Source organism: Delphinapterus leucas, chromosome 20 (genome assembly GCF_059928025.1).
Source record: "Delphinapterus leucas isolate spDelLeu-1000000601 "Yukka" chromosome 20, BTC_Dleu_Yukka2, whole genome shotgun sequence".
NCBI lineage: Eukaryota > Metazoa > Chordata > Mammalia > Artiodactyla > Monodontidae > Delphinapterus > Delphinapterus leucas.
In genome coordinates, this window is record NC_143148.1 from 56,750,746 (window position 1) to 56,872,641 (window position 121,896).

The 121,896-nt window shown below is 47.3% G+C and overlaps 2 protein-coding genes and 1 non-coding gene across 6 annotated transcripts; 2 read left to right on the plus strand and 1 right to left on the minus strand.

Annotated features, from left to right (window-relative positions):
* Nucleotides 1-2,529: 2,529 nt before the first annotated feature.
* LOC115802524 (U6 spliceosomal RNA) lies at nucleotides 2,530-2,636 on the minus strand. The gene has a single exon (XR_004022987.1). It is a non-coding gene; the product is annotated as a U6 spliceosomal RNA (small nuclear RNA).
* Nucleotides 2,637-3,727: 1,091 nt separating this feature from the next.
* KLHL36 (kelch like family member 36) lies at nucleotides 3,728-21,053 on the plus strand. Of its 4 annotated transcripts, none has more exons than XM_089903370.1 (5): nucleotides 3,728-3,887; nucleotides 6,296-6,439; nucleotides 10,873-11,946; nucleotides 13,489-13,646; nucleotides 15,693-21,053. In XM_089903370.1, exons 2-5 carry the CDS (start codon nucleotides 6,308-6,310, stop codon nucleotides 16,246-16,248), a joined length of 1,920 nt encoding a protein of 639 aa, XP_089759496.1. In that variant the 5' UTR covers nucleotides 3,728-3,887; nucleotides 6,296-6,307; the 3' UTR covers nucleotides 16,249-21,053. The 4 variants fall into 4 exon arrangements, with proteins under 4 accessions (XP_089759496.1, XP_022438731.1, XP_089759495.1 ...); XM_022583023.2 differs by having other exon boundaries at nucleotides 6,361-6,439; XM_089903369.1 differs by having other exon boundaries at nucleotides 3,799-3,887; nucleotides 6,200-6,439.
* A 23,379-nt stretch (nucleotides 21,054-44,432) lies between these two features.
* USP10 (ubiquitin specific peptidase 10) lies at nucleotides 44,433-112,156 on the plus strand. The gene is made up of 14 exons (XM_022583021.3): nucleotides 44,433-44,568; nucleotides 74,240-74,308; nucleotides 81,022-81,082; nucleotides 85,809-86,870; nucleotides 95,446-95,537; nucleotides 96,036-96,145; nucleotides 96,557-96,612; nucleotides 96,846-96,949; nucleotides 99,251-99,350; nucleotides 100,129-100,306; nucleotides 103,440-103,605; nucleotides 106,426-106,570; nucleotides 107,872-107,937; nucleotides 111,128-112,156. Exons 1-14 carry the CDS (start codon nucleotides 44,548-44,550, stop codon nucleotides 111,313-111,315), a joined length of 2,418 nt encoding a protein of 805 aa, XP_022438729.1. The 5' UTR covers nucleotides 44,433-44,547; the 3' UTR covers nucleotides 111,316-112,156.
* The last annotated feature ends 9,740 nt before the right edge of the window (nucleotides 112,157-121,896 follow it).

Below are 121,896 nucleotides of genomic sequence, written 5' to 3' on the forward strand. Positions count from 1 at the left end.
GCAGAAGAAAGGAAAAAGCTGTTTTATTGCTTTATGAACAACCAGGGAACCACCTGGCCCCGGTTCCACTTGATGGGGCTGAATCTCAGAAATTATGGGGTGCTGAGCCACTGACTAGGGGTACTTCCCAAGATAGCCTTTGCGGGGAGGTCAGAGCCTTACAAACAGGCGCTCCTCTGACCCAGCAACTTCATTTTACCATCAGGCGTGGGTGCAAGAATGTTCACCTGTGTTATGATAACATTGAAGCCAGCTGGGTCCCCCAAAATGAGGGAGGGTCAAGTCCACAATCCAATAGAAGAGAACTTATTGACATGAGAAAAGCTCGTGATATTTGCAGAAGTGTGGGGGGGGGGCAGTATCCAAAGGGCCTGCGCCACATGGAGTCACATGCATGGATGCATGGGGAACACTGGGCCGGTCTACACTTAAGCACTGACAGCTGTTCTCCTTGGGTGGGTAATGTTTTCCCATTTGTGCTTGTCTGTGTATTCCAAGTTCTCTGCATGCAGCGTGCCTCACTCTTATCGCGGCACAAAGGCAGGATGGCACAGAAGACAAGGCTAGGCCGCAGGCTGCGGTGCTCAGCTCTGACCAAATTCAGAACCCAAACAAGTCTGATCACTGACATTTGAATATTGGGAAAAACCCGTCTTTTCTAAGCCAGGTTGTCTCTGGCATGGGAACAAATACACACAGGACTGCTGAGGTTCCAAGCCCAGCTCTGCTCCTTATGAGTTCTGTGACCTTGGGCACAGAGTTAACTTTTCCAGGCCTCAGTTTCCCCTTCTGTAAACAGAGAAAGTAAACAGTACCTCCCTCAAAGAGTCCAGGAGATGAGATGAGTGAATATGTACAGGGAGCTCAGAGCAACGTGTAGCACATGTGAGCTGTACAGGGGTTGTGGTGGTAGTGGTGATATTATGGTGAAAAACTACATAAGGGGAAAATATGGAGAGACAACAGTATTAATAATTATTTTTGGACAGTGCAGGAGTGAGTGGTTTATTTTTCCTTTCAGACTTTTCTGTATTTTCCAAGTTAACTTAAACATGCGTGACTTTTCTAATTTGAGAGAAAATGAGACGTAAAGGAAAAAAAAGTGAAAGGATGGTTCACCAGGTGGTGATAGGTAAAACAGCACAAAGTCAGCTTAGCCAAGCCTGCACGTGTTTCAGGTCAGTGTCACGTGGGGATTCCTGAGCATGTCCCAGGCCCTTACTACAGGCAGTCCCTTCAGTTTCTACATCTTCTCATTCATATAGAACCCATCACCAGGAAGACAGACATCCATGCCAAGTTATAGGCTGCTAAAATATCTAGGGACTTCCCTGGCGGTCTAGTGGTTAGGACTCTGCGCTTGCACTGCAGGGAGCATGGGTTCTTGGATCCCTGGTCAGGGAACTAAGATCCCGCATACCATGTGGCACGGCCAAAATAAATAAATACAATAAAAAATCTATAGCTAAATCTCTCTAGATAGATAGATAGATCCATGTATGCGTAGAGAGATCCATATATACCTTTATCTATATCTAACTGTCCTTATCCATATCTTTCTATATAGAATCTTTAAGTATAGCTATAAAAAAGAATACATCCCACCCATAGCACTCTGAATATATCCCTAACACAGGACTGACCCGGATACAGTAATTGCTCATTTATTTGTTTGTCTCCCTCCCTAAAATCCTTGAAACTATCTTCTTTCTATCCCTGGCAACTACCACAGTGCCTGGCACATAGTAGGAATTCCCTAAAAGTCTGCTGAGTGAATTAATGAATGAAGAAGTACATGAATTCATGTAATAGTGGAGATTTGCACGTCAAGATACAGACATAGAACAAGATGTGAGATTAGCTTTGTTGGGGTGTGAGATTAGCTTTGTTGGTCAAGGAGGGTTCAAAGATGGGCAAGTAAGGCTTTAAAGAGATACCTGGGGGCTTCCCTGGTGGCGCAGTGGTTAAGAATCCGCCTTCCAATGCAGGGACACGGGTTCGAGCCCTGGTCTTGGACAGATCCCACATGCCGCAGAACAACTAAGCCCGTGCGCCACAGTTACTGAGCCTGTGCTCTGGAGCCCTCGAGCCACAACTACTGAACCCGTGTGCCCCAGCTACTGAAGCCTGTGCGCCTAGAGCCCGTGCTCAGCAACAAGAGAAGCCACCAGAGTGAGAAGCCCGCGCCCCGCAACGAAGAGTAGCCCCCGCTTGCCGCAACTGGAGAAAGCCCACTCGCAGCAACAAAGATCCAATGCAGCCAAAAATAAATAAATAAATAAATAAATTTCAAAAGAAAAAGGTACCTCCCTGTACCACGAAGAGAGCATTCTTTATTAAAAAAAAAAAAAAAGACGCTCTCAATCCTTCCCAGAGAAGGCAGGGAATAGAAAAGCAAGGACAGAGAGAAGTTTTTTTGTTTGGTTTTGCTTTTGTAACAGCTTTATTTTTTTAATATCTTTATTGGAGTATAATTGCTCTACAATGGTGTGTTGGTTTCTGCTTTATAACAAAGTGAATCAGCCATACAAAAATATGGAGCGCTTCACGAATTTGCGTGTCATCCTCGTGCAGGGGCCATGCTAATATTTTCCGTATCGTTCCAATTTTAGTATATGTGCTGCCGAAGCGAGCACTACAGCTTTACTGAGATACAGCTCATACCATATATTTTTTTTGGTTCTGGCGGCGCCGCGCGGCTTGTAGGATCTTAGTTCCTTGACCAGGGATTGAACCCAGGCCACAGCAGTGAAAACGCCACGTCCTAACCACTGGACTGCCAGGGAAATCCCAAATTCACCCTTTTGAATTGTACATTTCAATGGGTTTTTTTGTATATTCAGAGTTGCGCAATCATCAATACCACCTAATTTCAGAACATTTTTATCACCCTCCCCCCGCCCCAAATCTCTTAACAGCCACCCACTCCACTTACCCCCAACTGGTTAGCCCTGGGTAACCACTAATCTTTCTGTCTCTATGGACTTGCCAGTTCTGGACACTTCATATAAATGGACTCATACAATATGTGTCCTTCTGTGTCTGACTTATTTCACTTAGCATAATGTTTTCAAGGTTTATCCAAGCTGTAGTATCAGTTTGACAAGGATAGATCCGTGATGGTTAAACTCATTCATTCCTCGAAAATTTATTGAGTGGCTACTAGGTGCCAGCCCTGGGGGCCCAGCCAGGAATAAAACCGACAGTAAACCCTGCCCTGGAGGGTTTCTAGTGGGGGAGAGAGACAATAAGTCAAATGAACAAGGAAATCATTCAGAAGATTAGACGGTGGTAAAAGCTAAGTGAAGCGGAAAGCTGGAAACGGGGTTAGGAGAGAGGGATGGTGACTTTAATCACGGGGTCAGCGAAGGACTCACCGTAGGGTGAACGCAGAGGCCGACCGAGCTAAGGCTGGAAGGAGGTGAGGGTGCGAAGGTGCCACCGCGATGGCCCCTCCCAGCACTCCGGTCCCCCAGGCCCGGGACCGTGCCTGTCCCTCCACGCCGTGTCCCCGCGCCTAAGACGGCGGGCGACACCCAGTAGGAATTTCGCGGTGCGTGATTGTGAGTGGCCCGCCTGGGCCACAAGCGAGTCCTACGGCCGGGTGGACAGCTGGGCGAGGCTGGGCGAGGACGCCGCGCCCCCCGCGCCCCCGCGCAGGCCCCGCCCGCCTGGGGCAGGCCCCGCCCCCGCGCCGCCAGAGCCCACCCCCTCCCGGCCGCCGCCATTGGCCGCGCGCGCCTCCGCCCTCGGCCTCGCACTTCCTGGCGGAGCCATGGCCGCGCACCCGGCCGGCCCACGGGCTCCGACGCCCGGGCCCCGCCGCCCCGCCCGCCCGGCCCCGCCGCTCGGAATCCCCGCGCCGCGCCCGTAGCGCGCCCTCCCAGGTGGGTCTCCGCGCGCGCCCCGCTCCTGCCCGGGCCGAGAGCCGCGCGCCGTCCGGGGACCGGGGCCGGGGCGGGGGGGTGGGCCTGCCTCGGGAGGGTCCCCGGCCCCGCGAGCTGCGACCCGGTTCCGCCCCCGGGATCTCTTTGTGCTCGGGGGGTGGACCGCGGGGCCGGGGGCGAGCGGAGGGGCCGCCAAGGGGCCGGGGTGGGGGGTGGAGAGGGGGCCGCCGCCCCCTCAGGTGAGACAGGTGCGGCCTGTGCGGCCGGCCCGCGCGGCCCAGGTGAGTGACTGTCCTCGCGTCCCGCCGCGGGCGCCAGCCCCGGGCGCAACCCAGCTCCGCCTCCTCGCAGCCGGCTCGAGCCCGCCCGGGCGGCCGTTGTGCCGACGGTTCCGCCAGGGGGTGCTGGGTCCGAGCGAGCGACAGAGGCGTCCCCGGAGACCCTGCGGGCGAGACCCGGGATGGGTGGGTGCCGGCGGGCGTCCGCGTCCACCTCCACGACGCTGTTTCCCCGAGCGCTGCGGTCGGGCACGTTCAGGGTCGAAACCCGGGGAAGGAGCCGGGAGAGGAGGCTCCGTGGGGACCCTCCCGTCCGGACGCGGCCTCGGTTCCCGTGTTTACTAAAAGACCTTTTACGCCTCACTGGGGATCGCCACCGTCCCTGCGTGTGGCCTTGACCCCTCACCTGCTTGCAGAAAGCACAGGAGGCAGCTAATATCCACGCTCCTGTAGCAGTGAGCTCCAGACCACTTTCCCGCAGACAAAAGGGAGCCTCCACAAGGGGATACTCTCTTTAGAAATCTTGGCCTAGAAAAGAAAGCTCTTAGCACTAAAGGCAGACCTGAGCCCTGGCTGGCTGCCTGCGGTGGTGCAGACTGTCTGCTGTGTGACCTTGGGCGGGGCCGCACGGCCACCTGAGCCTGGGTGTCAGAAACGATGGTGGCACCTGTCTCAGAGGATGAAGGTGAAACAAGGAAGTCAGGGGTGAGCAGTAGGTTGGATGTTGGTGTCCTTCTCTTCCGTCTCTGAGCCCCCCAGCATCCTAGGAGCAGACAGAAAGGACAGGGGTGGGGACAGCTGGTCTTTGTCACAAAATTGCTAGTTTGTCGAGAGAAATCTCGTTGTCCCTTCCTTCCCCCCAGGGAGCTGGCAGGGTGGACCGTGCCTGGATTTGTCCCCCCATCCTCCGTGGGAGCGCTGGAGCCCCCTCTGTGTGTCCCTGATTATTTTGACACAGAGCTGACTCCTTGTCACGTTGTTCCTTTTTAGCAAAGGCTGTGTGTTCAGTAGGTAACAGATTGACTCTTTTCAACTCCGCTAGCAGCGGGAAGAATTCCTCCTTAAATCCTCAGTCCCAGTATGCGACTTGTGCCCATATTGCTAGCTTAATCCTTCCTCTGTGTGCCCCCCATCCTCCAAGGTCCCCCAAAGCCCGGCTCTGTGCTGTCAGTGGGTTGCTTGACTTTTCAAAGCTGGAAGAAACCTTAACATCCCCTGATGCACCAGCCCAGTCCGTAGATTCAACCATGAAGTCTACAGAAGTTAAGTTGCTTGGTCAAGTTTATCCTGCATGTTCCAGCCAGGGCATGGGCTCCCCCTGCAGAGGTTTCCTGCCTGTGGGCATTTTTTTAATGGTCAAGTGAAATAGCCCAGGGATTGAGAGCAGGAAAGCCTCCTTAGGTCTGCTTCTTCCTGTGTGTGACGCTGGGCAAGTTACTTCCCCTCACTGCCGTCAGCTTCTTCCTTTATAAACTGAGGGTAGTAATAGAGCTGTCCTGGTGGGCTTGTTGTGGGGATTAAATCAGTGAGACACAGGAAACACTTAAGACAGTGCCTGTGTCTAGAACGTATTTTATCCTTGGTAGTCGTCACTGCATCATATCCTTAACTTCATGAAATTTTAAAAGTATGAGATTTTTAAAGATTAGGCCACGTTCAACCAGGCATCCCAGTGAAGGGCCCATGTCTGTCCCGTTTTGAAGCCGGACAGACTCAGGTTTGATTCCCAGCCATTCACTAGCTTTGTGACCTTGAGCTCAATATCCTCATCGATAAAATGGGTTAAGTGACATCAGCCCAGCCAGATAGTTGTGGGAGTTTAATGAGATAGCACATGTCAGCTTGGTTCCAGGGTCATAGTCTGGGTTCTGAAATGATAACTTGTCATTATAATCTTGATCTCTCGAAAAGGCCTAATTCAGCTCAAGCATCCAAAGGTAGGTACTTGTAGGAGGTGGGCTAAAAGACGTGATGAGGTGAAAAAGGAACACTTACTAAATGTTCTATCTGATTCTAACCCTCTGATTTTTCCAGCTCTCGGAGTAAGGGAGTTCTTTGTAGTACAGTTTTTTCTCCCTCTTTCCTCCATGTGACTGTTTCGCTCTTGCTGTCACTGATACCTGCCAGCAGAGCCTGCGATTCATGAATGACCTCGAGTTATTACTACACGCTCAGAAGTCCTGTTCTTGTCGCAGGGCTGCGATCTTGTTTATGATGGAGGGAAGCCGGCAGACGCGAGTGTCTCGGCCGTCCAAGATCAGCGAATCCTCAAAGGTCTGTGAATGGGTCGCTCACCGCCTGTGCACATTGCCAAAGAAGCATGAGATTCTTCTGATGAGCTCGTTCTTATTGCGCAGACTGATTTTCTGTCCTTGGTGTCGGTGTTAATCTCCTTAACAATGACTAGAGGTGGCACAGGCAAGGAGTGGAAAAACCATAAAATCAGAGAGAGCAGGGGTTGGGGGGTGCGAGGGATGTTAGAAACACAACTTGACTCGTTTATCCCACACCTGGCATCTACAGGACAGGGTGGACGCCGTGGGATTTCTCTTTCCACTTGGGGCTCAAAAAATCCAAGGCTGTGTCCGTGGAGAAGCCAGTCCACAACCTTATAGTGGGGGCAACACTTTGTATACCTGGATGTTAAGGGCCCAGAGTCTTCCCCGGTCGTGACCTTCTGAGACCCTAGGAGCCAGTGAGGGTGGGTTCTTCATGGCGAGGCTACCTACCTGTGGCACACCGACTACATCAGACTCACCCTGGGAGACGGGGAGGGGGCAGGTGTCTCATGAGAAGTGCATATGCCCGGCCCCACCCCAGACCTGCTAAATTAAAATCTCAGAGCAGGACCTGCAAATCTGTACCTTTAGCAAACTCTTCAGGTGACTTGGAGCGGCCCCTTTCCCCACAGCTGCTGTAGATAAGGTTTGGGGGACCAGTTGGTGAGACAGTCCCAATTTACACCTGTCTCTTTATGAATATTAATAACACCCTTTTCTTTATTTATTTTTTATTTATTTTTTCGGCCGCATTGCAGCTTGTGGGATCTTAGTCTCCCGACCACGCATTGAACCCTGGCCCTCGGCAGTGAAAGTGCAGAGTCCTAACCGCTGGACCGCCAGGGAATTTTTTTAAAGTGTCCTTTTTTGAAGATTAAATGTCATGTTTACCATAGATCATGCATTCTCCATGGGGCTGATATTGCTTACAAGGAGATGAAATGGGTTCTTGGGGGTCTGGAAAGAATTTTACTCTTTTAAAGTATAAAGCTATACATATAATACACGCACAGATATATAGACTACATATTATGTGTTAAAATGACATGGCAAGCTATATAGGAAAAAAATATCTTAAAAGCAGACTGAAAAAAAGATGAAGAAATACGATTTTGGATAAAGGGAGTTCGGAGCAGCCTATAGATAAGAGGAGAAGAAGGGGGAACGAGGTTCGACAGGTGTGTAAAAAAGAAAAACGGGGTGTAATTTTCAGGGGAGGTTGGTCCTCCTGAGAAATGCTCTCGTGTTTCCATTTGAGTTGACTGAGAAGACTCTTGCCAAAGCTCGGCTTTATCTACTGTGAAACCCCAGAAGGGTCTTGCTGCTGACTCAAAGGGGCTTTGTCTGGGAGCTTGGCTGCAGAGACAGCGTAGCTTTCTAAGTTCGGCAGCACTAGAAATCTTTGTGTCTCCAAGCCAGATTCTGAGCTTGTCTCTCTCTGAATTGAAGCTTTTAGGAATAGGCTTCTCTGTCCCTTGGTTCATTGTATTTATGTTCCTAACTCTTTATATTTAAAAAGTGCCCAAATCATAATATACCCTTGATTTTCTAGACATTGAACACACCCAGATAAAGAACATTATCAAACCCTTCCAGCCCCTACAATCAAGACAGCCACTCACCCAGCTTCCAGCCCTGCAGTTTTGCCTGCCCTTGAACTTATATAAATGGAGTCGGGGTGGGTCCCCGGGGTGCCTGGCTCATTACTCTTGTCACCCTGCCTCTGAGGTTCGGCCTGGTTGCTGCATGTGCGGGTAGATCGTGCCCTTCTCGGAGCGGTGGAGTCTTCCATTGTGTGGCGGCCGCTGTTCATTTATCTGCTCTAAAATGTGTTGATCCACTTTGATGCTGAATTCTTTTTTATTTTTTAATTATTTATTTAGTTTGTTTATTTATTTATTTATTTGGCCATGCCACGCAGCTTGCAGGATCTTAGTTCCCTGACCAGGGATCGAACCCGTGCCCCCTGTAGTAGAATCACGGAGTCCTAACCACTGGACCGCCAGGGAAGTCCCTGAGTTCTTTCCTAATATAAGATACCCCATACCTGCTTTCCGCCCAGTGTTAGATCCTGAGTTTCTTCACCTGATTAAGGTGCTAAAGTAAGAAACAAAGGAATGAACAGGTTAATACCACTGGAGAATGTTGCAGGTCGGAGTTTCTAAATTATATGGAATGTTGCAACTCAGTTACTGATGCCAGTTTAACGTTGGGAAGTCACGTTTGTCTGTTTTTAGTTCTGCTCTCTGCTGCTGTACTAAATAAGCAGAAACGGGCTGTAGTTAAGACCCAGGTAAAGAATTAAACGTGCCCACTTAGCCTGGAGACCCAGCTGTAGAAACAGTGGCCGCTGGCTCGCTGCAGCAGGTGGCTCCCCTGGTAGCTGTCATCTGGGGCTCTCCCCAGTCCCCGCCCCTCCCCAGGGCTGTTTCCCTTTTCACGCGGTAGCCTGGGGGCGTGTGTGCCCCTTTTTAAGCGGGGTAATTCCAGCACCCTCACCAGCTTGGAAACAACCAGGAGCCCGGGGTGGGCTGACAGCCCACCTGATGCCCCTCACTTGCTTCTCTAGGACACTAGCCTTCTCTATTACTCGGTAGCTTGCCGCTGTAGTGCCTTTTTCATTGCCTTCAGTCCGCACCCAAGAGGGGCCCCAAGCCAATATGTGTTGAAGCCCAGACCAGGCCAGCCTGGCTCTCTCTGAATAACCAGGATAGAGGGAGATACCTGTGTATCTGGACCTTCAGGAAACCATCCTGTAATGTAAGGTAGGAGAGCTTGGCTCTGTAAACTGGGAAGGGAAGGAAGCTTTAGGGAACGTCTGTTTGGTACCCTTAGAATGTGAGGACATTGCCCAAGACTGTTGCACAGACAGAGCGATTGATGTGGGAATTGGCCCGGGAAATAAAGTGCCCCAATTACTAATGCATCGGAGGTGGTAAGGAGCAGATTTGGAAGGGAAGAAAAAACCACCCCCCTGCTGTAGGACACATGTTGAGAAGTAACCCAGAAGGACCTGTGCACCAGTCACCCAGCTGCTCACACCTGCTGAGCCCTCACCCACCTGTCTTCCTTTCCACCACCACTTCCCCTCAGGCTTAATGCCCGCCCCGCCCCTTCCCCCAATCGTCCCTGAATCGCCCTGCTACCTAGTTGGTATTTCTGAATGGTCTGTTTTTCCATATGTTGAATTTTCTTGTTGTTTTTATAGGGAATAAATAAAGCAGTGTGAAATATCCTGATTAGTTCTTCCGGGGTATAGAAACCATTGTCTGGGTCTGATTTTTCTTTGCATCTTCAAAAGCCCAGGGCAGGCAGATAACAGTCAAGCAATGTCCACCGACCTGAATTTATTGAATTAATTCCTATTAACTATTCATATTAATAGATTCGTTAATTCCAGTGTAGCGTGGTGATTAAAGGTTTGGGCTCTGGGATCAAACCTAGGTTCAAGTCCCAGCCCTGCCCCTCAGTCCCTGTGGGACTTTGGGCAAGTTCCTTAGTCTCTCTGAAGCTCACTTTTCCTCATCTGGAATAAGGGGGTTACAACTGACGTTCCGTTGGAGGGTTCCTGGGATGCTCAAATGAGAGTGTGCAGGCGAGTGCACAGTGTGGTCTGCGGCACATACAGCTCCCGAAAAAAGACAGCGTTCCTGCAGTTTACATACATTTTCTGGCAATGACTGTTGAAGCCGTGTTTCTGAAAGTAAGATTCCCCTGAAAGTAAGAGCACGTTAGTCTGGATATATTGCAGAGTCTCTGGGACCCTCTAGCTCCCTGGACTGGTCTCTGTAGCATAAATGTCGGCACCGCGACTCCGTGGGAACTGACGGTCACAGCTGCTGACTTTGCTTCCGCTGTCCTAGGGCCAGCTCTGTGCTATGTTCTGGCTCATGACCCCTCCCCCGCACCAAACCTGGGGGAGACCAGGAGCCGAGGCTCAGAGGCTTCTCGTGACTCACCCAGGTCACACAGCTGCAGAGCAGTGGAGCTGGGGTTCCACCAGCTTCTGTCCGACTTGAGAGGCCACACCCCAGGCAACTTCACCCTCCCGATAGGACAGCGTTTTCGAACCTATGTGCCGTGACCCACACACACTAAGAAGGAAAGAGAGACAGGGAAGGAAGGAAACTTTGGGGAATTCTGTTTACAAAGAAGGAGGAGAGAGGGAAAACGAAACAAAGGGAAAAAGAAAGATTGAGTTAAAATTTTTATTTGTAAAGAAGGGAAGAAAGGAAATATACAAACACATATGCACACATACAGGGAAACACCCTGACTTTCTGCGAGGTGCTCTGACACCTTGTTGCCTGTTCTCTCATTCCACTGTATGTCAGTGCTGGTCGCGTAGCGCTAGCTGGGCCCCTGCGGTGTGGGGGCGGGTTGGCGGCCCCCTCCCCTCCTGACGCGCGCTCTCCACCGCCACCGCAGGCGTACCGCTGGGCCGACCACTCAAGCACTGTGCTGCAGCGGCTGAACGAGCAGCGCCTGTGCGGCCTCTTCTGCGACGTGGTCCTGGTGGCCGACGAGCAGCGCGTGCCAGCCCACCGCAACCTGCTGGCAGTGTGCAGTGACTACTTCAACTCCATGTTCACCCTCGGCATGCGCGAGGCCTTCCAGAAGGAGGTGGAGCTGATCGGCGCCTCCTACGTCGGGCTTAAGGCCGTGGTGGACTTCCTGTACGGCGGGGAGCTGGTGCTGGACGGTGGCAACATCGACTACGTCCTGGAGACGGCCCACCTGCTGCAGATCTGGACGGTGGTGGACTTCTGCTGCGAGTACCTGGAGCAGGAGGTGAGCGAGGACAATTACCTGTACCTGCAGAAGCTGGCCTCCATCTACAGCCTCAGGCGGCTGGACGCCTTCCTCGACGGCTTCATCCTCAGCCGCTTCGGCACGCTGTCCTTCACGCCCGGCTTCCTGCAGAACGTCTCCGTGCAGAAGCTGTGCGCCTACCTGGGCAGCAGCCAGGTGCAGCGGGAGTGCGAGCATGACCTGCTGCAGGCGGCCCTGCAGTGGCTGACGCAGCGGCCCGAGCGCGAGGCCCACGCCTACCAGGTGCTGGAGAACATCCACTTCCCGCTCATCCCCAAGAACGACCTGCTGCACCGCGTCAAGCCGGCCGTGTGCTCACTGCTGCCCCGCGAGGCCAACTGCGAGGGCTTCATCGAGGAGGCCGTGCGCTACCACAATAGCCTGGCGGCCCAGCCGGTCATGCAGACCAAGCGCACGGCCCTCCGCACCACCCAGGAGTGCCTGCTGTTTGTGGGCGGCGAGGTCTCCGAGCGGTGTCTGGAGCTCAGCGACGACACCTGCTACTTGGACGCCCAGAGCGAGCAGTGGGTCAAGGAGACGCCCCTGCCGGCCCGGCGGAGCCACCACTGCGTCGCCGTGCTGGGGGGGTTCATCTTCATCGCTGGCGGCAGCTTCTCGCGGGACAACGGAGGGGATGCGGCATCCAATCTTCTTTATAGGTATGACCCCCGCTGTAAACAGTGGATCAAGGTGAGATTAAAGCCAGATTATTTCTTTACTCTTGAGGACTTGATCTCCTTAACCTTAGCCTTGACTGCCCCCCACCCCCTTCTCTCGGGCCTTGACCACCACCCTGCTTCTGAATGAGGTGTGACGATAAAGTGACAAGCCACATCATTCCACCACCACCCCGGTTGGGGGCGGTGAGGGCCGACTGGCCACCCTCTGCAGGGACGGTCGGTGTCCAGAGCATCGCTGTGCAGTAGAACTTTCTTCACCGACAGAACCGTTCTTCATCTGTGCCGTCCGATATGGTAGCCGCCAGCTGCGTGTGGCAGTTGAGCGCTTGAAATGTGGCCCGTGGGGCTGAAGAACTGAGTTTTCCATTTTATTTCATTATCACTAATTTACATCTGAGTGTAAATGGCCACAGGAGGCTAGTGGCTACCATATTGGATGACACCGGTCTGGAAGATTGACCCAGGGTTCTGACAACCTCCCCGTGTCTCAGAGTCTCCGCTGAGTTCCTCTTTGGGGCAGGTTTGGAGCTGATCAAGGGGGCCACGAAGGCTCACACCTGCTGGGAGTCGTGGCCCTTCGGCAGGTGTGCCAGCCGATTCCAGGACAGGCCTGGGTCTTGATGTCAGACCCAGCTTCGCGCCCCAACTTGGCTAGATGGTAGCTGGGGGTTTCAGACCGGGTCCTTGCCCACTCCAAATTTCAGCTTCTCCCTTTGGAAACGGGTGGGGGGATGCTGACCTTCCAGAGTCGGTGGTTGTAGCTCACGTTGATGGGCACATGTGCTCCTTTCCCCCCAAGAACCAGATGGCCACCCGTGAAAGTCTGTCTCAATCTTTATACTCACACCTCAGTCTTCTTACTTAACTCGGTGCTTTTCTGAGCTCAAGGCTCAGAAGGGACTTGGGTGACCTTTTGATTTTATTCTCAAAACTCTAAAACCAAGGTGTAAGTCTTGCACTTGCAGTAGAAGGAGGCTTGCAGCTTTGAAGCCCGTCCTCCAAACCTTCATCGCGGTCGCAGCCTGACATGGGCTCCTGCAGGACCATGTTCATTCATGTGTTCTGCTTGGATGATTTAGAAAAGAAAGAGAAAGACTTGGGTCTTCCATTGCTAATTTTCTGTGGAGCACCACTTTCTGCCCATCAACACGGATGAGAATCAGCATTAAGTTTTAAAATACCTGATTGTGGGGGGGTGAGGGGAAAGATGAACTTTTATTTCAGGAAACCACTACATTAGCAGTTCTGACCTGTGTGTGCTGCAGAATTCCAGTCCACAAGGTCGGCCACGTGGCCAGACAGGTTTGGGGAAGTGAATTCTCCGTCCCCCTCTTGGGGATTCACAAGGTCTCGAGGGTCCTGGGGGCCCTGAGAAATCCCGCCTACAGAGCCCCCCTTTCTTCAGGTGTGGCTCCCCTCCCCAGGCTCATGTGGCCACCACCTCACCTTCCGGGGCTGTGCCTTTCATGGAGCATGTTTGGGGATGCGGTGCTGGATGTTGACGCTGACTCGAGTTTGGGGAAGGGAAGGTACAGGTGTCTCGCCTCCGCAGGTGGCCTCCATGAACCAGCGCCGCGTGGATTTCTACTTGGCCTCCATCGAAGACATGCTGGTGGCCGTCGGCGGCCGGAATGAGAATGGAGCTCTCTCGTCGGTAGAGACCTACAGTCCCAAGACCGACTCCTGGTCCTATGTGGCCGGCTTGCCAAGGTGATTGGGGTTTTGTGGCAGACCCTACAGACGTGGAGGCTTTGGGGTTACAGTTGAGCCCACCTCCCTTTCTGGATACTTTGGCCTTCCAATTCCAGGAAGAATCTCCTGGCTTGTAAAAACAGCGTGGGGAGCAGAGGGCATGGTTGTCAGGGTGCCTGTTCTGGGCCGTCGGAGTGCAAGTGTCAGCTCTGCCACTGAGACAAACATCCCTCTGTCTCTGAATCTCTTCACTTCCTGAGTTTCGGGGAAATGAGTGCTGAGTTCAGAGAGAGAGAGATTTACTGCAAATCCCTCTGACTTTGGGCAGGAGGAGTACAGAGGGTGAGGGTTCTCTATCCTCCATCTGACTCCAGCAAGTGTCTTCACCCCACACTCTCTCTTTTTCCTCCTCATCTCTAAAGGGGATGTGATGTCAGTACCACCCTGTCAGGGTGTCCACTCACTGCATTTGTTATTGTCACGGGCTTAGCAGAGGTGCCTGCCATTTATTTGAGCAGCTCCCTGTTGTAGAAGCTGCACGGCTCCTCCAGTCCCCGCCCCTCCCCCCCACCCCACAGTAACTACCACCTTCAGGTAAAGGTTCCAAGAAGCCGATGAAGTAACAGCTGGACACCTGTGGATAAGATGATTGGACAATCGTGATAGTAGCTGTTGATCACCATGTGCCAGCCTGGGCCATGTGCTTGATGTGATGAGTCCCTTGATATCCACAGTGATCCAGTGGGGTGGGTGATAACCCATGTCATTGATTACCCAAACCCGAATGACCGTGAACGGAGAGCTCAACCGTATAAATCCTGACCCTGTCCTAGGCAAACCAAGACCTGTGTTCTCCCAGGTTCAGGTCTTGTGTACCATCCCACTTTACAGATGGAGAAGTGAGACTTAATTACATAAGAGTATCTGCCACTGTCACTTTCTCTAGGCCAGCCGGGGTGGTTTGTGTACCTTAATTGCAACAACAACCCTATCGTTATTTTTTCTAAGTGGACCATCGATGCCCAGAGTTGGAATAAACGTAATCCATGATGCTGCCGTCATTAGGGCATGCATGCCCCACATTTGTTCCGTTTGTTTACTGATACCTTTTTTCATTCATTGACTTACTTGTATAATGAGACCTCCACGAACCCACAGCCCAACCCAAGAGTCGAAGACATTGCACGGTAGCCCACCTGCCTGGGACCCATTTGCCCCGTGTGCTCTTCTCCCATCCCTTTGCTTCCCGCCTCCAGCTAAGGAATCACCGTCCTGAATGTCGTGACGCCATTCCCTTTTTGTTCCACCTTTGTGTGCACTTTTTTTTGCTGTTGGTAATTTCTTCTTTGTCTTTATATAGATCTCATTTTTCAGAGCGATTTTAGGTGTAGAGAAAATTGAGCAGAAAGTACAGAGGTTGCCAAGCGCACCCAGCTTCCCCCGTTGCAGTAACTGGTACATTATTTCCAGCTAATGCACCAAAGTCGATACATTAGCTAAGCTCTCTAGTTTACATTAGGCTCCCTCTCTGGGTTGTGCATTCTGCGGGTTTTGACACGTGTGTGATGATGTGTATCCGTGATTACAGTGTGGTACAGAACAGTCCCAGTGCCCGAAGAATCCCTCAAGCTCCATCTTTTCTTCCCTCCCTGCTTCCCCTGAACCGCTGGTAGCCACTGATATTTACTGTCCCTTTAGGGCTGACTCTTCCAGACTGTCGTGTAACTGGAGCTGCACTGTGTTGCAGGCCCTGCTTGATGTGTGATGGGACCAGGGTCACACGTGTGCCTCAGTGGCGTAGCGTTTCTAGCCCTAATGAGACAGCTGCGGTCTTGTGATGATGCCTACTTCTCAGATGGGCAGAGAGAGGGCAGAGCTGCCCGTGTGTCACCTGCCCTGCTCCATCTGTCACCCCCTCCCATCCTCACCACCCCCTCAGAGGGCAGCTTGTCCCCACGTTGCCGAGGAGAAGACCGGGTCCCCGGCTCACAGAGGCCCAGCCTGTGCAGCACTGAGCTCCCGCTCTGTCTCTGTCGGTCCGTCCATCCATCTGTCTCTCCACAGGTTCACGTACGGCCACGCGGGCACCATCTACAAAGACTTCGTGTACATCTCAGGGGGCCACGACTACCAGATCGGCCCCTACCGCAAGAACCTGCTGTGCTACGACCACCGGACAGACGTGTGGGAAGAACGGCGGCCCATGACCACGGCGCGTGGCTGGCACAGCATGTGCAGCCTGGGGGACAGCATCTACTCCATCGGCGGCAGCGACGACAGCCTCGAGTCCATGGAGCGCTTCGACGTGCTGGGCGTGGAGGCCTACAGCCCGCAGTGCAACCAGTGGACCCGCGTGGCACCACTGCTGCACGCCAATAGCGAGTCGGGGGTGGCCGTGTGGGAGGGCCGCATCTACATCCTGGGCGGCTACAGCTGGGAGAACACGGCCTTCTCCAAGACGGTGCAGGTCTACGACCGCGAGAAGGACAAGTGGAGCAAGGGCACCGACCTGCCCAAGGCCATCGCCGGCGTGTCTGCCTGCGTGTGCGCCCTGAAGCCACGGCTGGAGGACAAGAAGAAGAAGGGCAAGGGCAAGAGGCCGCAGGACCGCGGCCAGTGACGCCGCCGCCACCGCCTACGGCGCGTCTGGAGACCAGCAGCCCCTTGGTAGAATCCCGGAACCATTATCAACGACTTAGCAGCTTTTTTTACTTTTATGATTCTTGGTATTTCTATGATATCACAGTAACCGATTAAATATTCTGTATGACTTGACATATTATCTTGCTTGAATAATTAAAGCGGGGCCCAGGCAGGAGCGACCCCTGTGTCTGTGCAGGGCTGCTTCCCACGTTGCGAACCCCCATGGGTGACCCCCCCGACGGTCCCCCAGAGAGCAACCAGGGCAGGGGTGACGCAGAAATTTTCCTATCGAAACGAAGGGCTGCGGTGGGACATTACGGATTCCCTAGTCCACGCCTCCGCAAACCCGGCTGAGCTTTGAAGAAAACGGGTTCCTGAGCCCCGCCTCAGAATTATCGAGTCTGAAACTACCAGGAGTGGTGTAGGGGAGCCTAGAAACTCCTTTAGCCGGTCCCTGGGACTACTGAGCGTCGGCCATGTTCGGAAATCATTGGCAAGGGCGACATGCCAGGTGGAGCACAGAGACCCATAGAGGGTGCCTGCGTGACCGAGAGCCACCAGCTCGCCGGCAGTCAGGCGAGCGGTGGGACTTCGCACCAGGGAGGTCTCCCCACTGGGATTTCTTGCTCAGATGACTGCTGCTTCTAAATAATCCTGTTTCTCCTGGTTGGTGGTCTTCCCGAATTCTAAAAGGGGATCGGTAATCAAGGAAGAACGGTGAAAAAGGGCGCCTTATTCTGTGATTTGTGCTCTCGTCTTTTTACTGTTTCTTTTTTCTGGAACCCGCTGTTTCTCACATTACGATGTACTGAGCCCCACAGATCTCCATTCATCACTCAGGAAAGAAAAAGGGAGCCCGCAGAATGTGCCATTGTTTTCTGTGACTCCAGCTCTGAGAAGCCACGGGAAGCTCCACACGAGTGAGTGAGGGCCCGTGGATCCCCAACAAGGGAAGTTTGTCCGAGCATCTCCCTCGACTCAGGCGCCAGATCCTGGTTGCGGCCGTCCGCTGCCGAGTAGTTGTGTGCTGGGCGCCAACTTCTTTAACAAGTCATGAGCTGTTTCCCCCTTCATTAAGTGACAGATGAAACAATGGGCAGGTCTCCTCCCCGGGGTTCAGCTCTCTCAGTCTATATAAGCTGTGAAAGTGGATTCCGCACCTCCTCGTGAGATGCGTGACCGGCCCGGCCCGGTTCCTGCAGTTACCGGAACTCACAACAGTAGCGTGTGCCGTTTGAGGAGAGTTCGAGACTCGTGCCCAAGCCGCTGTGTCACACCAGGACGATGGGCATACGGTGGGTTTTAATCACGAGCCAAGGGAGGCCTTAGTGATCTATACTGAGGCGCAGATCTGACTGCGGAGACGAGAACACTTCCAGATGCATCGTTAACACTGCTATTAGAATGGGAATCTCAGTTCACTTCTTCTTCCCTTTTTTGTCTCTTTACTACACTTCCTTTCCTTTCTCTCAAAGGTTTACTGTGATTTTGATCGGCCTCTTTCTCTAGTAACCGGGAGAGCTGAGAGCCACTTGCGAGTTGAAAGCTTCGGCACCCAAACGATTGCCCCCTCTCGTGAGACGGGCGACCTGTCTGCATATTTAGCTGGTTCCCTGCCTGTGGAAGTCGCTAAAGGCTTCCAGACTCCTGAGAGGTTCTGCAAGGCATACAAACAGTCAAACCAAAAAACTGTCCATCTTCCTGGAGCTCTTTAAAACAACATTTAGGTGTATTAAAGGCTCTGAGGAGTCCTGCATTAACTGCTAACCCTCCATCAACCCAGCATTTCCAAACTTCATTGAGCCCGAAACCCTTCTTTTACCTCAAACCTAGTCCAGCCCTCCTCGAAACATGTTTTGCAGAACTACTGCCAATTTTGGGATAAGCTTACCCCCTTCCTGTTCCAGGAAAGGTTTCATCATTTGAAGACCCTTTAGAAGGCACAGAACCTGTGGTCTGTTCTCCCCACCTCAGCCCAGGTCATGAGCAGAGAGGTGGTCGTTCAGTCAGAATCCAGGGGCAGGTTGGGCTGAGCACACGGAACGGCCATGCGTGCTTTGGGGAGTGGGGAAGGCCTTGACCTTGGGAAGCGGACAGGCACGAATTTTTAGCCTAAGCCAGCTGTTGTGTTTTTGACTTCCAGGACGTGTCCCAGGATAAGGGTGCAGTGCTGGCCTCTATTCTGATTTTCTTGTGCCTTGCGGGTTAACATACCATGTCCTGCACCGACTATTCTGTGGTGTCTCCCTTACCACTGTGAAGGATGTTTGTAATTTACACGCCTTGGAATCTAACATGATTGAGACGGTGAGTGTTCCTTTAAAGGTAGGGTTGACGAGGAAGTTTCCTTTTGGAGACGAACTTCAGATAATTGGCAGCGGCTCCACTGCGCTAAGAAAGGTTTTCGAGCTCACTGGCGTCCGTGGAGCGCAGGGTCCTGACCAGTGAGCTGCGCCTGCCTGGATGAGGGAGAGCAGAGTGGTGGGACTGTAGCAGGTCTCATCTGTCTGTGGTTTTAAGATGGACATCACCGTGCCGTGCAGTGCAGCTAAGATCGGAAGAAAATGGTTTGTAACCCAGGCGGGCAGAGCTTGGGGATGTACTTATGCAGGTGGCCATTAGAACTGCAAAACCACGATAGTGTGATTTCAAACCATGGTGATGCAGGCTTGGGTTCTCCTGGCTGCCATGTTGAGACAGAAACCGCAACTTTTGCCATGATTCTGTCAAACTCAGCGCTCCGAGCTGTTCTGCTAGAACTTTGACGATGTTTGGATCATCTTACTTTGATCTTTCAGAATGAGCCTGGTGGGCTTTTTTTCAGGTTCTGATTTTTTTCTTTTAAAGAACTAGAGTTTTAACTTCATATTAGTGGTAGGTTTTGAGTTTGATCCTCACCCAAGTTGGAACCCTGTTTGCTTAAGCAGAGTAGAAAAGCTGAAGAATCCTCGTTCCTTACAGTGGTCCTTCTGCTGTTTAAAATACACAGAGATTATCTCAGCACCTTGCTTGTGTGTATGGCTCAATTCGTATTTTCAACATCCTGCTGCTTCAGAAATCTAGAGTACCAGGTAGGACTCCTTCTAGATCTTGATCTGAGCAGAAAACCTCATGTGTGTATTTATATTCTGAATGCCCCTCCCCTTGACCCTGAATAAGTCGACCTGAATGATAGGAACCCCAGAAGCCAACCCTAAAGGGTGTTCAATTTGGGATGGGAACCCAAATGCCAAAGGGAAGTGGAGTCCCTCCCAGGTCCCACTCTGAGTTCAGGTGAGTTCACCTGTGGCTCAAAGTGCCTGGCCCCTAAGCCAGGAGTGACCTTTGGGTGATTTGCAGCCGTGGGGGAAGGGAAAGGACGGCACCCTGCCACCCCAACCCCCTTGTAGACTTAGCAGCCTCCGCCTCTTACCCTGGTCCTCCGTGGCACGTGGCTCTGCCAGCCACTTAGCTTTTGGCTCTCGGAACTTTTGGCTAGAATCTCAGACCACTGGTCCCAAACCTGGAGGGGCAGTTCCAGCCATGTGGCGTGGACATCCTTGCTGTCTCTCTGGAGATTCTGAGCATCTTCAGAGGGAAAGGGGGCAGAGTCCCCATCTCCAGGATAAACCTCTGAAATGTAGGGCAGCCCTCCAGGTGCTTAGAGAGCCTGCCCTGTGTGTCCGCCAAGCCTGGCAGTTTTTAAAGTTTTTTGAAATGTTTTGATACTTTTTGATACCATTTGCTAATAACCTTTTGTAGTTGCCTGCCGGGGTTCTCCACCTCCCCCCGACCCCTCGAGCTTGCGCTAGACAGCAGGCGTCCCCGGTTCAGCACCAGGGTCTCGCCCACCTCCTGTGGCTGTGACTCTCATCCGTGGCTGCGATCTGATACAAACTCTTGAATTGTGTAAGGGCACACGTGGCCCGGGAGTGTGACTGTCTTGGGCCCCCCAGCTGAGCAGAAGGGCAGTGCTTTATGATGAAGACACTCAACGCCCTGAGATGTTGTGCATTTCTTCCAAAGGTCCTACCTCAGCAGTGTGCAGAGTTGAAAAGATACCTGAGGGCTGATCCATATATCACCTGTCCAGTACAGGTCGTTCCTCAACCCAGGGCATGGCTGGGTCTTGATTCACTCCCGTCCACGCCTCCTTTTAAAGAGACATTTTAACATGAAATCCACAAAAGCTGTTAACAGTGAACCATCCTGCACTTTGCAGAGTGACTGCCCTTAGTTTTGGAGCTCGTTCATTTCTTTTTTTTTTTTTCCCCTTTTTACACGGGTAGAATTTGTGGCTTCGCAGGGTGTTTGGGGGTCTCAAGAAATTGTCTTTTGGTTGCCTTAGTTAAAAGAGTTGAATGAATGTACAAATTTTGGTGGTAGAGTGGGGCGGAGGAGAAGAACCCTCCCGTGTCAGTTTTCTTTGAGAAAAGGAACTCCACTTTTCAGAGTTACTTGAGCCGTCCTTACAGGTTTGCTTGCGATGGAAGGAAAAGTCCTTTGGACCCGCTGAAATCCATCATCACTACCAGCCCCCTTGCAAAATGAGTAAGATCTTTGATGATTAAGTATTGATAATTCACTGGGTATGTTCTGGCTACTAATGTTACCGAAATCTGTAATTACGTGTGTGCTCTTTTTTTTAATTTGTTGCTTTTGTATTTGTATGACACCCAAAGCTTTTCTGTGTCTTACCTCTTCTTTAATTAATTTTCTGCACGTTGATTTTTCCCCCCTCTGTTTTTAATTCCATAAAGAAGATTCGATTCTCACAACACATTAAACATGATTTGCCTGCTAGGGTCTGGCTTATTTTATAATTATATCCCTTAGTCTTGTGTGGGTATTGTAATAATCTTAAGTCCTATTTTCTCCGCCTAAATGAAAAAGGACCCCTTGCATGTTGAGCCCAGATATAATTTGGAAATTAACCAGACTGCCTTTCAGTGTCACGGCAGGCTGGGACGTTTCGATTCTGCTCTCACTGTGCTTCTAATTACTGTATTTTACCAGGAATTTCATTCAGATCCTTGATTGCAGCCCCAAGTCCTGTGACCGGAACTGAAACTATTTGCTTCAATTTGTGTCAGTTGGGGTAATTTGATAGGAAAAGAAAAACAGACAAGGAATGGGTTATGTTTATCAGAAAGACACAATAACATCTCTATAAGAACAGAGTCCCTTGACTGCCCTTGGGGCCCAAGAAGGGGAAGACGGCTCCCCTGCACGGCCACCGGCAAGCAGACAAGCCCAGTCACGGCCTCGGGCGTTTCTTCCCGCAGCGTTTGGCAATTCAGCTTTGGGTGGATGGTGGGAAGTACCTGCCGTGCATATCGCACGTGGAAACTGGATTCGAATTCGCCTGTGAGCCAGTGAGCTGCCCCAAACGGGACACCGGCTACCAGATGCTAAATTCGCCTGGATTCTTTCATTTCCAGAAGAATCTTAGGTTAGAAACGATACTCCTCCCCTTTTCCGGATAAAGCACCCAGAGCTCGAGCTAATTATCTTACCCAAGCGCAATTACCTTATCTCCGCAGCAGGTCCGCACTCATCTTGGTTTGGGTCTTCTTGGACAGAGAGCCTTAGATGAGGGCTTGGTCCTCCTGTTCCCAGGAACCCCAGTGAGACCAGGAAGGAGGAAAGGCTGCTCATCGGGTGCTTTATCTATGGCTGAGTAGGAGCCCCACCCCCACCCCCCACCCCCCCGCCGCCGCCGCCACGCCGTGGCTTGAAGCCATAGCATCAGTTATTTTTGTTGAGAAATCCGAGGGCTGCCTGCGCTCAGGTAAGCAGCGCTCACCTGGGTCTCACACAGTCCCGGCCAGGTGGCGGCTCCTGGAGGCTCACTGCCCCTCCCCCTCCTTCCTTTCCCTCTGCTCTGCTCCCCCTGCCCCTGCCCCATCCCACGGGTCTCTCTCTGGTCCCTCCAGGTGCTGGCCCTACCACATTTCTTACCTGGCAGCCAGAGTCTCCCAGAGAGCGTGTGCCAAGTGCGACTGGCAGCGGCCAAGTGGCTGCTCCATCCTGCTGCTTGAGGGCATCACAAAGGCCCCACAGATTGGAGGTGGCGGGGGTGACAGAGATGGCACCTCTTGGCGGGAAGGGGGGGCGGGTGGGTATCAATGAATTGGAAAATCCCACAGGAGCCCGTGTGTTCCCACACATCCTCTGCCCAAGGAAGCAGGGCGGAAGCTCCCAGAGGCCCTAACCACCTCCGCCCTGGGGCTGCTCTGCTCACCGAACTGGCTCTTCAGTGTCTGGGAGGACTTGGGGCAAAAAGAAGCACCGTGGGTGACAGAGGGGGATGCTGTCAGCTTGAGGCCAGCGGGGCCCACCCTGTAGTGGAATCAGAGGACGACAGAGGGTCTGTGTCGGATCCCAGAGGTGCCTGCTACGTCTGGAGCTGGATTTTAACCCGAGTCTGCCAACTCAGACCCAGCTCTTTTCAACTACCTGAAAATGATCACCATGTAAGTTCCCTGCGTGGGATATTATGTCCCCAGAAGGCCGTGCTGGGATGCAAATATGTGAGCTGAGGGGCTAATGAGGGAAGCCGTTAGCTTTCACTCAACCACGGGCACAGATGCTGTCCCTAACGCAGAATTAGCAGAGAGGCAGTGGGTGCAGGACAGGCAAGTGTGCAGGGGGCTGGGGGAGGGGAGACTGAGGACCCAAGCCCATCTCTTCAGATCCACCTACAGAAGAGGTCCACGCCACATGTCGGCTGAGGCCAAGGCCACTGTCTCAAGGACCTACCTACGTCCTCCGTGGAGCTTGATAACTCTGAGTGTTCTCACAAAGCTGCCACATAGTCACTAGGTGTCCGCTTTGTGCCAGGCAGGCACCGAGGGGGGTGGGGGGGATACGGTGCTGAACAGACAGCAAGACGTCCTCCCCAAGGACTTACATCCCAGTGGGAGAAACAGACCAACAAACCCAGGTCAGGTAGGGATAGCGTCAGAACGCACTGAAACCCATCGAACCGTACCCTTAGATGGGCAGATGTTATGTGTGTGAGTTATATCTCAGCAAAGCTTTTTTTTTTCAAACTCTGCACGGGGAGTTCACATGGCAGGTCAGGGGAACAAAAGGCGCTGAACGAGGGCTTCCCTGGTGGCGCAGTGGTTGAGAGTCCGCCTGCCGATGCAGGGGACGCGGGTTCGTGCCCCGGTCCGGGAAGATCCCACATGCCGCGGAGCAGCTGGGCCTGTGAGCCATGGCCGCTGAGCCTGCGCATCCGGAGCCTGTGCTCTGCAACGGGAGAGGCCACAGCAGTGAGAGGCCCGCGTACCGCAAAAAAAAAAAAAAAAAAAGGCGCTGAACGAGAGAGAGCTGGGGGCAAATCGCAGAGCACCTGAGCAGCGGAAACCCATCAGGAGGCCTCTGCCATCACCGCCATCCGCTCCAGTGATGGGGGCCGAGAGCAGAGACTCCCCGATAAACCCCCGTGGGAACACACCCCAGCTGTCCCGGCTCCCTATTGCTGGTGCTCAAAACAACTTAATTATATTTTACAATATTGTCGGCCGGGAATTGGTGTGGGGCTCAACTAGGAGATACTACTGTTCCACGTGGCTCCAGCCGGGGTCCCTTGGTATTACAACCTCACTCGTGTCGTTGCTTTGAAGGGGAAGGCTGGCTTCACCTGGGACCTATAACTGCACCCCTGGCCTTTCCCACAGAGTGGTCTCAGAGAAGGCTGAGGAGTTCCCGCCTGCTGGCTCAAGGCAGCCCTGTTCTAAGAGATAATAAGAGGTAGAAGCCGCCTATGTCCTTTTCTAAAAATAACCTGCAGTAAAATGTACTCTGTGTGTGTGTAGAGTTCTATGAATTTAAACAAATAACCAATCAACTATTCACTGCAAAAATTAAAGCCCGACAATGGGTGAATGGATAAACAAAATGTGGTCTAGCAAGATGGTGGAATATTACTTGGCCACGAACAGGAATGAAGCGCTGCCGTGATGATGTGGATGAACCTTGAAAACATTATGCTAAGCCGAAGAAGCCAGGCACAAAGGACAGCATATTGTAGAATTCTGTTTATATGCAGTGGCCAGACAGGCAAATTTAGAAACAGAAAGTAGATTAGTATTTGCTTAGGGCTGGGGCGGGGATGAGACAGGATAGGGGTGCAGGAGCTAAAGGGTATGGGTTTCTTTCGGTGGTGATGAAAATGCCCTAAGATTGACAATGGTTGTAGTTGCACACATCTGTGACTATATGAAAAGTCTTTGCATTGTATGATATGTGAATTACATCTCATTAAATGTGTTTAAAATACGAGAGCGGTAATTCACCCCGTTCTCTGAGTTTCCTGTGTTAGTCTCCCAGATAGCTACAGATTGAGCGCCCGGATAGAAACCTCCCTAACTGGGTTCTACAATTGAGGATAAAATGGTAAGCATAGAGGTAGTGTTGATTTCAGGCCCACCAGGGAGCAATTCTGTGTGTGCAGACCTCGTGGCATCCTTCAGAAGGCGCCCTAGAGCAGGGGTCCTCCAACAGCGGTCCCTGGAACAGCAGCACCTGCATCCCAGGGAGTTTGGGAATGCATATTCTCAGGCCCCGCCCCAGATCAGCTGACTCAGCCACTCCTGGGGTGGGCCCCAGTGACGTGTTTTTCATAAGCCCGCCTGGAGAGTCTCACGCATGCTCGGTTGAGAATCACTGCTCTCTAGAGGGTTGTCTCCTTTCTGCACCCAAAGGCTTTCCCGAGCTGTGAGTCGGACAGATCTCCGACAGCTGTGCCTGGTTTGCACTGGCCAAACCTGAACCATGGGGCTTCCCTCTGGTTAAATACAGCCCAGCCCAGGGGTAGCTGAAGCTTTGAGCTTGAGAAGGCTGGCTCGGTCTTGGAGCAAACCCCTGCAGGGGCCGCACACCTGCTGCATCCCAGGGAAAGTGAACCTCATCTATGGACTTCCTGTTGATGGGGGGGAGGGGAGGAGGCAGGAAGCCCTGGGGTGTAGCCCAACCCTTTGAATGGTCTCCAGCATCCGCTGGCTCTGGGACTTCATGCTTGGCCCGATGGAATCATTTCACCGGGCATGCCACAGCAGTGATGATTCATCTTCTCAGGGGTCACCTAAAGGCGCTAAAAATATATCACTCCTGTACGCAGGTCTGAACTTCTAAGTGCCCCAATGCTGTGGGCTTTCTTTTTTTGTTCCAGGCTGAAATTCAAGAGACCAGGATTCCAGTCTGATCTTTGTAACTAATTAGCCTCCAAGAAGGCTGTGCTTGGTGTCTCCTCCTTTCAGAATGGGGACTAGATCCCACCTCTGTGACATGGATGGAGCACGGGGCTGTGCATCACGAAGGTGGGGTATTTTGTGGGGTTTTTTTTTTTTTTTTTAAGATTTTGGCCACACCCACAGCATGTGGGATCTTAGTTCCCTGACCAGGGATCAAACCCATGCCGCCTGCATTGGAAGGCAGAGCCCTAACCACTGGACCAGCGGGGAAGTGCCAGGAATGTGGGTTTTAGCTTTGACTCTGTCACATGCCACCTGGACAAGACATTTTATCTCTTAAATCTCAGCTCCTTACACTGTGGGATGAGATGTCCCTCAGGGTGTGACCTGCATCACCCTTGTCCCCTAAACAGCTGCCTGAAGGAGCTCTGGTCAGGAAATACGTGGGGGACTGTGGAGGTGAGGTCCCGCTCTTGGAGGTTCACATCAGGCTACACATTTGTATATTACAGCCTCTGACAACCCCATTAAAGACATCTACCTTGGGAATTCCCTGGTGATCCAGTGGTTTGGACTCCACACTTTCACTGCTGAGGGCGTGGGTTCGATCCATGGTTGGGGTACTAAGATCCCACAAGCCGCGCAGCTGGAAAAAAAAAAAAAAAAAGTTACTTATCTGACTATAGTTAACCCAGGATTTCCCGAGCTTGTTTGCCCCTGGCCCCTTCCCTGCTTTTTCCTCTGTTAATAACTTTAGAGACTTTATGTCATCGTAACACCTCTTGGGGAGTAGGAAGCTAAAAGATTTCTGTGTCCCATCAATTGTGACAGTCAAAGATTCAGCGGTTGTCCCATCACCCGCTTGGGAAGATGCCACAAAGATGTCAAAGAAGGTGGTCAGCTGATTTTTTAGGATTCCCCATGGAGGACATTGGCTTGATGCGGTTACTGTGTTTTAAGGTCTGGCTTTTAATTTTGCGTATCTAGAATCTTGATCTGGTTAATGCATCTGTGATGGTTAATATTATGTGTCAACTTGGCTGGGCCCCAGTGCCCAGATATTTAGTCAAACATGACTCTCAGTGTTCCTGTGAACGTGTTTTTGGGTGAGATTAACATTTAAATCAGTGGACTTTGAGTAGAGCAGAATGCCCTCCATTACGAGGGTGGGCCTCATCCAACCAGGTGAAGGCCTTAATAACACAGAGACCAACCTCCCCAGAGCAAAAGTGGGAATTCTGCCAGCAGACGGCCTTCAGACTTGAACTACAGCCCTGGCTCTTCCCAGGGTCTCCAGCCTGCTGGCTAACCCTGCAGATTTTGGACTTGCCAGCCTCCGTAATTGCGTGAGCCAAGTCCTTAAAATAAATGTCTCTCTCTATATATACATACACATCCCATTCTTTCTATTTCTCTGGAGAACCCTGACTAACATGGCACCCGTAAAAGAACAGACTCAAGGAGCTTACTACATGAGCCAGACTCTGAAAGAATTCAGCAAGGGGAACTCCTTCCAAGAGCAGACTTTTGCCGATGCAGCTGGTCACCCACTTTACGGGGAAAGAGAAGTAACCTGAGATAAGAATATATATAGATTCACGGCCAGTGATAAATAGCTTCACTGGTTGATCAGAAACCTGGAAGAAAAACGGGACTAAAACCAAGCGTGTAGGTTTTTGTATCACATGCAATGTTCACTAGAGAACATTCACCATGGAAGAGGCCACCCCGATGCGGACACAACAGGCATATGACCAGAGTAGCCGTGGCAACAGGGATGAAGGCTGTGCATCGGCTCCATTTACCAAGGCTCATCTAGCTGTAGCCACTGCCACCACCGTAGACCAGTTCAAGCCCCACATATGGTACCATCCCTCAAGGAGACCCACCTACCGCTTGGCGGCCAGTTGGTTACAACGGACCCCTTCTACCCTGGAAGGCTCAGCAGTTCATCTAGACCGGACTTGATGATAACCCAGGTATAGGTTTGCTTTTTCTGTCCAAAGGATCTCTGCTAGCGTCACTATATGATGGCATACAGAATGTTTGATCTGCTGACATGGGATCCAACATAACATCCCCTTGAGCCAGAAGATGCGTTCTATAGGAAAGGAGGTAAGGAGGTGAGCATATAGCCATGGGATTCCTGGTCCTATCACCTATACCAGAAGCTTCCAGCATGATAACATGACAGAAAGATCTTTTGAAAGCACAGTCAAGGCGCCAGCTTAGAGATGATTCCCTGAGAGTTTGGCATACTATCTCCCCAAATGCAATCTACTCCCCAGCTTAACTACCAATAGAGTATGATGTGCCCCCAAAAGGGAGAATACATTGGTCCTGGAAGCAAGGAACAGAGAAGCAGATTTGGTCCTGGTCAGTACCACTCCCAGCGACCCTGTAAGAGGTGTGCTTCTCAGCCCTTCAACTTTTGGCTCCGCGGGTCTAGAGGTCCAGGTTCTCAGAGGAGTTAATGTTTCCACCTAGGGACATAGAACAGTCCCCATTAGACTTTAAGCTCTGACTTCTACCTGGTGGAAAACTTTAAATGTGTGGATTTTATGGTATGTCAAGTATATCTCAATAAAGCTGTTATAAAATAAGTGAGTAGGGCTTCCCTTGTGGCGCAGAGATTAAGAATCCTCCTGCCAATGCAGGGGACACGGGTTCGAGCCTTGGTCCAGGAAGATCCCACATGCCGTGGAGCAACTAAACCTGTGCGCCACAGCTACTGAGCCTGCGCTCTAGAGCCCATGCTCCGCCACAAGAGAAGCCACCGCAATGAGAAGCCCGCGCACCGCAATGAAGAGTAGCCCCCACTCGCCGCAACTAGAGAAAGCCCGTGCACAGCAAGGAAGACCCAACACAGCCATAAATAAATAAATAAATAAATTTATTTTTAAAAAAAGAAAGTGATACATCAAGAAGCCAACAGTGTTTGTCTTTGAAGAGAAATGAGTTTTTCTTCTTTCTACTTTGCTTTACTCTCTTTAACACCTTGAGCTTGTATTGCCTTCATAATCGGAAAGAATTAAAACAAACTGGCATTTCACAAGTAGGATGGAGCCTCAATCTCCTGCCTCTGACCCTTCATCCCATTTGTTTGAGGTCATGGTCCTAGTGGGGGTAACGATGACAGGTGCTTGGGTGCCCCTCCCCCTCTCCCAGGAGGCTACCCTCCCCAGAATCTGCTCATGAAGTTCAATTCAAAATCATTGTATAACTAATGTATCCATACTGCTAACAGCAGCAACACTATCTTATATGCAAAACACTTTTATTTAATCATAGAGCAAGCACAGCATAGTAATTACCTATCAAATGGTAATTATGGTTTTATTATTTCTTAAACTTCCATGAAAAGAAAGCATCTTAAATTGGAAAGAAACAATCCATGTCACAAGCCAGTTAGTCAAAAAATGTTTGTCTGTTTGGAGGGCCCAGAATGATCATGGTAACATCTACCCTTTATGAAATGCTTATCATGGACCAGGCATCATGCAGAACCCTTGAGATTTGATGTCTCTTCACTTCCATGATGGAGATGCATCTTGTAAATCACGAGGTTAGAGATGAAGAAGCAGAGACAGAAAAATTAAATCTCTTGTTGAGGGGGCAGAGCTGGAATTTAAGCCTTGGAGCACGTAACTCAGAAGTGGGGCAGTGTTAGCCAGCATGCTGCATTGTCAGTACAGGTGTGTTCTTAACCTCTGTTCACAAAGGTGTGTTGATGCAAACGAAGAAAAAAATAAGGCACTAGGCCTCTAGAGGAGAACTGTCATTCCCCTGGCTTGTGTTTCTGTCTCCCATCAGACTGAGAGCAACCAGAGAGGTTCTGTTACCGAATGCAAGTTTGTGTGCCTGACACTCAGTGACGCCAAACAAACTGAAATGCCCGAGTTTGGAGCAGAGAAAGGTTTATTGCAGGGCTAAGCAAGGAGAATGGCTAGCTCGTGCTCAGAAAACCCCAAACTCACCAATGGTTTTCGGGGAGATGTTCACACAGGCAAAATTTGGGGGAAGGGCTGCAGGGCTTGTGACTTTCATCTGATTGGTTGGTGGTGAGGTGACAGGGCGGTGCTTCAGGAATCCTGTGCTCGGCCTGAAGTTACCATCCTCCACCTGGGTGGGGGCCTTAGTTCCGCAGAAGAACTCAAAGACGTTGTTATGGGGAATTCCCTGGTGATCCAGTGGTTAGGTCTTGGCACTTTCACTGTCATGGCCTGGGTTCAATCCCTGGTCTGGGATTCCACAAGCCACATGGCAAGGCCAAAAAAAAAAAAAAAAATTGTTTATGTATATCCCTTGAGGAGGAACCAGGACCCTGCCCCATGGCTACACTATTGTTTCTTAAACGCTCCTCCTTTGTTTCTGCATCCCCTCCCTTCCCTGATTAGCAACCATTTGGATTTGCCCTCTGGAACTCAGGGAAGGTCAAGGAGGCTGAATGAAGCCTATTTCCTACAAACAAGAAACAAGGACACAGAGAGGGCTTATACCCGGGACGGCCCCACAGGATCCTGCTCCATTTCCTAGACTGTCCCATCTACCCAGCCCAGCAAAACAGAAATCCGTATGCCGTTCAGATAACATTGCCTCTCTCTCACCTTCCACAACAGTTGGTGAGTTCCATTACATCAATATCTTTCAATTCTTTCCCCTGTGAACCAGCTCCTCTGCAGCATTCTGTTCAGGTTGGCTTAATTGGGAAGTCTCTGAATTTTTTCTAGCTTCAGGTATGGCTGTATCCAGGAGTTCACAAAGTGTCTCCAGCCTGGGACCCAGTTGCAGGCTCTTAACTAGCACCAAGTCCTCCTATCTGTTTGTGCTCCTCCAACTTCACCACCTTCCCAGCCCAACCCCATCCGTTTATCTGCCAATCCCTGAGATGTCTTTCTAAAATGAAAATGTGATCACCAGAAGCTTTCACTGGCAGGATATCTTAACTCCTCCCTTGGCACAGCCTCTCATATGTCGAGCTCCCCAATCTCACCTCCCACTCTTTTTCCCCACGTGCCATATAAAGAAAAATTATCCCCAGTTTGGAACCCTGGACGCCCTCAGGATGTTATAGCAGACTACCACAGCTTTGTTCTCAAGTCTGTCCAAGGGTCATCTGATTCTCAAGGCATCAGGAGCCCCCTGAGGGAGTCACAACCCAGTTTGCTGGCCTGCCTGCTCCTGGAATTTCTGATTTGGTGGGCCTGAATTTGGGTGGAACCTGAGCATTACATTTCTAACAATTCCCTGGGGCTGATGCAACTGGTCCAGGGACCACACTTTAAGAACCTCAGCTCTAGGGCAAATTTTTCCGGAAAGAGCAAGGTAGTAAAGATTCTCTGGGCCAGATGATCCGTGTTGTAACTATTCAACTCTGCTGTTGCGGCAGGAAAGCTGCCAGAGGGGATATGTATGCACGGGCCTGACCGTGTTCTGATAAAACTTTGTTTACATAAACAAGCAGTGGGCCTTATCTGACCCGGTGTTTGCCTCTCCAAGGAATGGTCATTTTGTTTGACTCATTATTTATCATTAGGACCTACACTCTGTCAATTTAGATGTTAACTTGTAGGAGTATTAGTAAGTTACAAATGACTTTTGTCCCACAGACATGAAAATGATTTACTTCTGCAAGAAAAGATAGCCCCAAATGCTACCATTTTATCGCCTTGCAGGGCATTAACCTTTCTGCGTTGGACTTTATCATTTTATTCCAGCATTCTTTCTCTCATTAACTATACAGACTCAGTGTCTTGTGTTCTCCCTTGGACACCCCCCCGACCCTGCTGCTTTTCCTGAGCTAAGCGAACCTCTGACGTGGGCTCACTATTATATTTGCATGTCATGTTTTAACTTTTGGAAAATGACACTTGCACACCGACAACAGTAATGTATTTATGGCACTCATTTGGTGATACGTGACAAAGTTCCAGTCCAAAGTAGCAAAAGTTTGAGGGGGGTGGGGGTCTCAGTTCATGTGGAAATCTGAGTTGTCTCCACTTTCAAGCTGCTGTACCCAAGGGCTCAAGAAATAGTGTCAGCTCTCTCTCACCTGTGTCTCTGTCTCTTGTCTTTCTCTCCTTCTCTCCATCTTGTCTCTGCTGAAATCTGCTTGGCTTCTTTTTTCTTTTTTTTAATTGAAGTATAGTTGGTTTACAATATTGTGTTAGTTTCAGGTGTACAGCAAAGTGATTCAGTTATACATATATACATATTCTTTTCCATTATGGTTTATTACAGGTTTATTGCATACAATTCCTGCTTCGCTTCTAAAGAGGGGATTCTCACGTGACCACAAGTTGCCCACCCACTAGAAGCCTGGCATTCAGTGTGTGGCCCCATTGCAGTGCTTGTCTTTGTCTCATGGGCTCTGATATATTCTGGGAGCAGTTCGATGAACCCAGCTTGGGTCGGGTGCCCCCTAGGAGCCAAACACTGAGCTCAGTTGATGAGAATCATCCTCTGATTAGCTGGGTCCAGATCAGGGCCTGACCCTGGGGTAGGGGAGCGTGGGAGCCCCCTGCCCCCCAGAAGGAACAAGATGATTCTGGAGTAGGAGTGGGGTGCTGGCAGACCAGCATAATTCTTCTGTTACTACAGACGACTACTGTAGTCTGCTACTACTACTGCTTTTTCTACTGTGCCTACAACAACAATGACAACAACAACGAATAATAATAATACCTTGTATTTATTGTTGAGTCCATGCTAAGGAGCCAGCACTGTGCCACACGCTTGACCTTCCTGATCTGCTCCCCATCACAAATAGCTCCACATTCTTCCTGCCGGCACTAGCTCCATTTCACAGAAGAAGACGCTGAGGCTTGGAAAAGCTGAGGACGTCACCCAGGTTTACACAGCTAATAAGTGACGGGGATGGTGACCCAAGTCCATCCAAATCCGAAGCTTGTGTGGTTTCCAATCGTGCTTGTGCTGGGGCTTGCAAGATGAATAAATTAGGAGTCTGCCAGGTTAGACTGGAGGGATTAGGGAAGGGTGTTTTAGACAGAGGGAAGGGCACCGCTAAGCTATGGAGCGACTGGGAAGGCAACCCAGTAAGGCCATAGCCAGGCCAGAGAGCCTCACGGTAGTTCTCTGTCCAGGCTGCGTGTTAAAACATCTGGGGGGAGGGGGACTTCCCTGGTGGCGCAGTGGTTAAGAGTCCGCTTGCCAGTGCAGGGGACACAGGTTTGAGCCCTGGTCCGGGAAGATCCCACATGCCATGGAGCAACTAAGCCTGTGCGCCACAACTACTGAGCCTGTGCTCTAATAGCCCGTGAGCCACAACTTCGGAGCCCGTGCGCCACAACCACTGAAGCCCAGGCACCTAGAGCCCGTGCTCCGCAACAAGAGAAGCCACCGCATGAGACGCCCGTGCACTGCAATGAAGAGTAGCCCCTGCTCGCCACAACTAGAGAAAGCCCACGCGCAGCAATGAAGACACGATAAGGCCAAAAAAAAAAAAAAAAAACACCTGGGGGGATGGGGTGTTCATTAAACACACCCAGAGATTTTGATTGAATTGGTCTAGGATTGGGTCCCAGTGTCAGTAGTTTAAAACTATAAACAGAAGCAAAAGCAAAAACTCCTCAAGGAGTTTTAACATAACAGCACAAACATGGTAGCAAAGTCCAGATTTTGGAGACAGATGACTCTTGTTTTTTTTTTTTGCTGTACGCGGGCCTCTCACTGTTGTGGCCTCTCCCGTTGCGGAGCACAGGCTCCGGACGCGCAGGCTCAGCGGCCACGGCTCACGGGCCCAGCCGCTCCGCGGCATGTGGGATCCTCCCGGGCCGGGGCAGGAACCCGCGTCCCCTGCATCGGCAGGCGGACTCTCAACCACTGCGCCACCAGGGAAGCCCGGGGACAGGGATTCTTGATTCTCCTCCACAGGGTCTCTCTGTCACTTGGGCTTCTCATGCTATGGGGGCTGGTTTCCAAGGAAACGCTCCAAGTGCTCAAGAGAAAGGCTCAGCTTAGGAATCTACACAGCATCACTTCCACGGCCTTCTGTGGGTCAAAGCAAGTCCCAGGGCCAGCTCAGATCCAAGGGGAGAAAAGGAGACTCCATCTCTCTACGTGGAGTGTTGAGGATTGGCCGCCATCTTTAATCTTCCACACAGGTGGCTCTGAGGTGTCAACTCAGGAAGAAATCCCCATGGTGACTTTGAACGTGGTGGAGCTATAGGCTAGCATGCTTTAGAGCACATTTCAAAAGGGAGTGTGGCGGGAAAGAATGTTTTGGAACCAATGGACGAAGAGTCAAAATCTTGATGTTTGGAAGTAATAGTTTTCAGAGATAAAAGAGATCTTGGAAATTTGAGGCCATCCTCCATGTGTTGCTAGAGAAGACCCCAGATACAGAAAGTGACTTGCACTGGTTCTCAGGAGACCTCCAGTCTGGTTCGTTAACTAACTGCTTCGCAAAGTCGGCAAGTGTTTATGGAACACTTATGTCACAGGTGCTGCTCTAGGCTCTGAGGGTATCACAGTGAACAAAACAAATAAATATCTCTGCTCTTGAGGAGGTCCCATTTCAGGGAGCAAGACAGACATTAAGGGAAATGAATTAATTAAATAGATGGCTTGTGAGTGATAAGTTCTAAGGGGAAAAATGAAACGAGAGGATAAGCAGTGTTGGGAAGGATGTTCCCATTTTATCTGGGGCGGCCAGAGAAGTTGTCACGAGAGGGTGACCCTGGAGAAAAGGGAGGAGTGGCCACTGGGACGTGGGGAGGGCATCCCAGGCACGGGAAGCAGCTAGTGCACGTGTCCTGGGGCAGGAGCATCCTGGCCTGTTTGAGGACTGGCAAGGAGACCAGTGTGCTGGAGCAGAGGGAGTATGGCGGAGAGGAACAGAGATGAACTGAGGGTGGACCAGCTCTCCTAGGATCTCATAGGTCACTGTATGGACTTCTCCTCAGAGCGATGGGAACCAGCATAGGGTTCTGAGCAGCAGAGGCCCAGGATCCAATCTGAGTGTTAACAGGATCCCTCTGGCTGCTGCATGGAGGGTAGACGGAAAGAGACCAGGGTGAAACTGTAGGATATTCTATTAGTAGAGAATTGCCGTCGTCCGGGCAAGGAGAGAGGGGCTAATTTTTCTCTGTCTCTAACTAGCTGGGTGAGCTTGCCAAGTCTGCAAAACCTAGATTGTCCTGGAATGGGAGAAAGAGAATCTCTACTCAGGAAAAGACAGGAAGGTGGTTTTTGAACGCTTGAAGCTGTCACCTCCCTGTCTGGAGAGGATAACTACCATTCAAATGTTCTTTGGGGCCCTAATTCTTCATGAAGTCATCAGGAACTCGTGAAGTACTCACCACGTGTTAGAGATTCTGCCTCGTGTTGGGACTACAGTGGAAAGCAAGGTGAGCGTGGTCCCCACCTCCCCAGAGCAGAATCGTGGATGCTGGGGCTGAACCGGAAACCAGCGTGTGATGGGACAAAACCATCGCTTACTCTCCTGATCAATTTCATCAGCAGTAAGCGGCCTCCTTAAGAGGAGTCACTGCTGTCAAGAAACCCTTGGGTGGGGACTTCCCTGGTGGCGCAGTGGTTAAGAAACCACCTCCCAATGCAGGGCACACGGGTTCGAGTCCTGGTCCGGGAAGATCCCACATGCCGCGGAGCAGCTAAGCCCGTGCACCACAACTACGGAGCCTGCTCTCTAGAGCCCACGAGCCACAACTACTGAGCCCATGTGCCACAACTACTGAAGCTCGCGTGCCTAGAGCCCATGCTCTGCAACAAGAGAAGCCACCACAGTGAGAAGCCCGCGCACCCCAAGGAAGAGTAGCCCCCGCTCAACGCAACTAGAGAAAGCCCACGCGCAGCAACAAAGACCCAACTGCAGCCAAAATAAATTAGAAAAAAAAAAAAAGAAACGCTTGGGTGGTTCCCCCACCTAAAATGTGCTCAATCAGCCACCAAGTCATTGATTATTTTATTACTTAATGATTTAAAAAAAAAAAAGTCCAGGGAAGATAATAAACACATGACAGCATCCTCCATGATGGAAATACTGGGAACAACCTGCCTGGGACACTGTGAGCTGAGAACACGTGTGTATCTCTGTATGTACAGTCTGTGTATGGATACGTGCAGCATGCACATTGTTTTACTCACCTTCCTATCTCCAGCCTCTATATGGACACTTGCATAGAGTAGGAGCTCTCTACGCTTTGCCGAATGAATAAATACGTGAACTAAACGATCAGCTTATGGGGAATTATGGCTAAGACTCCGGCTTTCACTGCAGGGGGCCCGGGTTGGATTCCTGGTCTGGGAACTAAGATCCTGCAAGACGTGCAGCACGGCCAGAAACAAAAAAGATCGGCTTTTGCGTTTAAAGGATGTAACTGGAGTGCCTAGCACACAGCCCTCAGTAAATGGTAGATGTTATTATCATTTCTCCAACACCATCTTTGCCAAGACTCCCTGGCTCCCTCACCCCCGACTCAGCTGCCAGGCCAACCCTGGGCTTTAGAGGTACTGAGTGTACGCCTCTAGTTCACCCCTTCCACCCGTTCATGCTCCACCACACCACTTGGAGGGTCAGTGGTGTCTGTTTCTTGGGGTGCCTTGGCTGACCCTTATTTATGATGCTGTTATATGGCTGTTATATACGATCTCTTTTTTTTTTTTTTTTTTTTTTTTTGCGGTACGCGGGCCCCTCACTGTTGTGGCCTCTCCCGTTGCGGAGCACAGGCTCCGGACGCGCAGGCTCAGCGGCCACGGCTCAAGGGTCCAGCCGCTCCGCGGCATGTGGGATCTTCCCGGACCGGGTCACGAACCCGCGTCCCCTGCATCAGCAGGCGGACTCTCAACCACTGCGCCACCAGGGAAGCCCTATACGATCTCATTTAATCCTGACGACCACACTTCGAAAAAGGCATCAAAGGAGGAAACCGAGGCTTCCTGCAGTGAACGTGCCCACAGCTCACCCCCTGCTGACTGGCAAGAGCTGGAAACTGAACTTGGACCTCTGGGACACCAAAGCCCGTGTTGTAGATTCCAATCACATCCATGCTAATAACAAGCTCATGGGGGAAAAAAAATCAAACAATCATAGGGCTTGTGCCAGAGTGCTGGAGTCATGGATTATTATTATTTTTTCTTTCAAATCTCTTGATTTTGTTACAGTAATCAATCTTCACTTGAGAGTAGAAAAGATACTTATTTTCATAGGCTAAAGGAGCTTGAAAGAATGCTACACTATTTCTTCCCACCCCCAGCTGTCTGTCTGGCAAGAAAATAAAAAATGTTAGGTGAAAATCAATGAAAAATAAGAAATTCTTTGATGAATGGGAAAGGGAAGGGTTTGTAGGGGTGACTGAATCAAGAAACACGAAAGGGTATTAAATAGTGATGTCGCCACTTTAACTAATTAGTAATATGAGTGTGTTGCAGTTAATGGATTAATCTACGTGGTACAAGCTGCCTTTCGTCGTCCCAGTTGATCTCAGTATCTAACCCAAGAGGCAGGCAGGACACACTGGCCTTTCCTGCTTACGTAGGAACTAAGTTACAGAAAATCGATGATTCCTTTGAGGGCTCAAAGTGACTTGAGGCCAGAATTAATGCAACCCAGATCAATGGTGCATCTTACCTTGTCTTATTCCTTTTCTTGAGCACTCTTCCCCCTGGTCAAGGTCCTTTGAGATAGTGGCACCTGTTCTGTTATCTGGGGACAGTGCCCCACCCTGGGGAGGGCAGAGACAAGGACATAAGTACAGCAGAGAAAGGAGGAACTGCACTGGCAGTGTGTAGGTATTTTACTCAAGAAGAGGCATCAACTATACGAGTTCTGCCACCAAGAATAAAAGCAAAGGAAGGAGAAGAAATAAATGGGTGAACACACCATTCAGGGAGCTGAGAGGAGAGGCAGCAACCCGTGCTCCCTCCTCCATCTGCTTCCTTCCCTCCTCGGGCAGGTTGCTGGGCTGAGTTTGATGTTGATGTTTAAAGATTTAACATATTTGAGATAACACGCTGAAGAACAAGCCGTGATTAGGGGCTCAGGGGGACAACCTGAGGATCCTTTCCTTTCAGCTCTGGATGAAAAACCCTCAGAGTTGGTTTTATTTATTTATTTATTTATTGCAGTACGCGGGGCTCTCACCGTTGCGGCCTCTCCCGTTGCGGAGCACAGGCTCCGGACGCGCAGGCTCAGCGGCCACGGCTCACGGGCCCAGCCACTCCGCGGCATGTGGGATCCTCCCGGACCGCGCACGAACCCGCGTCCCCTGCATCGGCAGGCGGACTCTCAGCTGCGCCACCAGGGAAGCCCCAGAGTTGGTTTTATTAAGTGACACAGAGGGAAGAAGACCGTGTGACAATGGAAGCAGAGATTGGAGTGCTGAAGCTCTAAGCCTAGGATCCCCAGCAGCACCAGAAGGTGGAGAGAGGCCTGAAATAGATGCTTCCTCAGAGCATCTATTTGTTACAGCAGCCCTAGGAAACTCATACCGGCAGCATGAGCAGTATGACCTACTAGGCAGGTCCTTTCCCAAGGGAATGGGATTGCTGTGATGGGCAAATCTGGCTCGAGGACTTTTACCCAGCCCTTCCCCATCCCCACTCCTGCCCAGGGGACAGCCAGGCACCAGTCCAGGTCTCTCCCCGCCGCCCCCAGCTCCCTCCCATTTTCCCCTCTTGCTTCTCAGAGCACCTGACCAGACCCCCTCATATCTCAATGGTTCTCAAGCTTTCACCTTTTTTGCTTCATCTATTCCTTTTTCCTTTCTGTTTTTTTCTCACATCTTTTGAAGCAAATCCCATCCATCCTGTCATTTCACCTGTACATATTTCAGCATATATCCCTGAAAACAGGAAGTAGTGTTTTCTAGCGTAGTCTCAAAGCCACTAGCACACCCAACACATTTGTTGGTGAATAATTCTCTAGTCTCCTCTAGGCCTTATGTACACTACTAGGTTGTCTCAGAAATGTCTTTTTGAATGAAATAATGCCATTTGCAGCAACATGGATGGACCTAGAGGTTCTCATACGGAGTGAAGTAAGTTAGAAAGAGAAACAAATATCATATCGCTGATATGTGGAATCTGAAATATGACACAAATGAGCTTATCTACAGAATAGAAACAAACCCACAGACATAGAGAACAAGAGGGAGGGGGCTAGGGGAAGGATGGGTTGGGATTTGGGGTTAGCAGATGCAAACTATTATATTATATATAGGATGGATAAACAGCATCCTACTGTATAGCATAGGGAGTGTCAATATATTCAGTATCCTGTGAAAAAGCATAAGGGAAAGAAATGTAAAAAACAATGTAGATATATGTATAAGTGATCACTTTGCTGTACAGCAGAAATTAACACCACTTTTAAAATCAACTATACTTCAGTAAAATAATTTGTGTGTGTGTGTGTGTGGCTGCCTTGGGTCTTTGTTGCTGCTCATGGGCTTTCTCTAGTTGCAGCAAGCAGGGGCTACTATTAATTGCGGTGCGCGGGCTTCTCATTGCGGTGGCTTCTCTTGTTGTGGAGTGCGGTCTTCAGTAGTTGTGGCTCGCAAGCTCAGTAGTCGTGGCGCACTGGCTTCGTTGCTCTGTGGCATGTGGGATCTTCCCAGACCAGGGCTTGAACCCGTGTCCCCTGCATTGGCAGGCGGATTTTTAACCACTGGACCACCAGGGAGGTCCTCAGATTTCTTTTCACCTCCAGAATTATTGCTGACCCCCAGAAGCTTTTGTTTTTGTGTGTTCTATCTTATTGCTATTTACCACTTGGGAATGAAAACCAAGACATTTACGAATACATGTGGCAATTTATTTCTCATAAACTCATTGCATGTCCACGTAAAAAATAACATATTTTTAATGAAACATAACTGTTTTCAAAACAAAACATGTTGGTGAGAAGAGTGGCATTTTTTTTTTTTTTTTTTCGCGGTACGCGGGCCTCTCACTGCTGTGGCCTCTCCCATTGCGGAGCACAGGCTCCGGACACGCAGGCTCTGTGGCCATGGCTCACGGGCCCAGCCGCTCCGCGGCATGTGGGATCTTCCCGGACCGGGGCACGAAACTGTGTCCCGTGCATCGGCAGGCGGACTCTCAACCACTGCGCCACCAGGGAAGCCCTATTTTGTATTTTTTTAAAGCTTTTTCATGTCAGCTGCATTCTCATACCGGCTTGTGACTTCAGTTGGTTGTGATATATTGCTTTGATTGAAGTGTGAAGAAAATCCAGCCTCACACAGGGCATGCAGTTGGGAAAGGGAGAGAGGAGTATTTTCCCGAAAAGTATAGTCCTCATAAGGAATGGCCTTTTTTAAGAAAAAAAGAAAAAAAAGGGAATGACCTTTTTTGGTAATTATGGACATTTTTCTCTGTTGCTCTGTGAAAAGCAGACAAATTTCTTAAAGGAAAATTGGAAAGTGGAATGTGAAATCATCTCTGAATTTTTCGTACACTGTTGAAGTCCATTGGTCTATCTTGTACTTTGAATGGATCTTTTATTCATGCATGATTTTATAACATCCTACATGCGTCATTTGGAAAATATTGATTCAGTGAGTTATACACATCTTCCAGATGTTGAAATGTTCCATTAGTCAATATTTTTTTAAAAAAATCTCATTTGTTACTATCACCGCCAATCTCATGAGAAAAGTCCTTCAGGGTTGGGAAGCTGCCCAGCTCACAATGGTGGATACATTTCCTCAAATTCTAATTTTTGTTTGAAAGCTTGAATTTTATCATTGCCGATAAATCGCGTCAAATGCACTGAGCCTGTGCAAACATCACCTTCCTTTCCAAAAAGTCTGGGAATCCTAATGATAATTTCCATCATTTATCGAGCCCTTGTTCTATGCTGAACGTCTTATTAAGCAATTTATGTACCTGTTCTTGTCATTATATTCATTTCTACTACATTCCTGAAAGGTATTATTCCTCCTATTTTACAGATGAGGAAACTGAGGTCCAGAGAGGTAGGTACTTGCCCAAGGTCACACAGCTAGTGGTACTCTTCTATACTATCAGAGTTTCAGAAAAGAATTTTCCAGGTAGGACAGGTCTAACTGAGATACTCTGACCCCTTGGGCCCAAGAGTTAACTCCTGCTTGTCAGAACATGTATCCATTGGTTCAGATGGGGAAATATGGGTGCCCCCTCAAGACATAGCCATCAAGGCTTAGCTCAAATGTTACCTCCTTGGAGAAAACTTACAGCCTCCCTGGGATACAATAAAAAGTCTCTTAGGGCTTCCCTGGTGGCGCAGTGGTTGAGAGTCCACCTGCCGATGCAGGGGACACGGGTTCGTGCCCCGGTCCGGGAAGATCCCACATGCCGCAGAGCGGCTGGGCCTGTGAGCCGTGGCCGCTGAGCCTGTGCGTCCGGAGCCTGTGCTCCGCAACGGGAGAGGCCACAACAGTGAGAGGCCCGCGTACCGCAAAAAAAAGTCCCTTATCACTTATTGATTGGTAGTTAAAAAGTGCTCAGCACCATACTCCATGTGCTAGATCCGTTACTTTGTTTCCTCCTGGCAACAGGCTTGCAAAGGAGGTGGTATTATCCCCTATGTTAATTTCCTGTTGTAACAAATGACCACAAATTGACTGGTTTACAAATTATTATTTTATAGTTCTGTAGGTCAGAAGACTCACTGGGCTAAAATCAAGGTGTAGGCAAGGCTTTGTTCCTCCTGGAGGCTTTAGGAGTGAGTCTGTTTCTTTTCTAACTTCTAGAACCTCCTGCATTCCCTGGCTCATAACCCTACCTTCATGTTCAAAGCCAGCTACTTAGCATCTTGAAATCCCCCCCCCCCGCCCCCCACCGCTTGTTACTTCTCTGATTGTCTGACCTTCTGGCTTCCTCGCTCCTTTTTTTTAAAGGATCTTTGTGTTTATATGGGTCCCACCCACATGATCCAGAATGATCTCTTCATCTCAAAGTCCTCAATTTAATCCCATCTGCAAAATTCCTTTTACCACGAAAAATTCAGAGATGATTTCACATTCCACTTCCCAGTTTTCCTTTAAGAAATTTGTCTGCTTTTCACAGAGCAACAGAGAAAAATGTCCATAATTACCAAAAAAGGTCATTCCCTTTTTTTTCTTTTTTTCTTAAAAAAGGCCATTCCTTATGAGGACTATACTTTTCAGGAAAATACTCCTCTCTCCCTATCCCAACATCTGCCCGGGTTCTGGAGATGAGGAAGTGAAAATTTTTGGGATGAGATTTTTCCGCCTACCACACCTCCTTTTACAAAAGAGTCATAGAAAGTTTAAGTAACCTGCTGAAATTCACGCAACCCAGTGAGTGGGGGACTCAGGATTTTATTTCTGGCCTGTCTTGACTCTGGGCTCCTCCCTTGTCTCTTATTGCAAGTATGAGGGTTTGCTAAGGACTGCAGGGCCCACAGTGTTTGTTCATATTTTCCTTTTCATATTTATCTCCTTGTATTGAAATTATGTGGTGCCACCATTAAAAACAAACAAACATAAAACATACTGTTGGTAATCCCTGGCAGTCCAGTGGTGAGAGGACTCCAGGACTCCAATGTAGGGGGCACGCCACAAGTCTGATCCCTGGTTGGGGAAGTAACATCCTGCAAGCTACCCAGTGCGGCCAAAAAAACCCAAAAAAACAAACAACCAAAAAAAAAAAAAACCCACCCCCCAAAACACCCCAATAGTGTCAACATTAAAAAAAAAAAACTTGTGGTAATATCTCTGTAAGTGATTTGAAAATTAGAACTGAGTATCATTGATCATAATTTTGATTTTTTTTTTTTTTTTGGCTGAGTTGGGTGTTTGTTGCTACGCGCGTGGGCTACTCTGTTTTGGTGCGCGGGCTTCTCATTGTGGTGGCTTCTCTCGTTGCGGAGCACAGGCTCTAGGTGCGCGGGCTCAGTAGCTGTGGCACGTGGGCTTAGTTGCTCTGTGGGATCTTCCTGGACCAGGGCTCAAACCCGTGTCCCCTTTTTTGGCAGGCAGATTCTTAACCACTGTGCCACCAGGGAAGTCCCATAATTTTGATTTTTTGTTCAAGAACCGTTATGATGAAAATCATACATCAACCATTATGTCACCAATGTGTTTTCATATCCCTCCCTGTCTTTCTCTATATGTAGGCAGAATTTTTCTGTGGTTTTAACCACAGCATGGATACAGTATTGTATTGTTTCCCTAGCTTTTTTTTTTTTTTTTGGCCGAGCCGCGGGGCTTGTGGGATCATATTGCCCTGACTGGGGATTGAACCCGGGCCACCGCAGTGAGAGCACAGAGTCCTAACCACTGGACTGCCAGAGAATTCCCTTCCCAAGCTTTTTGTTAAAATTTTTTTTCAAGCATACAGAAAAGTTGATGGTACCACTTAGATCCAACAACTGTTAACATTTTGCATTATTTACTTTCTCTCCCTCTATGTCTATTTGTGTGTGCTCATATAATTTTATTTTTTGTTGCACCATTAAAAAATAACTCAGGTATTATGACATTCACCCCTAAATTCTTCAGATGCATATCCTAACAAAAGAACATTCTCTCACATGAGCATAATATCATTATTATATTATGGAAGTTACCAATAATTCACTAAAATCATCTACATCCAAGCCATACGCAACTTTCTCCGTCAAAAAATATTTACCAGGTTAAAAAACACCAGTATCCAATCAAGATTCACGCACTGTATTTGGTTAAGTTTTTTTTTTAATCTCTTATTTTATTTTTAGAATTTTGTGTTGAAGTATAGTTGATTTAAAATGTGTTAACTTCTGCTGTACAGAGAAGTGATTCAGTTATACGTATATATGTTCTTTTTCATATTCTTTTCCATTGTGGTTTATCGCAGGCTATTGAATATAGTTCCCTGTGCTATACAGTAGGATCTTGTTTTTTATCTATTTTATATATAGTAGTTTGCATCAGTTTAGCTCTTTTATTTTAGACAATCCCTTCCCCTTCTTATATTTTTCATGGCATCCCATTGTTGCAAAGACCAGGCCCTCTGCCTTATGGAATGTGGCAATGGATCTTACTGTTGATTCCCTCTGCTCAGCACGGGGTCTGGTAATAGTAGCCTCTCTGTCTGCTTGCTGAGCACTTGAAAACAGCGATCATGGTTATGAATAATAATCACAGAAGCTAATGTTTATTGAGGGCTGGTGCGTTCACACTCACCTAATTTGATCCTCACAGAAATCTTGGGAGTTAAGAAATTTTATTAGCCTCATTCACAGGTGAGGAAACCAAAGACTTGGGAAACGGAATTAACTTGCCCGAATCACTCAGCTAGAAGGGCCAAAGTAGGTGATAAACTGCATGGTCAGGTAGGGGGTTCACTGTTTCTTGAACCAATGACCCGAAAGCTGGTCTGTCTGTATGCGTGCATGTATGCGTGTGATAGACAACGCTGAGTGCTTACTATTTGCCAGGCCCCAGTCCTAAACGCTTTACCGGTGCGTTTTCATATTTATTTCTTCAAAATATTCTCCAATGCCTAGCTAAAGGCGTGGCACAAAGTAGACGCTCAGATAGTGTTTGTGGAATGAATGAAAAGTGAATAAAGTAATGAATGGACGGATGTGACCTACATAAACCGGGACTACTCTGAGATCTTCAGCGCGCACTTCGGAGACCCCGGCCCAAGGACGACCCCCGCCCAGGACGATCCTGGGGTTCGGGGGCGCGGGCGGACTTCAGGCCGCGGCTCCCGGGCTCCGGACATCCCGAGTCCCGCCCACCATCCAGGTGGCCTCCCGGCTGGTAAGAAAGCCGGGCCGACCGGGCGCTTTGGGGTTATCACCTCCGTCCACTGTCCTTTCCCGTCCGGCGCCGCAGCCGGACCCGGGAGCTCCAGGTCCGCGGCGGGCGGGCCCGCATCCGCTGAGGGCCGCGGGCTCGCTGTCCGCCCCGGGCCGACTCCCGCCGCGCACGCCCACCTGTCGGCCGCGCCTGCGCAGCGCGCGCTCGGCGCGCCCGGCCTCCCCGCGCCCCGCGGCACGCGGCCAGTGCGCAGGCGCGGCGGCCGATGCGAGTGTGTATGTGCGGGCGAGAAGATGGCGGCGGCGGGGGAAGCGGCGTGAGGAGTCGGACGAGCGCCGAGGCTCATTGAAACGGGCCGCCATGGCCCTCCGCAACCCGCAGGTAGCACCCGGCCGGCGCCCTCGGCGGGAAGGGGCCCCGGGCCGCGGGCGGGTGGGCGCCGGGGCGGACGGTAGGGCGGGCGCACCCCGGCCCCGAGCGAGCGTGTGGGAGTGGGGGAGGGCGCCGGGACACGCTGCCCGGGACTAGGCCCCGAGCCTCCCGCCGCCTCCGCGCCTCCGCCGCCTGCAGCCCGGTCCGCCCGCGCCAGAGCCCACCGGGCCCCGCTTCAGAGGGGCGGCGGAGAGAGGGCGCCCGGGCCGGCCTGGAGAGGGCGTGGGGGGCGCGAAGGGGTTAACCTCGGGGCTGGACCGCGGGGCGAGCCGGCGGTGCAGATGGGGCCCTGGCTGCCCCGGCAGGCAACCGGGAATCTTCGGGAGGCCCCGGGGCGGCACAGCCTTCCACGCCCTGTGGTCGCCTCTCTGCCCGGAACGAGCTACCAAGATTTGGGGTGCCTCGTTTTCCCCATGGCCCCAAAGGTTGCTTTCGCAGTTTGATTGGCCCGGGGCGGGGGGGCGGCTTGCCGGTGTTCTGACTTTTAGACTCAAGTCACTAAGAAGCAGCCTAAGGTTACTGGTGCAAAGAAAACTCGAAATAACTCGCCAGGACCATACTTGTACCTGCCTTTGAGTGACATCTTTTGCACGAATCCGCCTCAGCCTGGCTGACACTACTAACGCACCCTGTCAGAGCGGTATCTTAGGGGTCGTTTGTGATAATCCCGTAGTGGAAAGAAAGAGTAAATCTCACGCTTTTAGAGACATAAGAGTGTAGAGTTGAACTCTTATTCCCTCTCCCCACTCCCCCCGAATACAATTGGTCTGGATAAAAATCGGCATGTGGTATTGTCAGGCTTGCTGTGGACCGCTGATGTGTTGACTTCTAAGCCCTAGAAGTTATTGTGCGTTTTTATATCATCTCAGTGTGCTGTTGTATTAAATAAGGGAAAATGAAACAAAGTAGCTGTTGGAAAACTGGTGGCCGGTAAATCGTAACCCTTTCAAAGCAATTGGTTTTTCTTGCCCTTTTGGAAATAGAGTCAGGTTTTAGTAACTATTGGAATTAACACGTGTCGTGGAATTTGAGACTCGATAACTTAAAAAAAAATGAGATCTTACAGGAAGCAGCAATTTTGTTAAACTTTTGGCACTTTAGTTTGGTCTACAACTTTCCGCTTTAAACTTTTGTTCACTTGTACATCTGCGTTTTAAAGTAACTCAGTTTAGTTCTTTGCACAAAAAAAAGGGCTTAGTAGTGGTTGAATAAATTTTACAAGGGTGCAATTCAAAGATTTCTTTCCTTAAGAGATTTGGTGTTTACCTTTTTCTCACCTTAAATTTTATTTTTAAATTAAGCTTTGCTCTTATTTAAAAAAATTTAAATTTTATTATTATTTTTGGCTGCGTTGGGTCTTTGTTGCTGCGCACGGGCTTTCTCTAGTTGTGGTGAGCGTGGGCTACTCTTCGTTGCGGTGCGCAGGCTTCTCATGGCGGTGGCTCCTCTTGTTGCGGAGCACTGGCTCTAAGTGCACGGGCTTCAGTAGTTGTGGCTCGCGGACTCAGTAGCTGTGGCGCACGGGCTTAGTTGCTCCGCCGCACGTGGGATCTTCCCGGACCAGGGCTCGAACCCTGTCTTCTGCATTGGCAGGCGGATTCTTAACCACTGCGTCACCAGGGAAGTCCCCACTTCCATTATCAGAAGCACCAATCGCAATGCAAAGTGAAATGTTAATGAGTGGTGATAATAGGTAAAAGTGATTGTAATTTCATTTACTTTCCTAAATGTCCTAGTATTTATGTTTTATACAGCAATATTGCCTATACACATCTTTAGAAAACTGGAGTGGCAACAGTTAGCTGAACATAATGCAGGGGACACGGGTTCGAGCCCTGGTCCGGGAAGATCCCACATGCCATGGAGCAACTAAGCCCATGCGCCACAGCTACTGAGCCCGCGTGCCACAACTGCTGAAGCCTGCGTGCCTAGAACCCGTGCTCCGCAACAAGAGAAGCCACTGCAGTGAGAAGCCTGCGTGGCACAACTAGAGAAAACACAGCAACAAAGACCCAATGCAGCCAAAAATAAAATAAATAAATTTGTAAAAAAAATTAAAGTGTGATTAAAATGCTTTTAAGTTGTAGCATGCAGAAGGTAGGAAAGGAAATAGTATGAGTTCTCATATTTTTCTTTCTTTTCCTAATTTTCTTTTTAGAAGAATAGTAATGAAAACAAGTAATGAAACATATGTGATAGGATTTAATGATTGGATCCTGCTTGAGTCAGGCTAAGCATTTCAATAATTTTGTTTTATTCAGTTACCTGCTGTCCTGAAGGTCCTGCCATAGTCATGGCCATTCATTAATTCACCAAGTATTGGTTGGGGTCTTGCTCTCTGCTAAGCACTGTTATTTGTTATTGCTTGTTTATTATTGGGGATATCAATCACAGATTAACAGTAAGGGTACTCTTTTCTTTTTTCTTTTATTAAGTTTTTATAAGGGTCCTATTTTAAAATTGGATTTTTAAGGTTACAATTTAAAACATTTATATAGTTTATAGCCTATTTCCATACCAATGATTGAACCCTTTTCCCTGGATTGACATGAAACAGTGCAAAACTTAGAAACTTTTCTAATGCCAGTAGTTTTCAACACATTTTAATAAATACAACGAACTTTGACAGTTGAAGTGAAAGTACATCTCTGACATTTGTTGGCATGAGGGAACTGATTTAAATGATTTGGGGTAATTAACTTGAACTGACCAATTCTGCCGTAAACCAGAAGAGATTTTTGTGATCATTGCAGTCATAGTGAAAACTCTACAATAATGCTTCGTACATCCTATTTGGACATCGTGTGGCTGCTCCCGTCCTGGTCCTGTGCAGCGGGCTCCCCCTCATCTTTTCACTGCCTCACATACAGCATTGTGGCGCCCACATTTTACACTGTGGAATTTCTTGGATCCAGTTTACAGCATATGGTAGAGTGTTGCTGTATCGTTGAATATCTTTGTAACTGAAAGCTGTATTAGTAGTTCTCCAAAGAGATACATTTTTATTGGAGTTTCATAGTGAGCAACTGAAGTAAATAAAATTATTTGAAATACGGGATATTTGGAGATACCAGTTTTCCTTTGCATCGTGACAGCAAAATCTTGAAACATGTCCTAAGACTAGATAAGCCGTGTGAAGCTTGTGCGTTGGTGGTCGCCTCAGTGGTGTTTACACGGGAGCAGTGGCGATGAGCCTCGTCCAGGGCCTCACCCGCACCCTCTGGAGCCTGTCTTGTGGGGACCGTGTCCTGAAATGAGCAGATAGCAAGCGGGCCGCCTCATTCCACATTCCTCTCTGGAGCGACAGTTAGGGCACGTATTCGAGAGCTTTTTTATGTGGAACGGAAGCATAGGAAAACTTAAAGGACAAAAGAATCCCAAAGCTTAATGATTATTTAATGCCAGTGGCACATTTACTTTGTGCTGTGTTCAGAATATAATATTGAAGTAATTGAGAAAAGTTGTATCGTCTCTGCTTGAATTATAGTTCATCAGGGTTATTTTTTGTTGGTTCTTGTGTTTTTACAAATTTCAGACAGGCAAATACTTGCTGTTAATGGATCTGGTTTTCCAAGTGGCACATTAAGGGTGGTTGCTGAGGACACTCCTTCCTGATAATATACTAAATACCAAAACAGTGGGAAGCACTTGCTTTTGAATTTGTAATTACGCTGTTACAGTTGTCTTTACTGCCACACATGCAAGAATCACTGTGGCACAAGACAGATAAATCTGTTTGCAATGGAATTTACTGGCCTTGGGCCACTGGATTACTGTCATTTGTCACTTTAGTGCTACTTCAGCAGTGTAGATGTTCATTTCCAAAGACTTACATGTGCTTGGACTGCAGTTTTCCTGTTTATTGAAGTGATCTCCCAATAGGTCTTTCTGTGACCGTTTCTGTCATTGCAGTCTGTACTAAGAACAATAGGCAAGATAAAGGTAGCCCGTGGGGTAGGTTTATAGTACTGTTTGTTTCAAGAATCAGGAATTGTAGAATCTATCGTAAACCTAGATGTGGAGTCTTCAGAGTGTAGACTTTTCATGAGTGGGCTACTTTCTGACTGTTTAAAAGCTCCGCAGATATGACCCCATTTTCAGCAGGAGACCCAAGAAACCAAGAGCTCCATGCTGCCCCCTGTTTTGAAAGGCGCTGTGCTCAGGTTGCCCTCTCCTGGGAACAGGGTCGGTGAGGTGTAGAGTGGAAGTGTGGTTTGGGGCAGGGAGTGAGAGGATACAGCGTGTCTTCCTGGACTTTCCCTTTCTGGCTCACTTGGGAATTGAGAGATGACCATGTGCCTGCAGAGTGTTAGCCCAGGTCTGCACCAAGGGTCTGCGCACCCAGGACGCCTGCTCTTGTCCCTCAGGCCCCTCCCTCCTGGGCTTCGTCTGCAGCTTTACTGGTTGTCATTCTTCAGATCAGTTCTCAATTTATTTTTCTGGTATCAGCTCAAGGGCCATCTCGTAAGTCTACGCTCTCTGATTTAAGAGTCTCACAAGTAGTGCATTAGAAATGAAAGTACCTCCTAATAGAAAGGCTGGTGCCCCACTCTTGTGCCTTTGGTACCTGAGTTTTACATATAGCTGCCTGCCTTTCTCTTTCTCTTTCTCCCTCTCTCTCTCTTCCTCTCTTTTTCTGATGGTACAATTTTGTTTCCCCATTTGTACTTGTTTTATGAAGAAATGCTGCCATGCCCGTGCTCTTTTGTAGCAAGTAGTCTTTAAAGTTTCAAAAGATTCACCATGACAGCTGCAAACTTATGTTGTCATTGGAGCTACTGTGAAAAAAACCCTTAAATGTTAATTGAATAATATTAGAGGTATTCCTGCTGTAAGAAACTGAATGTAGGAAAAAATGCGCATTTAAGACCGCACAAAATAGAGGGGTTCATGTTACAGACCTGTTACTGTGAACGAGCTGGCTGGGGTGGGAAGGGAGGGGTCCCATGAATACCATGCCCCCCCGCCCCCCCCCGCTCCTGGGGCTTTAGTCCCATGAGGTGCACTGGTTGCACGGGAAGCGGTGGGGACAGCTTTTCAGACCATTTTCTCAACTTACTCTCCTCACTGTTCACAAAAATAGAAGTTTATCATTATTGTGAGTACACGTCAAAAATACTCATTTCTGTGTTTTAAAATACGTTGAATAAAGCTGGATATCTGTATAAATTACAAGTTGCAAGCCATGGGCCTTGTGAACTAGAACTAGCACCGCCCAAGAACATGTAATACATGGCTCTGGGGGGAAGTTTTGATGGCCTTTTGGTCTAATGAGTTAGTCTGCATTGTTTAATTGTTCTTGCATAAACATGATGGTATCCTTTGCTCTGGATATAAGCAATACATGTTAAATTTTATTATATTCATTTAAATTTAGTCAGGGCCACTCAACTTGTGAATTTATTTGGTATTCTGATAATTGTCAAGAGGATTTCTGGTGTTCCTCTTCTTTTGTGTCTCTCCTATTTTAGACAGTTCATAACTCCAGAGGAGTGAAGCAGTTGCCTCTTTTGAGACTTTCATCGTTAAAATATATACCCTTTATATATTTTTTTTGAAAACATCAGTTTTTTTCTTGTGATAGGACTTGGGGGGGAAATAGAAGAGAATTTGAAAATGACATTTAATTCTGGAGTTTTCAGAGTTGCCTGATGTTATAAAAAACTTCTCTCGATATTTAAATAGTAATTCCCCTCAAGTGGCTGCCAAGATGTGTGTATTTATTTGAGACCCTGGAGAGTAGGCCTTCTGGGTAGATCTGATAATTGGATAAGGAATAACATACTTATTATAAAATTAAGCATTGCAGCAATCAGCATGTGGAGAAAGTTGTGCAGTGTATAAGCTGCATGGTTTATGAAGTGCCGTGACTGGTTTGATCCTTACGGCAACTCTGTAATGTGTTGTTATTATCATCATTTTACAGATGAATAAAGTGAGACTCAAGAGGTTGTGGGACTTCCCTGGTGGCGCATTGGTTAAGAATCCGCCTGCCAATACAGGGGACACAGGTTTGAGCCCTGGTCTGGGAAGATCCCACATGCTGCGGAGCAGCTAAGCCCGTGCACAACTACTGAGCCTGCGCTCTAGAGCCCACGAGCCACAACTACTGACCCCGCGTGCCAAAACTGAAGCCCATGCACCTAGAGCCCGTGCACCACAACAAGAGAAGCCACCACAGTGAGAAGCCCGCGCACCGCAAGGAAGAGTAGCCCCCGCTCGCCACAACTAGAGAAAGCCTGCGCGTAGCAACAAAGACCCAATGCAGCCAAAAATAAATGAATCAATAAATAAATTTTAAAAAAAAGTTTAAAAAAAGAGGTTGTGATGTGAAGTCGCATGGCTCTTAAATGAGCTATCAGGGACTTAAAAGCAGGTCTTTGGACTTCTATCCTTTGCCTTTTCTACTTGGCCAAACTGATAAAGGCCTGATGTTTCACAGTGTGACTTCCCCATGGTAGTTCCTCAGTGAAGGTTCATGGAATGGGCAAGTGAATGAAATAAAGGTTTACATGTTTAAAGATATTAATGTGTTAGTAATTACTAAGGGTTGCTAATCTGCTACTAATTATTAATTACAAGATTTTGTGTAGAGTGCATTTTGGTGAAAGTTCTTACTGATTTTATTTTTAATTAATTTATTTTTGGCTGCGTTGGGTCTTCGTTTCTGCGTGCAGGCTTTCGCTAGTTGCGGCGAGCGGGGGCTACTCTTCGTTGCGGTGCGCGGGCTTCTCATTGCTGTGGCTTCTCATTGTGGAGCATGGGCTCTAGGCACGAGGGCTTCAGTCGTGTGGCATGCGGGCTCAGTAGTTGTGGCTTGCGGGCTCTAGAGCGCAGGCTCAGTAGCTCTGGCGCATGGGCTTAGTTGCTCCAAGGCATGTGGGAACTTCCCAGACCAGGGCTCGAACCCGTGTCTCCTGCATTGGCAGGTGGATTTTTAACCACTGCGCCACCAGGGAAGTCCCACTGATTTTATTTTAAAATACAGAATAAAGACTTGCAATTTCTGAAACAGAAATATTTAAAGTAAAAAGTATGTCCCTCTCTTCCTCCCTGATCCTTGGTCCTCACCTTGATGTCTGTCTTCTGTGCCTTTTTGTGTTTGGGCATTGTTGTTTTTGTTCCCTTGTCTCATAATGCGGTCTCTTCTAACCAGGTAGTCACTGAACTGGATTTTTTGGAGCTAGTCTTGTTTCTAAAACTATTGAAGGCATCTATTCAAGTATAGGAAGTGTTCTTATTTTTACCAAATTTTGCCAGGGGATGGAGCAGATGTTCTGGAGGTTAAAGTGGTTCCCTGGGACCCGTATACTGAGAACTGTAGAAGTGCTGTAGAAATTTATGACTATTAAAATGCCTAAACCATTATTTTAAAAAGAAATGATATTTTGAAGATGTTCAACCCCTTAATTATAGCAGCCATGCTGTTCAGTTTCTGTATTGTAAAAAAAAATGTCTCATTCAAAATTAAATTCTTGTCTCTTGGTCAACTCTGCACTAAAGAAGATTACTGAGAGGACAACCCTTTTGTTAGTTGGAGAGGTTGATAGGTCATTAACCCTAGTGCATAGTGGGGAATTGGGTAATGAACCTGGGTTTTCCCCGTCTTCTCCAAAATCAGGCTTTGTTCACCTCTCTCTTTGTGTTTTTGTTTATTTATTTATCATTATTTATCATTATTTTTTTTTTTTGCCACGCCATGATCTTAGTTCCCTTACCGGGGATCGAATCTATGCCCCCTGCAGTGGAAGTGTGGAGTCTTAACCACTGGACTGCCAGGGAAGTCCCTCCCACTTTGTTTTTATCAAAGTACTGCAATGGCAAAAGAAAGAAAAAAATCCAAAAAAACTCCCATTTCTCATGTCACGTCCTCTCCCCAGAAACCATATTCAACTACTTCTAATAAAGTGCAAAATCAGGTCTTTTAGGGGTTGCATTCTGTGTCCTTTGGAATTAATTTGTAGGATACCAGACACCTTTATTCAGAACTACATATAAAGGACTTTATACCTTTTGTAATTGTTCAAACAAAAAATTTTGGTGGCCAGGCATTAGCAGCATAGAGCTGAAAAGAGAGCTTCTGTGCTTTAGAAGTTCACAGGGTAGTGGGAGAGGGAAACAGGCTAATTGGAAAATACTGTTTTAGGGTGTTAATTCCTGTAACAGAGGTGTGAACAATACAAAGACTTTCATTCATTCATTCATGCATGCATTCATTCATTCAGCAGGTAGTTATTGAGTGGCTACCGTGTACCAGGCACTGAGGATGGAGTGATGAGCAGAGACGGGCATTGTCCCTCTTACCAGGCAGCTTACTGTCTAGTGAGGGAGACAGACGCTAATCAGATAGTCACAGTAATGCCTGTGTCATTCCAAGCTGAGGACTGAGTCGGGAGGGAGGGCACAAGGTCTGTTGGCGTGGCCCTGGGAAGTCAAGGATGGGCTCCTGGAAGCGGCGCCTTGGCTGATACCCAGCCGGAGACGGCTCTGCAGCTGGAGGGTGTGGGGAGCCCCTGAGAACCCAGAACGCTGGGTGCTGAGGTGCGGGCGGCCAGCCTTACCCCGGGGAGAGTGTGGAGGAGGGCGGCACGCGCTCACACTCTGCCCGCCCTGCAGAACCGTCCCAGTGGGCTCACGGGGGCCTCCCACGAGCCACAGTGGGGTGGGTGCCGTGGAGGTGGGGAGGAGTGGCAGCGTCACGTGGATTGGACAAGGGGGAGCATCAGGGGAAGCTGGGAAGACGACTCTCCTAGAAAGGCGACATTTGAGCAGAGAAGCACAAGGACAGGGTGTGGGGTGAAAGCATGCAGAGGAACAAAGTCTCAAAGCCTGCGGTACGCCGGAGCACGTGGGCTCGATGGGTGCCTGGCGTGTAGGGCGAGGGGCCGGGACCGAAGTCAGGAGGGGCGAGGGACCTTGCGAGTCCAGCCTAGACGGCGTCTGCCCTTGTCAGCAGGTGGACATCTGTGGGAAAGCATGGGTTCGAGGAAGTGGGTCGTCCCGCTCTCTGTTAGCGTTGCTAAGGGAGATGGCTGTGCAGAGGCCCGCTTGGGGTCCTGCATGGGGTGGCAAGGGTGTGTCCCTCTTCCGGCTCTCCTCCAGATCTCAGAGTGTTCGCTCTGCTCACCTCAGCACCTCAAGCATCTTAAATCTCAAAACTTTGAGGGGGTAAAAATTAGGACATTCTTTTGGGGTCATCTGAGGCAGATTAATGCAAGGCAAATAGCCCTTGAATATCCTCAGTGATAGTTGGATAGAGTCGTTAGGTGAAGGTCATTTGGGGACATCATTCCCTTTCTGTTTTGGGGGGGCACCTTTAAAACAAGCATTAGGTACTTGATTATGCTCCTAGAAAATAAAGAAAATATTAGGAAAAGCATCACCCCTAGTAACTCACGACTCTGGGATGACGTTAATATTTTGAAATGCTTCCCTTTGGTACTCTTTGTAGTAAATTTCAGACGTTTGGTATCCTTTTATGTAATAGTATGTTTTAAGTTGTGATCCTTGGTCATGGTCTTCTCTCATCAGGTCACCTGGCATCCTGGTGGCCATCCAGACACACTAAGTTAGGGACTCCTAATTAGGCCCCCAAGTCTGTGTTTCCCTCAGCCCCCCAGGGCCTCAGCCACATGCAGGTGTCAGAGCCTCCACATAGTTTCTTTTAAAATTAATTAATTAATTAATGAATTTTGGGGGCTGTGTTGGGTCTTCGTTGGTGCATGCGGGCTTTCTCTAGTTGTGGCGATTGGGGTACTCTTCGTTGTGGTGTGCGGGCTTCTCATTGTGGTGGCTCCTCTTGTTGCATGGGCTCTAGGCGTGTGGGCTTTAGTAGTTGTGGCTCGCGGGCTCAGTAGTTGTGTCTCACGGGCTCTAGAGCACAGGCTCAGTAGTTGTGGTGCACGGGCCTAGTTGCTCCGCGGCATGTGGGATCTTCCCGGACCAGGGCTCGCATCCGTGTCCCCTGCGCTGGCAGGCGGGTTCTTAACCACTGCGTCACCAGGGAAGTCTCCCTCCACATAGTTTTGTTTACACCCTTTTCCCTTAACCTGCTGAGCACTTTTCCATGAATAGGATTAACTAAATCTTATTTTGCACATTTAAAAACTTTTCCATTCTAGGTTAGGTATGAACCACAACAAAAGATACAGGTTTGTGGCTCTCTGAGAGATAATATTAATTTTAGCACTGAGTAGAGTGAATTGAGCCTGAAAATGTTGCCGTTTGAAGACCTGCCGTACTGGGTCTTCAGAATGAGAGTTCAGTGTTGTTTGAAGTTCAGTAACTAACTCATTGACTAATTCCTTCTCAACAAACATGTATCCAGCTCTTGCTCTGTGTTGAGGCCTGTGTTGGGGTTCATAAGCTGCAAAACACAACTACAAATATACACATATATATATATATATACACACACACATACATGAACATTATGTTCCCCGTAGCCACGAGAGACTGCTGTGCTCCGTGCGGTGAGATGGGGCCCTTGTGGACGGTGTGAGGGCAGCACAGACTCGGCCACAGCTCGATTTAACTGTGACCGTCTGATGTCCCAGCGAGATGGAACAGAATTCCTAATTCACCCTGAAGCCCATTTGTGGTCAAGATCTCTTTGGGGATTTGTGCAGAGCATTAAGCCAATTTGCTGCCGGAAACTCTTGCTGCCTTCTTTTGGTTGCTGCTCATGGATTTGTCAGCTTAGAAGTTCTTGTCTCCAGTTTGTCACAAATTGGTGTTAAAATAATCACTCTTGGTTCCGTCTTGGTTCTTGCTGAATTCTTGGCTTTTCCATGCCACACTACACAGTGTGAGCTAAGTGCCAGGAGCACAAACTTCCTTTTTCATCTGTGAGTAGAGTTCTATTCAGTGAGAACGAGCTAAGAGATAGCTTAAAAAAAAAATCTTAAAAAGCGTTCTCTTCAGTTTTGGCTGGAAGTTTACTGGCTGTAAATTGAACTTCACACGCAGTGACACTGTAGCAATATCCTAGCCATGACTAGTCCTGGACACAGAGTTGCTGCAGCTCAGTTTGGAAAGAGTTTGCCTCTCACCCATGACACATGTTGAAAAATGAGTTTCTTTTCTTTTTAAGGCGGACAGAAAGTAAAATACGTTGCCAGTTTGTTTCTTTGCCATTGATTTCTTTTTGGTTGAAAACAGAGATCTGAGTTAGCTTCCTCCTGCCCACATATGTCGTGCACAGCGAGCCTGGAGGGTCCTGTGGACTTTGATTATGGGGGTGCCGTGTCTTTCCTCCCTGGTCAGTCAGCCCTTCCCGGAGGCCTGCAGCCTGCTGGCCCCGAATGGACCAAGTGCCTGAGTGGCGGAAGGACAGCATGGCCCTGCCTGGCGGAGGGCACAGTACACAGACGGTCGTCTGGCTAGATAGAGTCTGGCAGGTGTTCAGGGTAGGAGCACAGGGGCCCGGGAGGGGCCTGGGGCTCAGGAAGGCTTTCTTGAGCGCTGAGGGGTCTGCTTCCCCTCCAGTGGCCCCACTGTCGGGCACAGCATCCTGTCCTGCATGTGGGAGCAGCTGGCTGGCTGTCAGGTTCAGAACTGCACGAGGGTTTGTTTTGGTGTCTCCAGTTCTAGGAATGAAGATCAGGATGACGGTGTGCAGAACCACACGGGGCAGCTTTGCCCTCCCTAGAAATACCTTTGTAATAATGAGAGCTGATGCAGAAGAGGTGGGCTGCTCCTGAGGTATTCAGATCGGTTGTAATTCTTGGATTAAGAATGCAGGTGACCTCTAAGTTTCCTTTAAGGGTTTCACGACTCTCTTTATCTCTGTTGTGTAGTTTCTTGAATCCAGGTGACTGATCTGTGTATCAGCTAATAAGCTGTTTTGTTTCATTCTTTGGGCTGTTTCTCAACAGGTGTAGCTGAGATCAGAGGACCGTTACTGATGTAAATAAAATGCCTTCACCATAGCTTTCCCAGTCCCAGTTAGTGGTCCATAGCATTGATCCTTTGTTGGCCTGCTCTGAACAAATGCTGTTATCCCCAAATTCAAGAACCACAGAGCTGCCTACCTTCCAAGGTGGAGAACCCAAATGTGGTGAGTGTGGAAAGCGGTGAGTGTGGAAAGAGGACTTTCCATTGGCTTGCCTCAGTTATTTTTTGTGTTCGCCACCTTTGTCACCTTAGATATCTCAGCCAATGTCATCATTTATCCACTGGTTATTTACTTTTAATAAATAAATAAATAAATATTTATTTATTTATTGCAGTACGCGGGTCTCTCTCACTGCTGTGGCCTCTCCCGCTGCGGAGCACAGGCTCTGGACGCACAGGCTCAGTGGCCATGGCTCAAGGGTCCAGCCGCTCCGCGGCATGTGGGATCCTCCCGGACCGGGGCACGAACCCGCGTTCCCTGCATCAGCAGGTGGACTCTCAACCACTGCGCCACCAGGGAAGCCCTAAATATTTATTTTATTATTTTATTTTATTTACTTATTTTTGGCTGCGTTGGGTCTTCGTTGCTGCCATGGACTTTCTCTAGTTTCAGCAAGCGGGGGCTACTCTTCATTGAGGTGTGTGGGCTTCTCATTGTGGTGGCTTCTCTTGTTGTGGAGCACGGGCTCTAGGCGCACGGCCGGGCTTCGGTAGTTGTGGCACGTGGGCTCTAGAGCGCAGGCTCAGTAGTTGTGGCGTATGGGCTTATTTGCTCCGCGGCATGTGGGATCTTCCCAGACCAGGGCTCGAACCCGTGTCCCCTGCATTGGCAGGCGGATTCTCAACCACTGTGCCACCAGGGAAGCCCCATCCACTGGTTATTTTTTGAGCTCAGCTAAGTGCCACAAAAATGAGTACAAATAAGTCCTCTCTACCCGAGACCCTCTGCTGCAGCATGCCCCGCCTCAGCCCACGAGCTTGCTGCCTGGCCCTGGGCGGCTTTCGGTGTGGGTGATGTCTTCTCAGCATGGCCTGCCTCCCTGGCCTCTTTAAAATACAGCCTCCTGAACCCCCACCACCTTCTTGCCTTGCTTTCTCTTCACAGCACCTGCCACCTTCTGATACCCTGTATCTAATATCCTAACATAGTTATTTTGTTCATTTTCTCTCTCCCTACTAGAATGTAAGATTAACGGGGGCAAGGATTTCTCTTGTTCACTTATACATTCCCCGGGCCTAGAATGTAGTAAGTGCTTAAAAAATATTATTGATAAATAAATTAATGAAAGATATAACACCGTCGGTATATTCAGGAAGTCCATGGTTGAGTGTGGGAAAGAGTCTCGCCAGCTGTTGAAGTCCAGAGTGAGTAACTCGTCAGTTTGTTAGGAAAGTAGTTCCCGAAGAGGAGACTTTGGAACTGAGTTCTGTAATGTGAGGAGAAGCCAGCGGCGCCCCTCCTGGTGGGAGAGAGGGCGCTCTGAGCAAGAGACCCTGTGTGGATGGCCCTGAGCCTGAAGTTCTGGGCGGTGGGGCGCAGCCCTGGGGCCTCTTGCGTGCTCTGCTGGAGCCTTTTGTCTTGAAAGGTCTCCGGGGCCTTGCGAGCCTGTTCCTTGGGACCAAAATAATCAGGTTCACATTTTAGAGAAAGCAGTGTGGTGGCTGCATGTGGTTTGGAGGGTGAAGGATGAGTCCGGGGGCAGGAAGACCAGTTAGGCACTCAGTGATCCAGTTGAGAAGTGCTGAAGGCCTCAACTCAGCCTGGGGCCGGGCGTGGAGGTAGCGAAGGCCTTGGGCTGAGCAGCTGGCACGGGATGCGTAGGGAACAGGGCGGCTTCCTTGTAATGTATTTGTGATAATGCATTTTCTTGTTTAATAACCTAGGACTATGCTGTATGTTGTTTAGTATTTTTTCCCCATTTCTCGTATTGTAAACACTCTTGATTATTAAACATTTTTCTTCAATGTTATTTTTAAGTACTCTGGAGTATCCACAAGTTATATTTTATGCATACTAAAAACAGTGATGTTTGGCATTTTTTGGCTCCATTTATTAGCTGTTTCTCATTGTGGGTGGATGATCTTATTTCCCAGAGATAGTTAAAGCACAGTATTGTAAAGTGAAAGATGAACATCTTTAATTCGTTGGTTACTTGGAGGCAGAATGGGAGATACATTTTGCTTAGTAATATTAAGGAAATGATTAGTGGTAAATTAAAACAGGACGTTTTTTATGTTTTTATTTTTAAACTACATACTGATTTGATCAAAAGCAAGTTACACTATGAAATATTTGCAGAAGATTGAGGAAGATCTTTTTATATAATATTTGTCAGTCAGCTGGCTCACGTTTGCTGAAGGCTGGTTTAGCTACTGCTCGTAGCTGCTCAGGAAGGCAACCAGAGGGTTCTGACCCTGTGTAGGCAGTGGGTGACTCAGCAGGTGACTGAGGCAGAGGGAACCATTGGGTTAGGTTCTGAGACGTGTGATGTGTTGAACTAGGTGCTGCACATGTCAAGTTCTGCAGGGGGAATTCAGGGAGTGAAGGAATTGGGCAATGAGTGACCTTGAAAATGAATAGGATTTGGGCAAATGGAGAGAAAGGAGGAGGGCATTCCATGTGGGAGGGTGAGTAGGACTTAGGTTTCAGATTAACTTTTTTTTTTGCTTTTTGAGTGATCTTACTTGGTATGAATCTCCTGGATCACTCACTCCACTTCTGTCTCAGGATACTTTTGATAACAAGTAAAAGAAAGCTCAGCTCTAACTGGCTTACACCATAAACTAGAGATTTACTGGCTCACGGCACTAGAAATTCTGTAGGTAGGTCAGGCTTCAAGGTTAGTTTGATTCATCAGTTCAGTGACATCTTTGAAGACCTGGTTTCTCTTCACTTGTGTTGTATCGCTATTATCCTAAGCCTAGTTTTCTCCCCAATGGCAAAATGGCTACAGTAGTTGCGGGCTTCACATTTGTGCCCAGCACACAAAGCGGCGCACGAGAGTGTGTGTGTCCCGGAATTCTTGGCAGTGCCCTGAGCTTTGTGCCCTCTGGGTCACCCTGAACCAAGTGCTCTGGGCTACAGGGGTGGCATGCCGTGCTGGCTCCCCTCTGGAGTGGGGGGTTTCAGCCTTCTGAACTGGGTGACCATTATCCAACAGGGGAGGAAGAGAATGAACATTGGGAGGATGGCCGCAAAGTCCTTTACCTGACGCTTCATCCCTCCCCACTCTTGTTCCAGGTTTCTCGTTTCCTCCTGGGCTCCTCAGACTTCAGACTCTGTCCTTTCTCCTTGGCAGCTCATGCTGGACTGTCTGATGGTTTCTTATTGTATCTTATAGTCTTCCTTAAGTTTTTTTCCTTCGGTACGCGGGCCTCTCACTGTTGTGGCCTCTCCCGTTGCGGAGCACAGGCTCTGGACGCGCAGCCTTAGTGGCCGTGGCTCACGGGCCCAGCCGTTCCGCGGCATGTGGGATCCTCCCGGACCGGGGCACAAACCCGCGTCCCTTGCATCGGCAGGCGGACTCTCAACCACTGCGCCACCAGGGAAGCCCCCCACCCTTTTTTTTTTAGTAATCTTATTATTGAGGTATATTCTGTGTTCAGAAAGGTTCTGCTCTTGCCTTTGACTCCTTGAGATCCTGTTCTCTGGGTCTCAGGTGTGGCTGTGTGGGATGTCAGGACGCATCACTTAATTAGAATGCTTATTTCAATTCATGCAGTTGCTACTGTTTTTACCAAATAAAAATTTTTGAACATTTTGATGAGATTGTGCCGGGAGTTGGGGTATGTAATTTAAGATAATCTTCAAGGTTTCTCATCTAGAAGATTGGAAGAACAGTGAAGTTTGCTATTGGCATAAGTGTAAAACCTGGTTTTGAGAAAATAATGGACCTTTTGATTTTAAGGTTAAACTAGAACATAACAGTGGAAGAGCCTAGGGGCTGGCAGCTTGAAATATGGAACTGGAGTATAGTTGGGCAATCCAAGTTGAAGATGTGGGTTTGGAATTCATCAGCATACTTGAAGCTGAGAATAGGTGAGCTGCTAGTGGGGGAATATCCAGGTGCCATCCCAGAGGAGAGAAAATGGTTAAAGAAACAGGACCAAGTCTTGTAGAGTTACGGAATCCCCTGAAGGTAAAATTATTATGAAAAGTGTGTGTGAGAGAGATCTTATTACTAATCAAGTCCTTGATGGATTGACTAGCTTAAGGAGGTAGAATGATCTTGGTTTAGATTGGGAGGTCATTTTTGAAAAAGCAGAATGTTGGAGGTGAAAGATTTCACTGAGTCAAAAGAGCAAATGGGAAATGAGTTCAGTTACAAAGAAGTGTCTGTGGAAAAGACATTTCTGAAAAGTTGCATTGGAGAGGAATTTTCCTATCAAATTATTTCTAGCTTAGTTGCATTATAGTTTTTCTTCTGATTGTTTGCCTTTAACTTGTTAATGATAAATAAATCCTTAAAAGCACTAAAATTGTTCCCATTTTAAAAACATTTGCTCTGAGTGTTCATCAAGCAGTGGGTCCTCCTATAGAGTGAACAGTCATCTCAAATTGTTTTATAGTTTCTTCTGTCTGGTTTGGGGGCATACTTGAGTGTCGAAATAGCTCTGCTGGCCCTCCCTCCAGTTGTCTGCTTAGTTTCTCCCATCCCTGAATCGCTGGGTGTGGGAATGCCCCTGTGTTCAGTGATTCTGAACCCTGACTGCACATCAGAGTCACACAGGAAGCCTGCCTCCCACCATTGAACCCAGAATTGTGGCCTGAGGATCCTCAGGTGATTCTAAGGTATAGTCAAGGCTGAAAAGCACTGCTTGAGGCCTTCGTCCTGCACAGCTGACCCTGTTCCCCTGCTTGGTGAGCTCTTCCTGAGGTTGGTTTTCTGCCTTTATATGAAAAACAGAGTATTGTGAGTTGATTGGGTGAAAAAAATTTCTTTTCTAGGATACTGAAGTCCTGAGCTTCACATACTTAACATAAGGGAGACTTTCTGGAAAGTCTTGAGTTTCACTTTTCTTTTTTTTAAATTAAATTAATTTATTTATTTGGTTGTGCTGGGTCTTAGTTGTGGCAGGCTGGCTCCTTAGTTGTGGCTCTCAGGCTTCGTGGTTGTGACATGTAAACTCTTAGTTGCGGCATGCATGTGGGATCTAGGTCCTTGAGCAGGGATTGAACCTGGGCCCCCTGCCTTGGGAGCGGAGAGTCTTAACCACTTTGCCACCAGGGAAGTCCCAAGTTTAATTTTTCTAGTAAAAGATTTTTAATCGTAACAGTGAACTTACGTAATTCAAGAATGGAGTGCAGTCTGTTGTTTTGGCTGGTAAAGTAAACTGTACCTCCGTAATTACAGTCTTCGGAGGCTATTTTTCAACAGGCCATCAGGTGGAGGTTAAATTGAGAAAGTAAGCAGTGGACTGCTTCCTCAGTAGACATGGTGGTCCTCACGCCCTCAGCACCTGCTTTTGCATTCTTTTATTTTCAGCAGATAGTAATTTTGCAGCTTTTACTGCCTCAACCAACTCTTCTAACTTTGGTTTTCATTAACAACCAAAGTAATTCATGAAAGGGAATATTCTCTATACTTCCTCCTTAAAATTGGAAGGAGAGGGGTGTGCGTAACAGCTAACATGAGTCCTTTTTCGTAGTCATCTCTAGATTTTCCAAGGTGTTTGAAGAGACCATTGGCAGTGACCATTAGATTAGAAGAAAATAATGTAGGTAGTCACACTTCGTTTTTCCTGGATGTCTTTTAATGTGTAGCTCTGGTTTAGTGGTGCACTTTCCTTTCTGGCAGGTGGCCTTCGGTAGCCAAGCTTTTGTTGGTTTGGTTCCAGCATATTTCATTAAGTGAAAAATCCTGTAGAACAGATGGATTTAACAAGTTTCTGCTCATGGAGCAGTCTGTTTAGTGCAACACTAGTTTTGATTCAGCGTTGTTGGCAGTTATTATCTGTATGTAGTGTGGAGTTTGAGTAGGTGGTCAGGGGATCTAGGCAGTTATAAAGGCCAAGCCAGTCATGAACCATCTGAGGTTGGAGGCTTAAAGGAGCCTGTTACAATGATAACAGGTAGCGCAATACAAATACATGCCTACTAGTTTAGGTGGTGTTGTGTAGCACTAGTTAGAGTCTTTGAACCAAGGAACATGAAATCTTAAAAAAAAAAGTCCTGATGTGTGAATATTTATAGAGTACTTAAGAATTCTACTTATGTAAATGAAAAATCAATATTATGGTCTTTGGTCTTCAAGAGTTGTTTTTATAATACAGCTGCCTCATCCACCTTATTTATAGATGTGCGTCTAATTAAAGTCAACCATATTGAGGTATAATTTAATACAATAAATGTACCGATTTTAAGCTTGCAGTTTGAGTTTTGACAAATGTATATACCAGGGTAACTGTCACCATGGTAGAGGTATAGAACATTTTCATTGCCCAGAAATTTCCCTCATGCTCCTTCACCATGAATCCCCATCCCTTAGCCAGGCAATTACTGTCACTGTCCATTACTGCTTTCTGTCACTATAGGCTAAGTTTCTCCCCATCCCTACATGCCTGACCACCAAATAAGTCTCCTGTGTCCAGCATGAAGGAGGCATTCTCTAGTCTTTCTTGCCCCCTCTCTTTCCTACTTAAACTTCTTTTTAAAAACATATTTCAGGGGACTTTCCTGGAGGCACAGTGGTTAAGAATCCGCCTGCCAATGCAGGGGAGTTTTCTGGAATTTTCTTTATGTGGAATTATATAGAGAGTACTCTTCTATCTGCCTTCTTTCACTCAGCATAACGTTTTTGATATTTGCCCATGTTGTGGGAGTTCCTTCCTTTTCAGGGCTGAGTAATAGTCCATTGTATGGATGGACCACAGTTTATCTCTTCTCGTCTTGACAGACATTTGTTGTTCCAGTGTTGACTATTATGAAGTTGTTGACTACATTCATGTGCAAGTCTTTGTGTGGACATATGTTTTCATTTCTCATGGTTAAAATACCTAGAAGTAGAATGGTTATATGTCATAGGGTAGGTATATGTTTTATTTTGTAAGAAGCTGCCAAGCTTTTCTAAAGTGGTGATATCCTTTCATGTCTGCAGCAGCAGTGCCTAATTCCCCTTCTGCAACCTCATCGACACTTGGTACTGTCAGTCTTCTTAATTTTACTGTGCCTCAGTTTTAAAGGAAAGACTTTTTGTCCACAGGAACATGAGTCACAGCTATGACAGAAAAGTGAATCTGTCTGCAAATAGGGAGTTCTTAGTGAAGTACGTTTTTATTTTTTTTAATGCACTTATTTATTTTATTTTTGGCTGTGTTGGGTTTTCGTTGCTGCGCTCGGGCTTTCTCTAGTTGTGGTGAGTGGGGGATGCTCTTCGTTGCAGTGCGCGGACTTCTCATTGCGGTGCTTCTTTTATTGTGGAGCACAGGCTCTAGGTGCACGGGCTTCAGTAGTTGTGGCATGCGGACCAGGGCTCGAACCCATGTCCCCTGCATTGGCAGGCGGATTCTTAACCACTGTGCCACCAGGGAAGCCTGAAATATGTTTTTTGAAAAAATAAATTTTGTTTATTTATTTATTTTTGGCTGCATTGGGTGTTCGTTGCTGTGTGCAGGCTTTCTCTAGTTGTGGCGAGCGGGGGCTAGTCTTCGTTGCGGTGCGAGGGCTTCTCATCGGGGTGGCTTCTCTTGTTGCGGAGCACGGGCTCTAGGTGCACAGGCTTCATTAATTGTGGCACACAGACTCAGTAGTTGTGGCGCACGGGCTTATTTGCTCTGTGGCATGTGGGGTCTTCCCGGACCAGGGCTCGAACCCGTGTCCCCTGCATTGGCAGGCGGATTCTTAACCACTGTGCCGCCAGGAAAGTCCCCTGAAATACGTTTTTAAAAAGAAGTTTAAGTAGGAAAGAGAGGGGGCAAGAAAGACTAGAGAATGCCTCCTTCATGCTGGACACAGGAGACTTATTTGGTGGTCAGGCATGTAGGGATGGGGAGTAAAAATGGACTTTCAAAAGGTTGACCTGCCCCGATGCACATCCATGGTTTGTTTTGCCCTTTTTTTTCCCCTTCAAGATTTAACATTTTGGAAGTTGATTTTTCTTTAGTTTGGGAGACCACGTGATAATTGTGAATTATTTTTAGTTTGGGAGACCACGTGATAATTGTGAATTATTTTTCTCTAGGTCAGAATAGGTATCATCTTATTAATGTTTTCTGTAAAGCTTTAATTCTGTTTTCTTGATTATGTTTAAGTGTTACTTTTAAAAATTAAATGTTATATCGTGACTATATTAAAAGTTTATATTTAAAAATGAAAATTGTGCCCCTGCTGGCGCATCTCTGGCGATAGTAAAAACAGGAGAATAAGAAACAATGAGTAGTTCAGTTGGAGTTTTGTTGCCTGCTGACATCTGGGAGTGGAACTATTGCTGTAGAGCAATAGAACTAGAGGTCATCGTTCCTCAGCCCTGCAACTTGTATTTGTTGTGGGCTTTGCTTTTCTTCCTCCTCTACCTGAATTTTTTCAACAGAACTCTTGAGCACCTGCTATAAGCCAAGTACTGCATTAACTGCAGGCGATGGAAAGATGCATTGAACTTGGTGTCTGTTCCTTTTTTAAAACCAGCTTTATGGAGGCATTATATATGTGCAGTGAATTTCATTCATTTAATGTATATAGTTTGATGAGTTTTGACAAATGTTTCTTTTTTATCGGTGTTCTGCTTTTCCCCTTCCCATCCCTTCCGTTTCCTTCCTAGATTAGCACCAAGGTGATTGTAACGGATATGAAGATAGGTGGAATTTTGAACTTCTTTCTACTAGGGCCATCCCAGATAACAAGCACTGACTCCCTAACTTATCAGCTCTGTTCCATGTGATAAAAAGTCTGTATACCAAGTTATTGTATAATGAGGGCTGTTTAGTAATAGTTTAGAGCAAAACAAGTTAAAATTCAACTGGCATTGTGTAATGTACTATAGGCCTTGAAAGTTGGTAAAAGTGGATTTCTGTTAAGTGAATCATGTTTTCTAATTTGGAGAATGCAGTCTGTGCAAACAAGTTTTAGCTTAGACTCTCCACGAGAGCACTTAAAGAAATACATCCAACCTATCAAAAATCCTACTTGGAAAAGTGAGAGAATAACTTTTGATAGGACTTTAGTAGTCAGAATGAAATACACAAACCACATGAAGCTAACACTAAACTGTAGTAGGTTGACATTTGAATCCTAAGGAGGGATGCTCTCTGTGGGAGTGGCTTTGTCACAGTTTTTCCATTTGTTCCCTTCTCTGGACTCCTTGGCCCCAAGAAAGTAAGCAGAATCCTGCTGCTACCCAGTCAGTGGAGGAATCAGCCTTTCTCTGCGTCCCTCTTCCTTTGTCTGCTTCTGCCATTTGTAATGCTCTTTGTAACTTGCAGTCTACTTGCGCTGTGACAAAACTATAATTGTCGTGATGTCCCAAACCTTATGTCTGTCTTATTCAAAATTTATTCTCATAATCTAGCACAGTTCAGTGTGGATCCATACGGTTAAATCAATGAAAATTTCTGCTGTGCGTTGACTGAACAGTGTCATCTCCAGGTGTTCCCCAGGCCACCCACACCACTTTCCAAAGTTAAGAGCACACACACAGTGACTGTTCAGCTGGCGTCCTCAAGTACTGGGTTCTGATAAAAAAAAAAAAGTTTAGTAAAGAAATCTAAATTTTTTTTATGCAAGTATTTACCTGATTTTTTTTACTTCATTTATTTAGTTGAAATAATTTCATGCCATAGGATTCTCCCATTTAAGTAGCTGTGCAAAAAAAATAGCTGCACATTTTGGTGGGTTTTAGTATATTCACAGAGTTGTGCAAGTAATCACCACAGTCAATTTGAGAAGATTTCATCATTCCAGAAAGATTGTACAACAGAAACTAGCACAGCATTGTGAAGCAATTATACTTCAGTAAAGATGTATTAAAAAAACAAAAGAAACTTCATATCCATCAGTGGTGACTCCCTAATCCCCTCCCCACCCAGCCTCTGGCAACCACCATCTACTTTCTGTCTCTAGGGATTTGCCTCTTCTGGACATTTCACATGAAGGGACTCATACAATGTGCGGCCCTTTGAGTCTGGCCTCTTTCAGTCAGCATGATGTGTTCAGGGGCCAACCACCTGGTAGCCATGTTAGTCTGAGAGCATTTCCAAATCTGTGTTCTCCTGGTTATATCCAGGAGATCCTTTTGGAGCTGGGAAGAACTTCGGAGGTTGTTTAGTCTGGCATACCCTTATTTTAGAGCTGAAATTAAAGTTTTTATCACTTGGAACAGTTTATTAGCCCTTAATGTTTCCTCCTGTCTCCCAAATTCAGTTTCCTTGGGTTGGGAAAAGAGAGAGAAGACTTTGTACTTTTTGTGCTTGGTTCTGTCATTGAACCCTGCAAGGCTTGGCTTTGCGTCTGTTCTCGGGACATTGTCCCAGGGGCTGGGTTCACAGTGGTTCCAGTGATTGCCTTGGAACCTGTACAGTGTGTACAGTGCACACGCAGCAATGTGTTTACTGATCATGCCTTTGTATCCTAATTTTTTTACCTCAGAGGCTGACGTCTTATTTTCCTGAGTCCTTTTGAAGGCAGAGGACATGGATTTGGTGGCAGCCTATATAAATTACTCGTGTTTCTGGAGATGGAGCTTTGGAAGCTGTGCTCCAACGCCCCCTAGTGCCGCGTTTTGGTGGTCGTCCTCCTTGTCCCCTGCTTTCTGTAGAAAAAGCAGAAAGTGCTGTTTCCTGTGGCTTCATTAGATCCGTGGAGAACCAACTGTAGGTCATGCGGGCAACTGGCAAATGTGTTTCCTTCTTCTTACCTGCCTTGGGCTGAGACTGTGTCTTTGCTTTCCTTTAGCAGGAACACGGTTATTTGGTTATTTCCAGTTCGGTCTGCCCCTTCCCCAGGCTGTACAGCCCTAGGCCCTCAGGGGCCAGGCTCCGAACGCAACCCAGAGCAGCCATGCCCCCGGGGCTGGGCTGCAGTGAAGTGGCTTGTTTCTACCCTAAATGTGCTGTGGTCGTGCCCCTTTTCCTGATGTGTTTCTTTTCTTTCTTTGTCTTTTTTTACTTAATAAATTAGTTTATTTATTTTACTTTTGGCTGTGTTGGGTCTTCGTTGCTGCACGTGGGTCCTTGGCCAGCGGGGGCTACTCTGTTGTGGTGCGCGGGCTTCTCATTGCGGTGGCTTCTCTTGTTGCGGAGCACAGGCTCTAGAGCGCAGGCTTAGTAGTTGTGGCACACGGGCTTAGTTGCTCCGCAGCATGTGGGATCGTCCCGGACCAGGGCTCGAACCCGTGTCCCCTGCATTGGCAGGCAGATTCTTAACCACTGCGCCACCAGGGAAGTGCCTGTCCTGTCTCTTTAGCTTCCTGTAATCTGGAACTTTTCCACAACCTTTTGTGACATTGAGTTTTTGGAAGAGCACAGTCTTCCCCCTGCTTTTCGGTAACATTCTTCATTTTGCCAAACATCTAAAATAATTTGTGATTGAAGATTAGGAAAATTTGGGGGGATGGTGAGGCTTGAACATTTTAATGGCAATTGGCTGCCCTGAATTTCTGTGATAAACTCTTTGGTGTCACAAGACTTGTGATGCTTTAACCTTTACTCAGATACAGTTTTAGTTAAATAATTGTCACTAAAATGCAGGGCAGTGTGATTTATGTCCACTCACTGGGGTTTGCAGTTGAATAAATACTTGGCCTTTCTTTGCTTTTGTAGCTTTAACTTTGTAATTTAACTTTTTTTTTTTATTTGTTTAAGGTAAATTTTACTGTACAAGCAGTATTTCTGTTTGCCTTTTTGAAACAGTGTGGTTAAAAAATGCTTCTTCGTAGTCATGCTTCCTGTGATTGTTTCTGAATGCTGCAGGTGATTTTGACAAGCACTGAAATGAAGTCACAGCCTCCAGGTTTACGTGGGGTGTTTTATTATATCACTTCCCGCAGCCTCCAGGTTTACGTGGGGTGTTTTATTATATCACTTCCCGCAGATGTTTGAGTGGTTACCAAAGAAACATGACTTTCTTTGCCTGTGAAAGAAATATTTACCTTTTTTCACAGCACTGTGATGGCAGGAAATTGTCTTTTATCCTTAATCTCCCCTTACTTGAGACCTCAGTGACTTGACCTTTGCTGACCTTTGAGAATGAACTCCCCAACTATTCAGGCCTTTCTTTATCTGCAGTTACTATGTTTCATTTGAATTTTTGTTTGAGTCTAAGAAATATGTGTACAGATACATAGGAAAAAGATACATGTAGTTTATCTGCTATGAGCATATGGGAAATACTCACTGCACAGGAAATAGAAATCCTAACCAAAACTCTGGGCAGTGAGTACCTTGCGGAGGCGCTGGTAATACCAGCTTCTTAGCAACTCCCTCTGTTATCTCAGTCGCAAAACTGAAAGGACTGTTTTTTATATTGTTGAAATGTAACTACTTATTTTAAAAAACTCATGCATTTTAAAGGTAGAAAATAGGTCCGATTAGGGCAAGAGGATGTGATTCATGTGTGTTTTGTTGGAGTTGTTTATTGATATATGTCGGCTGGTGTTACAGGAGTTACATTGGAGCTCAGAGCAGCTCTGGCTAGCAGTTTGTCAGGTGTTAAATGATACTTTAGCGTTGCATATTTGATAGTTGGCAGTTGCTTATGGTATCTTTTTTGGATTAATGTTTTCATCAAGTCCTAGTCTCTGTCCTCAGGGAGATCTTGAAACTAACATAGGTGCAAACACAACTTTGCGAAATGCGTATATTTGAATAGTTGTACAATGATTTGTTTACATTGACTTTTTACAATTAGTGTTTTGAATAGCTAGTTATTTATATGGTTCAGAACTAAGAACTCTGAAAAGATATACGCTAGGAAATCTCACTCTCTGCTCCACCACCTCCACAGGGATCCGCCCTGCCCCCGACTCTGAATACTCAAGGGTTTTACTCCCTTCTTGGTGCCCTCTCCAATATCTATCTCTTTATGCAAACACAAATCAATATTCCTGTTTTCCTCCTTTTTTTTTTTTTTTACCTAAAGAATGTTTTCTATTTAACAGTGTCTTGGAGATTTCTTTTTTTTTTTTTTGCCATGAAAATTTCTTTCTTTTTTTTTTTTAACATCTTTATTGGAGTATAATTGCTTTACAGTGTGGTGTGTTAGTTTCTGCTTTATAACAAAGTGAATCAGCTATACATATACATATGTCCCCATATCTCCTCCCTCTGCGTCTCCCTCCCTCCCACCCTCCCTGTGTCTGGAGATTTCTGCTCTCTGTACTTGCTCCTTCCTCAGCCCCACCCCCACCCCAACCACCCAGTGAGTTTGGTGTGTGTGCTGTTCGTTTTGTTTTAGCCTCACCACAGGGCATGCGGGATCTTAGTTCCCTGTGACCAGGGCTTGCACCCGTGCCCCCTGCAGTGGAGTCCTCACCACTGGACTGCTGGGGAATCCGTGCCCTGCCCTGCCCCCCCCACGTGGATTTTGTAATCAGGTTAAAGGTGCATACCCGTGAAGTTGTTAACATGAAGTTGTAATGAGAAAGCACATTTAAAATCTATAGCAAAGCTTTTCAAATAATACTTAACAAATAAAGAATTAAGTAAAAATAGTAAAATTGAAAATAATAGAAAAAGGCTTTCCCTGGAGCCTTTCTAAGCATTCTGTTGACCATGAGGTTGCTCCCAGCAGACTGGCACAGGGACTTGACAAGAAGGCTTGCAAGGTGTGTGTGTGGGGGTGTCACGGTTCTGTCGCCCCTCCCCCTTGATTGACAAGATTTTATTAAATCTTTTGGAATTTTAATTCTCTTATTGGATTAGCCAATTTCTCTTTTTTTTAAAAAAGACTTTATATAGGAACTCAAAGAAATTTACTTAGAAATGTGATTTAAATGAGCATTTCATTTATTTTTGTTTTTCCAAGAGAAAACCAGCATAGGGACTTCACTGGTGGCACAGTGGTTAAGAATCCGCCTGCCAGTGCAGGGGACACGGGTTCGAGCCCTGGTCCCGGGAAGATCCCACATGCCGTGGAGCAACTAAGCCCGTGTGCCACAACTACTGAGCCTGCGCTCTAGAGCCCGTGAGCCACAACTACTGAGCCCATATGCCACAACTACTGAAGCCCGTGCGCCTAGAGCCCGTTTTCTGCAACAAGAGAAGCCACCACAATGAGAAGCCTGGGAACTTCAACGAAGAATAGCCTGTGCACAGCAACAAAGACCCAAGGCAGCCAAAAATAAAAATAAATAAATAAGTTAAAATTAAAAAAAGAAAAACACAACAGCCTAAAGAGAATAACTTAGACCCAGCAATCCCACTATTGGGCATATACCCTGAGAAAACCATAATTCAAAAAGACACATGCACCCCAATGTTCATTGCAGCACTATTTACAATGGCCAGGTCATGCAAGCAACCTAAATGCCCATCGACAGACGAATGGATAGAGAAGATGTGGTTCATATATACAATGGAATATTATTCAGCCATTGAAAGGAATGAAATTGGGTCATTTGTAGAGAAGTGGATGGACCTAGAGACTGTCATACAGAGTGAAATAAGTCAGAAAGAGAAAAACAAATATTGTATATTAACGCATATATGTGGAATCTAGAAAAACGGTACAGATGAACCGGTTTGCAAGGCAGAAATAGAGACACAGATGTAGACAACAAACGCATGGACACCAAGGGGGGAAAGCGGGGTGGGGTGAATTGGGAGATTGGGATTAACATATATACACTAATATGTATAAAATTGAAAACTAATAAGAACCTGCTATATAAAAAATAAATAAATTAAAAAAAAAAAAAGAATAGGGGCTTCCCTGGTGGCGCAGTGGTTGAGAGTCCGCCTGCCGATGCAGGGGACACGGGTTCGTGGGTTCGTGCCCCGGTCCGGGAAGATCCCACATGCTGCGGAGCGGCTAGGCCCGTGAGCCATGGCCGCTGAGCCTGCGCGTCCGGGGCCTGTGCTCCACAACGGGAGAGGCCACAACAGTGAGAGGCCTGTGTACCGCAAAAAAAAAAAAAAAAAGAGAGAAACAACATGAGTCTTCATGTTTGCATTGGGCTTCACAGCTACAGTGTCAATCATCTTTTGGATCCTCTTTGTTACTGCTCATGTATCTCTTGAATTCATTTTCTGGAATTCTTAAGCAGCCCACCCCGCCCATCCCAAGGGTGTATGAGTGTCAGAGAATTATTTTGCCTATTGCACTTGAGTAATAAACTATAGAATAGAATTTATGAAAACAAAAAGGAAATTTTTTTCTTGGAACTTTCAAGGCATTGCTCTCTTGCTTTGTATTTATTTTGTTGATTCTACTTTAAGATCTTCTGTTGAGCTTGTAAATTTAGTAATTTAAATTTAATAATCTGATTTCTGTGAATACTTTCTGGTTCCGTAATTGGCCCCCCCCCCCCTTTTTTTTTGCGTTACGCGGGCCTCGCACTGTCGTGGCCTCTCCCGTTGCGGAGCACAGGCTCCAGACGCACAGGCTCCGCGGCGTGTGGGATTTTCCCGGACTGGGGCCCGAACCCGTGTTCCCTGCATCGGCAGGCGGACTCTCAGACACTGCGCCACCAGGGAAGCCCCCCCTTCTTTTTATTTTTTATTTTTTGCGGTACGCGGGCCCCTCACTGTTGTGGTCTCTCCCGTTGCGGAGCACAGGCTCTGGACACGCAGGCTCAGCGGCCATGGCTTACGGGCCCAGCCGCTCTGCGGCACGTGGGATCCTCGTGGCCCGGGGCACGAACCCGTGTCCCCTGCATTGGCAGGCGGACTCTCAACCACAGCGCCACCAGGAAACCTCCCGCCCTTCTTTTTAAAAATAAATTTATTTATTTATATTTTTGGCAGCGTTAGGTCTTGGTTGCTGCACGCGGGCTTTCTCTAGTTGCGGCGAGTGGGGGCTACTCTTCGTTGTGGTGCACGGGCTTCTCCGGTGGCTTCTCTTGTTGCGGAGCACGGGCTCTAGGCGCACGGGCTTCAGTAGTTGTGGCGCACGTGCTTCAGTAGTTGTGGCGCACGTGCTTAGTTGCTCTGAGGCATGTGGCATCTTCCCGGACCAGGGATTGAACCCCTGTCCCCTGCATTGGCAGGCAGATTCTTAACCACTGCACCACCAGGGACGTCCCTACTGGTGCATTCTTACCAACAGATTTTGAGACTTAGTTTCCATTTACTCAGTTACAATAATAATGGTTATTATCTCTTTATATATGTTTAGATACTGTAAATTTCCCCACAAGTTATTAGACTGCAGTTCTGTTAGAGTAGAGGAACCACAACTCTGCTTTTGCCATTTTTATATCTAATACCGATTGTTGTGCATGACACTTAATAGGCTCTAAATAAGTATTGATTAAGTGAGTGATTCTCTGTTGTAGAAATCAGGTCATACTGATTCTTATCAACGACTTGTTTCTTGAAGCTTCAGGGAGAATATGAACTGCTTGGCGCTCATCAAACTTCCGTGTGGGTTAACCAGTTTTTCAGAAAGTAACGTTCAGAATTCTATGAAGTGAGAGTTCACAGCGAGGTTTGTGTCTGTCGAACAATATGTTTATCTGTTTATCACGTCCCAGTGTACTTTTAAGGTAAAAAAATTACACATATATTTTTAAAGTTCATCCATCAGAGTCATTAACATTTCCCTTTTTTGGATTTCCCTGTCTTCCCGTTGGAACCACGTTTTTTGCTTTTCTTTAGCATGTATGGTAGGGAAAGCTGAAATGGAGGTAGTGACATGAGTCAGCCGAAAGGTAAATGGAACAACTAGAAATGTTTGTGAACCAAAAAAATTCTCCTGCAAGCAGGAGTCTACTTACAAGTTTGGTGTACAGAGTTGACCTGTTTCAAAGTGTTGCCGAGCTGTGGTCCTAAGCCCCAGCTGAGGCCACCTGTCTCCGCTAGGGAGGTTCTTTTTCTGGTCGGATTTGTGCAGCCAGTAACAAAACCGGTGCTGAGACTGGAACAGCACAAGCTTTATTCAGTGGCCAAAGAATGGAGAAGCAGGAACCTAGTTCCAAATCAACTTCTCAACCCACTTTGGGCAGAGATACCAAATATATAGGAGGGTCAAGGTAAAAGAGAGGGATTTGGAAAGAGTGGGAGGAATATTCATGACTTATTGGAGAACAGGGGTGTGGTTTGGACCTGGGACTGTTGCAGTTCTCCTTTTCAGCCCTTGTATGGGCTTTCTCAGTTGTCATGGCAGTCCTCAACTGGTGCCGGTGGGTGGGTCATTTAGCATATGCTAATGTATTACAATGAGAATGTAATGAGACTCAACTTCCGCTGGAAGTCACATCTTCCGCCATCTTGGGCCTTGTTGGTTTTAACCAGTTGTTTTTTCCTCTTTGCAGCTTCCTCCCGAAACTTAGATAAGAATAAGGTTTCTATTTGAGGGAGGGGCAGGGGTATGATTCTGGGGCAACAGCCTTGGTAACAAAAGTAAGCTCTATTAACCTTAGGCTGTTCTTTGACAATTTATGGAAAACCTAAGTATTTTATTATTTGTAATTGGAAAACACTCCATCTAGGAATCTGTTTGCAGATCCTTGATTTGTTTAATGGGGAAAGGGTGTTGGTTCTGGCCCAATTAGTCATAGGATTGAGATATAACGCTTTTTTTCTGAAACTGTATGATTTGTGTATTTTATGTGATCAGTAATTCTCTTTTTTTCAGTATATTTTTGGAGATTTTAGCCCTGATGAATTCAATCAGTTCTTTGTGACTCCTCGCTCTTCAGTTGAGGTAAGACACAACTTTCTTTTATTGAGTACGTGCATAGGTTTAATTGATGGTTGTTTTAGTTCTTGTTTTTTAGTATATGCCTTTTGATTAGGAGTTCCAGTGTACAGAAGAGCGTAGAGACTAACATGAGAAATGACTGAACCCACCAATCAGATTTGACTACTGTTAACATTTTGCTATATTTATAAATAGCAAAGCATTACAGTGGAAGCCCCCATTGTATCCTCTCATCCTCCTTCTCCAGAAATGCTGACTCTGCTGAAATTGCTCAACATTGTTTCCTGACTATGGTTTTCACCTTGTACTACATACATATGTATTGGTAGATAGTACAGCGTATTGTTTTTGTGGTTAAAAATGTCACATAAGTGGTTTCATACTGTATCCATCATTTTGTAGTTTGTTTATTTTAAGTTAAATATTCTTTAGATTTATCTGTACATTTAGTTCTTGGTCTTTGATTTTAATTGTTAAATTTTTTTGTTTGTTTTTTTTTGGCCGTACCCTGCGTGGTTTGTGGGATCTTACTTCCCCAACCAGAGAATTATCCTGGGCCCACGGCAGTGAAAGCACCGAGTCCTAACCACTGGACCGCTAGGGAATTCACCGTTAATTGTTAAATATTGAACATACCTTTTCCCCCGTTGAGGAGTATTTAAGTCTTCATTTCTTCCACTGTTACAAAAATGTGGCAGTAAACATTTTGTCATGTCTCCTAATGCTCCTCTGTGGGTTTCTCCAGGAAATATTCCTAGGAATGGAGTTGTGAGGCTCTGCAAGGAATAAGAATCTTTAGTTTTATTACAGACTGTGCGTCTGCCTTATAAGTGGTTTTAACAGTCTCCCTTACCATCAGCAGTGCATGAGGGTTTTTAGATCTCATTTTTTAAAACAATTCTTCTTTTTTCTTTGGAGCTGCTTTGGCTCTTCGTTGCCGTGCACGGACTTCTCATTGAAGTGGCTTCTGTTGTTGCGGAGCGTGGGCTCCAGGCACGCGGGCTTCAGTAGTTGTGGCTTGCGGGCTCTAGGTGCGCAGACTTCAGTAGTTGTGGCATGCGGGCTCAGTAGTTGTGGTGCATGGGCTTAGTTGCTCCACGGCGTCTGGGATCTTCCCGGACCCGGGATTGAACCCGTGTCCCCTGCATTGTAAGGTGGATTCTTAACCACTGTGCCACCAGGGAAGTCCCTAAAAAAATTCTTGCTAATTGTCAGCATAGACATAGTTAAAATTTTTGTTAATCTGATGGGTAGTAAATGGATTTTCATTATTTTAATTTGCATTTCGAGATTACAAACAATTGAGCACCATTACATTACTCATATGTCTCTTGGCAGTGTAGATTTTCTACTCTTCTGTTAATTACCTGGTCTATATCCCTTGTCCATATTTTTATCAAATGGCTTGTCTTTCTTTTTTTTTTTGCGGTACGCGGGCCTCTCACTGCTGTGGCCTCTCCCGTTGCGGAGCACAGGCTTCGGACGCGCAGGCTCAGCGGCCATGGCTCACGGGCCCAGCCGCTCTGCGGCCTGTGGGATCTTCCCGGACCGGGGCACGAACCCGTGTCCCCTGCATCGGCAGGCGGACTCTCAACCGCTGGGCCACCAGGGAAGCCCCGGCTTGTCTTTTTTAAAAATTGATTTATAGGATTAATAATCTTTGGGAGTACATTTTTAAGTTTTAATGTTAAATGTATTGATTTTTTTTCCTCATGGTTTGTGGATTTTTGGTTTTTTTAAAAAATATCTTTAAGAAATTCTTCCTTTCCTTGAGGTAATAAAGACATTTAAAAAGTTTTAAAGTTTTTGTTTTCAGTTTAGTATATAATGAAACTGGGATTGTGGTGGTGATTGTGTGTGTGTGTGTGTGTGTGTGTGTGTGTGTGTGTGTGTGTTAACCTCCCCCCACCCAATGGCAATAGCAAGTTGTCCCAACACCATTCGCCCTTTACTGGGGTGCCACAGTCAGGCCGCACATCTCCACATGGGCTCAGTGGGTTCTGGTTCCCCTGTTTTAATTGCAGCAGCTTTATAATCAGTCTTACGATAGGACAGGCACCCTTTTATACTTACAGGTATTTTGTCTCTTATTCATCCATAACTCTTCCCTAGGAATTTATCATCACCCCTTGAGGTTCCATGAAAAATCCTATTGAAATTTCAATTGGAATTGTGTTAAAATTATGCATTAATTTGTAGGAGAGTTAACATCTCTATGATAGTTTCCTGAACAGGATTGTGCTATATCTCCATCCAGGTCCTCTTTTATGTCCACTCTTCATGTGATTGATGGTTACTATTTTAGTTTAATAAAAACTTATCTGGAACGTTTTTTCAGATTGATGTTTTAAATATGAAGACTGTTGAAATTGCATTGAAAAGGAGAAAAGGGAGAAGTAAGTGTATATATTAAGTAAAATCTTAGTTAACTTTTAATGAAATCTAACTAGCCTTTTAGACTCCTTAATTTTGGGTATTTGCATGCCTATTAGATATTCATGTATGGAGTTCTTTTGTTTGTTAAAATGGGGCAGGAGAAGTTAAGTGCTCAAAACAGGGTTAGTGTCTGGGTGGGCCACTTACATGTGACCTTGGCAAGTCCTTGGCTCTTCACCCTGGCTTCTTGAATTGTAAAATTTTTTAGGATTGTGGAAGTAGGATTAAATGAGAGCATATTGAAAGCATTATGTAGGCTATGCAGATATAAGAAAGATTTATTACTTGTTTTCTTCACTTTAGGAAAAAGAAAGATATCAGAGAAGATAAAGCTTATATCAGGTTTTATTTTAGAAAATGAGCAAATTCAGCTCAATGCCATCTCTGTCTTTTGTGTTTGTTGATGTTAGCAGTTATGATTTTAAGAAATCTAAGGATATGAGCTGGGAAATAGTGAAACCTAGATGATATATTGTATTTCCTCAGGCAATAAAATGTATCTATGCATTTTAGAACTCTGTGGAGTAAGGATTGAAGTTTAGTCTTTAATGATTTAAAAAGCAGTTAATTAGGACAAACATAATCAAACCCTGTATTCCCCAAGTGCTAGTGTTAATTGAGGTTATACTCTGTGTACTATATTAATGATTCAAGTTTTAAACAATTTCTGTCTTGACTCACGCTAAAGTATGGTGGTACTTGCTGGGAACACCACAGGCTAACTGTAACTGTGCTCTTTGTGATTAAGAGTTTAAAGAAACAATAAAAGCCCAATTCTGTACTTTATAGCTTGTCTCAAGTGAGTGTGTGTGTGTGTGTGTGTGTGTGAGAGAGAGAGTTTGTGAGTGCCTCTTTGCAAGTAAGTGTCAGAATAAAAACTTGGGCTTTCCTGTGGTATGAAAATGGAGAATGTACCATATATCAAGTCTAAAGAGCTGGGTTCCTTTCTCCCTTTGCTACTTAAACAGGCTTGATGGTCTTGGGCAAGTTTCCTCCATCTCATTGTGCCTTTTTTTAAAACTGTAAATTTGGAAAGTGGAGGATGCTTATTTACCTCACAGAAATGTTGGGAAGCCATTAATGTATTGTGTAGTATTTCGTGTATACCAAATGTTAGTAGATATGAAGGATTTTGATAGTAAAGTTACATCAAACTTTAAAAAAAAATTTATTTATTTATTTGGTTGTGCTGAGTCTTAGTTGCAACACGTGGGACGTTCAGTTGTGGCATACGGGATCTTTAGTGGTGTCACGCGAACTCTTAGTCGTGGTATGTGGGATCTAGTTCCCTGACCAGGGATCGAACCCAGGCCCCCTGCATTGGGAGCACGGAGTCCTATTCACTGTGCCACCAGGGAAGTCCCCAGACTCTTTATTTGCGGAAGCTATATAGTTGTGTGCCATCAGTGTTTGGGGGGAGGTATGACAGGTGTTGACTGTCAGAATCACATATGGTCCAGTAACCTGCAAAAGAGAAACACAGGCTAATTAACATGATTAGGCTGAGTTATCTTTCTCACTGTATAATTATTATAACACAGGGGGCTGGGTTATAATAGTAATATCATCACATGGGACATGGACTGCTTAATGGGGGTGGTGTGTGGTTGCATTGGTGGGTGAGGAATGGTTATCTCATTCCACTGCATAATCATTTGTTTGACCTTTTATCTCAAAGATAAAATAATTGCACCTCATACTTTCACAGTCCCTTCCATGTGGCCATGGCATAAATTAGAACCCTGTCGTATAGTTTTTTGGCTATTAGGAACATTAAAGTATTTTTTCTTTGCTTGGGACCAAGGGCTGAGAAACCACATTTGAGAAATACAGGGTGTTAAAATGTAAAAATAGTCTAACTTTCTACAAAAGCATCATACCTCTCAGCTGAGAGTTTTGATACCTTTTGTAAAGCTGTCTTCCAGTTGGTAAGCCAGGGCAATTTAAAAATGAATTTCTCCAACTGGAAAAAACGTACAGTGTACTTACTGAACAAGTGTATTTTGAGCCCCAGTCATAATCCTATTATATTGGTGTTCACAAATAGGGAGACAATGCTTATTGTTCTTGAAGCTTTCCAGAAACTCAACTTTGGGCAACTCTTACACCTCAACCAGCCGTGGAATAAACAAGCCCAGGATAGCATAGTCCAAGCTGTAGAGGTGTGTGCCTGCATGTGTGGGTGTGTATAGTGATGCAGAGTTAAGACAGTTATTCTCAGTGGTTTGGTGTCTTATTGGGATTTCAGAGGGGAGATTCAGGGTTCATGAGGGTCTTTTAGAGAGAGCACAGTAAATAGTGGCAGCACCAAAAAGATTTTAAAATATTGCCTTCTTACTGAAGGGCCCAAATATTGACCTCACAGTGTGATAGCACTGTTTTCAGACTGAGTCGGTTTGATTTTGCATCTGATGGAACTAGATTTCTATTTTTTACGCTGCTCAGTTTGCAGTTGTGTGGGAGATTTTATATTTTTGCTGTGCTTTTAAAATTCTCTATTCTTATAAGTAACTATGAGAACATTGAACACGTCTTACACTTTTATTCTGCTGTGTGTTTATTATACCACTTACCACAGACTAAGGGGCATCTTACAAGTGACCAGAGGTTCATTGAATTAAAGGCGCCATGTATGAGGCTATAGAATAAAAATAAAACACATTTTTTCTGTGCCTGGACTCACTCAGCATTCAGTAATTCCCACAATTATGCACTTACCAGATTAGTAAATGAAAATAAATGTTTTAAATACACTAACAGAAAATGGTAGTATTGCCCTGGAGTGTGCCGGGTGCTCTTGTTTTCAGATCCTGCCTCTACCACTCCCTAGATTTTGTGGAAGTGCAGTGTGATTTTAAAAAACAAAGTAAAATACTTTGAGCACCTTACAGCTGTGTAATTTTCATCAGCAGGGGGCACCCTAGTATCACTGATGGAAGCAAAAAGGCAGTTTTCTGTGTATGGGCGTTTGCTAAACGTCCTGCGTGACTCCCGAGTGACACTACCCTGATTTGTGGCTTCCCCAGAGGCATTTCTGCTCCGTGTGTCCATGCCAGCGGTAAATGCTGGGGCACCGGGTGTGAGCGTTTGGATGTTATGTGGAATGGTCTTGCGCTGCAGGTGCCAGGCCAAGTGCAGCCCACCTGGGCTTTGCCGTGATGAATGCTGGGGTGCCCCCGTGTGGTGGAAACTTATGCTGCTCTCAAGTCCAGAAAGCGGTCAGTTCCTTTCAAATCTGCCTTTGTTTTCTTAGCTTCTTATTTGTCATTAATTCTCTCAGGCGAGAACTTTTATCCTGTGATTGTTGAATTGACTTAGTAAGTTTGACTGCAGAAAGCAGCTGAGGAAGCTACTTTAGTAGTTCCCAGACAGTCGTGGGCATGAGAATCTCACGGGTGCTCTGAACATCGCAGACTCCGGCACCCCATCCAGGCACCCGAGGCCATTGTACTGTGTGTGCTGCAGTGTGCAGACTTCGAGAAGTTCTGTGTTAGGATGTATCGATAATTGTTCTGTTCTTTTGTTCTGCTTTCAGGTAGCAGTTCTCTCTCCACTTACCTTACCCCTTCCCATCCTAAACTTTCTCACCTCAAACATATCCATATGAAACATTTGTAACTCCTCTAAGTATTATGGAATAGCTAGGAAGGAACATTTTGGTATATTCATGATACCTTCCTGCATTTACAAAGAGCTCAGACACCTGCTGTTTTGCTTTCTCTCTTCCAAACAAGGAATGTGATCACTAGCCCTTAATTCCGTTGTCTAAGGCCTCCTGTGAAAAAGGGAGCCACGATTCCCAGGCTTTTCCTTCTCAGGGGCTTTGTCCACTCTCTGCCCCTGGGCCTGGCTCCTGCCTCTGGCTGAGTGGACGTGTAGTGATGCTGAACGTCAAGCGCAGATGGTCACGAAGACTCTTTACTAGTGGATGGAGAAAGACAAGCACTGTTGCATTGGTGGGCAGTCTGCAACTCCTGTGAAATGAAGGGTGTGTCATGAGCCTTTTATTGTAGTGGATTGACATGTCCGTTGGAGCCCATTTTTATTTTTTGCCTCATTTTTGAATCTGTTTATTAACAATAAATGTTTGAAAGCATTCCAATGGTGTTTTAAAATGAAGATGTTTAATCTTACTGTCTCTCCGTCTGTGTTATTTTGTTAAAATGTCACGAGAAGTTGCATGGATAAAGTGTTTTAATGAAGGTTGCTTTAATGAAATAGCATGTTTTGCGTTTTAACGATTGGTTGAATTAAAGTTTGTTTTCCGGTTCCCTGTGCAGCTTCCTCCGTACGGTGGAGCAGTTCTGTGTGGCGCACAGGCCGCTGGTGAGCTACCCGATGGTAAGCTTGAGCTCTCCTTCATTCCCTGACGTGCGTGCGGGGTGGGCAGGCTCCCTGGAAGTGGTGTTCTGTTGGTCCATACCTTTTGGATAAGCGTTCCCTTATTGCTTGCTGTTTTTGCTGTGAGCTGTAGCAGATTTAATCACCGAACCACTTTCTGTGCTTCAGAGTGCCGGACGTGCAAAGGTGAGGTAAGGAAACAGTTGCTCATTTCTGATTTCTCCTAACAGTCCTCAGTGACACAGATGTGTATTCCTTCATAGCCAAAGCTCTTTGTAAAGGTTCTGAAGTGAGCTTTCTCTCCGGATGCGCTGGCTGCTGGGTCCAGAGCTGGCGATTCTCTGAGCACGTGCTTTCTGCCCGGTTCAGTGGCAGCTCAGGTCTGTTGTCCTGCAGTTTGTGTTTATGTCACCAAGGCTCTTGGGAATTCAGGTGAGCTCTTCACCTCTTGGCCTGTTGTTATTGATTGATTGATTGCCTCTGTCCCAGACACTGAGCTGATCAGTGGAGATGGCCGTTGTTGAGATGCAGCCCTTTCGTATTATTTAAGTGCCCAGTGTTACTAACAGCAGGGGCCTTGCACATGTCAAACCCGTTAGACCGTTTTTCAGTTTGCATTGTGTTAAAGGTTCTCGCTGGCCTTGGAGAAGCTAAAAGCCTAACCTTTTCTTTGAGAGCAGGGATTTGGTTCCCTGTTTCTTTAGCCTTGTCTGACCTGTGAAAGGGTTTTATTATAGTTTAGATTCAAATATAAACCCTGAAAAGACTATGTAAACTTTCTGTCTATAGTAAAATGAGAAAGTGATTATATCTAAAATTATTAGCAGCTTTGTAAGGAGCAGAGGGAGAGGACAGCTCCAACGATTGCTTAGGGCGACAGTAAGCTAAGCGATGCCACAGGGACCCACATGCCCTTGCAGGGCCGCCCAGCCTCCAGACTGCCTTTGTTATCTGTGGGTTGAGGTTCTCCCTATCTTCGTGTACTTGGCACATAGGAGGTGTGCCACAGGTGTTTACTCAGTGCTTAACAGATGTCTCATTATTTTCCCTGTCATAATAGTCCTTCCGTCCTGGTCCAGGTAGTGGCCTCACCATCCTCCCAGTCGCTTAGGCTGGAGATGGAGGCTGCACCTCCCCCTCCTCCCCTCGTCTGACCCCCCAGTGTTCCAATGTCATTCGCCTCTAATCCATTTCCTTCTTCTCTCTCTCTCTCTCTCTCTCTCTCTCTCGCTCGCTCGCTCTCTCTCGCTCTCTCGCTCGCTCGCTCGCCACATTCCTCTTTCTAGGCTGGCATCCTTGCTCAGTTACGCTTCTTGACTGTTTTTTTTTTAATTATTTTTGGCTGCGTTGGGTCTTTGTTGCTGTGCGTGGGCTTTCTCTAGTTGCAGCGAGCGGGGCTACTCTTCATTGCCGTGGGCAGGCTTCTCGTTACGGTGGCTTCTCTTGTTGTGGGGCATGGGCTCTAGGTGCACGGGCTCCAGTAGTTGTGGCCTGTGGGCTCAGTAGTTGTGGCTCACGAGCTCTAGAGCACAGGCTCAGTAGTTGTGGCACACGGGCTTAGTTGCTCCATGGCATGTAGGATCTTCCCAGGCCAGGGCTTGAACCCGTGTCCCCTGCATTGGCAGGTGGATTCTTAACCACTGCGCCACCAGGGAAGCCCCTTCTTGTTTCTTTTTCTCCATTCTCTCCTCTCTCTTCTCAAGTCCATCTTTTAATCCTCCAAAATCACGGCTGCTCACACTGTTAGTGACAGGCCAGCTTAAAGGCCCCTTTTCTCCAAGGCCTTTTCTGCTCTGTTTCCGTTACTTTTGTTTCTCCTGCAGTGCTAGCTCACTCTGCCTCCCTCTTTAGGCTGAGTTCAGCTGTGGGTGGCAGAGACCACAGTTCATCCATTTCTGCGTTTAGCAGCTGCACAGTATAGTATCTGCCGTGCTGTAGACTCTCAGGATGGTTTTTTTGTTTGTTTTGCGGTACGTGGGCCTCTCACTGTTGTGGCCTCTCCCTTTGCGGAGCACAGGCTCCAGACACGCAGGCTCAGTGGCCATGGCTCACGGGCCCAGACTCTCCACGGCATGTGGGATCTTCCCGGATCGGGGCACGAACCCGTGTCCCCTGCATCGGCAGGCGGACTCTCAACCACTGCGCCACCAGGGAAGCGAAGCCCTCAGGATGGTTTTGGATGAACACTTTAGAGGGATTTGTTCTATTGCCCACCATAGCCAGCGACTCACGCTCTTGGCGGGGGCCCCTGCACAGCGTGCCTTTTATGCTCCTGCCTTTTTAAGTCAGTTCCCAAAGCAGGAAATAGCCCCTACTTCTCACCACCCACCCCATCCAGTTATCCTGTCGATTCCACTGACCTCTCTGTAGCTCCTGATCAAAGTAGATCTCTTTTCCCTGTGTCAGGAAGCATTCTTTTTGTAAAGCTGTTGAGGCCTCATCTTACCCACCCTCTGCATTGTCATCTCCCGTCTTAAATGTTTGTCTCCCTAGTAGATGTAACTCCTTGAGGCAGAGACCTTGCCTTACCTCTGTACCCCACCCCCCTCCCCAATAATAAGCGCTTTGCACATAGCTAGGTGCTCCGTGATTGTTGAATTGACTCACTAAGAGTTGATCGGAGAAATCAGCCGAGGAAGCCACTTAAGCAGTAGCTCTCAGACCGTCCTGGGCATGAGAATCTCCTGGGGGCCTCTGCAGACTCCGGGACCCCATCCGGGCACCCCAGGCCACGGTACCGTGTGTGCTGCGGTGCGCAGACTTTGAGAAGTGATGTGTTAGGATGTAAATGTTTTATTTGAGGTGGTTTTCCTTCCCTCAACAACTCCACTGGCTGCGTGACCCGAGTGCTCAGGAGCTTCCAGGCCTTCCACCACTCTTCTGGCCTGACAGCTTGGGCCTTGTCCTGACCTCTCTGCCCTGGAGGGCAGTGCACGTGTGTGTCCACGACCAGTGTTCCTGAATAGGAAAAGGAACTGTTCTGGGTAGGAATCGGACTTCCAGGGATGTGATCAGATACTTTGTTGGGTAAATGTTTTGATGACATCTGTAGCATATTGAAATGGTTCCGTTAATGTCACATCACATTCTAGAATGTTGTATGATACGATAAGATTAAGAATTGAGATGTGGAAGGCACTGTGTCTATTGGAAATAATCAAAATCTGGCACGCACTGCATGGTACAGCACATACTAATTTTTAGTGTGATTCACAAGGTACATCACAGTCTCCAGAGGGCAGCCTCCTCATGCTGAGTGTCCTTCACTTCTTCACGTACACCCATTTCAGTCCACTTAGCAGCACTGTACCCTTGAAACCTCACAGGATAGGGGATACCTGGAAGTAGACTGGACAGTTCACTTTTGGGTATAATAATAGAGAAATTAATTTCTCTGTGGTGATTGTTTTCAAAATAAGGAAACAACAGATCAGCTCTCAGGGGCCAAAGGATTCAAATTGTCCTATCGGCGGCTTTATAGTAAAGCCTGCTGTTAGGCATAACCATCATTAGTATTCTTTTTTCAGGAACTTTTTGTTTGTCAGGCTGTTGTATTCCCCCTACCCCCAGGGCATGTGATATCAAAACAGATGGAGAATTAGGAAACTGTTTAGGGCCCTGGCCCCTCTGTGGGGCTGTTTTTTCTTCTCTAAAAAGACTTCCAAAGTAAAATATATTCAGTTTTGTTAACAGAATATGATTATTTTGGTATGGTGATTTTTTTTTTTTCCTTGAAATACATACCTTGGAAAAAAAGTGTGTCTCTTGTTCTAGACTTGGAGAAGTCTTCAGTTATGCACGAAAAATGAGTTAAAAAGCACGTGTCCTTTCCTTAACTTCTAAATGTATAACTACTTCATCAGATGTAAGATGACATTGGTGCTCGGTGTCTATTGAAAGACTCAGTTGATTCTAAAACTCAACCTAATTTCTGAGATGTGGCCGACGGAAAAATGTCCATATTAGAATGGATAGAATATGTAGATGGTTGTCAGTGGGGAGAAAGTAATTGAAGGATTGCAAGGAGATTTTTAAAGGTTTGCAGTCCTAACTTTATCTTTTTGGGATTTTTGGAAGTACCTTCATTACCCATGGAGTTAATCTAGTATGAATTAATTTAGTAGAATTCACATGCACTCATGTAAGGCCATTTTTGGACTTCAGTTAAGGTTGTCAGTAGAGAAGATCCAGGAGATGGATAATTTGAAAGAGTGCTTTTGTGTGATTCATATTTTTGGAATTACTAAATTACACGAATTAGAGAAGCCATATATATATATATATATATATATATATGGCATTGATTTTTAAGTCCCCATGTTAGTCATCTTGGTTTTTTAAAATTAAGTTTTCCAAGATACATATGCCCTAGTCTCACGCTTATAGAGTTAGCTAATAAAGTCAGATATCATTATTGAGGGATGTGTTTAGATAGGCAGAATATTATTTGCTTTCTATTATAATTTTGTTTTAATTTCTACCTTCTGAAAGTCTCCCTTAGCTGCCCTGAGAGTGGAAAATAAATACAGGATATGAAATATCCCCAGGTTAAATATAATTTTGCAAATTATTTATTCAGCACAGAAATTAAATGTCATAGCTTCGTTAATTACTACAAGACTTTAGGTTTCATTTTCAAAAAGGCATAATTACTGAGACTTTTATAGTTTGTATAGCTGTGTTCTTAACTAATGGGATGTTTACTGATCATTTTCTTTCTAAACAGGGCAGGACTGTCAGAGAATTGAATTTGGTGTTAATGAAGTAATTGAACCCAATGACACTTTGCTGAGAACTCCCAACTACAGTATTTCAAGCACATTGAATCCTCAGGCCCCTGAATTTATCCTTAGTTGCACAACTTCCAAAAAGATCCCCAATGACATCGATAAAGAAGTGAACTACAGCTCAGCTGACTGCCAGTACCCAGGCTCTGCCCTCGCCCTGGATGGCAGCTCTAACGTGGAGGCGGAAGTTTTAGAGAACGATGGCGTCTCGGGTGGTCTTGGACAAAGGGAGCGTAAAAAGAAGAAAAAACGCCCCCCTGGATATTACAGTTACTTGAAAGACGGCGGCGAGGGTGGTCCTTCCACAGACGCCCTGGTCAATGGCCATGCCGGTCCAGCAGTCCCCAACAGTGTAGGCACGGAGGATGTGGACTCGATGGGTGATGTGCCCCCCGTGGGGACACCCAGGACTTGGGGCAGCCCCCAGGACACCACGGACTTCGTCAGCGACGCCGTGCCTGCTGGTTCTTTCCCCGGAGCCCTTGACAGCGGGACCAGGACTGCAGGGCAGCCTGAGGGCTGCCCCGGGGCCAACTTGGAGCCCTCTCGCCTCCCTGCAGAGGCCAGCAGGGACACCCTGTTGAGGACAGCTGTGGCTCAGCCTGCCGTTGGGACCGATACTACTGAGAACCTTGGAGTCACTAACGGACAAATACTTGAATCCTTGGGTGAGGGCACGGCTGCCAACGGGGTGGAGTTGCACACTGTGGAGAGCTCGGACTCGGAGCCCGCCAGGGCCGAGAGCGACGCCCCTCCTGCAGACGCCGCGGCCTCTGCAGCGGCCACCGCCCCTGCCGGTCACAGTCAGCCCGCCAAGTCGTGGGCCAGTCTTTTTCATGGTTCTAAGCCCCCTTCCTCCTGCGCCGCCCCCTCGCCTGTGGTTTCCATGGAAGCTAAGTATTCCCCTCCTGCCACATCTTCCCTGGTCTCTGAAAAGCAGGCCGAAGTCAAGGAAGGGCTGGTTCCAGTTTCAGAAGATCCTGTAGCCATAAAGATTGCAGGTATAGTTCAAAAGATACAAGTGTGAAGCCAAGATGGGAGCAGACAGGCTGGGCTAAAAACTTTGCTGGTATGTTGTTGCCCACAGCGGTAGTAGATTGATTACCCGTGTGTTAAGAGGGATTTCTGAATAATGCCTGTACCTTAAATTTTACTAAAAGTATAATGGTATATGAGCAAAATGGGGTGAGGAGGGGGTGTCGTACCTTTATGTTAAGTGGAAAATCCGTGTCCATTACCACTTTTTTTACCAGTCCTTTCCTATTGACAAATTACATTTCCATTTCTTGCCTTTTGATCAAGTGACTGTGCTCCATTGTGTGGCTGTGTAATAGGCAGCCCCATCTGTGTTCCAGCTGTTGTATACCTTTGGTGTCATAATCCCTGATTTGGACTCACTTTGCATTGTTTCTTTATTTCTCGGGATATAAGAAAGTATTGGGGTTTTTTTCTTTTTAATGCCTATTTTGGATTGAGTAAATGGATTTTACTCAGTTTTAGCACACCAAGGCAAACTCTTGACAAGATGAGAAAAACGGTAACAGTTTGCCGTAAAGTTAATGTTTTATTCGACGTGCTGAGGCTCAAAAGTAGGACCAGTTCACAGTAAAACTATAAAGCTGCATGACTTGTGATTTTTAAAGTTAAAGTAGAAAGTCAGAAACAGAGGAGTCGTGTCTGTTTATATACGTCTAAGTAGCCGGGGCTGCTCTTCAGGCTTCATTGTACCGAGGAGTTTACTAGTAACCACCTTTTCAGGTTTTTGCCCCTGAGCCGAGTTAATTTTAGCTGTCTCACTTAGGCTCTACGTGATGTTTGCTGATTTAACATTTTGGTATGCCTGACAGCATTCATTACCAGGGTGAGGGGGAAAGCAGTAGCAAGATGCAAAATGCATACCCTCTTATGAATGGCCAGAATTCCATCAAATATAAAACACATCCTTTTGATGGCAGTAAGATGACAGCAAGCAATACTTAAAAATCTTTTTTAATGAGCATTTTATTCCTTATACAGAATACATTACTTTGAATAATCTAGGTGTCTGGAGTTGTCTTAAAATGAGAAGTTAATTGATAGATGAATCACCATTTTGGGCTTTAAAGTGATAACTTTTAGGTTATTTGGGTGAATTTTTTATTGTAAATATTAAAATGCTAGTAATGTTTTATTATTATTAAAATGTGTGCATTGCAAGGGAAAGCTGTCAAGGTCAGGAAAGGGGAGTAAAAGCCTTTGAATAGATCATTAAGTTAAAAGTTTATTTTTAGTCTGTAATGAGAGATACATGGTGTGATGCTTTTAAAAACGTGCTTTCTGAGTTTAGTCAGAAGGCATTGTAATTGTATTTCTGTTCCTAAAAATTGCTTCACAAAGGAAAAACCTCCCATTCCTGGGAAATTTTCTCATTCTTTATTTAAAATAAGAAAGAAAAGATTCATTTTAAATGTTTTAAAGCATTCTAGTCATATGACTTTAAATGTGGTTTGATGCGTAGTTTGCCGTGTATATTAAAATCTAGTGGACCTGCTAAAATCTAATGTTAACCTGCTTTCTAAAACACTGTGAAGGGAATTCCCTGGTGGTCCAGTGGTTAGGCGCTTTCACTGCTGGGGCCTGGGTTCCCTGGTCGGGGAACTAAGACCCTGCAAGCCCCACGGCACAGCCAACAACAACAAAAAAAGAAAAGTAAATTAAAATGATGTAAAAGTAGAGGCTCTTAGTTATTTGTATTAATGGAGAGTGTTGCTACAATTTAATCATTTTTGAGTTGATGCAGTGTGTTCCTCCATTGCCGCGGGGGGACCCCCATTTTATTTTCTTAATTCTATTTTTGATTAGGTCAGTTGTAAAGATGTTTTAATTATCTGAGCAGAAGTGTGGTTCCTTTTAAAATACTTCATTCTTTTGAGCCTGGTTATTGAACCTTAGAAATATACAGTGTAGTTGCTGACAGTTTTCAGTATTTCATGTTGTAAAATAATGCAGTGATAGTCGTCACTCTTGGAATCATACCGAGCTTAGGTAAAGAGGATTGCTTGGAATTTTTTCTTCTGTCACATTCTCCTCCTGAGAGGTTTTACTTTATAAAAACGGTAAGGTAGGTTCAGTTTATTGTAGGTCAGATCACTACCACAGACTCCCCCTAAATGGGCACGCTTTTAAGTGTAGGCCCACTTACTTTAAGCGGTATTTAACTGTGTGAAATTCTAGCTCCATTAAAAGATCTGTTGATGTTGGTTATCATAGAATTTGACTTGCATTAGCGTCTAAGTGGTTCTACTGAGAGAATAATTTTTGTGTTTATCATTATATTTATTGACTTTTGGGAAAGAAAGAGGAGGGAACAGCCGTTGAGATAAATTCACTCTTTTCTGAGTTCTTGGAGTAATATCAATCTCCACAGCCAGTTTCTGACCCCAGGGCCGTTTATTCTGGATGTCTGCATTTCTGGATCATCTGCCCTGTCGTTAAGTCTGTGCTTAACAGATGCCAAGCAGTTTCTGTATAACCACAAGTGAAACACAAATTAGAAAGACAAATCAACTGTAAACAAAGAATTAGAATCACATAAAGCCTTTTGAAATGAAACATAGCCAGCTTTCAATTACCCACGGTCTGTTTACCCATTGCTGTAATGGCTTCTGCTTTTACCTTTTTGGTGGTAAGGCCGTCTTCTTGGTGTCATTTGTCAACATTTTTTTTTCATTTGCTGTTTTTCTTAAGTGTAAACTCTTACTTAAGAAGGAGATGGAAGGGAAGAGCACTTACATTGAAGCACCAAATGCCTTCCCTAACCTCGCGGGGAGTATGAACCTGCACAAGAGGCCCGCGGGGTCCGTGTTTCAGTGAGTGGTTTGTGTCTGCGAGGGGATATATGCCATTTTTCAGTAGGAATAACTGAGCTAGGAGGTGAGCAGAAGAAACTTGAAAATCTTAATTCTTATAGCTTGTATTGAAAGCAGTTGCAAAACTTGAGGCACGCCCCTGTTGGAGAGTAAGTATGACAAATACCAGAAAAGTAGGAGTGATCTCTGCTTGTGCTCCCTCCATTAGCTCAGGGTCAGTTTGAAATGAAACATATCCTTGTGATGAACATTACACTCTTCCTGGGTTTTTACTGAGGATCACTTGTCCTATCCCAAACCTAAATTGTATCAAATGCTTTCAAATCACAAATAGAGCTGTTTTGTATTTTATGTTTTGCATCAGTGTATTTTGTTTTAAAGGAGTGTAAATAATGGTGGGCGAGGAGAGAGACTAGGCCAAATGCCCAAATAGAAGGTGTTAAAATTCCAGTGTAAGAGAACTAGGTAAACTGAGGTCGTAGAAAGCTTTAAAAAAATTCTATTCTGTGGGGGAATTGAGGTATCTGGTAATGTTGTTTATTATGAATTTTGGTAAAACACACTTAATAGATGATTTTGCACAGTTTTATACCTAAAAATTGTTGCTGGAGAGAACAACAAAATCACTACAAGTTGGATCTGCTCAGAAAAATGAGTTCCTGGGTCTGTATTTATTGTAAACAAACATATACCCCGATTGATCTTTGTTTTAGTGGTTTATAAATCACGTTTATATTCAACACTTTCCCTGTTCTTGGGAAATAATTCTCCAACATTTTGCATTTTCTCTTCAAATTCTCCGAAGCAGCACAGGCAGTGACCATGCAGCAGGCCCTGAGCTGAGGAGGTCCAGCACCTGTTTGCAGAAGTCACACTTGTGGGGTGAGAGTTCAGTCCATGTCTAACTTGATAGGTGTATGTCCTTGCTAATATTTCTGTCATGTCTCTTTTAAAGAACTAAATGGACACTCCTCCACTTACGGAACATAAGTTGATCTATAGCCAACGGGTAGTGGTACATTTTGGTTACTTTGCTGTCCTCCACCTGATTAGGTAACCAAGATAGCGTGTGTTCTTCCAAAGTGACGTAATGAGGAAAAGAAAAACACTTGGAGAATGTTCTGGACAGTTAGGAAGATGACAGAAAAGCAGGCCAGCAGCATCAGAATGTCAATTACGAGCCAGTTATTGAGCCTTAAGAATCAGTGAAAGTTCTGCAGCTTGCGTTTTCATGGATTTTAAATGGTAATATGACCTAAATGCTAATTTTAGGAAAACAAAATTTGATGCATAAAAATATAAGAATAATCCTAGTTTATATGGACTTAAAAGTTTACAATGCCAGTATTGCCATTGAGTTTATGGATCATTTCATTTGAGTGATTTGTGGTTATGTATGTGGGCTACTATATATGTCAGTGTTTGAGCTGTTACGAAGATAATGGTTTCAGTTTCATATCTTTTATGTGATACGCAGTCATTCTGGCATTTTGTGCCGTGCCTATAGCATCATTCCGGGGCAACCCTGCCAACTGCTGTGGAAAAGATGGCTTGAGGAGGCCACCTTCCTAAAGTTACTGTCCAAACAGATCTGAGTAGTAAATTATACCAAGAACAATGGATTGAAAAGAAGGCCTCCGGGGGGAAAGTTTGTTACTACAGTCAACTTCTGATAATTTGCCCTAAAAGAAAGTAAAATAGAAAACCAACAGTGATGACTTGGGACCATAGGTCAGATTTAACGGTTCAACCTCAGGAAATACCCCACTCTCTCTCTTCTTTGGCTGCCCTTCAGTGCTCATTGGACTTTAGCAAAATCTAAATGGAAACGGTGATGTTGTTATTATAAAAGGAACTTAATTAAATAGAGCCAACTGTTATACCAAAAAATTAAAAGCAGTGTTCATACTCGCTTGTCTGCGTTCATGAATATTGACTTCCGAAATATAGCAGTAAGATTCATTTATTTTAGGAGCATTCAGTAACAGGAATGGAGATTGTTTACAGGAATTAGCGTTGTCTTTGCACCGGTGCTGCTTGACTGGGTGGGAGAAGAGGAGCTGTGCACGGCGGACTCCGTCACATGTTATCGTCTGGCTCAGTTTGTGGTCATTGAAATTCTTCAGGGGGAGGAACACTCAATGTACAGTGTGTTATAAAACTGAACATTTAAATTGTGTGGATGTTTGGTTTTTAAGAGAAAATCTTAGGCAATAAGATATTTAATCTTAATTTTTTTACAACCTTTCATTCCTTTTGAAATGTGACTTTATTAATATACTGTATACTCACAAAATATTCAAAACTTAATTTTAAGGAATTGAAGCAAACATTTCTTTTTGGAGAACTGAAAAGTGTTGGTTCTCTCAAACTTTTTTTAAATATAAACTTATTTATTTTTGGCTGCGTTGGGTCTTTGTTACTGCGCGCGGGCTTTCTCTAGTTGCGGCGAGCGGGGGCTACTCTTCGTTGCGGTGCGCAGGCTTCTCATTGCGGTGGATTCTCTTGTTGCGGAGCACGGGCTCTAGGCGTGTGGGCTTCAGTAGTTGTGGCTTGTGGGCTGTAGGGCGCAGGCTCAGTAGTTGTGGCGCACGGGCCTAGTTGCTCCGCGGCATGTGGGATCTTCCTGGACCAGGGCTCGAACCCACGCCCGCTGCGCTGGCAGGCACATTCTTAACCACTGCGCCACCAGGGAAGCCCCTTGCTTCCCCTTTGAGAGTGGACTTGGCCTGTCATAAGTGATCGTTTTTTAGTTTAACAAGATATGCATCCAAAGCACTTTTAACTATGTATAAAGTTATTTTTGAGTCTGTTAAAACAGATGCATGGAAGGGAAGTTTCAGATAGATCTTGCATGCCTGCCCCTGATCATTTTCTTTCTGTTTTCCTTCAGTGTCTGTATTGAACAGGAATTGATATTGTCAAGCCACTTCCCCTCCCATCTTCACCCCTGCCCCCAACCCCGGGAGACTTTGCTTCCAGTATCATCAAGAAAATTGAGGTTGCTATTTCATTTCTTTCCCCACCGTAAACTGTGGTGAGTCTGCCCTTCCCTAGCTCCTTCCCTCCTGCGATCCTGGGAGCCCCTTAGTGACCCCCTTCTTTTGTCTTACTCCTCAGCCAGGCTCCTGGCCAGGGGAGCCTGCACGAGTGGTCTCCACTCTTGCTTTCCTCCTTGAGGCCCTCGAACGTGCTTCTGCTTCCACTACTGATTCCAGCTGCCCTATCCTTCTAGATCACCGTTACGGATTCTCCTTAGCCTGTCACTTGGACATGGGTGGTGCTTAGGGTTCCGCTTCTGACCCACTGCTGTCAGAATGTACAGTTCAGGCCCCGAGCTGCAGGGTCGTGTGTGTGTGTGTGTGTGTGTGTGTGTGTAGATATGTTACGGCTGGTCTGTGAGTGTCAGTGTACTGTTTACTGGTATCTTCCGCGTACCTTTTTATCTGAGCCTCTAAAACTCTTAAAACTGAACTCCTTATTTCATCCCTGCCCAAAGCAGGAAAGAACCCGCTTGTCCTGTTGCATCTCTCCTCTGGGTGGAAGGCACCATCACCCCAAGCTGGAGACGTTCTCCTGGTACCATTTGCTGTCACAGGCCCCTGGCCACCTCAGGTTTCTCCAGTTCTTGGATAGGGCGGGGCATCCCCACCACTGCCTCCACCCAGCTTAGCCTGCACTGTGTGGTCCCTTCTTCACTGGTCTGCAGGCCCTGCTACAGCAGGGCCACCGCTCAGTCATCTCTGCACCTGCAGGTCCTGGTGCCCAGGCAAAGCTTAGCCAGCTGCAGCATGTCATTTATCAGAGGTCCTTGTGTTAGGAAGGCAGTTGGTTTTGAGTTGTGTGGTTATGTGAAAGCTTAATATTGTTTTTAGATATAAAAGTACTACGGCAAAGGTTCACAGGTGTCTTGATGGAGCGTTGATTGCGGACTGATGCTTGTTTGAAAATGCACAGGTGTTTGGCAGAGTAACTGTACGAAGTAATTGCCATTCTGTGACACACATTGGAAATTATGGGCTGTCGTGATAAAATGGCTCAAAGACGGATGTGAAAATCCCCGGGGAGAAGAAGATCTTCACCTTGTGGGGAAAAGTTAGTATCAGAAACCTTAGAGTAAAGGATCTTAAAGCAGAGTCCATTGTCTCCTGAGAGCAAAGAGCCCGGCTTCTGGGACCCAGACTCGTCTGTCAGCTCAGTCATGCACCCTGTACCAGTTCCCTAACCCCTCTGGACCTAAGTTTTGTCACCTGTGAAATGAGGATGATAACGGTGTCTCTTTGACAGGGTTGTTAGGTCGATTATGAATAATACAGATGGAGCTCCTAGCGGTGTCTGTGCTGGGTGTCAGTCACGTGGGCGTGTGGTTCAGTTCTGTATCTGATCTGTTTCTCCGTGAAGGCCCAGCCCTGTGCCCCGTAGTGAGAGAGACAAGAGGACCTTGGCAAGCTTAGTCTAACTGAGCAGATTCCATGGGTTCTCTTGGGTCGCTTATGTTTCACTTTTTAATAAATGGGGAAATTATTCTCTGTGCTTCCTCAGTTAGAGGCGAGAGGGCATTTACCCTCACAGGAGAGAGGGAGGGAGTGTGTGTGTTGACATTAGAATCTTGCAAATTAATTTCTTCATTTAATTCTTAAGTATGGCATCTGCCAGTGCAACTGTGTTTCTAGGAAAAAAAGGCTTCTTTTGTTTGAGTGATGCTTTGGGTGGTAGGTGCTGATATCAAATGCGTGCTCCCTAGTGCACAGTCTAAAAGTTACGGGTGGGGCTGTGTCGTGTGGCCGCAAGTCATGGATTTGGGTACCGACTGTGCTGCCTGGCTCCTGTGAGGTCACAGGCAGGCGAGTTAACCTTGAGCCTCTGTTTCCTTTTGGTGAAAGCGGGATGGTTGGTGGTACTCTGGGATCCCTGAGGATTAAATGCAGCGAGTTAACGTTGTAAGTTGTAACGCACTTGCCAAGAGTAGAAGGTAGCCAAACATTGTGGCTGTCACTGTTAGAGGATTCGTAAGGGATGTGGGGAGACCTTGTTATAACATTTCTAGAAAGAAAAAGGGCCAGTTACTTACCAATATTTAAAGCATCCTTTTGTAAAGATGGCATTTACAGCTATTTTAAGACTATGGGGAAGAGTGATGTCAAAAGGTGAATCTGAGGATAACGAAGCTTATTTCTAAATGGAATAAGGGATTTTAGTATTCCGAGTGGGACTTCTGAAGGAAATACAGTTCAGTTAGTAGGAGATAATTGTCCCCAAAAGAGGGATCATCACTTGCTGAACAGTCACCGAACACCCACTGTGATGTGCTGGGCATCCAGACGTGAACGAGACGGGTCCTGCACGGAAACACCTTTCTGGATGGTGTCTGATTAAGGAGGCCTGCCGGCTGTCAGTGTTAAAAGAGACTGTATCTTTTAAGTCTGTTCCCGAATACGGTTACATCGTTTTTTAAGCCCTTTCTGTTTCTTATTAAGACAGTCCTTGTGCTCCCTAGTGATATTATCACAGGAAGATAAATAAATGTCATCAGTGTTTGGGGGGAAATAGTTCTGAAAATTTTAATCATTAAATAATTATGTGATGTTGAACGGAACGAAGCTGTAACAGCCCGCCTTCGCTTTGGGTGTGACGTGTGCTCTGTTGGAGAGGGTCCCCCTCCCAGGGCAGAGCGTGAGAGTTGTTCACGAGATGCCGTTAACGTCTTCACTGTGCTTCCCTCTTTCAGAGTTACTGGAGAACGTAACCCTGATTCATAAACCAGTGTCATTGCAACCCCGCGGGCTGATCAATAAAGGAAACTGGTGCTACATTAATGCTGTATCCTTCTCAGAGGCTGTCCCCAAGGCTGGCTTTCTGCAGCTTCCTCTTCCTTGGGCACATTCGACTTAGTTCCGCTTCTCTGGGCTGTCTACCCCACATTTTGAATCCAAAACCTCGGTTTCTTACTGCTTATTAACTGGGCTATTCGTGACCAAAAAGAGAGAGATGATTTGTTGACCTGTGACGGACAGAATCAGGCAAGTTTCTCATTAAAATGGTCCTGAATAACAGGGCAGAGTGACCACTTAAACTGGAAATCCTGTGTTAATCGATTTGATTATCTTGGTTGAATCCCGTTCTTATTTATAAACGACTTGGATATCACAGGGCAGTTATCCCCGGGATTATTCGGTTTATTCCCTTTGTGTTTACATACCTAAGTCGTTCAGTGTCCTTGGCTTGCTTAGTTTTATATGCTCTTGTGTTTTACATGCCTTTCCACAGTTTGGAGCATCGGTTTTATTTCCTTTACGCTTCCTTACTGCCATCATTTAGACACTGCAGGCACTGGTTGCTTGCCCTCCGATGTATCACCTGATGAAGTTCATTCCTCTGTATTCAAAAGTGCAAAGGCCTTGTACGTCCACACCCATGATAGATAGCTTGTAAGTAAGCTGCTGAAAATGTGGTGAGGGGTGGGCTTTCCCCCTCTGATAATTAGATTCAAATGGCAAAGTTCTTGATCTCCTGCAAATGAATCCTGTAATTCTATTTTTTTTTTAATGTGCTGTTCATGATTTTCTATGGAAGTTAACCAGAAATGGAATTGGAACATGGTTTAGCTGTGTCCTTTAGATTCAGTTGAATAAATTTCAGTGTTTACCAAATTATATCACTTGAAATATACCAAAAACTTAAGTAGAAAAGATTTACGAGCTCAGTAGCTATTACAGCATTGGTTATCTAAAGTTTGCTGTTTTCATACTAGATAACATTCTACTTAGCCATCAAGGCTTTTTAGTAATAGTATGTCTTTTAAAAAACAAGTACTAAACATTTTTTCCCCCCATGTCTAGTGTTCGGCTAATGAATGAGTTTACTAATATGCCAGTACCTCCAAAGCCCAGACAAGGTGAGTAAAAGCGAGGGTTCCGATGCCATTACATTTTGGGAGGTGTGAAGTCAGGTGACTGAGTTTGAGGAATTCAGGCTTGCTGGAAAGAAAATGTCTCTTTACATGCAGGTTGCTACACCTATACTATCCTCAGCATTGGGCGGGTGTTGGGGGGAAGTTTTGATGATTATGCCTTTTGTCATGTTAAGACTTCTTCAGTTGTAAAGGTCTGTGTCCTGTTTCCGTTGCAGCTCCTGGGGATAAAGCCGTGAGGGACGTCCGCCCGGGAGCTGCCTTTGAGCCCACGTACATTTATAGACTGCTGACAGTTATCAAGTCGAGCCTGTCCGAAAAGGTTGGGGCTGCCGCTGCGTAGCCAGCGTGACGCTTGTGCCTTACCTGTTGCGTATTCAGTGCTTGCCCTCTGCTTGCACTGCGGCGATTAAGTGGGTGTTCAGTGGATCTAGGCTTGCTCTGGAGTCAGTTGCTAGGATGAATTAGAGTATGGGATGATAATGATGGTAATCAGAGACAACTCGTGTCATTTACTGTGACCAACCACTGCTGTAAGTTCGTTCCATCCGTTAACTTACTTAACCCTGTGAATAAAGTGTGATTAATGTCTGCTTGTTCCATTTGAGAAAAGGGAAGTCACTGTCCAAGGTCACAGCTAAGAAGTGGCAGAGCCTGGCAGCGGAGTTAGCTCCTTCACTTCCACACGGACTGCCCTGCAGCAGGGACGGGGGCATTCAGGAGTGCTGCATCTTCTCCACGCTCCCTCGGGGCCGTCATTTTTAATCATACACTTTGCTGCTGAAGGCATGGGGCCAAGGGCCACGGAGGTCTTGTAAAGGGCCCTGACGGCGTTCAGGGTAAATCAGGGGCAGCCTTTGCACAGTTAACCGGAGCGTTTCTTTCTCCCCGGCAGAGTTCGTGATGAGTCAGTACAAGCAATTGAAATGATGCTAGAAAAGGGGAATTCTTTAGGAAATATTCAAGAAAATTGTGTTAAAACTGACTAAAGTAGTATTGTTTGCAGCCCCTTTGTTTCGAAGAAGAGGGAATACTCAGGGCACTGCAGCAGCATACCACCAGGGGCTCTTCATGTGCCCATGGCGTAGCCTTTGCTGTTAAGCTCAGGATTTGGGGGTGTTGCTAGTGTTAGGAAGGCGGGCATGGAGTAAACGGTGCCCTCTGCTTCAAGAGCGCCTCGTCCAGTAGGGGAGTTAGTACTTGAAGTACTAAGCCAGGGGCGGGCCCCCAGCTCAGGGGGAGCAGAGGTAAAGCTCAGGATGCTTCTTGTGGCTGAGCAGTGCTGAGATCCTGCAGCTTTCGAAGTTACATTACTTGTGGCTTGTTGGGGTCTGCAGGACCACCCTCAGGGTTGAGGATTCGCTAGAAGGTCTCACGGGACTCAGGAGCTGTTACCCTCAGTTCGGATTCAGTACAGCCCAAGGACACAAAGCAAAATCAGCACAGAGTGAAGACTCGGGCAGCGTCTGCAGGAAACCTCGAGACTCCTCTCCGGGTGTAGTCACACAGGACGCACTCAGTTCCTCCCACATCAGACTGTGGCAGCTGTGTGGCTTGTGGTCCACCAGGGAAGCTCCTCAGCAGCTCAGTGTCCTAGGGTTTTGCTAGGGGCTGGTCACATAGGCACCCTACCCTCTGCCTCGCACAGACTCCAGTCCAGACTCCTGGGGGGAAAGCCAGTGCTCAGCACAAACCACACTGTTGGCACAATTTGGCACGCTCCCTTTTCAGTTCTTGGAATGGTGGGAGCCCTCCTGAAATCCAAGTTCCCAGATGCCGGCCAAGGACCAACCCAGCAAGCAGGCCCTTCCCAGCACTGTTAACTCTTTTCTGCGTCTTGGGCTGTGCCAGCCTCTGCCCTTTCCCACAGACACACTCACACCAGACAGCCCCGTCCACAGCTATAGTTCCATTGGAGCAAACAGATCTACTCAGAGACCGCAAGCAGAAGAATTTGCAGATCCTTGGAACACTCACGCCGTTATGCTCCAAAGAATGAAATATGAACCAATCATGATAAGTTATATAATCAGATGAAACCAATGTAAGATTATACAACGAGTGTGTGACCATATTGTGTGATTCATCTGCGAATGGTTGTGCTGATGTGTGTTTGTAAAGCAGGCAGCGCTAAGTCTTTAAATCCATAGAGTTTTTCACGTATAATTTGGGTCCTTTCTCCTATGGTTGCCCATCATCGAAAATAAAAGGAGACATACAGGGCTGCTAATTTTACAACTTGCAGTGTGAATGGTAACCCCCGGGGTTGTGCATTCTATTTCATTTAAACAAAAAAGCAACTTATAAAATAACTTTTTTATTATAAAGGTAACGTATACTTATTGTAGAAAATTTCGAAAATACAGAAAAGCAAAATTAAAAAGAAATCCCTGTTCTATTGCTTAGAGATATTTAATCCTCCCTCGCTCGCACACCCAATCTTCCCCACTTCACACATCTTAACTGTCCAAAGAAAAATTCATGTGATTTTTGGGAAACACTTTATGTTAAATCTTACTGAAAATTTAAGAGAAGGCATAGTTCGTATATGCAGGTAACACATTCCGTGCAGGGTTGAAGAGTAATTGGTTAAGATTAACGTGACCCTGTTTGACCTTCTCAGGGTCGACAAGAAGATGCTGAGGAGTACTTAGGCTTCATTCTAAATGGACTTCACGAGGAAATGCTGAACCTGAAGAAACTTCTCTCACCAAATAATGAAAGTAGGTTATGGTGTGCTTGCTACAGGATTGGGTAGAACATTTTCTTAAGAATTATTCTTAAACAAATGCTGTATATATGTTCATATAGTAAGCTGCCTTTCCCCCCAACAGTCATTCGCCCTTCAAAAATCACTTATTTACTCATTAAGATAACTAGTTACTTTTACATTGCTTATTGTGTACCATTGAGAATGTTGTGTTTGTATATTTCAAATGCATAAATGTATTTCCAGAAGCTCTGCTTTTTCCCCTTCAGTTTGTAATTAGCAAAATGATTACACAGAGAGAAAAACTGAAAGAATAGCCAGTTACCTGCATAACCACTGGATTCCACAGTTGCTCCCGTGTCGTCCTTATTGATCTCTCTTTCTACTTCCCCAGCCCCCCATGACATTTTTCCCCAAGGGATTCAAAATCAAGTTGCAGATGGCAGTTTAGTTCACCCCAAATGGTAAAGCGTGGGTCTCCTGAGATAGGGGTGGCTCTCCCTCGTGACCCGAGTTCCTTCGCAAATGATGGAGTCCGACTGCAGTTACATAGTAGTCGGCTTCCCCGTCCCACCTGAGTTCTCCTCCAGGTGTCCCACGGCATCTTCTGTCACCGGTCACACCAGCAGGGAGATGCTATAGCATCGCACACGTTGCTTTTGTCCTCAGTGTAGAATACACCCTGATCTCACTTTAAAGCTCCAGTGGACAAATCTGTGTAGGTGGTTTATGTAGAACTTTTATTTTTGCTCTTTGTGCAAATAGTAGCCTAAGCAGAGTCTGCTTTTCAGAACTTACTGTTTCCAATGGACCCAGAAGCCACTCAGTGAACGAAGACGAGCAAGAAGAAGCAGGCGAAGGAAGTGAGGACGAATGGGAGCAAGTGGGCCCCCGAAACAAGACTTCGGTCACTCGCCAGGCGGATTTTGTTCAGACCCCCATCACTGGCATTTTTGGTGGCCACATCAGGTTTTAAGCTTTTCTGGAATAATTTAGCATTTGCCTTTTTCAGGGTTTTGCCATTTTGCTGGAGGGGGGAGGTGTAAGATTTGTCCTAAGAAATTTGGGACTGGGTGGTTTGCCTTTGCTCCCTGTGCCCGCTCTGTTCTTGGACTTGCTGACGCTCGTCCTGCCGGCCCCACGGCTCTCACACGACCCACGGCGGCTTCCTGCAGAGGGCGCTGCCCCGCCTGTCTGCCAGGGGCTCCCCACCCCTCAGTGACCCTGACATTCCCTCCGTCCAGCTGCTCACAGCCGGGTAGGAAGAGAAAGACAAGTTAATGGAAATACATGTTTTGTTAAGAGAAGAAATTCATGTATCTGATTGGAGGAATTGTAGGCACGGGAGCCAGGTGAGCTCGGAAGCTTAGAGAGTGCAGAGGGAGATGCTTTTACACAGAGGAGGACATGTGGCCTTCTGGAGTACCTGGGCACCTCCCCTGCCCCAGTTCCCTCAAACTAGCTGCCCTTTGCTCATTCATGGAGTCCTAGAAAGTTTTTTTAACCCACATTTGTTTATTTACTTTTGGCTGTGTTGGGTCTTTGTTTCTGTGCGAGGGCTTTCTCTAGTTGTGGGAAGCGGGGTCCACTCTTCATCGTGGTGCGCGGGCCTCTCACTGTCGCGGCCTCTCTTGTTGCGGAGCACAGGCTCCAGACGCGCAGGCTCAGTAGTTGTGGCTCACGGGCCTAGTTGCTCCGCGGCAATGTGGGATCTTCCCAGACCAGGGCTCGAACCCGTGTCCCCTGCATTAGCAGGCAGATTCTCAACCACTGCGCCACCAGGGAAGCCCTAGAAGGTTTTTACTTATTTACGTTAGAGCTGTTCAGTACCACCATTATGTGGAATTCAGTAGAACTTGCACTGACTCCGAGGACCTCCTTACTCATCCAGAGTCTGAAAGGACTGCATTATAGCATGATTTCCTTCTGAAGACCTTACAGCTTCACCTACAGGAGTGTGTTTTTGGTTTTTTTAGTGAGCCTCTTAGCCTTTCGTCATCCCAGAACAAGAAGTAACACCCTTTTCAAGGCATCGAAAGTCAGTTCAGTCTCTCTGCTCTAAAACAGTTTAGGTTGAGCACCTTGCAACAGGCTAATGAGATCCTCAGACATGTGCCCGACCCCCTCCCAAGCTGGTCACACGACACTGAACACGTCATTTCTATGCCCTTGCTGTGAGCTAGACTTTGCAGGCCCCTTTCTGTTGTGGAGTCTTGTGTCAGCCTCCCGACACCCAGCCCCACCACTATGGCTGCAGCTTGTTTTCGCCAGATGCAGATCCTCGGGAAGGGCCCTTTTGGGAGAGGAAAGCGGGGCTCCAGTTTGGTGACCAGCAGTGAGAGGAGGCTGTCTGCGCCCTTAATTCTTTGTTAGCCGAGCAGCCTGATGTTGTCCCCCTCGGGGTGCTCACTGAGGGTGGGGGAGAAACGAGGGCACGGCCCAGTGGCTGTGTCGAGGGCTCTGTGTTTGTGGGATGGCACAGCAACCGGATTGCAAGGCCACAAAGATCCCAGATGTGTTTGAGAATGAGCAGTGGGAAAAACCAGAATCCACTTTGGAGAAATTTCTAGCTTGCCCCAGATGACTCTTCATGGCCCTGTAGCCTCAGCCTCTGTAGGCTCTTTGCATTGAAATTGGGTGTTGATTTTTTTTTTTTTTAAACTATAAAGCAAAGATACAGAACTACTCCTTGTAACTTAGGAGCTGCTTTTGTGTGTGTAGTAGGCACCATTAAGCATGATTCTTAATGGTGTGTGGCCTGCGGGATCTTAGTTCCCCGACCAGGGATAGAACCCAGGCCCCTAGCAGTGGAAGCACGGAATCCTAATCACTGGACCACCAGGGAACTCCCAAGCATTATTCTTTATTCAGACCAACGGAAAGGTTTTCTCCTAAAATTCACGGTCTTATTTTTTTTTTTATTTTTATTTTTTTGCGGTACGCGGGCCTCTCACTGCTGTGGCCTCTCCCATTGCGGAGCACAGGCTCCGGACGCGCAGGCTCAGCGGCCATGGCTCACGGGCCCAGCCGCTCTGCGGCATGTGGGATCTTCCCGGACCGGGGCACGAACCCGTGTTCCCTGCATCGGCAGGCGGACTCTCAACCACTGCACCACCAGGGAAGCCCAAATTCATGCTCTTTTGGTGCTTTTCCAGTTACCCCAGAAAGACCAGCACCCTTTCCACCTTGTCCACCCTTTTGGTAAAGTCCAGGCCCATTACTGCTGTTCCTACTATTTTCCCACTATTCCTCTCTGGAACCAAGGGAACGGCCGCCCCCTCAAGGCTTCCTCCTCACAGGGAGCCTGGAGGTGCTTCCTGTGCTGTGTGTCGGGAAAGCAGTGTGTGAGACGGAATGCTGGCAAGAGAGCCGCTCACCTGCCCTTCGCAGCAGTCTGACTACCTGTCCACCCCTTTTATTCGTGTATAAACTGGGGCACTCAGGCTGCAGAGAGACAATCCTACGTTGAACTCCTGGAACATCTCTTTGCTGAGGCTACGTGAGACGTGGGCCCAACACAAATTTTTACTCAGAAAGACTCGGACAAAGAAAAGTGAGATGAAAACCCAGCTAAGGAAGCAAGGCTCGGCTGGCAGCCTCCTTCTTGAGGGTGGTGGCCACTTTCCTGTCGCACACACCCCGCTCCCCTTCCTTTGAAAAGTCGTTTTCATAGGGGAAATGCTATCCAAATCATTCTGTTTACCTCGGGCTTTCCTCTTTTTTATTACAACAGGCTGTGACGCCTGAGAGGATAAAAAGTGTCAGCATTTTGACTCTGGGAAGATTGTCTCCTTTGCTAATCTGTGCATTAAATAAAGTGGAGGGGAGGCATTTGGAAGGTGAAATAGGTCTTCTTCCAGAGCTATTAAGCTGGGAAAATTTTCAGCTGGTGGATTGAGTTGCTAGAAATTCTTTCGAGGTGGTATTGAGTGGAATTATTTTAAAATTCTTCGGTGTGTTTTTAGCATTTCTTTTCTCTCTGGTCTTCTGGCAGTGATACTGAATAATCTCGCTTGCAGTGTTTGTTCCTCTTGTCCTGCTGCATAACCTCACGGAGAGTGGGAAGGCGAGCTCTTAGATGCGGTGTGTTTTCCACTTTCAGGTCTGTGGTTTACCAGCAGAGTTCAAAAGAATCTGCCACCCTGCAGCCATTCTTCACGCTGCAGCTGGATATACAGTCGGACAAGATACGCACCGTCCAGGATGCGTTGGAAAGCCTGGTGGCAAGAGAGTCTGTCCAGGGTTATACCACCAAAACCAAACAAGAGGTACGTTCACAGTTGGTCGTGGACCTTTATCCAGGGGCCCTCTGGGGTGGGCGAAAGAGCACAGACTCTGGAATGAAGAGAAGTGGGTTTCAGCTCTGCCTCTCAAATCGGTTGCTTACCTTTTTTTTTGGACTGAAAGCTTCCACAGTCTGAGAATGAAATGGTTGAAATAGATGATCCTCCCAACTTCCCTTGGCTCTAAGTCATGAAACGCAGGTGGCGATCTTTGGGGCTATTTATTCTGAGCGGCGTTTCATCTGCCGGCCATCCAGTCATGGCACTGTAGAGTGAATACCACGTCTGACAAAGGCCGGCAGCTCATTCACATTCCTGACACCATAGAGCACAGTTTCATGAGATAGGATATAAAAGATGTTCTAATCTGGTTTGCATTTGATTGCAGATCTTCAAGGACGTTGAAAAATAGAAAGTAATTGTTCTGGTGCCTGTTACTCTTTGATTTGATCTGAGAAAAAGATAAAGTCTTGAGTCTTTCAGCGTTCAGGAGTCAAGAGGAAGCATGTCAGCTCCGTCGAGAGAGGCGATAATTCTCTGCTCTCTGAGGGCTTGTTAGCTGCTGGCCGTCCAGATGCTCCAGTTAGGCCCGACTTCTCGTCCGCAGTAGAGCGTGCCTTCTCCGTTTTGTATTCTAGGTCGTGGCTGTGCATTCATAGAGGTGTGTTGGGGAGATGAATGTAGACTGGCTAGGGCGGTGCCTTTCTGAACACTTCAGAGTGTTCCTGTGAGGCCTGATTTCAGTAGCCGTATGTGATGGCTACAGGGTGAGCCAGCATGGCCCAGCGTAGGAAACCTGCCAGCACCTCGTGGGGCCAAGGGCCCTGCCCTTGCCTCGCAGCTCGGGCTCCATCCACGTGAAGAGGAGCAGAGGCGGGGTGTGGAGAGCTTCCGTCCGTCTGCTGTGGGTTGGTCAAGCCAACCTCTCGGGGCATCTGCAGAAGTTAGGCCTAGTTCTCCCCCATGTTTTCTAATTGCTTCTCGTGGACAATTTTGTTCAAAAAGTAAAAGTGGTAGGAGCCGGAAGAGAATCCCGGCAGTTTTTCCTTAGAGAAACGGTGGAACTTAACGGGAGAGAGAGAGAGAGTGGGTACTTGTTCTCGGGAGGCCGGGTCACGTACTGGCTGTGGGACTGTCCACCTGCTCGTCTGGGGCAGCCATGACTCCAGAGGTGGACTCGCCATCCTGGCCCCTCCCCACTGGAGCCACTGATCCTGCTGGGGAGGGGAGCACCCTTTCCATGCGCTCCCAGGGGATATGTCTGTTTTCCTCGTTTGCCCCTGCTGCAGTTGAACTGCTGTTTGGGCAGAGGTGGGTGGGGCGTGATGACTGAGGCAGCGGTGGCTGTGGTTGTTGGCCCGGGGTCAGAGGAGGGTGAGGGAAAGGTGATGGATTCTAGGTGGCAGGTTTGCAGGAAGGAGTCACGGAAGAAGTGGCATCTCGGTGGAGCCTTGAAGACGGCAGAGAAGGCTGCTGGCCGTTCTCGCTCCATGGCTGTGGAAGCAGGTATCTGAGGAACGAGCTTGTACAGCGTGTCTGTGAAGAGCAAGTAACACATTTTCTGGAATGTGATTTTTTAATTTACTTTTCAAAGTACCTACTTGAATTTTATTAGGTTTTTAGGTCAAAAGTTGTTTTTCTGTGGGAACACAGGAAGATTGTGGGAAAATATGATTATACAAAATACTTGCTAAATAAAAAGGTCTGGGTTTGTTGGGTATTAGAAAGTGTGGCTCAGTTTCTCTGGAAACCCGGAACACTCAGTTGAGGATTTGAGATTAGCCCCTTAACGAACAGAATCGTGCGTCACTAGCACTGAGAAACCATCCCAGAGGTACTTTAGTCTGACTATCATTTTACAAGTGAGGAAGCTGGAGTCTTACATCGTCATCGCTGGTTTTGACTGTGGAACTGGAGTCATGCTTTTTTTCATTCACAATTCTTGTTGGATGTGAGACACTGGACTGCAGAGACTCAATGGGAATGTCGAGGTGATCGGGCCATTTCCATGCCTGGGACCTCAGTCTGGGTGGGAAGACAGGCCTGAACGGGTCTTCAGCCCTAATACTAATAAACCAGGTGGCGGTGACCGCTAGGCTCGCTTCAGGTCCCTTCAGCCAGATACGCGTGTAGTCCTCTGAAAGCTTTCTGGGTGTTTATTATATGCCGCTGTCTTTCGGATTGTTACGTGGACAAGTATTTCTACCGAAAGTATTCTCCATCTAAATACCGGAAGCATCAACACATTTGCAGTTACAGAGAACAGTACATAAAGGGGTTAAGTTTGCTTGTGAAGATGCATTTTAATAAAAAGCAGCGTTCAGTAGACCGTGAAAGTTCATAAGGGGCATTTTGAATTGATGAAAGCGGAACTGTTATAAAACCAATGGTTACACTAAATAGCTTTGGAGTTATCTAGAGCGTCTAATTCAAGAAACACATTGGCTTCAGCTTTATCAGTACTGTGAGAGTTATTAAAAAAATAAGTTAATACATATGTAATTCAAGGTATTACTAAGTTAGCTTCTAAATTTTTATGCCAATTTAATGCCCTAGGACAAAGGTTCTTAACTTGGCTCGGGGACCTTTGGGACCCCCTGCAGTTGTGTCTGTAGGGGTATATGCATTTTTCTAAGAGGAAGGTCAGTACCTCTCAAAAGATCCCATTCGATTCTCCAAAGACCCTGTGACTCAGGAAGCTTTGAGAAGCACTGCCCCGGAGCATTTGAGTCTTGGAGCGAGAGGTGGGGTGACGTCTGCCGCTCGGAGTAAGATGGCGTTTCCCGTGTGCTTTGTGTGTCTCAGGTTGAGATCAGCCGAAGGGTGACTCTGGAAAAGCTCCCTCCTGTCCTCGTGCTGCACCTGAAACGGTTTGTTTACGAGAAGACAGGTGGATGTCAGAAGCTTATCAAGAATATTGAATATCCTGTGGACTTGGAAATTAGTAAAGGTAACGACTGTAAGGCAAGAGCATCTATGATGACAGTCCTCTGGAATCAGCCAGCTTCTTGATGCCTCAGTATTTTCTGTGTCACGTCAGGATTCAGAAGCTCTCTTTTGTGACTTCTTTGTTTTAAATTTCTTGACTGTTAATAGACCTTTAGGTTAAAATTTCTCACTAAAATGGCCTTTTAAAAATAAAGGCAAAAATAAACCATATGAAAGTATTACTAGGTGAGAAAAATACTGAATATAAAAAGTTTATGGGTCAGTGGTAGGAAATACTCTTCCTCATACTAGGCGTTAACAGCTGTGTGGAGCAGCCTGTCTAACTGGGCTTTTTAGCGGGTGGGGAGTGTTTCCCACGGGCCCCGGGGCTTCCCCTGCCCTCCGGCGGCAGGGACCCCGGCCTTAGAGCTGCAGGCCCAGCCCCGGGTCTCTCCGCCAGGTCTCCGGGACTCAGCAGCTTGGGCACATCGTGGTGAAAGCACTTAGTTGTCTTGCTAAAAGTGAGCTTGAAGGAAAACTTTCCAGGAAAGCTTCAGAATTTGTGAGAAATGTTCTGTGCAACAGTGAAGTTCGATCAGGAGCGTAACGAGCTAGAGGCGATGCTCAAAAGTGTCCAGGGGCCTGGAGAGCAGAAAAGAGCACATGGGCCATCGTCCCTGGTCTCCTGGAGGAGCAAACTGCCGTCCTCCTCCCTCCTCCCTGCCCACGCTGCCCGGCACTGGGACCTGCCGGGCAGTGGGCCTGGGGTCACCATCGCTTCACCTGCACCCAGGCACGTTGCAATTCCTTTCCCCTAAGATTCGGACTCTGGCTCTCAGCCCTGTTCTCACGAGTTGCCACCTTCGGCTGATAGGTTTGCCTCCTGTGCCAGTTCATGGTCCGTTTGAGGACCAGAAAGGGGAAGAAACGCCAGCGGAAGATCATCTTACTGTTGATTGGAGTTTTGTGGTCTGACTCACGTGTACAACATTTTAAACCTTAGGCTTTCCAGGGCTGCTTTGCTTTTGTTTTTTTTCTTTCCCATTTTTTAGAACATCTGCTTGTAAGGGGTTTCTAGCATGAGCTAGAGGCTCAGTATATGCCCCTGTCCTCTGATGGGTGGGTTCTGGTGACCTCCGTTACTACCCTGCAGCTGGTCTTCCTCGCTGCTCAGTTTTTATGCAAATGAGGGGATGGAGTTGTGTTTGGTCTCCCTGGTCCACTGGGTGGGTTAGTTGATTGGAGGCTGCTGTCTGCCCCTTTCTGGGAGCTCTGTGTGTCAGCGCTTTTATAGATTAAAGCTCTTGATATTTTGTTTTTCAGAACTGCTCTCTCCAGGGGTTAAAAATAAGAATTTTAAATGCCACAGAACCTATAGGCTATTTGCAGGTAAGTCAATTTGTACGACATTTTCCTGTGAAAGCAACGATGAAAAGGTTTATACCCTGCCACAATTTTGTTGTCATGCCACTTAACGTAGAGAATAGATTATTGGTATCCCTGCGGACTTTGTAAGTCCGGAAATCATTTGAAAATGTGCGTTTTACCTAAAATTTGGTGTGTTTGGAATTTGACAGACTATTCTCTTGGCTCTAAAGCTCAGCCCAACGTGAGACGTCGTTTAACACGACTGTCTCTGTCTTGGAGCCAGAGGTGTGGGGTTGCCAGGCTGGGAACCCTCCCTGCCGCGGTCGTGGTGCCTGTAGGAGTGGGTGCTGAGGCGTGGCCCCAGCCAGGCTAGGGGAGCGCGGGCTCCTCAGCCGCCCACGACCTCCTGCCCCCCCACCCCCCAGGGCTCCCCGCGGAGCCCGTCCATGTTCTCCGCCTCCTGTCCTTCCCTCCTCCTTTCTCTTTTACAGCCCGCGTCTTTTGCGCCTTTGAGGCCTTATGTGTCTTTTGCAGAGTTGCTGGTCGCAGCAGTTGTGTTTGCGCCCCTGGCCGTTTGTCTTAGAGTTTTCCAGCTGCTCTCCCACCGCTCCTCTTGTGTTGCCTTTGCGGAGCCTGTCTGTAGTGACTGCTGTTCATTGGCCCTCACAAATTCATTGAGCCTTTTCACTGGATACTTTTTATGTAGTATCTCAGTTAGTCCTTCCAGTGTCCTGGGAGGTATGTGGCACTATCCCCATTTTGTAAAAGGACAAACTGAAACTCGTGGAGGAACGTTGGCCGCTCTGTGCCCTTAAGTGGCAGAGCAGAGCTTCACACTCCTGCCCTCGGTCCACCCCTGAGCTCTTGGGATGTTGGATTGGGCCCTGGGCGTTGGGTGGGCCGGGTGCCAGGTTAGAAGGTGTTGGGCCCGGTTGGCCCTTTCTTCCCACCAGGACCTGCTCCCTCCGACTCGCTCTTCTCCCCGGAGGTGGCTGATCACGGCCTCACCCCAGCCTGCTGGGACCTGGTGGGCAACACACTCCGGGCGTGTAGCCACCCTCCCCCTGACCTGCCTTGGGCTGGCAGCTCAGAGGCCTCTCTGTGGTCTTCCTCTGAGACCAGAGGGCCCCCAGGGTCCAGCCTGGCTCCCTGGGGTTTGGCACTGAGGTCCCAGGGTGATGACGTGTTTCTCCGAGTCTCCCTGCAGCCTCCCTGGGGTCCCTGTCAGGGCAAGATGATGATCAAGGGCAGGGTTAGCAAGTGTTGTCTCCTGGTCAGGGGGCTCTGGTGTGAGTGCACCCCTACCCCTCCCTCCCGCCCCGGCCCGGGGCTTCTTCTGGAGTCGCTCTCGCCTGCACCCCTGAATCTGAGCCTTCTGATCTCAGAAATACGGTCACCGGATTGGTTGCAGTTTTCTGTAAACTGTGAGTAAAGAGGTGCTCTTAAAAATGGTTTTGATTGCGGGACAAAGAAAATCAGTTAATATAGTGCGTGAGCTTTTGGAAAACTCTCATTCTCAGCTCTGCTTCTGTGACGTGGGCTTGCCGGGCGTCTGTGACACATCACCATGTTAGGTACAGGTCTGCTGCTTGAGAAACCTGAGTACGGGTAGAGCGCTTCTCTTCTAAATATTTCAAATGAAGTGTCGTAGAGGAAACGCAAATCAGTTAAACCCACAGGTCCTTTAAATCCTACTGACCTGGTCACTTTAAAAAACCAAAACCAAGTCTGGTAGGTCTTAGAGGTGAAAATCCAGGACAGACGCCCCACAGCTGGATTTGGGGTCAGAGGGACATGCTGGTGTCGGGGCTCCCCTTGCCCTGCGGCAGCCTCTCCATCTCTGTGACCTGCAGGACTCGATGCAGCCGTGAGCTGCTGCTGCTGGTTCCACTGCTGGTTTCCCACTTGATGGCCCAACAGTCTTGCTGTCCCTCAGTGACCATCGCGTTCGTCCCCGGCGGGTCAGGGCCTCAGTGTTCTCTGAGCCCCAGCAGAATGGCCTCTGCGCAGAGCCCGGCTCTGGGTGGATTTGGATGTCCCTACGAGTGGGGGAGCGCGCTGACGTTCAGCCTATTTATTGCTGAAATTTCGTACCAGATTGTGCCCCTCTCTCCAAGTGACTGTCCTTCATGCCACTCACTGCGATGCACAGCTCACCCTGGCCACACTGCAGCCCCCCTCCCCGGAATGTCACTGGAGGCTGTTTCCCTCACACAGGGTCAGGTCTGCTGCTGGCTGGGCCACCTCCCAGCCCCTTCTCTGCATAGAAGGGGGAGGATGTGCCCTTCCACTGTCTTTAATACCTTTTCAGCATCTTCCGACAGTTATATTTGTTTTACACCTCTGACTAAGGCTTCCCGTTTGAATTACACAATTTTAATGAACAAGTACATGACAGGTAATTTTTTCTGTTAAAACATGGTAGTAGAAAAATTGGACATTTTTTTTAAAAGAAAAAAAGAGCAGTGACTGGTGTCTGCAGGGTGACTCAACAACTGCCCACTCAGCTCAGCTAACTGCTCTGGCGACCCTCCTGGGGCGGTGCTGTCCTTGTCACGGGTGACAGTCCACAGAAAACCTCAGATTCTTGTTTTTTTTCATGTAATGTAAGCATATTCTTACACCGCCAAATACTTTTAATCTGGTCTATGACAAAATTCACCTTATTGTAATGTAATGCACTCAGCATTCCTTCTAGTGTGAATATAGGCTTTTCCATGTTTTCACTTTGTCCAACATTCAGATACTCTGTTGAGAACAGTCTAGAAGTGGAATTGGCTGGATCAGGGCCTGATGTTTGGGCCTCGGTGTGCGTTCCCAGAGGGCCATTGGCTGATGGCTCTGCAGGGAGCGTCTCTGTGTCCTGCTTCCCAGGGGACTGTCTCCTGTATCAAGTCTTAAGGCGGCTGACGAGCCTGCCTACAGGGCTGACAGATGGGACGACCCCATTAGTTGACATTTCTTTTATAGTTTGTGAGGTATTGAGCATTTTAAATATGTTATTAAGATGTAGGTGTATGACTTTGTATTGTAAATTGTTGAACAGTTTTGAGTTGAAACAGCATTGCTTTGTATAATCCCACTTCTCTGTCCCACCTGCCTTGGTGCCAGGCCTTTCGTGGGACAGGCAGGTCTGTGGCGGGGGCAGGCGGGCACCTTAGGCGCTGGTGTGCGGAGCCGCTCTCACGGGCGCCCGGGCCCTCTCTTGCAGTGGTCTACCACCACGGCAGCAGCGCCACGGGCGGCCACTACACCACGGACGTCTTCCAGATCGGTCTCAATGGCTGGCTGCGCATCGACGACCAGACGGTCAAGGTGATTAACCAGTACCAGGTGGTGAAGCCCGCTGCCGAGCGCACAGCCTACCTCCTGTATTACCGCCGCGTGGACCTGCTGTAGCCGCCGCTGTGTGTGCCCGACGCTGCTTGTAGAGCACCGGCTCTCACCGACTCCCCTCCTCTCTTTAGTGGCTCTTTAGAGAGAAACTCTTTCTTCCTGTTGCAAAAATGGGCTAGAATGAAAGGAGACGCCTGGGGTTTGTGCACAACGTAGTTTATGTTGACTTCTAACTTCCAAATCAAAATCATCTGGTTGAGACAGACCGTCGCTTGATTTAAGCAAATACACAAAAAACCACATTTCCGAAATAATGCCGATTCCTGAGTAAGAAGGGGAACTTGCATTTGATTCCCACTCTAACTGCATAGTAGAATAAATCCTGCACCAGCAACAACACTTGTAGATTTGTGAAAATGAATTTTATCTTTCCTTAAAAAAATAAATTTTTTAATCCATCACACTTTCTTCCCTCACCCTTTAGTTTTTGATAAATGATAAAAATGAGCCAGTTATCAGAGAAGAAATAGTTCTTACTTTAAAAGATAAACAAACACATAAAATGAGTTGCTGGTTCCTAATAGGAAAAATACATTTTAATAATTGTGCTATGAGAAGCTGCTTACGTACACATTGCAGATCAAATATTTGGAGTTAAGATGTCAGTCACATAGATGGGTGATTGTAACTTTATTGCCATTAAAAGATTTCAAATTGCATTCATGCTTCTGTGTACACATAATGAAAAATGGGCAAAATGATGAAGATTGATAATTCCCTGCGTCTGCTGTCTAATTCTGCTGTCTGCTCTTCTACGATGCCGCGTCTCTAATTGTACACAGTTAGTGATAGCTAGGAGTATAAAGTTGTCGCCCATCAATAAAAATCACACAGTTGGTTTAAAGCTGCGTGTGTGGTGTTTCTTTGACGGCAAATGCCTTTTCCAGTAACTGGAGTTCAAGTGGGCAAGACTGGGCTGCTGGAATTAAAATAAGCCCTTGGGGAAGCCTGACGTGTTTGTGAAAGCTGACCCAAGCCCTCAGATGATTCTTGTTTACTATTTCCAAAGTTATTAACTCTAGTGATTTGGATAAATGAATTTTTTATATCTTCAAATAGCAGAAAAGAGGAGGTAAGCTCTCTCTCCATTGTTTTGTCCCCTGCATTGCTGAGTTCAAGGGGGGGACGGATGTGGGTCGTGGCTGAGCATCCTTGTCATTGCCTGCTACCGAGCATCCTACCTGCGCCTCAGATGCCACCTCCAGATGTGGAAAGGAAGCCTTTCGAGATGGAAGAGATGAAGAGAAGAGCCGTCATACATGTCAGGCCGCTCCCGGCAGCTCTTGTGCCCGTGGCACCCTGGTTCCGAAGGCCCTGTGCAGGCCGCTCGCGGCAGTGTGCTGGGGTCCCCGGAGTAGCGGGTTTATGTGCTCCAAGCCTCTCCCCCAAGCTGTTCCTCTTACCGTCCGCTGTTCCTAATTGTAGCCATGTGCCACTGCAGGTTTGGAGCTTAATTTTAAAATCACAGTACTGTATAGCATAGGGAACTATACTCAATATTGTGTAATAACCTAAAGGGAAAATTATCCGAAAAAGAATATATACACATATATAACTGAATCACTGTGCTGTACACCTGAAACACAACATTGTAAATCAACATACTTCAATAAATACATATTTGTATAAAAATTTTAAAAAACGTGCAGTTCTAACGTTGCCCCCTTGGCCCGCCTGCCCTCCTGTAACCCTACTCTGATTTGCTTAGCTACTTAGAAGTCATCATTAGCCTCTCATTAAAATAATGTACAATTCTTGTGGAACATGTGGACTTCGAAAGCTAAATTAACTTTGGGGGATGCAACCCACACCAGCAGTAACCCAGCCACACGTGGAGTAAGGAGCCTGTTCTGAAGCCCGGCGTTGAGTTCTGTGTTGTGATCCGTGAGCCAGGTCAGGTCCGATCTGTACAAGTGGCTTATCTCTCCTGAGTATGCAGCCTCCATAAGCGATGTCGGCTAAAGTGTCCCCGTGAGTCAGTGAACGCCCTGTCCAGAACAAGGCCTCTCTCAGGGATCTGTAACAAGAGCCCGGACATACAGTGCCGTCGTTGGTACACCAGCCTGCTTCCAAGTGTTAGAACACATCTTGTGCATTTAGATGAGGAAATTTTCCCTCAAATGTCGTTCGAGGGTCTCTACATAATCATTAAATTGCTAAGTTACATATTCTGTCAAGCCCAAACTATGTTGGAAACTGAGATACTAAGGCCTTCCTTTGGAAGGTCTTGTCTCTCTCAAAAGTGGTTAGAGATGAATTAAGTGCAGTGGGGCATCCAGTGTCTCGGGTGACCCTGTAACGTGTGGAGAGGTACTGCACGTTTTAAAATTTATTTTATTTTTGGCTGTGTTGGGTCTTCATTGCTGTATGTGGGCTTTCTCTAGTTGTGGTGAGCGGGGGTTACTCTTCGTTTCGGTGCACGGGCTTCTCATTGCGGTGGCTTCTCTTGTTGCAGAGCACGGGCTCTAGGCGTGCGGGCTTCAGTAGTTGTGGCACAGGGCTCAGTCGTTGTGGCTCACGGGCTCTAGAGCACCGGCTCAGTAGTTGGTGGCGCACGAGCTTAGTTGCTCCGAGTTATGTGGGATCTTCCCAGGCCAGAGATCGAACCCGTGTCCCCTGCATTGGCAGGTGGATTCTTAACCACTATGCCACCAGGCAAGTCCTGCATTCACTCTTCAGGCTGCTGTCCCCTCTGGCACATCGGACTTTTAGATTCAGCTGTCTGGTAGCCCTCAGATGGCTCCTCTGTCACCCTGTACATGAGTGTGTTGTCTGAAAGAGCATGCATAATCCCACACCCCCTAACAGCTCCAATTGTATTTATGACAGATAATAGCTTCCCAATTTTCCTGTGCTTAAGTGGGATCAGCATGCCCAGCTGCAGACGAAGAGCAAAGCTCATAAAGGGGCCGAATATATAGCAAGGAGATGCTAGCCTGGAGTTCACGATTATCTGCATTTGGTCCCTGCAGTGATTGATTGGCCCTTGGATAGAAAACCCGATCATTCTAGCAAATCCAGTGCTTTCTAGGGTCCCAGGTGAATTGTGGGCCTATCCATGTTGTTCTTGACATTTTGAGCTCAATGTTTAGTGTTTCCTGCTGCAATTTTTAGTATTTTTATAATTCCAAGACTATTTCGTTGGCTTTAGGGTCATTTACACTAAGAACTTGGCCCCTTAACCTTGGTGCTGGGGATACAAATTTAGTGATTTTCCTTCATTAGCATTTGACATGTCTTTCTCAGTGGCTTTTAAACCACTGTGAATGCTAGGGTGCCGTCAGAAGTACATCACAGGGAGATTTTTCTTTACTGTGTGAAATACTGCTAACAAGACTTGGAAGTTGTCTTACACGAAGAATGTAATCAGGTTTATCTGGTTGGTGTATTGTTTGTCCCAAGCCAAGAAAGTGCACGTGCCTCTTTCAGAAGGAGAGAATGGAAAATGGGTTCCATTCAGGATGAAAAATGGCGGTCCTTCCATTGTCCTGTTTGTACAGCCATGTTCAGCTGCCCGGTGGCTCAGAGAAGCTGTTTCTTTAATTTTTCAGGTGGTCAGTCATGTAGTCACGGTCTAATGTGTGGGTCCCGCTAGTAGTAACTTTGTAATCAGCAAATGCATCATTTTATGTCTTTTCCTTAGTGGAAATTTCTGGTGATTGTTCTCATAGGGTGCTTGTACTTGACCGGGCCAACTAGTTAGAAAGCTAAGATTGCAGTCAAAGTGAGTTGCTTTGGATTAACCACGTAAACCTATGAGTTCAATGCTGCACAGCTCTCAGCTCACCTTGCAGGAGTCGGCGTCCTGCCAGTGTGGCCACTTCACTCGTGGTTCGTTAAGCTTCTCTTTGGAAGTGCTCAGTCCATCAAGAGAGACCAGAGACTTCTCTGTTACTTCTCTGGCTCAAGAAGGAACGATGCCTTGTCGACTGGCCCGGTGAGGGCAGTACCCATTACACCAATTTCCTGAGGATCAGTGGGCTTCAAAAACATTAGGAAAAAAATCTTAAGAGTTTAAAAAAAGGCTAACAAGGCCGTGTGTTAACAGCCTGCTCTACACATAATGCTAGTTTTTCTTTTTAAAATCAATCGCAGCAGATTGCCAAGCAGGTGTGCTTTTTCCTCATCAGACGTTTGCTCTTGCTTCCTAGGATTTTTTTTTTTTAATCTGTTATTATTCATCTTTTGGACTGACTGTTCCCATCTTACTTATACCTTTTGGAGACGAATGTATTTGTTTGAAAAATGAGATTCACTTTGTAGCTTGGCTTCACCCTGTGGTGATAGTCTTTCTCTTCAGAAGTAAATAAACGAACCAGTGAACGAATGCTTGGTCCCTTTTCTGATCTTTCACTCTCTTTTCTTAACCTCCCCCTGCCCCCCACCCCTACAAGAAAGGGTATATCATCCTAGTTAGTGAGTGTGGGCTCCTTTTAGCAGATTTACACTGTAAATTTGTTTGCCAGTTGGGCTTCCCTTTTGTTTCTCAGACAGTCCGGTCATAATTAGGGATGACTTGCTAAGCTCTGATTTGCTGAGCACAGTAGCATTTTGGCAGGTGTCTTCTGTTGGAAACAGCTGGCAAGTAAGCTTTTAAATTTAGTGGGGTTTTCTAAATGTCCATCGACAGAGGAATGGATAAAGAAGATGTTATGTGTATACACACACACACACGCACACACAATGGAGTGTTACTCAGCCATAAAAAGGATGAAATAATGCCCTTTGCAGCAACATGGATGGACCCAGAGATGATCGTACTAAGTGAAGTAAGCCACGCAGAGAAAGACAAAAACATATGATATCACTTATATGTGGACTCTAAAAAGATGATACAAATTAACTTACTTACGAAAGAGAAACAGACTCACAGACTTTGAAAACTTATGGTTACCAAAGGAGAAGGTGGGGGGGGCGGGATAAATTAGGACTTCGAGATTAACATACACTACTATATATAAAATAGATAATCGAGAAGGACCTACCGTATAGCACAGGGAACTCTACTCAATATTCTGTAATAACCTATATGGGAACAGAATCTGAAAAAGAATGGATATATGTGTGTATATGTATACCTGAATCACTTTGCTGTACATCTGAAACAGACACGACATTGTAAATCAGCTATATCCCAATATAAAATAAAAAGTAAATTTTGAAAACTTAGTGTTTTTTTTCTTTCAGTTAAGGGGAATGTACCTGATCCTAGCTGCCGTGCGATTTAGGAAGTGTTTTGACTCTAGGACTTCACATTGAGTGATACCGTCCAAGATGTTTTCATCTTCATAAACTCCATTTCCTCCCAGATCCCATTTAAGTGCGTGCTCTTTGTCTTATGTATCATGTTATCTATCATGTGTTGGAAGTATTTATTGTTGGTTTTCTAACGAGTAAATATTAGGATAGCTTTGTTCATTCTGTGGTAGCAATCCAGTCAGATGCGTGTGTGCGTTTGAAGGGTTCCCGATCCCTTCCTGAGAAACCCCATGTCCCTGTCGGCACGTTCAGGAATCGGGCAAACCTCAACCCCGTGGGGTTTTTTGGTCCTTTTTTGAAATTGCAGTTGGTTTTTGTTTTTCAAACATCTTCACCCATGCGGAGTGTTTTTGGTTTCAGCTGTCGGGCCCTCTGAGAGGCTTGCGCCGTGTTCGGGGTGGCCCTGGGATGCTGGGGTTGGGTCTGATGAACCTGACCTTGAGCTCATCTGTCCTCCAAAAAAAGCAGATCTCTTCACGCATTTTATGAGCATTTGAGGATTCTCTACGTAATTTAAGGAAAAAAATCCCTCTGCTTAAAAAAAAAAAAAAAAAAAGATTGAAGGACTCTTACGTAAGCGTGGATTTCCTGCCAGATCTGAAAACTGACTCATCCTCGTTTATTCCCTGTTGTCGGCAGTGGGCCCAGCTCTGGACTCTGATACCTGTGGGGTCGGATTTGCTTTGTGCTTATCTTATCACCTGCAGCTGAAAGCCAAGCACTTCTGTGCTCAGTGGAGAATCAGTCGGTGCCTCCTGACCTTCTTGAGGACACTCACCCTTCACATCCGAGGCCAGCAAGGGGGTGATGCACTGATGTGAAATTTGTTCTGTGTTCGTAAAGGTGTGAATTAACTTTGCAGTGAGTAACATTCCCTTTCTAGGAAGATTTCTCCTGTTTCTTATGGCTGCAAACCCTCCCTGCTGCACTGGGACCACACCTCCCACTGCAAGACCACTGACTCCAGTGGAGCCCTCCACCGGGGGCGCTGCCGACGTGAGGCTCGTGACCTGGAGCAGATCCAGGGGTGTCGGGACCAGCGACTCACAGCAGCGTCCTCTGTGGTCACCCTTGGGGCGCTCCTGCTTGCCCCTCTCCCTTCCCCTCTCCGGACAGCATATTTTCTTAACGTGCTCATGATAGCTAAGAAGAGGTGGGGCTTCCTACAGACCAGGCCCACTTCTGCTTTTAAATTACTTTTTTATTTCTTTAAATTTATTTAATTTATTTACTTTTGGCTGCATTGGGTCTTCGTTGCTGTGCAAGGGGTTTCTATAGTTGCGGCGAGCAGGGGCTACTCTTTGTTGCGGTGCTTTTCATTGCGGTGGCTTCTTTTGTTGCAGAGCACAGGCTCTAGAGCGCAGGCTCAGTAGTTGTGGCGCACGGGCCTAGTTGCTCCGCGGCATGGGGGATTGTCCCCGACCAGGGCTCGGACCCGTGTCCCCTGCATTGGCAGGCGGATTCTCAACCACCGCGCCACCAGGGAAGCCCCAGGCCCACTTCTGAGCTCTTTCCAGGCACTTGGCCCTCTGACAGTCCCGGGCGGACTTCCTGCCTACACCGCGCAGCTGGGGAGTTGGCATCGGCTCAGAGTCTGCTCGGAGCCCCTGCACTGTGCTGTGTGCAGGCGCCCACCCCTCATCTCCATGGCCTGCCCAGGTCAGTCCTGGCACGCGAGAGTAAACTAGAGTGGCCAAGAGAGGCTGGTGATACAGCAGAGAAACAGAAGGGAAATCTGGATGAACTCTCAATGCTGTGGCATTAAAACAAAACAAGGTAGTGAAATGATTAAAAACAGGGGTGCGGAAGCACCCAGCCGGTGCTCCAAACTCTCCCTGTGCTAACCAGCCTGTGATCTTGGGGCAGTGGTCCAGTGTCAGAACTGGCTGGGGGTGGCACTGCCCCACGGGGTCAGGGACAGGGTTAGGCCAGGTAACAGGTGCGATCTCTAAGCAGAGCCTGGGGGCTCAGTGAGCCCTGCTCACCTATGTCCCTTCTGGCGTCATCACAGGGCTTGGGGCCGGGCCTCGTCTCTGGTAATTCACCTTTTGAATTTTCCATCTTCTTCCTGCCTCGACCTTTGGCCCTGCTTGCCTGTCCCCTCGTTTGAGTTCTGCTTTCCTGTCAGTTCTGGATGCTTCTGTTGAAGCCAGGCAGCTGGGCACTGTCTCCTGCCTGGTCAGGGCCCCCCAGGATAGGGAGATGTTTGCCGCTGGCTGAGTTTCCACTAGAAAATAGTGTGAGTGTCTGGGTAGTGGGCGGCCTGTCACCAACTGACCCCGGTGCCCCCTGAATCGCTCAGTAGAAATGTTCATTCCTCCCTGTCTTTCTTTTATGCAGATGCCCACCCAGGGCTAGCTGCACACACACACCCTGGAGTTTTCTGTTACTGTTCTTCTTTACAGCTATCGTGGGACTTTTTTTTTTTTTTTTTTTTGCGGTACGCGGGCCTCTCACTGTTGTGGCCTCTCCCGTTGCGGAGCACAGGCTCCGGACGCGCAGGCTCAGCGGCCACGGCTCACGGGCCCAGCCGCTCCGCGGCATGTGGGATCTTCCCGGACCGGGGCATGAACCCGTGTCCCCTGCATCAGCAGGTGGACTCCCAACCACTGCGCCACCAGGGAAGCCCTACCATGGGACTTCTTAAAGAAAGAAGTAAAATTCATCAGTGCACAGAAAAAAATGAACCAAAGGCTGGTCCAACCTAAGATTTGCATCCAACCTAACGTTTGTTTTCAAAGAAATAAAGTTTAAAAGTTCAACTCGGGCTTCCCTGGTGGCGCAGTGGTTGAGAGTCCGCCTGCCGATGCAGGGGACACGGGTTCGCGCCCCGGTCCGGGAGGATCCCACATGCCGCGGAGCCGCTGGGTCCGTGAGCCGTGGCTGCTGGGCCTGCGCATCCGGAGCATGTGCTCCGCAACGGGAGAGGCCACAACAGTGAGAGGCCTGCGTACAGCAAAAAAAAAAAAGTTCAACTGACCCACGTTTACAACGAAGAAGAAAACATACACTTCATTCAATAAACACAGCAAACTTGAAATCTGCTTTTATTCTGGCTGGTGACCAGTTCAGGGCACAGAAGGGATGATACCGCGGGAGAGGCAAAGGAGATGGAGGTTAAGAGGGGGAGGAAGGGTGCCGGGGAGCGGGGCGCAGACCCAGGGGAGCGCGTGGGTCCAGCCTGGGCCTCCTGTGCAGACGGTGCTGACAGTGAACTCAACTCAACACTAGGCCCCGGTCTCTACAGGGAACGGCCGGTCATCATTTCTCTTCTGGAAACAGTTTACTCCGAGCTCTGAAGGTCTCAGTGTCTTCGTTTAGACCTTCCTTTTGGGTGTAGGGAGCTGTCCACCTACTTGGCCTGTTCACTGCTCATGGCGGGCGTGTCGCCTTCTCAGGCACCGCGTTAGGTCCCTGTGCCTGAGGCTGTCCTCTGAAGCCCACATTTATTCTGACCTTTGAGTGCTTCCCTTTTGAAACCAAGCCTGTTTCAGTGTTTTTGTCCTGTTAGTCCTAATGGTGACAGTAGGTAATACGATTCAAAGGGAAAATAAAAGGCACTGCAGAAAGAATAGAATGAATGGGCAGCGGCAGCCACAGCAAGACACCCTCACAGGGTCCGGCCAGTGCATCCTTCAGCCTGTCCTTGCCCTGGGCTGGATGGGTGACATCGCAGCTCATGGTGTGAGCACAGCCAGCGGCTGAGCTCTCAGATCTGACCTCCTGGCCCACGGAGCAGGTGACCCCCGGGTCTTTACACGCCCCCAGCGCTGACACCCCAAGCAGGTTTGCAGCCGGTGGAGCAGGAAGGGGTGGGCCAGGCCCTCCCTGCCAGCTTTTCACAGAACTGCTGTCTGCGTCTGGGTGGTTTGGAAAATATTGTGGAAAAGAACCGAGTGGCTACCATGAGTCTGCACGTTCGCAAGGTTTGTGTTTGACTTGAAGCGCCCACAACCAAACCCTTTAATTTCACTTGAATAAAAAGTGATGCGTTGACGAAAACGCCTTGTCCTACTTAGGTGGGGGCTGTGGCGAGGGCGGTGATATCACACTGGAGGGGACCCAGGCTGGGCCCGGCGGGGCCGGGCCTCGAGCTGTGACTTGCACGCGGCCAGGCACTCATGTCGAAATGGACAGCTCAGGAGCCGTTTGCATGTTTATTTACCCATGTAAACGTGTAGAGCATTTCCAGGGCCCCAGGGCCCCCAAGCTCCCTAAGGGTCACCAGTACCTGACGTCCGTCATACATCACTTCTCACCCTCGGCACCGTGGACACCTGCGTGTGGCCAGCTGTCCTGTGCGTTGTGGGATGTGAGCACCCTGGCCTCACCCACTGGATACCAGTTGCACTCCCCCTCCAGTTGTGACAACCAAAAACATCACCAGACATGGCCAAATGTCCCCTGGGGACCCAAATCACCTCTAGGTGAGAACCACTGCCATAGCGAATTTGACCGCTTAGGACTTCATAGAAACAGCATCATAAAACATGTGCTCCAAAAAAAACAAACAAAAAAACCCCATGTACTCTGCACCTTCTTTCACCCAAGATAATCTGCAGTTATAATCGTCCCCGTAGCAGCGTTAGCACAATCCCTTTGTGTTGAAATCCGCAGGGGGCCGGGGCCGGCTGCGGCCCGGGGCCAGGGTCAGGGTGGGAGGCAGATTTAAGCTCGCAGAAATATATGCAGGGTGTGCCAGTTACTAAAGTATCCGTGTATCCACTGGTAGATGATTCTCAAAATGATAAACTCTCATAGTCCGGATAGAAAACCCTTTTATTCCTGGTTACTGGTGATTGAATGGTCACCTGATAAGCAAATGCCAGGGTAACCAGGCGACATTGAGTTTTCGCACAGCATCTTCTTAATCCTCGCCAAAATCTTAGGAAGGGGGCCGGCTAGTCCCGTTGTTAAACGAGGAAACAAGCTTAGCTAGTGGTGGTTTGCAGTCGCTGCGTTCCATCCACCGTGGAGCGCCTCCTGTCAGTGCCCCTTGGAGAGATGGTCAGAAAGCAGTGTCCCTGTCCTCTGGAGGAAGTTTGCTGAGTGACAGTGCCGGGATCCTGCTTTCTGGTCCCCGGGCCAGCTCACCCTGCTGCCCACAGGAGGGCAACCAGTGCATCTTGGTGGCTCCAAGCTTTAGTGGAGGGGCCAACGGCTGGTTAATCACACAGCCCTGCCCCTTCATCTCACCCATGCATTTGCCACCTTGAAAGCCAATTCCGAAAGCCCAGTGCAAAACAAAAACAGAACAACCCCCTTCCCCAGAAAACCTGAAAGCAAATACCTTCATCCAAACATCACCAGTGCTTGTCTCCGTAG

Excerpts from the sequence above, each read along its gene's own strand:
- KLHL36 (XM_089903370.1), top strand. The coding sequence starts at position 6,308 with ATGAATGACCTCGAGTTATTACTACACGCTCAGAAGTCCTGTTCTTGT. Across the intron at positions 6,440-10,872 it reads AGATCAGCGAATCCTCAAAG|GCGTACCGCTGGGCCGACCA; the intron begins GTCTGTGAATGG and ends CCGCCACCGCAG. Across the intron at positions 11,947-13,488 it reads GCTGTAAACAGTGGATCAAG|GTGGCCTCCATGAACCAGCG; the intron begins GTGAGATTAAAG and ends TCGCCTCCGCAG.
- USP10 (XM_022583021.3), top strand. The coding sequence starts at position 44,548 with ATGGCCCTCCGCAACCCGCAG. Across the intron at positions 96,950-99,250 it reads AGTCGAGCCTGTCCGAAAAG|GGTCGACAAGAAGATGCTGA; the intron begins GTTGGGGCTGCC and ends TGACCTTCTCAG. Across the intron at positions 103,606-106,425 it reads CCACCAAAACCAAACAAGAG|GTTGAGATCAGCCGAAGGGT; the intron begins GTACGTTCACAG and ends TGTGTGTCTCAG.